The following is a 140962-nucleotide window of genomic DNA, read 5'->3' as shown; positions in this document are numbered from 1 at the left end:
TTACGACAAATGTGAGTGACGGGGAAGAAAGCCACATCTAGCTAGCTGCCTGAAGGCTGCCACAGTATTTCCACAAGTCTATAGGAACCGGGTCTCGTGGGGCGCTCTATTAATTGTGAGCAAAATGGTCCACCATTATTTCTAAAGCTTTCAGAGACCAGGGAACGTCTTACCCAGCAACTAAGGCCAGATTCTCAATTGTGTTGAAATCAAAATCGTCCTCAAAATTTCACTGAAAGTCTTAAATATTTTTTGTAGAACAGGATGAATCAAAAAGATTAATTCACATTGCTTGGCTGTTGATTGTGAATTTCATTTTGATCAATAGATACAATGTATTTTGACTTGACAACAGGAGATATACGTAATAAAATCAAAGTGGCGATGGCTAAGAACACAGCGGGACATCAGATGCACGTAAGCAGATCAGGTGGTCTCCAGGTGTAATCTCCTCAATGAAAGCCAGGGTAAAGAGCCTGACAACAGGGCTTTGAAAAAAAAAAAATAAAACCTCTAGTCATCCCCAAAACAACAACAGTTTTGCCATTAGTTAATCAGAGTAAATTTAGCCCCCTGCAGAGAATAAAGACGGGTTACAAGATGACGCCCTCTTGAAGACAGTTGCTACAATCAACAGAAATTAGTCGAATTTCCTTTCATCCTCCAAAGCCCCACAGGGGGTCCAAGGTGGAAACAGAGGGTCCTCAAGATTTACAGACCAAGCGGGTGTGACCACCCCTGTGAGCTAATCCAACTCTAAACAGCTTTAAGACAACAGCAATTTGATCGAATCTGATCCGGATTATCCAAGCGGCGCCCGTATTTGTCCTCGTGTGTGCGAGAGCGGCAGGAAAACTCTTCTCTGTGGAGACTTAATGCAACATGAAGAGGCGACAGCATACTGTGTTCTTCGAAAAGGCGAGCTGGTATCTGATTGCACCATTTTGTTAATATAACAAAAAAGCTGCCATGAAGTCATTACTATGGCAACTACCCAAAAGGGGCCTACAAAACCATTAACTGCAGCACGAATATAAGCTAACCAGTGTGATTGTTTATCATGTTAAGTGTGTTCTTATAAGAGTGTGATTGGATTGCCATTTTGCTTCCTGACCTCTAACACATACACATTGAAGGTTAGGACAATGGTCACGGCCTCCTGAGTCCAGGCCTTTAGAAAATGGGACTCCTGCTCAGGGAGCCTCCACTGTTGACCTTCTGACAGCTTGGGCTGTGGAGAAAGCTACATTCAGATCTACATTCAGATTTGGGGGTCAACACTACCACATAAGCACTCCAAGGAGAGCCGAGTGAAAATTAATTAAAAACGCCAGTGTGCAGTGAATGACGGGCCGCTTTTGTTGGTCGTCTGCATTGAGGGAAGAGGAGGCAGGACGGTCCCGTGTCCCTGGTGCTGGTGAGCCCCTGGTGGCCTCAACCATTGTCTTGCTGCCAAGCGCTTGTCTTATCAGCAGCAGCATATCAATGAAGCTGCTGTCTTGTTCGTGCAAATGGTAATTACAACATCCACATTTCTGTGCATTAAAACAATCACATCTTAGTCGGGAGTGAGGACAACAGTAGACATTTAAACTGGCTTTTGGGAAATGCGTGGAGACAGAATTGATACTTCAGGCTGCAGCATTTCAGGAGTAGGAAACAGCACACATATCAACCACTTGTACAGTTCAAATGACGGTCCAACAATCTCTTGGATAAATCTTCCACAGCCTGCGCTCTTCCCACAGTGATATAGCGTGAAAGATTTAGAGTGCAAAACCATTTAAGCAGGATGAAGCTCAAAGTTTAATGTGGTCCATCAATCCCATTCACACAGGGTTGCAGCCTCTACATTTGTCCTGTGAGACCATCAGAGTAGTTTAGTGGCATGTTGCAGTTTAAAGGTGCAACAGAAGAGTCAGGTAACAAGGGACAAAATAGTCTCGCCAACTCTCAGTTTTAACTACCCACGTTCCCTTTGGCCCACACTCATTAAATGCAGAATGCATTTGTCCTTGTAGCTTTTCACACGCACAGGCACATGCACGCACACGCACACTCACACACACTTGTTCACAACTCAACACATCCAAAGGCAATGGCCATTAGGTGTAAATGGATGGTGCTCTGCCCAAGTCTCAGCTGAGCGCGTGTTTCAGGAGCAAAGCAAATGCAAAGGCCAACAGATCCATTAAACTCCGTTCAATAACACAGGAGCCCGTCTCGAACACAAAGACTACTACTTTGGCAGAATAACATGTCTGTGAGGCACGGCCAAAAGATCTCAACAGAACATGGAGAAAAACAAAATTGTGTGGCGCTTCACAAAATTCATTCTTCTCACAATCTTGATCAACGGAGGTTAGGACAGCCAAAGTATATAATATATAACTACAGCAAGACACAGATCATGTTCAGATTACATTCAGGGTTGCCTTTTTTTTTTTATTTAATATTTTATAACACAATGATTGAAATGACAATGGTTTAGATTACAGACGGTTGGGTTTCTTCATGCCAACATGTAAGCGTGGCCCCTGGTGTTAATGTCAATTTCCATTTAGGTTGATAAAAATGAGAGCAATCTTTGAAAAAAATAAATGCATCAAAAATACAGCAACAAATAAATTTAAGACAAAATCATTTTTAATGACACAGACACAACCAGACCTCCACTCCCATGGAACCGGGACATAATATCCTATACATCACACTACACGGCTTTGGAAGTAAGTTGAATGTAACTACTGGCCTACTATACTACCTCCTTTAAGGAATTTGTGCAGTCAACAACGCTAAATAAACAATGACACGATATGTCGGCATCCAAACACGAAACAAACACAAATGTGCCTGATTATTTTTATAGTTCTCTTGTCAGCTCTGGTAAATAAAATCAGAAACGTGTTTTTATTTAGACCAAGCAATCAAGAACTTATAGAATTACAAATAATGATAACAATTCTTATTCATTGTGCTGCTTAATATCATATTGACAAAACAACAAAGTAAGAAGAGAGTCAGGGAACTGGTCCTGTGAATTATTAATGGAGACACTAAACAGGACCATCAGACTCCAGTGACAACACCGATACATTAGACACAGAATGAGCCACAGACGTATTGGAGCACACGTGAAAACGTTCACTGCAGGTCTGGTCATGTATGAGTATACAAGGGATTCTTTACAGTCCTGTAGGAATAATGAAAGCATCAATGAAGAAGAACGTACAAACGTACAACTAACAGACTCCTTCAAAGCAAAAGCTCAGTTTGTCTCAATACAACATATTCCTGCAGACACATTGAAACTCTATTAAAAGAAGACAATCTTTTCTATTTTGATGACACAATGCACCTATTTGGCAAAAATACATGGTATTAAAATTCAGCTTAAGCCTACAGAGGGTTCTGCGGTCTTACATAGAATGTAATTCTAGCTGTGGAACAAAATTCACGCTTTTTCTTCCGGCCATGCTGCGACTGGACGGATCTTTGCAGACTGCTTTTAAAGGGTTATACTCATGAAAACAATGCAGCACTTAGAGTCCAATAAAGCTGTCACAGACAACTGAAGATGTGCATAAAAAGAACTGATAAACAAGACTATAATATCTTTAAAAACCAAGAGAGAGTGCACTTTGGTGGACTCCAGGGCAGGATGCAGGGTCAAAAGAGCTGCGGTAAGCTCAATAGCCACAGTCAAGTGACTCAATTACCACATTTGCTCTTTGTGTTGACCCCTCAATTAGTGTGGAACTGTAACAATCTGCCCACCAAACACAGCCATTCATCACCAACTGCCCAAACCACCAACCTGCTTCTCCGAGCCACCTCGCTAGAGAAGAGGGCAGGCAGAGGTCAAATTAAAGTCTGGCCTCTGTAACTAGCCTCCTTAATATCCTCTGTTCAACAGGATGAACTCGGATACGTCTGCAGTCATTACAGATGCAGTGCAACATGCCATGAGACATTAAAGTAACACAGAGCAACGATGCGCTCTTGGTAGTGCTCTGTTTGTTGAAGGTGGCGGATGTCGGATCACTGTGATGGAAAAATAATAGTTCAAACTGGTCTGCTTTAGCAACAAGAGACTGCTCCGGCTCGTCTATCATTTAGCCTTTTTTTCTGTTTTTGGAATGTATCAATATTGGACCAATATTTGTGGAACAGCATTCAGAAAAGCAAGAAATTTCACATGAATAATTAAAAATACCCAGTGCTGACATGTTCATTAGGAAACTCTTTGTTTAACGTGATGCTGCAAGGGGAGCGAGTTACATAGTTAACTCAACTGTGTGTTAAATTTGTTTAAATCTTCCAAAATTGGATGTTATGGTAAATGGTTTTCACTTATAAAGCGCTTTTCTAACAGATAAGCAGTCCCCAAATCTCTTCACACTGTTAAATCACATTCACACATTCACACACACTTTCACACACCAGTGGCTGCGGCTACCATGGAAGGCACTCAGTCCATCCACTGGGAGCAGTTCAAGGACAGGTGGACAGGTGGAGATGGGAATCGAACTGGCAACCTTCCGATTGGGAGACGACCGCCCATTGCTACAGTATATATGGCCATTTTAGTGTTGTCAAAGAATAAAAGAGACTCTACCCTCGCGGAGCAAAAAGAACTTGAGAGTAAATAAAAAATGATAATGAGAGTATACTCAGTAGGTTTGTGATAATATGCGAATGTAGATGTGTAAGTTGTATGGAGACATAAGGCGGATACTACACCAGTCCCTGCAATCAGAATGGTTTCCTTGATCTCTGAAACTTCTCACTCCTAAATGCATAACATCCTGAAGAAGGAGACAGACCAGTTTCAAAAAGTAAAGTGAAGCACAGAACTTGTGGTTGCTCTTCAGCTGTAATAAAGTAAAGGCAAAACCAGAAAATGGAACATCTGGGCAAAAACTGTGTCGTCACAGTTTATAAAAATGTGCAGGTAATTTTCTGGGTAATAAGTCAATGAGGAGCTTTCCTCACACAGGTTATGACAATGTTTAAAGGTAGTGCGGTAAGTAACGGTGGCCTAGGAGTAACTGAGAGAGCGATAGCGCAGATATCTAGATAAGGTCTAAGTGGGTGTTAGTCGGGTAGCTGTTGCCCCACCAGCTTCGACTATCGTCCACCATTCAGCAAAGCTCCGTGCTCTTTGGTTACGCTGTCAGCACTGTGTGACAGAGCCACGTTCCTCTTGCCCCTCTCCTGCTGTGGTTAGGGTTGCAGGCACAGTAAAAGCTAGGCAGTGATGATTTAATTATGATACTGGTTCATTCAGTCACCGAGGTTAGGTTTCCAGTCAAGGGTGAACCGATATGAGCTAAGTTTGGTTCATGCTTACAGGAGCACACGGTGGCTCCCAAACAAATAACATTTAATCTCTCGGGAAGGCTGCCCAGAGGGTGTTTGGGGTCTCTGGGGGAAAACGTCCTATCCCGCAGTCCCACTCAACCCCGTGCAGTGAGACCTGTCGCTCTGCTCTCAGAGGTCTAATTTATTAATGACAGATAACTATCCACTGTCCTGCTGCCTGCACCGGTTCATCTCCTGTTTGGCAAAGTGAGTGACGCACCTCACTCTGGGGATTCGGTCAGTCTGAAAACCGCCGCGCAGTTCCATGACTGACTGCTTTGATTAACAGCTGGTGTTAATGATGATCTGAGTGGTAATGATCATAAGTTCCATCTCAACCTTTTGCTGAGCTAGAAAAAAAATCTTTTTTTTTGTTTTTTTTTTGGGGGGGAGAAACCACAGAAACACAGCTAACCAGAGAGTGACTGCATGGCTTTTGTCTCACAAAACAGATCCCTGTTCAGTCTGTTATGACTCCAGGGTCCCTTCTTCACTCCTCAGTTTGATGGCTTACTTTTCCTTTAAACCACAATCAATACCTTTTAGGCAAAATTTGCATTTCATAATTAAAGCAAGAGGGCAATATCAATTTGGAGCCATTGTGCACCAGGCCTTATGGTGTCTGACATTTAGTTGTGATTACACCAGTGCCTGTATACTGTCATGAAAGTCATTAGACTGCTGTCATCTCGACATGTTTTTCTGGCCTCATTAACACAGCTTTCATACAATTATGTGACAGCTACATATAGGCTAAAACTACAATTTCTTTCACTTTTATCCACTGAGGGATGATTGTTCATTTAATATGTATATGTTGTTTTGCACTAAAACCTGAGAACAAGGTGGTCAAACCTGGCACGAGTGCCAAAACCGGCCCCGTTAGAGGGTCCAATCAAGTCCACAGGATGACACGGCAAGGTGTAAAACTTGTGAAAAGAATTTAGCTATAATTTTCTATTTGTGTGTCCAATTTATTTACTGAGGAGCAGTGTAACAGAACAAGACGTTTCCACGTACAGGAATAACATGCGAAACATAATTTTGTTGAAAGTACTGATTCATCACAGCCACAGTCAACCTGCAAAAGATTGCAGCAGAAAGCATTCATTATTTTTTTTTCTACCAGGGATGGATTATAGCGTGTATTTCACAGATTCCACCTTGAGCTCATTGTGTTACATTATGTCAAAAGCTGAGCGAGGTCCTGCGTCACCACATGACCCTGCATTGTTCTACATGGGCACCCATGCTGCCTTGATTGACCCCCTTCAAATGAACAACTGTTTTTTTTTTTTGCTGCTGTTGTTGCTCACACCGGGCTTCCTTTTGTTTAAACTCAGCCTTGGTCTCCTTTCTCCGTGGAGTTCAGGTGATGTGCGATGGGCGAAGCTACAAGAAACCGAGCAGTTGTATTGAGCCTCATCCTTGAAACGGCGTCTCAGTCGTCAGCATCTTATTTACATTCAAGATCGGGCCGCTGTGAACACTCTGACATTAACTACTCACGGTGTTTTATAAAGCACCCATCAGACAGCCATGACCCCGGCAGAAACAAGAGGCTGCACTACAAATACCAGCACTCCAACTCAACAGCACCAAGAAAAGAAACTAATTCTAATTTGAACTTTTCTGCTTTATGTGGCCTCTTTTTTCATCTTTTTTTTTTTTTTTCTCTTGTGGAGCCCTTTGGGGCATACTTTGCGATGTCAGACTATAAATAAATAAAACCTGACTTGTCTTTACTGGAAAGGAACACCATCTGCTGAGCATTTATAGACTATACACACTATTGTGCTCAACAGACCTGCAATGAAAGCTTTTGTCTCATACTAACCTGTGAAACGGGAAGGAGAAAACGTACATCAAGAGCTTGACACAAGTGCCAGACTGGGAAATAATTTTTAAGTAGCAGAGCAATTCCTGAATGATTGAATTTACGTTAACATTGATAAAATGTTCACTTGGAACTAACTTGTAAAATAAAGCAACATATTTACTTCATCATATAGGGGAAAATACACAACTTCATTTATTCTTCTGGAAGTACCACAACTCCCCGAGCAGTTTTTCTTGTTGTTGCTTTAATTAAAAAGACAGATGGGTGAGTAAAAAACAAAACAAAAGAAAGGGTATGGTTCATTTTCAAGTGTGTAACTGTATGCGATCCTGCCTGACAGATACAGTGAGAAAAGCCCAGCAGACCACCTGGCAGAATTATTTTCTGAGAAAGCAATCTAATACAATATCCCACATGACCTGCTCCGCACAAATAAACCACGCGTGGCGGTCAGCCTGGTTGGGTTTTTACAGGAGCGACTGCATGTACATGAGCCGAACCACAAAACAAATTATAGCACAGGTAAATGGTCACAAGGCTCGGAGCGGGCCGCTTCACCGAACACACTGTCCCATATCTGCTGCACGGCGGAGGGAGCGTCCCACGCAGCCTCTATTCTGTGGAGGCTGCTGCGAGCTGAACGGCATCGTTGGTGTTGGTAATCAATTCCACTGGATTAGTTAAAAGTGGAGGACAAAACACTAACAAATCAGATGGCTTCTTTTAAAACAGCACCATAAAGACACGGAGCAGCAGAGCATATAGATTTTCCACAGGGCTCAATTGTGTGAGAAGTTGTTGGGCTTGCATTATTGACTTTCTCAGTATGGTGGAACCGTGGTAGTTAGGTGCCTTTCCTCAACTCTAATTATGGTGTCATAAACAGGAGAGACCATTAATGAAAACCACTCATGGCTTTAAAACAGCAGATAGGATTTGGAGAGTACAGAGGAGGGGGGCTAAGAGGGGCCTTAGAGTAGTCATGGTATCAATCACAGCAAACTACTCCTCTGTTGAGTAACGAGCATGAGAGGTGGTCAATAAGTCAGCCAGAGAGTCAACAGACTGTAATAGAGACACAGCAGAGGATGGGAAGCAGAGGTATTTGACCTGAGACTGCCTGTCATGTTGGTGGTGTCGTGCTCGTGTATCATCCCGGTGAAAAAGTCACTCTGCCATGTGCTTGTCTGCAAAAATCAATATCATACAATAACACAGCATGTCATGTATTTCCTACAATATCAAGATCAGAAAAAGTCCTCAGGAAAAACATGCTTGTTTTTCCTTATTTTTGTAGCCGATCAAGTATAAGATGGTTTCAATGTCGTAAAACAACTTGTATAAAAGCTGCATGCAACTAAAAATATTTGCAAAGGTCACAGCGTATGACTGAAGTGCCAAGGACGCGTCTTTCCTCCTCAATCAGCAGTGCGGGTCACCTCAAGTTCAGGTGCTGCAAGAACCAGAGGATCAATACCACATCTACTCCACAATAAAAACAGAATGCAGGCGAGACCAAGCTGACGGATGCCCTAATAAGGAATTTTCCTCAGCTGGAAGTGCATCATCTGATTTTGATAAACTGATTTTGATAAACAAGTTTTGACCCTCCGCCCGGCAAAAATCTGATTCATAGGAAAACAGCAATGGAACTTTTTAACTGACAATTCATCTTTGTTTTCCAGGGAAAATAATCAAGCCATTGATTTGAAAGAAAAAAATGCCCATTTTGCATCCTTTCATGACTAAATCTGCAGCACAAACAAAACAACATCAAACGCATTGGTCACAATTATGACTGATCAAGTATTAAAAACTCCATTTTGTGAAATTCCCTTCAAGTATTGATTTGCTATTTTTTTTCCTCCCAAAGGCTTTGCTTTACCACATGGTGGACATATATAAGTATGACAAACATTTTCATTTTGAGATTTGTCGGCAGATTTGGAAGATCCTCAGTTGTGTTAGTCATGTTGAGCTCATTTTACTTTTTATAATTTCAGAGTATATATAACAATTCCATTTGAAGGGGAGACATTTCTGAGTTTGGAAACTGTAGGAAAGGTCACAGTGGAACATTTTTCTTGTTTTGTGTATTGTAGGATGACAATGAAATAGAAAGTCTCTCTCACTTTACTGCCAAAAGATCTATGGGTTTAGGGTATTTATATTTTTAATCAACATGAAATCTCATCAAAGAAATGTCCCAATTTTGAATTTCAGCATCATAAGCGCTCAGCACATCTGGAGTTATAAATGACGATTCTGGGAGCAGAAGAAACAAAGAGTCCTCTACCAGATGGTTTAACCCCCACAGAGAGGTGATTTCTACATGTCATGGAGCTACTGCAAGATTAAATGGAGGAAAAAAAAAAAACACTTCGAGTTCAGTTCTATAAATGGACTGTGGCAAGTTTTCAAAGATACTGGAGCAGCACATCTTAAGGACCCGTGTGTAAAAAGTGCCTCAGAGAGCTGGAACTGCTTTAAAAGCTGAAGGTTGTCGCACTAAATATTGATTTCATGCAAGTTTTTATGTTTGCTGCATCTTTGATAAAAAAAAAAATGCTTGAGAAGCGAAACTTGTGATACGCCATTTACATTGTTTTTAATCAGCTGTTAGTGAACAGAACGTAACCCTTTATTCACAATGTTGATTAAAAGTACTGCTGATTAAGAGTCATCTTAGCTCGATTTATCAAACATCTTTTGACTGATGGTCAGTGTAACCTTTGATGAAACCAGAGGGAGATGATGTTTTAGACATGAGAAAAAAGAAAAGTAGAATTCAAAATATCACTTTATCAACCGATACATTTTTAGAAATACATAGAATGTAAATATATTTAAAAAAAAGTGACCGACCATGAGAGTAACAGGTTTGACAGTTGCAGGCTAATATAGAATAACTTACAAACCTCGGAAGCGTCTCACCAGTGTGCTTCAGATATAATTTTCTTATTGCCTGTGGCCGCCAACAGCTACTCACGACTAAATATTTCAATGTGAAATTCCTCAACAAGTCCAGCATGGACCAGAATTGTGTACTTGGTGTAATTTGAGCCGTGTACTTTGTGAGTTTCACTGTTAATGTGTGAGAGCTGGCAGTGTGCTTTAGTTGGATCTGAAAAGACATTAAGTGATATGTTTTGTTCGATCTGCTGATGAAGTTTCTTTAATCACTGTGATCTGAAGATTAGAGTAGTTCAGCATTGATCATATGGTTCTAGATCCCATTTTATTAGTGTTCCTCTATTAAATTGTGTAAGTGTTGTGTTGATTTTCAGTTCGTCTTGGAGGAAAACTACAGCGGCGGTAAAACATTTTAATATAAAATTTCACAGTAAAGAATTCATTGAATGGAGCTTTAAATAAAAACAGAAAAAGTAGGACTGTTAGAGTTTATTTACTCGAGTAGTATCCCATTAAGGTATTTCTCATGTTTGAGGGTTTGAGTGCCTCTCTCCCTGATGGTGTCGATTGTAGCAAGTCTACATGCATTTACAATATGATGGCCGCAGTAAAGCCATTTTGATTTTCTGGAGTGAGGGGCAATAAAATGTAATTACAACATGTTTTACTATTAACTTCAAGACAGAGTCGAAACAGCCAAAGCAATTTCATGCTGCCTGTAAAAACAGTCTCCAACAAGAGGGGAAAGGCAGAGTCATGGTTGAGTGGCAGAGAGGGTGAGCGAGGCATTGATAGCCCTCTACAGGCTAATGCCAGAGCACCACACAAGCACTGTACACCTAAACTAGACAAATCTATCTCAGACACATATTAGATAAATATTTATATGCTATAAACTGTATCAATAAATCCCTTGGGGAAGGGAAGCTATTCCACAGTATGTCAATAACTGATTTCGCCAGCAGATAATCATTTTTCTCTCAATGGTGGAGCTTGATATGACGTCGATACATGCTGTCAGAGTTCATTTTTGCTGCGGCGGTTAGAAAGAGCATCGCTGAGAGGATATGGCATCCTTCTATTCAGGTCCATTGATTGGGAGGCAGTGTGTTAGCGGGGGGGGGGGGGGGGGGGGGGGCGCAGGCTGTCACGTCTTATGTCTTATGGGGTGCGCCGTATTAAGCTGGATGGAGACTATGAGCTGTGCGGAAGGTCCCCAGCTCCATTTGGCCGCGGCGGTACAGGGGACACAGGGGAGTCAGGCCTTTTAATTGTCTCACTGAGACCTGGCTGCATACAAGTAGCTCATGATACACAGGAGGAGAGAGCAGAGGAGGGTTCACGGGTCTGAAATGGCAATTGCACAACACTACTCTGATACCATGAACATATACAATCAGTCAGGATAAAGATCTCACCCTTGGCGGCATGAAAAGGGAGAAGTGAGCAGCGCTCAGGAAAAATCAATACGGAACCGCTCATTTCGGAGGGACATGTGTGTCACAGTCAATAGGAGTTAATAGGCTGGGTTGTTCAGTGAAGACAGGCGGCTTGGGAGAGCAGCCCACTCTGACAGCTTAATACATACTGAATGGCAAGCTGGCTGCATGTAACAGTCACTGCGGACACATCAAGTGTGGAAGGGAACCTGATGTGCGCAGGCAAAAGTTAATTATAGAATAGAGCTGAAGGTCTTACACACAGAACTAGAGAATTACCCATCCAGTAATCAGAACAGACACATGCAGCTGACCCGCAGTCCGCAGCACACGCGTTTACTCTTTATTATTAACAGTGACTGTGGAGAAAAGTTTGCTGAAAGATGCTGGACTGACGGCAGCTTCTAGCCAGAACGTCTGTGGACTTAGAAAAGATGCAGCCATCTGACTGCAGAGCACGTACACACACATATTCAGATGCATCTAAAAGAATAAAAAAATAAAAGAATATAATTGAAAATGCCATTGTTTAGTAATTATTTCTACACCCATAACATAAAAAACTAATGAATTACAAACATTTTTGAAATTCAAATTATGATAATTGTGGATTTTTGTTAATACAATGTAGGAAAAACAGTGTGATTTGATTTCAATGATGTATAGGCTGAGATTGTGAAAGTAAAAAAAAAAAAAAAAGAAAACTTCTCGTTAATTCTAATAAATGTAACATATTCAGTAGTCCATTTAATTTTAATTTTCTGAAATAAAATGAATTGTATAACAATATTTTGAGATGCCCCTTTAGAAATCTAAAGGATTCATAAGAAAGAAATGTGGATAATTAAATGAGGAGACGAAACCATTTAGTAAGCTCATTGTTAGAGTAAACAGTCAACACAGTGAATTGTTTTTGCAATCATAATTAATTTGCTTTCAATACATGGTAGTTACATTGATCAAATGAGTACAAATGTCCAAAAGCATTTTAAACAACTGGTAGGAGGGTTTATCTTCTAATATTTTTAAAGTTACTGTTTTTATGATTAGTCTACAAATATTGCATATCACTGAGTTGCTTAAAAAGGCGAAGTTGATAATTGACTTACTACTATTTACATAATCTGCGTTTTAAAATCCAGCCTCAATATTTATCTTGTATTTTCAGTTATAGTTTTCCCGGTGGTGAAAAGACGAACACATTACTTAAGTACTGCTACACAACACTGAATTTCAAACATTTAAACAGCTTAGTTATTTTCTGACTACATGTAATTACATAGACAACAGAAGAAATTCTATTAAATTTATATATATAAAAAATATGATGTTCAAAGCACATATTTAGACAAACAAAGTGTATAAAATGATACAGTGGTAAACAAATCAAGAAGATATTTTCTCATAAAAAAACAAAACAAAGAACTCCTTGGTAAGTAACATTGTAGATTCAATGGTCTGATTATTAATTCAAATTGTGATCATATTATTTTTCACTAGATTACAAGGTGTAACTTAGACTTATATATAAACTGTAATGTGAGTATTTGTCTTTCACCCCTTATTTCCTTCAGAGAATATTTGTGCTATTTTTGCTATTATTCAGATAGCTGGGAGATTGAGAGAGACGTGTAAAAGGGTGAAGGGACATGTGGTAAAGGTCTGGCTGGCTGAGATTCAAGCTGGAGGCTCAGCTGCTGAGAGCTTTTCAGGCCACAGTGAAATCTGACTAAAGTAGTTGTGATGCACAAGGAACCCCCCCCCCCAAGAAAAAAAAGCCAACAACAACATGATCTGATTTTAAGGTGGAAAACTTTGACATTTCTTCAGTTTTGACCTCGTACATTGTGTCTGGATAAAAGATAAAAATCCACTCAGACAATTTTCATGATTCTCATGAGTTGACGAAGGCAACAGATAGCAGCTAAACACCGAAGTGCAGCCCTGCATCCTGCTCGAATTAATCAGTGTTCACCAACATCTCGCCACGGGTTAATTGGCTACAAGGCACCTTGTAGCAAAACAAACCAAAAGACACATTTCCAGCATGTTGTGATATATTTTGCCATCAGTTGAATGAGATCCAGGCAGAGGGAGTCTAAGGCTAATAATAACTTAATTAATTGGGGTCTTTAGGTCATGCTGTTTGGTTCCATAAAGAAGGATACTCCTCTTAATTAGTACCCATTAAGATCTAATTTGGATTATTATCGTCTCTTAATTCTATCCAGCTAATTAATAATTAATTACAATTTCCGTATACAGTGAAGTTCAAATCATCTGCTTCAATTTGATTTGATAAATGGCAGTAGAACTGTGAGTCATGGTTACAAGTAATGCAAATCTAAACCTGTATTAATGTGTTGGTAAATCATCCCTGTTGGAAGAATGATCGCAAGAACACAAGATGTATTGCATTAAATATTCTGAGATATGAATCTGAGTTTTATCATCCAGGGTTGGTTAGCCTTCGGAGCCGGAAAGGGGAAGCAGTCATATCGTACCAAGAAAGAGTGAGAAGAGAAGGAAAAAGGTTTTGGCTCCAATTGACATTTCAATAAGTGGAACAGAGCGTTAGCAATCCATTCCCAACTTTTCTGAAACAATTATTGAGATGGTACCTCCAGGCGATGTGTGTTCCTGGTCCCTGGAGTCCTGCTGGCTGAAACAGTAATTGACTAAATTGTAGAACACATCGGGGCCATTTACAAATTTGCCAAAAATGAATCGTTTAAAACGAAATGAGGGTGACTCTCAAATTAGCAAGGAGTATGATTGAGATGTGGCTCTGGGAATTAAGGAACATGATTTAGAGCTCTGCAGGAACGAGCATCTGTGAATAGTCCAGTGTTACTCACCAGCCTGCTCTGACTCCTATTTAAATCTTACCGCGGTTTAATACACGCTCAATAAAACATGACCATAGATAGATAGATAGATAGATAGATAGATAGATAGATAGATAGATAGATAGCTAGATAGATAGATAGATAGATAGATAGATAATATACCGGAAAACAAAGAGCGAGAAATACTCATTGTATTATGTTCATTGTAATTTTTTCATGTTGTCTTATACTTACATTGAGTGTGTGATTGACTGGACATTAAGGCGAAAAACAAAACAACAAATAATCGAAACCGCTGAGCTATAACAATGAGCCAAACACTGTAAAGCAATGTAACGTTCAGCGGCGCAGTACATTGTAGATGGAAGTGACTTCAGGCTTGGCTGGAGTTGTTTGAGCCCACAAAACACTTTCTTAGCTAAAAAATTTGTTATTTTTTCTCTCAGTGCAGCGTGATAAATCATACAACACAAAGCTCATTGGTTTAAACATATTGTGCTGCAAGGTGTTTGGTGAAAGTGATCTTAGCTACATTTTACAAGGTGTAGTCATTTCTGAAAAACACCAGTGAATTACTCTGACTGTTCAGGCCCTGACAGGTCTGATTGATTGTTGTGCAGACACTGTGTTGATTGTTGCCTGTTGTGCCATTCCTGTGGCTCTCAGCAGCCACTGCCTTCATCTCGCCCGGGCTAAACTCTTCCAACCAGTGATGAGTAATTACTAAGTTCATTAGTCGCACTAGCGGCCTAGAGATTTATTAAGAGCAAAATTTGTCATCAACTCTCTCCCCTGCTTTTGAACATCTTAACTGACTTAATTTTATATTGAAATGGGCAATTATTACCTAGTCTGAAAATACAGGTGCAAGAAAGAAAATAACCTGCATGTGAGAATAACATTATATCAGACAGTACGGAGGTGCAGACTCTCCGTGTTGGTCTGTTTCAGGAGGAAATGAGTGATAAATAGTGATTGTTCTGCAATAATTTAGTTCCCGTTGCACAACTATGAGGTTACCAAACTGACTGCTTTATAAATGCTGGGAAACATTCATTCATCCGTTATACGGGTTTATTGAAACTTAAGGTCGTGGAGGGCTGGAGCTGATGTAAGCTGACATTGGATGAAGGCCGGACATGTTGTCAGTACATCACAGGGCAAATCCAGAAAGGCAGAATGGCTCATACTGTCGAGTTAGACGTACTAAGTCATCCAATAAGCATGGCTTCGGAGGAGGAAAGCAGAGTGCGTGCAGAAAAAGGATGCATGCACGGGGAGAACATGCAAACGCCAGAGAAATAGGCCGGAATGCAGCCAAAGGCATTCTTACTGTGAAGTGAGAGGACTAATCAGCACACCCCCATCTTCAGCACCCACTCATTATGAACAGTCAAGTTTGTGAACAGAATGCATATTATATGAAAAACCATCTTCGACCGCAATACAAATGAAGAAATTCGAAAAGCTTTTACTGACACATTAGTCCGACTAATATTGTGTGATATCCACCTCAAAATCTATGAAGCCAAATAAAATATGCACAAAATCTAAAGAAACACATGCAAAGAAAAGCTGTCGAGCATTAGTAGAGAAGATATGGCTTTTTGTTTCTTTTTATGGACGCCACCAACATAAGCTCTGCTGCTCCTCCCATCAATGCATATTCCAGAGAAGTGTGGCGCCATTTAAAACGGAAATAAATGGGCTTCCCCAGTGGCATGAGGCAAGTACTGTTACAACAAAGAAATACTAGACCAAACACAAAGTTCCTTACTTGTCAGTTTGTTCTATCAATCCAAAATGAAACCAGAGATGAATATGAAATGTTATGTCAAAAGGAGATGAACTGTAAAATTGTGCTTTTCATATCTAATAAATAATTAAGGGGAAAGTTATTAAAATTAATATTGAGGTAAAAAAGAAAAGATATCAGTTGAGGTCACAATGGAAAGATGTGATCTGAATCAAGTCAGGGGAGCGTCAACTGAACAGCCCACCCAAAAAAACCATCGCGGGATACTTGAATGAAAACAGCAAAGATCGAGGACGAAATATTGTGAACTCCGACAGGATCTTACCTTAACAGCGATGATGTGAAAGAGCCACAAGCCATCTTAGTACAATGTTCAAGTAATTTTTCTTTAATAGGAAAATTGTTACTTATTGATCTGCACTTTGTGAAGCCTTCAAGCAATCCTCCAATCACCTCAGCTGTCAAAGCCACCGAAATACACTCTGCTCCTCTGCGATTTGATGGCACACTGATTCCCATTACTGGCACATATCCAACGTTAATTACCTTCGACATAACATTGTTTCCCTGTAAAGAGTGTAGTGAAGGCCACCAGTGTCCCACCAGAGGACAGTGGGTGGTAAGAGTGATAGGGAGAGTGCGGAGACACTGTGCTTTGCGCGTCGAGAGCTTGTGTTGAATCTGTGCACCACTGAGTCTGGCCATTAGGCAGCATGATGGGCTTTTCTTTTCCAGACCATTTCCCATGGTCAAAATAGCATAAGAACACCATTTTGGTTCAATAGCAAAGACTTCAACTGAATAATCACAAGGGTGAAACTGTAACTATTACAGAGGCACCTCTGGGATAACCATACATAACTGGGGTGTCAAAAACACTGTAGGTTTTCTGGAGGGCAAAGTGTTTAAAGTGTATGCTGTTGGCTCTTGCTCCAACATCTGCTTTTAATTACTCAATTAGCACAATCATTTAGTCTCCTTGACATTCATCCAAATGGCAAATCATAGCCGGAAGTTGTTCTGTTTAAGCAGAGCGTTAAGAGGAGTCATGAAAAATGCATACACGATAATGTATATGGATACTTAACTAATTGAACCAATTAAAGGGAGGGAAGTGGTTGGAGTAAGAACAGCGTCGACATCGCCCTCCGGGAAGAAGCTTTGACACTTCTGATCTACAGCCTCCCCTCTCTCTATTCACAAACCCGCGCCCGAGGTCATATTTTAGCAGACAAAAGGCTTTTGACTTCAGTCACACAGCAACAATGAACCAAAAAATTAACAGCCGTGCAAATTGAAGGCTTTGAGAGGCGCCATTTATGGCACAAACTATCTGCCCATCCCGATTCTTAAGAAAATGTTCATGGTATTTAGAATATTGGGTTTGTCCTTGGCAAGAGCAACATTAAAAATAATTTAAGATGTTTGTCTGTTTGGTTATACTGAAAAAATTCAAAATAAAATATAAAATAGTTAATAATAATAATTTAAGATTAGTTCATGCATAAACAAATAAAAATTCTGCTTTCCTCTATGAGATTCTGTGCCATTGCAAAGACAGTCGTGATGATCCCTGCGACTGTGCAGCTGCAACATGCACATCAAGGCAATCCTGTGTTTGTTGCTACTTTTGCAACTTTTGTCTGTGCATCGGATGTCTATAAAAGGAGAACGTGCTTTGACATGAATGTATGTATATTTCACCACAGGCCTACCGGCAGATCAACCTCAGGGGTAAATGAATATCTGCTCGATTTGAGATGAGCTTGCTTACCTCCTCCCAAAGTTAAACTAATGCAACCCCCCTACCACAAAAAAAAAAAAGAATGATTGTACCCCTGCGGTGGTGATTTCCTACATGCTATGGATGCATAAATAAACATAGGCATAAATACACAGAGGACACTGACTGGGACTAGCCGGCCAAGTGGGGCAGCTGTTATTAAAAGGGCTATTTATCATTGTCACCCCTCTCAGGTTTCATCCCTCTCTGCCCTCCAGCGATGTCACTAGGCCGCACAGGAACAATGTGGCTCATCCAACCAAACCTACCCCCTCTATCATGTACACATGCAAACACACACACACACCCGTGGTCACAGACCCTCACGCGCAAAGTAAATATAGCTTTACCTGCTGGTATATGCATATTTTGTGCATATACAAGAAGTGCCTGCTCGTTTGATGACAAGGCTAAACGCAGAACGGAGAAACAAGAACCTTGCATCTTTCGATTTCCGTCAAATATCCACAACGCAGCTACACTGCCCACACCGTTCATTTTCTGCTCTGTTACTCTATTGATCGTGGCCACAATTATCCACTTTTCTGAAGCACTGCATTAAGTGAATTCCCCCTTTGTTGGACAATAAGTACAGAAGGTTGGCTAAGTCATACTATTCCTCAGCCTAAGGGGACAGACTACATCTACTGCACCCTCATCATCATTAGCAAGCCAGATAAAAACACGCCTCAATTAGTCCACATCAGCTGCAGGAGCCACGTCAAGGAATGCTTCCCAGTGACCCGGGACAAAACGTCACTCATAGCAGCTTCAGCGCATTCAGACTAAAGGGGACATATCCAGGGAAACATTCACACGCCGAGAGAAAGGAGAGACTTTGTTTGTTGGGAGCCTTTTCATACGTTACCTTTACTTTTAGTCTGCGAAAGAAAAAGAAAAAGTTAAAACATAGCAACAACTGTTCATGATAAATCAAAGTTGTTGGATTCAGAACCAACAGTTATGGACAATATATCAGCAGGTATATTGTACAAATTCAATTACTCCAACAGACCCCCCCCCCCCCCCAATATAAGCTATCTGGATTTTAAACTCAAACCACCTTTGCCACAGTTGTTTTTCCTGGTGGGAGATCAGGTGAATTGTTAATGAAGAAATCCCAAAGCTTCTCCAGTCACCATAACTGATAAAAAGAAGCAGATCCCTTTAGAAAAACTGGAACCAGAAAAACTGTGACAGTTTTCTTTTACTATTTTTGCTCAATAACAGTCTGAAAGGATTAAGGATTAATCAAAATAATTGACCTGTCAATCCACTGATCGGTTAATGGACAAGTACTCTCAGTTCTATGTTATGTACATTATTTTCTAGCTCACTCCACCATTTTTATTCCAATCCAGAACTCGTTATTTTCCTCTAATCTGAGTACTAGAGGTCCGCATCGCATATAAACCTCTCACACATGGCAATCCACTCACGATTAATGAAGTGCTTACTTAACCAATTTAAACCCTTAATTCCTATTAATTCAACATAATAGCCACCCCCTCCAACAGAATTAACAACACTCTAGCAGAAACCTGCAAATCTCTGCGGGCCAGAAAGAGTCAACCCAGCAAATTCCATATCCTTTGATAAATATGTAACAGTATGTATATCACTGTTAAAATGCATAACCCTCGTGTAAGACCCCTATCAAGTCTGCTTTACACCTGTATTACATTTCTCCCTCAATCAGCAGCTTTTCTGAGACACCGGCCTCCCACGAGGAGCAGAAACCATTAAAAGGCACTGCAGCTCATTTGCAGAAAGATTGGAGATCACACTGCATCAAAAAGTATGTGAAACATTTCTGGGTACAAAATTGATTTGTTCCATTTTTGTGTTTGTATGCAGCCTCGGTATCCGTGTATTTAATCTAAATCCCCTATCCAGCACTGAGTTGCTGTGTAGGTTGCTGCTTATTGTGCAAGTGAGAAGTGTGGCGGTCGAATAACACAAGTGGGGCCTTGTGTGTCCTAAATTAAGGGACATACAGCCCTTTTGCTTCTTCTATATGTGATATTTTGCCTCGAACGAGACGGCAAAAGCATATATGCAATGCTGCAATTTATATCACTCGAACAAAATCATCCATTGTTCCCTTTTTCCGATCCACTGATGCCGCTTGTTTAAGCTAGAAAGACATTATGCTTTTCTTTGGTGAGACACAATGCATAAACAAATAAATAAATAAATAAACATAACAGAGTATTTCAATTTTGACTTAGAGAAAACAGATCAAGCAAAGCCTGTGGCTAGAGGAGCCTGACTGCACGCTGGTGGGGGGTAAAAGACAGCCTGGGGGGTGCGGAGGGCGTCTGTTTTTTAATGAGCTGAAACTTTAAATACTGCATAATATATAATAAAAATGGATAGTTCATTTCACTCTCCCGATAAGTCGGAGAAAAAAAACTATTAAAATCCATTTCTCTCTTAATGTCAACAGAGTAAGCATTAAGTAGGAATGAAGTGGATGTGGTGCCACATCATCGACAAGAAAAGACAAAAATAATAATCAAGTTGAACTGGAGGAAGAACGGGGCTTCAGGCACACGGAGAGATAAGTGCAACATCTAAACACAGAACACACAAAAACAATGATCTAAACTATGACCAGAGTATGACAGACGCCCCCAAAAACACAAAGTGAGCATTTAGTTCCGTCTATATATGAAGTTTGTAAATATCTATACTGATTAAGAAGTTGGAGCTCGGTGGTAATGTAAGCTCTTAAAGGAAAAGGGGGGAAAAGCCAGAATAGATGACTGACAGTTATTTCTGCCACCCACTGACAGAAGCTTTGGCAACACTGGCACAGTAGGAATAATCTTGCATTACTCACCCTTCCCCCATGTGTGTACACACACACACACACACACACACACACACACACACACACACACACACACACACACACACACACACACACACACACACACACACACACACACACACACACACACACACACACACACACGTATATACTGTATGTTTAAAAAAACAAAACATTTTTAATGACTATCCAGTTGTTTAGAGAAAAACAGAAACTGACCTTTAAAATGTCACTGTCAAGAGGTAACCAGTTAATATGGACAGAATATCTTTTCGTGATCACAAAGCAAAATGTTTCTGGAGTGTTCCCTCTTTCCAAAATGACCAAAGTGTCCACATCTCCAACTGCAGGCGCTTCCAGAAGAAAAGTAAATGGGTTTCATGTTTCAGTTGTCACAATGTAATTCAGAAAGTGCCATTAGACAGTAAATATTATGACAATGCAGGCTGACACTTCCACATGGAGATGTAATTCCAGCGTGATCCTTAAAGTGATCTGAGTGATGGCTCAGGTACCCCCGCTGCTCGAGGAGCAAGCGCAGCGACAACGCTGGTAGCCCCACCAGAGGCTCTTTAATGATAACCTCGCCGTATTAGCTGCAGGGGTTGTTCGCACAATAATTGTTTCTGCCAAGCCATATATCCATATGACAAGAGGAAAAACTGGTGCGACTTTCCTGCTAAATAATTGATCTGCAGAGCGGCTGGATCAACTGTTTCGGGGAGTTGGTTTGTTCTGTTTTGTTTTTTCTTTCTTTATTGTGACAAAACTGAGAACTTATTAGCTAATTAGAAGATAATTACAACTCTCTGCAAGTTGATTAGCAATTTCACTGCTGAACATTAACAATTTACAGCAACGCCACACTCAATTTCAGCACTTGTTTTGCTTTAGTTACCTAAATTCTAAGCAGTACAAGTATTTAAAGATTTCACCTTGACAAAACTTATTACCAGCTCCAGCGTGCAATTAAACTTGCCAAACGGGCATTAATTCTTTGTTCATTATCACGTTAGGTGTGTGTTGGGTAATTTAGACACTTCAATACAGAACAACACAAGCACGGCTATTAAAACGCTTCAATCTTGCGTCAGCGGCAGACACATTTTGTTAATTTACAGAAGTCCATTTGGCGGTGGAGATACTCTAGACCTGCAGTGGTGGTGACTAAGGTTCAGTGTGTAACGCTAAGCCTCTGGCCAGGCTGAAGGGGCGCCCTCCCCTGTAGTTTAGAGTGACTCAAAGGTGAAGCCCTGAAAACAAATACAATGTACTCGCATGCTCCACAGTTTAGATTTCACTGACTCACATCATCTGGTAATAGCCGCATACAAAGCTGCAGTCAGCTGGAACCCCACGCAATTGTGTCTGGCTGTACAGCAGTATCAATGCAGCTCGTGGGTCAAAGGGTCAATGAGTAATTAAGACATGGTTGCCTGAGCATTCCCCATGCACACTTTCAGTCCTGATGAAAGGTTGGAAATGAAAGGAGAGGGATTTAAATGTCGCCCGAACCAACAGATCAGATTTCCATAAGTGTGTCTAAATGTTCCTTGTTCCTGGCAATTAGTATGATTAAAGCATTAATGCGGTGTCACAACTCTGTTTAGGAGGATTTTGCACGTAAATTCTGCATGAGGTTTGGACAATTCGTGCCCAATGAAGGTTGCACTGCCTGCAATAACATTTAAGCTCGCGGCCCTTGTGAGTTTCAGCTGAGCAGTGTGCTAAGCACTGCATATTAAGGGACTTTAATTATCTGTTAAAAATCTGAACATTTAATCACAAACGCACACGGTCGACGCGTAACAAACAGACACAATAAACCTGCAGCCGAGCTCATTTCATTGGACATCAGTATTTCTTGCGTCCCACTGCTTCGATCTTATTTGTAAATAGTTAGTATTCACGTGTTTGAGTTCACTTTTGAGTGTATTTAAGTTTAGCAGTAAACCTAATCCTTGTATCTGCCCATCCATCTTCTATAATCTATCGCCTTTATTCAACTTTGGGTTGCAGGGCGATGAAGCTGATCCCAGCCGAGTGTGGATGAAGGCAGGGTACACCCTGGATCATTAGTCCATCACAGGCCAAACACAAGAGACACAACGGCACACACTCACATTCACACCTGCGGGTAGAGAACATGCAAACTCCACATGGAAGAGTCCCATTGGCTGACCCCAGATCTCAATAAGAGATCTTCTTGCCATAAAACCAGTGTTATATATATTAAAGTTACACTTCTAGAAGTACATTTACCGTTACTAGTGTGTATTTGGCTGCTCCCAAAGCACACCATTGCAGCTTGCACTGTAAAGTATTCAATCCGAATTGTGTACCTATTTCTTAGCTGTATCAGTGAATACATGCAATTGTACTTGATACTTTGATTGTTGCACCAGTGGCAAAGAATCAATGTCACCATCTTTCAGGGCTGATGACGTATCATCTGTTTTTGCCTTTTCTTTTTGTGGAAACATAATTGGTGTGTAATTGTCTTGTAGATGAGCTGGTTTTACATTTGACATGTGAGAAGATCCCTCCCATTTGGAACAGCATGTCGAGGGGGATTAATGTAGCCTTCAAGTGCAAAGGAGGTCAAAAGGTGAATTGATCTCCGTGTACAACAAGAAATGATTCGTTCAGATTCATTGTTGCTAAAAATGAAGAGGCCAAGACCTGAAAATTGAGGTTGCTGATAAATGCCATTAGCAAGCGATGCTAAGGGGAGAAATCAATATGGCAGTTTGTCAACCTGCCTCTCCAAAGGAGCAGGAGTGTGCAGCAGAGGGAAGCGCACCCGTTCAACAAAGCACATTACCAGAAATCAAAGGCCAGAGGAGGCCTGAAGGAAAGGATGTAAATGTCTCTCTGCAAAGACCACACTTTGGTAATTAAAACCTATTTTATCAGCGCTGTCTCGTCACTGGTTTTTCTCTAACACTATTGACTATCTGTTACGTGGAGGGTGACCACTAATTCAACCTTAAACAAATGAGCTGGGGTTATTTAGATTGCTACATTGGTCGACCAAAATAAAATGGAGCGCCATCTGTACATTGATCAAAACTGATGTAAAAACTTAAGCAATGGAGAAAAACTTGTATCTGAATCGTCTTTGATGGTCATGCTAAACACAGAGTCAAGCAGGAGGAGACACGAAAACCTTTGTCATCAAATCAGTCTTTTTGTATTGTGTTACCTCTGTTTTTACAGTAAACTGAATGGGCAAGCTCTCATTTACAGCAGTCTATAAGAAAGGTCATTGTGACAATCACTCTATTCGTTGAGAAATCCTAAGCTTCCCATGAAAGTTTAATGGGAATTTAGCTCTACGAATAAACACTTAAGTATTGTGTTTCACTGTAATAACATGCATAACTGACTCCTCCTGTGCAACTTCAAATCTTTAATAATTAAACATAAATGAACCTGTACAGTCACACAACCGCATCGGTGACAAGAGAGGCAGCACGTCAAGGGGACAAAACTCTCTTCAGTTCATATCTTAATTCGTTTTTTTTTTTCTCGCTCCTAGAACTGGGCACCCTCTTCTTCTTTGTAAGCAAAATAGACTGAGACGGGTCCACAACTTGTCTGTACGATTTCTTCGGCTCCCACAACCATCCAGCAACCAATGCCATAGGCCAAACAAGGGATACCTGCAAAATAAGGGACACAGTAATATGTTGTCTGCATCAGACAATCCAGTACTGTTATAAAAAGCAATCCCTCAGTCTATTATTATGTTGTCTTATAATTAACTTCACAATAATGTAAAACCATCTCTTCTCTCACTCTCGATCAATGGTCAGAATATCAATTCTAATTTAAAACTGCCAAATTGCAAAATAAGACAGCTTTTCATTAAAGAACTTTATCCATTTTCATCTAACAGAGTCTCAGTTTTGCAATACTTTACTAAAAGAGAAGCCGAAAAGTTAAGATCCAAAATTTTTCAAGTTTGCCCATGGCCCCAAAAAGTGAAGGAAGTTCATTTTAAAACACTTAATGATAAAAATCCTTCTGAATTTTTGAGATGAAGATCAAAATTTGGTTACACCCGTTGTTTCTGTGGCAGAAACCTTGAAACAACTTTTTGACTGTAAATTTGCAATTTTGACATGATTTTATCCACTGAAAGTTTTCTATCTCCACAGAAACATAAAAACAACCATATTTTCACATTTTTCATAAGGAGCTATGGGAGTATCTTTCATCATTGACATGTATGGAGAAAAGAATGCGATAGAACTTTGCACTGTAGTGGAATACTTTAATCTTTTCTTCATTTTGGCCCATTTACACGACAAGGCATTCAAGTGAAAACGCAAAACTTTAATTGCATTTTGAGGGTATGTTTCCACAACAACTGTGCTCAGAGCCAGTGAAAATGCAACTTTCTGGAAACAGCTCTGAAGGTGGAAATTTTTGAAAATGCTCCGATTCCATCATTGTGTAAACGGCGAAAATACAACTTTCTGGCAACGCTGCTACTGCACATCCACACCACGGCTGGAGTGAACAGTTCCTCTGCACGTGCTCAGGAGATGGACAATAACAACAATGTTCTTCTGAGATTTGGTAGATTTATATTAGAGATTAAGTCGTAATAGCAATCATGCGTTCTCACTAGAAAAGTTGTTGTGCAAGCAGGGCCTTAATCTGATATCTATTTGTTTATTGTAGCCCCGTTCTTTATCTTTTAGTTATTCTATATACACACACACACACATATACATGTATATATATTATCTTGTATTCTGACACTTGTCGATAGATAGATAGAAAGATATTTTATTAATCCCGAGGGAAATTTGAGTTTTCACGCTCACATAGGACAAAAGAATAAAATGTACACATCAAACAAAAATTATTGACATTAACACTAACAGTTAGTACACAAAACACTTCTAATTTCCAAATGTATAGAAATACTAATTGTATAAAAAGTCAATATTTACAGCATTTACACATTTCAGGGCAGTAAGAAAACAATGTACTGTGCCATATATATTTTTTAAATTGCAATTTTGTTCAATTATGTATTTATTTATTACTTTATTATTATTATTTGTGTCTGTATCTTACAGTAATGAGGGACAAAATGGCTAATACTGACCCAGATTGATAACTTTCAACACGGTAAAGAAGTTGTCTTCAAAGTGCAGGTTCTGTGGAGGTGCTTTGGTGCAGTGGTACTTTATGAATGGGAAGCAGCCAGTCCTCAGGATGTGGTAGTTGGAGTCCTGGACCCTCCAGTTAAAGTTGGACCGTCCAAACTGATCATTGAGGACGGAGCTGTAGCGGACACAGTATGAAGTCCAGGGGGGCAGATTCCTCTGCAGCAGGTGGCAGGTCAACACCTCCGAGGCTGCAGGACGAACACCTCTCCTCCCCAAAGAGCTCGGAAACAGGGCGATCTTTAAAAAGAGGCTGTGCAGCTTCTTAAAAAAACCCTTCATGGCTGCTGAAGGCAGATTCACACACGCTCCTTATCGTATCGTTTCCATGAGGTGCAGATTATTCACACGGAGCTCCGATTAGTTCTACAGTCAAAATACTGCACATGGACCTGAAGCTCAGTTCCGCTTTCAGGAGGAATAAACACACACACAAAAAACCGCTCGAGATATTCTGTTCCACAGACCTGTTTGACGGGATATAAAGGGTAAATGCACACACATTAAGGAGAAATGTGAAGCTTTTCTGGACTTATGTCATTGCTCTGACCTGGTACTCCGGCATCAATTGTCCGGGTTGAAACGCAGCGCTGAAGAAAGGTTCCGCTTCTCTTCAGGAGCAACGGCAGCCTGACTGCGATTCATGCCTTTTGGAAATCCACACACAAGACTACCACAGTATTCACACACAATGTGTTGCGCAAATCAGCATCATACACACCAGCCAATCCTTCGAAATAAGGGAAACTTTTATTCTACTGGATTAAACACTATTTACAAGCCACAAAATGCAATGTATCAACAAATGATATGACGAGTGATATATTTGTTTTCTAATAAATAAAAATTAATCTACCCATAATTGTTTCAATCAATTGAAAGTCCAACTGTAAGAACTGTAAATGAATTTCATAAAGATCCAAAACTGATACCAGTGTATTTGTAATTAAGTGGTTTGAATGTATATGAGGTGAAGGTGATCCGGGTGTTTCTGATTTAAAGTTTAATTTCTCAATAAGATATCACGTATTGTGTCTAAAACACACTTATTTGGTCATTACCATGAAAAAGGCCTAACTAAAGACGGATGCTGAGAAATGCATAAGAAGCAGTAGACATCAGAGAAGGGTCTTTCTTTCTTTCTTTCTTTCTTTCTTTCTTTCTCTTCAAAATCAACATTCTCGTTTCCTTTTACATTCAGAGGCCTTCATGAAATAAAAAGACAATTTTGTTGTAATTTCAAAGGGGAAAAACTCAGAGAAATACGCTGTTTATTGTTCACTAGTATATTCTGTGTCTTTTTTCCCACAAAATTAATTTAAACAAGCGTTCTGATTTTCAGATATGAGTAAATTCAACTTTCTTCAGCAAAAACATTCCAGCTAAAAAACAGCTTCACTGAACTGATGCAAGTTTGACAACACAAATGAGGCGAGATCGTTAACTCGTTAACATGATACCTTGAAATTGGTTTCTCCTCGGATTTTACACGATGATATTTCCTGATGAATGACTGACAGAATTCGAGCAAAGGTCACAAGAGCTCCCCAGAGATCCTCCAAGACTGCTCTATTAACGACACCCCAAACAAACGAGTTTTCTAATGATCCCCATGTTGCCAGCTAAGAAACAATCACCTTGTTCATCTGATGGTGGTGGTTAAATGAAACTTTCAGCAGACAACATCTTCTGTCTTCAGGGGGATGAGCACAGCTTGATTTAACTATTACAGCGCTGTGAAAGCGAAAGGATTTGTGTGATAAATATGTGAAATAACCCTCTGCCTAACAACTTTTAGAGTTTGGAACATTTACGAAGCCAGAGGTGGCATCCTAATCCTCTAAAAGAAATTGGTTTCATTCTCCTTCTTGTGAAGTTTTCCACCCACCAAATTGTCTTTCCATGTGCTTGTTTGTCGAACTGAGGAATGTAAGAGGACTGTACGTGTGCCAAAGATGTTCCCTTGGAGATGAGCACTGAATAAAAATCAAGCTGAATAACCAAAACAGTTGTTGTATTTTTTGTTTTTAAACAATGTTGTATTACAGTTACAAACCAACTATTTTCACATTTGTAAACATCCAGAAAATCAAAAACCACAGGCAGACACATAAAGAAGAAATGTCTTTTATGATAAGCTGCTCCTTCCATGTTGCACTGTGACAGTAAATTAGAGGCATTATCAGGGGTGGAAGTAGTCACAATATTGTAACTAGCATTTTTGAGTACTTGCACTCTTACGAGTTTTAGCCATACACTGGAACAATTTACTACACGTAATCCACTTCATCTAACAGTATGATTCCAGAGTGAACGGCAAATGTCATTTACAGGTAACAATTTCCTGAACATTCTTGCTTTTCGTGTACATTTGTTCACAAAAACCAAATGTGCATATTTGACTGATCCACGCCCATTAAATCGAACACCTGTTTTCAAATGCTAAAAAGAAATTTGGTTTAATAATTTTAATAATACTTTATTAATAATATCCGTAAACAATACCTGATAATACTGTTCAGGAGGAGTACTTTTGATTACATTTTAGTGAGAGTTGTGTTTTACTTGTAATGGATTACGATTTATGAAATGTAACAATAGTCACACAGGTAAAGATTTCTGTACAATGTTTACCTCTGTTGAATAGAAACAATCTAGTATGCTTGTGACTTACAAGATGAGATCAAATTTATGGCCAATAAATGGGAAAACAAGGTCATACCAAAGTGTTGGTACACCTTCACCTATCATAAAGTTGCTTACATCGCTCCAACACTGCACTGTTTATTACAGTCATAAAGGGAAGGAGCAATGCTTTGTTTCCTCTGAAATAGAAGTTACAAACACACAATTAAAATTAGAGCTCCATGTAGATTTAGTGAGCATTCCATCCCGATTTAGCAGGACTCTTCAACAGCTGTTGTATATCTAACGTGCAACCTTAATCTCAGTGCCTCAAGCAGTGTGAGAAGCAGGTTACAGAAGTCTGGTAAAGACTATTTTGGCCTTCTCACAGCCTGTTGTATGTGTCTTTTAACCCCAACTGACATTAAAAAAAATAAAAAAAAGCTAAATATTGTAAACAGCTCTGTGTAAAATGTGTGGCCTTGCCTTAAAAATCTATCATGTGTGAAGTTTTGAAATGAACGGCGTAAAAGAAAGTAGAAAAGCAAACAGGTGTGTTATGCTTTCTTACTATTATGTTGAATTGTATGACCTTGGAGAGGTTAGAATGAAACAAGTGGCTTTCCATAACTGCATAACAAGGACCAACAGGAGGAAGAATACAAGTGATGCATATTAGCAATAATTCATCAAAACTGAATATATATATATATATGTTGTAATATATTTTGGATTTGAATGTAATAGGTTGTGGATTGCGGAAAATCTGGGTAGAGCAGAGATGGCGGAGCCCCGTGTATGTCCTGGGGGTCACTACAGAGTAGTGTGTGTGCTTGTGTGTTTGTGTGTGTGTGATTAGTGAACATGATGAGGATGGGGCACATGTGGTAAACTGTTGGGCCTTTCTTAATTAACTGCGGGGAGGAACAATTAATGTTTAGAAGACATGCCAAACACAAGATGAGCTTAATTGTACGACACCACTCAAACAAACCACGGCGTGAGGACGGAACATTTTTTTTTTGCACCCATTGTGAGACCAAAGCGTGACTGAATGCACAAAAGAACCACTCACGGCACTATACATATCACCATAATAGAAAGGATGCTGAGCTTGTGGGTGTCATAAGTAGCACTAGAGAGGTTGATTACTTAAAAGTGGTGGGGCTCAGGAGGATAAAAATGTTCCTGCTTCTCAGCCACCTTTGGGAGACTACCAGAGCAGGCCTAAGCCCCTGCGAGCTCAGGAGATAGCGCATAACTCGCTGTGACGGCTGCATGTTTGCACTTGTCAAGCACTGGACCCTCACACAACAATTAAAGTGTCCAGCAGGGATTTAATTGTGTTTGTAATATGCATGTCCCCAATGATGACCACTGTTAAAACCATTAACTACTGCAGCGGCTAGACGGCTGTACTAAAACACCAGGCCAGCAACTAAATAAATGTTTTATAAAATAATACAAGTTGCAGAGTAACATGCATAAACTCAAGAATACCGCGAAAAAAAGAAAAAAAAGAAAAGCTTTTTGTTTAAGGTCTGGCACCAGGTTGATGAGGTGTTCAGGCATGCATACACATGCATAATGAAAATGGTATGAATTATTAATGTGTTGATTATTTAGGCTCATCTATCAAAATGATAATGAATTCAGCACCTAAACACCAATTGAGCTCAGTGCGTAATTACAGTATTAGTTGTATTTAACAATAATGAAGACCAAAATGTTGATCTATCTTTGTGATTACTGCAGTGGTACAAATACCCTCCAAAGTCTCAGTCGTGCAACATGCAAGTCTCTTTCTTGTTGGATACAAAAACCAACAAAAAAGACTATTCAAGCTAAATTCAGGCATTTATAATCATGGTTTCAGGCGTTTGAGAGAAAAACAACAATGCCAGAATTGTAAACAAATGTGAATGCCACTTTGACTTGGATCTGGTCGTGTTTACAGCTTTTATTTCTGATGGTATTAGCACTGTTAAACTGCCTGTGTGACTATTCAGTGTTATTCATGTTATCTTCAGAAGCATCTGGGTCACGGCCAGCTGGTCGCTGTATGTTATGTCCAGATCAACAGCACACACCTTGCATGCAAGACTTCCTGAACTCTGTGTCACAGCAGAGAAAGAGAGGCACTATAAACTTAATATTTCCAGTTTAATCACAAAAAAGGGAGCATCAAACTCTTTCACCCGGCAATCCTTACAAAGTGAAGGGGTCAGTACCTTTTAATCTTTACAGTGTTATCCATGTTGAGAGGCAGTAGAGGAAAACACAGTTAATGGTGTGTGTGTTTGACAGATTTAGGTAATTCACTTCTATAGTGACACATGCACAAAGTAGACCCTTCCCTGTGAATTCAGATTCAGTTTGCCCAGGGCTCGCTGGTTTGCCTCCGGTCTACTGAGAAGTAAAGTTCAGATATGTATAGTAAATGGCATCATTATAAGTATATTAAGGGGTCAGGTATGGTCGTAGCCTTCTGCTTAAATAGGGCTAATTTTCCCAATAATAACCTAATAGCTATGCCCTTTCTTCAAAAGTGGCAAATAAATCACCAGTGAAGGAGTTGTTAATAACTAAGTGGCAGTCGGCTGCCTCCTTTAGCTGTTCCTATTTGTCAAAGTAAACGCTGCTGCCACTGAATGCAAATTGCAGTCTGTCTGAACCCCGCAGTCTGTTTAACCTCTCTACTTTATCTCTACAAGCACATCGACATCTGACCATCCGCGGTAATAATAAAGCTTCACGTTGTTTTATACAGATTTAAATATGCTGTGAAACATGGAGATCACACTGAGGGTGCAATAAACAATTATTTCCTGCACTGGTGAATCAGTGTGTCTCAAACATAATTTCCTGGGAAAGGTTTAAAAAATAAATAAATACATATTTCCAAAATCACCCTTTCAAATGACTTTGCCACAATTTTACTTTTGTTCGGTTAAAGTTGTTACTCATTGGACAATTACATAATTGATTTTAATATTTGTATTTGTGCAATATTTTATATTTCTTTGATTCCTTTTTTTTTTGCATTTCAAATAGTCTCTTAGCAGCGTATGCAACGGCAATAGCATTCGGTTTCTGATCAAGGATAAAGGCATTCTCCATATATAAGAAGCTGAAACTGGATCAGTGTGTGAAAAATAAACAAAAATAAACCATTAACTATGAGAGGACAGTCAGAAAGTAGCTTCTGAATACAGATTGACAAAATTAAAGAAAAAATCTGATTACTGAGCTTCAATATTAAAAATACTACAGCAAAACATACCCAATAAACAAATAATGATCAGGTTTTATTTGAAAGACAGGAGCCATGTATGAAAATAAGAGATTATATGTAATCTGAAACATGTTTTCTTCATTAAAACAAAATGATCACATATTATTTCCGAACAGAAAATACAAAATGAATGTCTCCACCAAGAGGTATTTTAGATACGAACTACAACAAATACAAAATAGTTGAAATATGGATTAAGTGTGACAATTTGCACTTATCAAAAAGCTGTACATATACATGTTCAGCAACAGTTCAGCAGGATGTGCTGCACCCTTTCACCTCTACTGTCAGAGGTATAGAAGCCACCACCGAGTCTCTATGTATCACACTGATTCCTGGACCTGAGCGATGGACACACGCAGCCGAGCCATTCACTCAACTCACTAAAACTCATACTCCCATGTCCCATTGTCGCTCTTAACAAAGCCGTGGGAAATGTAAGCCTGGGTTGTACCTGTTTTCTATTGCCTTGCATTTTCATTAAAATCCCTGATGCTGCAGCTGGGGCCCCAGCGTTCCACAATGTGAGGAAAGACTGCAAGGGCAAACATATGTGACCCACTTCTTCCCATCAAATAAAGTAGGCAGCTTTTAGCAACAGGTTTGAATCTAAATTGATGTTTAAATCCAGACAGGTTTGCCCATGTGGCTCTCCTCTGTCTCAGCTTTGTGTGTGTGTGTGTGTGTGTGTGTGTGTGTGTGTGTGTGTGTGTGTGTGTGTGTGTGTGTGTGTGTGTGTGTGTGTGTGTGTGTGTGTGTGTGTGTGTGTGTGTGTGTGTGAGATGGTTCAGAATCTGTCATTAACGTTCCTGCTTCCATTGAAGCATGCGCTGTTATATAGTCTGTTCTTAATTATGCTGTCAGTGAGTCCCTTTCAATATGGGGTCAACACTGAAGATGAAAATTAATTTTAAAGCCGTCATTATTTCATTCTTGACAGTTGGAAAAGGCCGGCAACGTCTCGGCTGCATTTGGAATATAACACATTTTTTCATAGGAATGCCACAATTTTATCACTAAGATGTCAATTCAGGTTGAGTGTCAAAGTTACAAAATGTAAAACAGTAATAATAATTCTGCAAGATATTTTTGCACTAAATTGAAAAATTCATTCAAATGGAAAAACTGGTATGAGAATGTTTCTGACTTAAATCTTAAAATACAACAGAATACAAATTCCCTTTAGAACAACAACAAAAAAAACAACACCTGCATATGACTCTGATTTGAATACTGGCTGCATTGTTTTGCCTCCTCTGTGCATTATCATCTAATCCAAAGGATGCTACCCTCTAGTGGCAAATGTGCCCTTACTTAGTGTCTACTGAAAATCATTTCTTATATATGAAGTTCAATTGTGAAGTAAAATACAAATAAAGCTTTTAAAAACATAAAGAAGGCTTGAAACAATTGTACTACAAAATAATGTGCCACAAAATGTCATTTTTGCAGATTTTTTTTTCTCTTTTCATTTTTCTTTCTTGCGCTTTGGCAAACATGTAAAATAGGTGTAGCGCTTCACTCCACCATTCTGAAGGTTTGGAGTTTTATAGCCCATATTATAAACAAAGCATTTGATTTTTACAGCTCCGGATCAATAGGCAGTCAATGCAGCCACATGTTAGGAGCAAAGGTTAAACCATAATAAACCAGTCCATTTCAAATATCATAAATCAAGAAGCTTTCAGAAAAACTAAATCCTGACAAACGAGATCCAGTCTCCCTCTAATAACAACATACATTTCAGCAGACCACTGCAGGTAACCGGGTTGGGGTTAAACACTGACAGGTTATCCCGAGAAGCTGCCAAATCACTTTAGAGTGACCATTTGAAAGATAGGCACCTCTGAATTTCTCTGAAGTGTAAGGTTAAAGGGCAAGCCTTAAATGGAGGAATCAGTGTATCGACACAATAAGACCTGGCAGTTTATTAGATGGCCTTGTGACACATTTAGTCCCTTTGCCCACAGTTTGCCTTGGCTGTGTCCTAGATCCCTGGGGAGCAGTATGAGAGGCACCTATCCCGCTGATACGGATCCCTGATCCAGCCTAAAAATTGATCTTTGCCACCAATATGGTGAAATTGAGAGTTTTCAAAATGTGCACCGTACAGCCTATGTCTTATTTATCATGGCTAAGAAATTACCCTCTCTTGTTTTCCTCTGCATGTTACCTTTTTGCTCTACGTTGCTGTGGTGCAGAAAAGTGGGCAGGTCACCAGAGACATAGCCTAGAACAAGATGCTGCAGACAGGCCTGTTCACATGGGTACGGTCTGGGTGTGCGGAGGTCTGGTGAAGAGTGGAGCACATAGTTTAAAGCCATGGGGCCGGTCTCCAGAGGACAGCATGGTCAGCCCAAGGCTCCAGCAGCAGATCCACTGTCAGACAAGGTAACAAGGTCTGGATCAGTATAAGCCACCTGGACAGAGCGAGAGCAGGAAAATGGCTACAATAGCCAACAAAAGGCTACCTACAAAACAGCACCTGAACCCTTCTAGATGCTGTGGAAGAGCCACTAAAGGTGACATGAAAATTATTTAATTTGTCAGCTCAAACTAGGAAGGACACAGGAAAATGTAAATTCTATACAGCTGTATTTGCAAGTGAAAAGCATTCAGCACATTACAATAGTTATCTGACCTTGCCTGAGGAAGGTGTTCAGGAAGCAGGCCCAGTTGTGATATGAGAAGCTGGGCATAATGGACTAGCCATCTGGGGATCTCATCTAAATATCTGGCATTAGTCATTCACTGAAAAGAAGGCAGAAATAGATCTGGGGACATTATGAATGATTTTTTTTTTTCTTCGAGCAATTCAATGCAAAATATATCTATGTTATTCCGTGTTGTCCTTTTAACACAGCTTTGTAGGTGTCGACCACGTTATTGGTAACACTGTGTTATCCCGACGACTCCGGTGACTACTTGTTATCCTTGAGACCTTTGGTGGCTGCTTCAATTTCTGTGTGAGTGTCTGATGGATACCGCGACAGGGTCTATCTGTGAGTGACAGCCTATTATCAGAAGGCCTCAGGAGTCTAATGGCTTTAACTCACAGCCTCGAACCACCTGCCCTCAATAACAACTCTCTCCACTGGGCAGCTGATGAATACCTAAGCTCACCCCATCTATCTGGGGATCAATCAGGGCTTGACTTGGATCGATATCGCTCTTGTTTCTGTAAGTAGGAGATGCTATAATGGCTTCACCACTTAATTATGCTGTTAATTTCGAACTTTTGTTTTAGGTGTCTCTTAAACAGTTTGGCAACTCAAGTACAATCTTTCCTCATACAATGATGTGATATAGTGATATATTTAGACGCAAATCCATGCCTCTATTAGACTCTTTAATATCACTTTATCACACAACTACAGTTGGCAAGTTACAACAAACGGCCAGTTGTCTCGTCTGTGGGAAGTGTGTTTCTTTTAAATACAGACCTATATGAATGTATGTGTTTCATCATTAGGCATGAATTTAATTTCACCACACAGAACAAAATATGAGATGACTAAAATGTGAATGGAAATGAAGCCTTTGTTCTTTTCTCCAAAATATCCCGAGCGTTACTTTGTTTTGACTATGCGCTGTCTGGCTTCGCTGGAGACGGGACCAGAGATTACGCTGTTGATATTCCAGTCATGTAACAGCCATCATCATATTCAAGTACTGTAAGAGGCGAGGTCAAATGCTACACAGTGATTCCCCCTATACAAACCATAAAGCACACAATGGTGCGGCAAAAAGTGTAAGGGAACAGTTGTCATTCTCAACGGAAGAGCGGTCTCACCCCAGGACTTTGCTTATGCAGTTCACAGAAACAGCAGGACAGCAAGAACAGAAAGAAAAGTATTTTGCAATAAATTATTTGGACTTAAACTGCGTACAGTGCCCCGTGATAGGATTCAGCCTTTGCTTGGTGTCCGCATAAAGCCAAGCAATCTGGTCATAAATAAAATAGATGTTGCGCCGCCTCTTTGATTGCTATTTCATCTCTCTGTTATGTAGCGAACAACCAGGAAGCAGCAGTAAGTCTCTGGGAAAAAGAGGACATGATTCGCCTGGTGTTCTACTGTGCATGAATATTTATTCTCTGTAACACTGTCACAATAAATCTTATGTGAAGTATTAAATGGCACTTTTTGTTGTATTTTTCATGATATGATATCTTCAATTGAATTTGTACAATGACATTTATATATTTCTGACCTGTGCTAGAATATTTAAAAAAAAACACAGAAAAGGCTTTGAATTCAGGTTAATTATTTTAAGCCTGAACATTAGATATTTAAACTCTTCCATGCAAGCACAGACTGAACAATATTTAGACAGAAAACATCTGTATAAAATGTCCCTCTACCTCTTCAGTGGTAGTGATTATCAAATGACCCATTTCGTTGACAAACTTAACCTAAATAAGGTGTTGCTCAAGATCTGTTTGTACGCAGCATGACAAAAAGAAAGACTCCATCTGTTGATGCTATTAGGTGTAATTTTTACCCTCTTGTGCCTAATGATCCATATGCAAGCTGTGTGAGCGCTTAAGTGTGTGTATGGCTCCCTTCAGGCATTGCATGGTTGCAGATCTACATGTCTTTAACCTCTCCCTGTGTAAATGCTGAACGAGGCCTGGGGGCTTTCTGCAGGCTGGAACATTGTGCTGGAAGCTGTGGGCCTCACGATGTTTAGAGAAGCACATGTTTTCCTGAACCTCGGCGGAAACCACTATAGTGTGATCGCAATTCCTTCTCCTGTATGATGCCTCAGTTTAGGTTCTTTGGCATAACGAGAAGAGATCCCATTGTTGGTATTATTCTGAAAGGCAACATGGTGTCTTTTCGGGCTTGTTCATACTGAGCCTTTTAAAACAAGCAATAATTCAAAATATATGCACGCTCTCCGTGTAGGCTGAGACCAATTACACTCTCTAATACCCTCGCTACTTTTATAGTGATTATTAACGGCATGGGACATTCCACTAAACAGTGACACGGATTTAATATAATACACTCTCGTATTCACTTATTTGTTATTTATTGGTAAACAATTATCTTGGGTAGAACTGGTAAATTATACATTATCATTAAAATTCATAATTTGATCATTTGTATTTGATTAATAATTGATTAAATTACAACTATTTTGTGGACTAAGCTTCAAGCATCTGTTATCCAAAGGCTTTAAATGTTTGCAAATATTCAGTATTCATCCTCATCATTAGCTGCCATTGCCAATGCAATTAGGTCTACTTCTTTTCTGCAAAATGCTACATTAATGAGAATTATATCACTAAAAAAACAATGCTGTTAAGTTAAAACATCCATCTGAGGTTTCTGCTGAGAGGAGAAGATAACAAGGCAATACACTAATATAAAATATTCATATGGTTGAATCTAATCAACAACATTGTTCTGTATTTTTTAACACAGAGAGCCAAATTACTCTCTTCAATATGAACTAGTAAAACCGCACAAAGACAGATTAATACATTCAATGGGCTTATACAGTTTAGGGGGGAACAATGTTGTTACAAAAAAAAAATCATGCAATGAGAAGCACAGGATGTGGGCTTTGCTTTGATTAAAAGAGCAAGGTGTAGAATAAAGGCCAGTTGAAGTGTTGTGTCCATATGGCCCAGAAGCCCCGAGGCTGTCGGCCTACACTGGGGGCCTCGGCACTCTTCCCTCTCCATGGGACCCCAGCTGGTGAAAGAAACCCCATTTACTTTCCTGTGCTGCCTCAGCCACCATTATGGACCTTGGCTGAGGCTCAGCCACTCTCTGCCATAATTAACAGCACCGAAGCCACAACAATTACAGCCCCGCACCACACATACACTATGAATCAAAGAACGAGCTAATAGGAACAAAACAGAGTGAGCCATAAGAAGCTCGAGATGACTGCTGTTCTTCCGAATGGAATAAAAAGTAAAATCGTTGTGCTCCAAGCCCACAATCATTAGCCTGTAATTAGTTTACACAAAGCTCCCAGTTAAATGGCAAAATACGGTAATTAACACATGACAGAAAATCAAAGGCTACTTTGTAAGCATATGAGAAATAAGAGCCAGGGGCTCAGACGCTCTGTACAGATTGCATCTGTGGTAAATGAATGGTGTACCAATGATTAAGTACATTTTATTTCTTTTGAATAGGTCCACAATGGAATTAGAGTGTATTAAAAAAAAAGAAGATAGTACTGTACCACACCATATTTGCATATGTTGGCTTTATAAATGAATTGTACCCATTATACATATATTTAGTGTGATAAACAAAGGAAGTTCCTTTTTGTCATTGATGCTCAACAGAGCTACATTAAGAATGTTTTTAGTTATCTGTATTTCTCGGTAAACTTAGACTATTGCATTAAATATTGAATATAGAATATTGCTGAAAACTTAGAATATTGCAAGTTAAAGTTGATGCAAATTACATCATCTATAACTTGCAAGATGAAGACGTATATAAAAATGTTACTGTTCATCAGACTATTTACAATGGAATTTGATCATTGCTTTAAAGGCATCACTCTTATTGTACCCGATACACAGTAACTTACAGGATGTGTGTGCTGAGACTGACTGTTTGGATGAACAGGAGTTTCATCTATTGATTTAATGTTCTGAGACTCTGGGGACAACGGTTACAATCCTGTATTACAGGCAACAACAATGTGACTGATAAACTGAGACTTCCAACTACACGGTGGCATCTGTCTCACCCCGCTGTGACCTAAGCTTTCATTCATCTGTGAATCTAAGCCTTTTTTGAGCTGTCTCATCTGAAAACAGGAACACAATCTCAATTCCAATATCTAGCTGTTAGTGTAATGTTATCTGTTAAGTATCTAGTTGTTGCCACGTGTTAACTTTAAATGGCTCCTTTCTCATTGGTATGAGTGTAATAATAATAGCAATAAACTTCATTTGTAAGGCACTTCTCCAAAACCAGTGCTCTGGAGCGAGCTATAAAAACAAGACATAATAGTAAAAACATCAATTTAGGAAGAGGTAATAAGGGAAACAAATAAAAAAAAAAAAAATACAAACTCCAAATTCAAGTAAATTCAATAAAACATTGCATAAAAGTAAGTGGAGAACATGGGCTTTAGGGTGTGGTCAAATAGTTTGTGTGAACAGGGTGGCAACTTAACCTTCCCATCCGTACCTGAATCCTCTCTGTGTTCCGAGACTCGGCGCCAAGGTGACGGTATCCCTGCAGGGCCCAGTGAAAACAGCCTAGATGATACACATCGCCTTGCGCTGTGCCATGAGCAGTCTGTCTTGAAGAGCCAGTGCTATAAAGCAATGTTTTCAGCTCCAGCGTTTCATGAAGCTTAATAAAAAATGTAATTAAAAAAAGATCATTCAAAACATTTAAAGACATTATAATATATACAAGACTTGATCTGAATTAGAGAGCCCTGTGACGGGATCTGAACGTGTACATATTATTAACATCTGACCTGGTTTCGTGAGTAGATCAGGTGGAACACCAAATTCTGCCACACCAAAGATCATCCTCCTTTCAGACTTCTGCACCAAGAATAAGAACAACCAACTCATCGGCCTCTGCGAGGTCTTCCACATCACAATGTGGGCCTGCTTCCTCTCCATGAGGTTTCTGACACGCTTCGGGGTGTGTGGACTGTACTTCAGCAGAGCTGACAGGCAGATGCTATGAGACTGGAGGAAAAGAGAACGACTAAAGCTGGAGCGAAGTGTTCTCAGCGTGTCTTCCAAGGGTTGTTTCTTGACCTGATTTATCACTGTGTACACACAACAGATCTATTATTGAAATAGCCAGCAGGGCTTTGACCTCTCCTGTATTCTAGCAGGTTGAATTGATAAAAGCTGCCTGTGGGAGGCCTCCCCTATCTTTCACATCTTTAATGTGTGCTACCAATGAGCTCCTTGGGAATACAACTAATTACTTCACATCTGTATTTATTTGATCCACATGGAATTATCCCTTCTGTCACTGGCAGAATGCGCTGCCAGCCATGGGTAGCAGTGATTCATCTCAGCAACACGTCTGGCACAGTTTAACAACAAAACAGCAGGAAAATCAATAAAAAACAAATGAAAAAGACCATGTCATGGTGCACATTTATTCTCACACAGAAGTACTCGAAAGATGAACAAATAAAAAGACAATGGAACAATACTCTGGTTTTATTGTAGTAAGGTAATCAAAACAATTCGAAAAATGCAGCAGTTAGGTGGAGTAAACGCTTAATTAAACCAACTATGGTGAAATTTAATCAGCTACAGAACAGCAGCGACTATTAGATATATTTTAATTAAGTATAGCTTAATATAGTTCTCTTGTGTTTACTGAAAAATAACATAAAGGTTTAGTTTCAAACGTGGTAAGAAGCACTGTTTGGCTCTCCCAGGACGACTGCGGAGTAACAACCTCCTCTAGTACCCTCTAGAGGAGGATTTAAAAAGTACAAATGCATGTGGCATCTCTGAAGTACAGTAATTATCAAAAGAGCTTTAAAATCCGGCATTGATTGTGCGCTGCTCTTTCGGGACCTCAAAGTTTGAATTTGCGAAAGAATCTGTGCAGATGCTGAACCTTACCAGGATGGAATCTGCAGCCTCGGGTGTGAGAATGATGAAGCGTCTGGTGCAGGGGGAGGATTGAGTGGCCCTGATATCGGTCCCATCTGCAGCTCCATCACACCCAGATGCTAGGAACATACGTAGATCACCTCCACATTTTCATCTCAAATTACAGAGCAAAGTCCTCATAAGAGATGTGTTCACCCAAGAGCAAACACAGCGATCTACTGTGTATAAGCTGCTGTCTCTATCACCCTCTGCTTATTTGGGTGCTGTGTGACATGTGTAAAATTCCCAAATTGTGGTGATGCTTCTGGCAAGACCTTCTCACAAAAACTTTGTTTTCTTTGTATAGTTATTTTGTTTTTTTTACATATTTGAGATGTTTTTTCTTCATTTTATGACAAATAGAATTAAGCCCATTTTTTACAAACCACTGAGGAATTTAGCTTAATAATGTTGAGCTGCCTTGCATGTCATGCGCTGGGTGTCCTGTTGCACTATGTCCAGCCATCATTGAACTACATCCTGTGATAACGCCAGGATTTTACTCTCTGTGTGTCTGGATTTCTGCCTGACAGAGAATCCTCAGCTGAATCAAGGTAATTAAATGATTGGATTCATGCTAATTAACAACAATGGGGTTCAACTTTCTAATTATCCTTGCTCACACAGCACTCTCCGTAGCCACCCCAAGTGCAAATAAAGCATTCCATCTGCTAGTAATTAGGCTTAATAATTTTAGACAATCGTTCAATGATTTACAATGCACATGCCTGATTACAGTCTAAATGTGAGTGCTGTGGTGAAATTAGAACAAGAACTGATCATGGCTTGCACTCCATCTTCAGCTCAAAAATCACTGTGGCTCCTTCCTCTATTGTGTGTTGCATGAGTGTTTTTGTGCAGCAATAAAATAAGACCTTTGTGCCTCTTGTAAATATTCAGCATAATGGCTTTTCATTTGCTTAATCTGCAAATTAAATGGCGATTGAGACTAAATTGTTCAGTTCCCTGGCATGGGGACTGTCATCATCCTGTGAGTGCTTTCCTGCAGAGAGTCATTTGAACGAGACAGAGTGCCGGCACCAGGGCCACAGACTGGGGCAGCAGAGACCGGGAATGACTGCTGCTGGATCAGATGTGTGTGTCTGTGTAGAGAGAAAGCTACCTAATGACGGGATGTTGATAATGGTCCTTTTGGAGGACTGGATGTGTTTCCAGTTGGCTGCCAGATGCTGGGGACAAAAAAAAAAGAAAAAGAGGAGTGATCAGAGATGGGACTGCCTCAGTGAACACATGCACACGTGCGCGCACACACACGCACACACACACACACACACACACACACACACACACACACACACACACACACACACACACACACACACACACACACACACACACACACACACACACACACACACACACACACACACACACACACACACACAAATCATCACACCACTGCATAGCTAAAACACATCAAGCCAATCTCTCTCTGGGCTCACAGAAGCGAACCAAGCATAAAATACCACCATAATTAAATTAAGCGTTTACTTTAGAAACATCTTCTCACAATTAATTCAATCAGCAAGGTACATGATGCTACTGCCAGGGGAAGATTAGCAGGCTTAATTAACAGGGTATGAATGTTTAAAGAGGGCAAGCATACGTTAAGTGCATGTATACACACACAAGGATGTTAAAACTAAATGAACTCATAGGCACTAATTAATATCATGTCAGCACTCTCAAAGATGTTCAACCCAGATGACAGCATAGACGTGACATCTACACTGAATGAGGAACGAATTACAGAACATTGTGTATCTCAGAGTATCATGCTGTCAGACTCTCCTGAAGCACAAAACAGAAGAACAATTTTATCTCTGGTGTCTAAGATTGGGGACATTATTCTATATTATACATTCTGCCGTGACAGACAGATACTAAAATATTTGGAGCTATTGAGCAGGAACCTTGTGAAACTCTGACAATACCGCCAAACTCAGTTTTCACAACCGAACATATCAAAATTAATATATTATCGAGTCAACTTTAAAGTAAGATTTAATCTTGCAAAGTTAAATCAGTTTCCATATACAGTATATTTTGGTCCTATTCCAACTAAGTACCACTTGTTCTTCTGTTTACTCTTTTTTTGTATACAAAGCTAATGTTCATTTTTACTTTTTAAAAGTTACAAATAGTTTAAAGGATTGCACTACTGTGAGCCAGGTCAGAAAATATTTCATCTTTATTCCACAATTGGTACACTTGCTTACAACATGAAAAACACTGTGATATGTGTGATATCTATACATGTGGGAGATATGTCTGGGATTTTATGTTAATACTTATATTCGCAATATTCTAAAGAGAAAACAAGAAGACAATGACAAAAAAACGTTTCAAGTTGAAGGAGTTCAAAACTGACTTGAGGTATTTGTACAAATTTATTATGTATTCGGGATCTGTTAAATAGACAGAGGTAGATGATACTTCTATGTAAACTAAAGTTTGGATATTTTGGTGTCGTCTGATTGAATCCTTTGTTTGATTTCAGAGTAAGAAAAATTAAGATGTTTGGTGTTTTTACTGCTGTCAAGTATCTCAAAGAGTCAATTCAGAGCTGAACAATATTAACTGGCTCCTGTATTTAGAAGTTTAAAACTCGATATACCTGTATATACACACCAAGTTCATATGAAGCTCTGAAAAGGTGTGATGAATGACGGCTGAAAGGTATTGGCCTCCCGGTGCTGGGTCCGTCGGGCTTCTAGGCCCCCTCCCGGGGTTTCCATCACACGGCTCACCGGCCAGGATATGGTAACTGAGGTCCCTGCCGCCCACCGCCCACTTGCTGCAGCAATTGCGCAGGGAGGCTGTTCGGACTCCATAGCGCCTCCAGCAGGACTGGATGTGGACGACAGCTGCCTCAACGCCTCCCTCTCCTTTGACCCTTGTCATGACCTAACACCTCCCCTCCATGTTCAAGCACTGAGAAGAGAGAGGCATTTATTCCAACAGCATCTCGACTCCTCTTTCAGGGGCCTCCAGAGCATCGACCATCTTGTTCCCTGCACAAACTGCTTGAAGTGGCAGAAAGCTGTCGCCGGTGGGTCGATCTGCCCCTTCATGATGGAGAGTGGACATCTGCTGATGTCTGAAGGAGCTGGCACAGGTACAGAAAGCATGAAGGAGGCAGCCAATCCAGATTTCAAGAAGTTACAGTGGAAATAATAAATGCTGTGCTGCTTCAGTGGACTTCACATGATTATTTTATCAATAAATGAGCCTGGAAATAATGAAGACATTTTATGTAAAATTGAAAGCTGGATAAAACAGTACAGACGATGGATGAAGAGATGTCCCATTGGTGCATGTTCTCAGAAACTGTGGAGGGTGAAGGAGCCCTGCTGGTCCAGAACGATGTATCGTACCTTCTTATAGTGGTGGATTCAGGCGCTATTTCACATTTTCGCTGCTGAGGGCAAATGGGCTTTGAACCTATCAGGCCAAAAATGGCAAAAGTTGCTAGCAGGTATTGATCAAATCAAATCAAAGAGCTACAATTGACACATCTGCATTTGTTTGTTTGTTTGTTTCCAGTTAATGTCAATCTGATCAAACCAGCCATTTTTCAACAGCCAAAGTAATCAGAGACTACACAAACAAATAAGTCACACCATATTATTTTCAAATGGAGACATTTAGATTCTTTGTATATAAAAACTGTATGATAATAAGTTTAATTAAAAAAGAAAAAATGTTATAAGACCGCGTTATGCTGAGTGTGAGGAGGAGGACAGACACATCCGACATTGAATATCTTTGCTCTAGGGAATAGATAGCTCTGGTACGGGTTGACAGAGAAACCATATTTACCCGTACACATGGCACTGAGGGTAAAATAAATAGAGACGATTCAAAAATTCTTCTTATCGATGTGTCTAAATGACAGTAAGAAATCTAAATCACCTCGAAACATACAGAACAACCAGGAGAGCAAAGGTTAATGTGTTCAAGAAAATCTAAATAAGTGATTATGACAATGTCAAAGTTTGTCACTGAATATTAGATGGGGCATTGTCTCAGTGATCCAATCACAGTAATATAAATATTGACCAAGCAGTTTCCCGGTGCATTCATCATCATAACAGAAATGAACCTCATTTCTGTTCCGATGATGAATGCCCAGCGTGTTGACACGTCTCTTCATCTGTCTCCTTGTTTTCTGCACATACAATATAACTGGGATGTGATGTTGTTTTGTCCCCGCAGCGTCAGCAGAGAGCCTTTGACTATTCTAGGACAAATGTTCAATTTTGAATGCTTTTATTGTTCTTGTTATGTCGCAATGAATTAACCAAACTCTCGTGAGAAACACTGCAGAAAACACACTCTGAACCTATAAATGAGGCAGATTCTGAGATCCACAATTAAAAAATAACATAGAATGCGCATTTTACAAAATATATAGGTACCCTACACTCACTGATCTATTCATGTATTAACAACTTAACATACTCAGCCATAAATACATGGCAGACTCTGGCATATTTACTATAAAAGAGTTGCAGGTGTAATAAATACTGAGCAGTTCATAGTGTGCTACAATAAAAAACTGTATAAATTCAAAGTTTATTCTCAATATGAATGAAACCAAAGCACCTTATATTCCCTTTTGTTGTCGATATAAAAAAAAAAAACAGTCAATGCTTTATTTAACAAATTGAACCAGCAAGTTTATAGTTCTGAATGCAACATATTCACGCAACAGCTAGAGCTTCAGTCCTTCTCTTGAGATTTTTTGCAAATACAGCATGTAACACTACTAATGCTCACTCAAAGAAACAGGAAAAAACTACTTTGTGAGAGGATGAAAGCTGAGAAAGTCGAAATTATTATAAACAGCAAATTTAGAGACAATATATAACTTCTTATGGAAAATTATGCACTTGTTAGTGATTAGATAAAAGATTGTAGATTCATAAGGTTATTATAAAGATTATTCTGAACTCAATAAAACACAGAGGATTTCCCTTCAGTCCAACTTAAACATTATCAATACACATGTCACAATAAATATCCTTATTTAAGATAAATGAGCAGACACATTCAATGTGACATCGTCTTTTCTTCTCCTGAATATATTCAGATGTTTCACCACTCATGAGGCACAAAGTTTATGTTCCTGCAGACTTGTCACCTAATGTCCTCTCCTTCGTTCTCCTCAGACCACTGAGCTCTCTGACAGACCACAGGTAGGAGCCAGGTGCTGGGAGATTCTCCCCTCAAAGGCACACATCTGTTTCAGACGGCGTTGGGAAAAGGTGGGACCTTTTGTGAAATTGCTAAAATGCAAACGCTCAGTCCCTGGCATGGGTACAGAGCAGAGAAGAGCTGGCTGGAGATGCACAAGGCGGCAGCAGGCAGAGAGCCAGTGGTTAGCAGTTGGGGAAGCTACGGCTGTCTTATTGGCATGCTGGACCAGGTACCCACTTCTGTCTTGAGACAGCTGTAAACCAGTAGCCCATAGCACAGCAATCAGGCGCCTGTTTCTTTAGAAGAATGCTGATGTGCTGCAATCTGCTGCTTTCTGCTTTTTTCAGCCAGCGCTTCCATCTCTCCTACATCAGACTGACAGTCTTGGCCTCTATTTCTATAATGTCAGGTACAGATTTCCAAAAACACATCGGAAAAGAAAGTGTAAAATATATCTAAAACTAATGCCGACCTTTGCAGAGATTAATTTGTTTGCTGTGACAAGTGCTGGATGTCACCGCTAAGCCAGGTGACCTTTATGTCACCGTCTGTCTGAGCATGATGCTTGAAGCATCCATTAATGCAGACCAGCATCATCACTCTTCACTGCAGCATAAAGTGTCCATTCTGAGGATTAAAGGAGTGAGTCCCAGGCAAAAGAGCAATGATAACCAATCCATCTTATTTAGAGCAGATACTCGGGATACTTATTAATCAGGTCTTTCACAGGTAATGTTTTGTATGATATGATGTTTTTTGCTGTACATACAATTAATATCAATAAAGACCAGAGACCCAGGAATCAATATATCATTGTAAAAAGACTAAATAAATAAATAAATAAATAAATAAATAAATAAATAAATCGCAGTTGAAGATGTATGAATTTGTGGCTTTTTCAATTCTGAGACTAACGTTTGCAAATTAGATATGAAATATACTTTGAAGAATTGGTATGAAGTAAATAAAAATGTGAAATCTGTCTGGCCGTGCAGCCATCATCACCCCATATATACAATTTAATCAGACAGACAACAAACCATTGTTTTGCAGAAACGTACAGCAATCCTAAAAGAATCTATGAACATGTTTAGTGCACACCATTGTGAAACATCAAGCCGACAGTGTTTATTTTGAATAAACAGTAAACCTTACATACCCTAACCCTTTGCAGGTGTCCCATGTGTTTGAGTACACTGATAAAAACTACAGAGGGACTGGACAGAACAGAACATGCACAGATTGAAACCTAAGAATTTAATGCATGCCTTTAGATTCTGTAGTTTAGGGGTGTCAAACATATAGGCACGAGTCCTGGTGACAACCTCACCTGAAACTCTGGTCACACACTATGAACACTTTGGACTACAACTGCCATAGTCTTCACAGTGACCATATCTTCTATCATGTGATGCCTTGTGATCTTCCAAGTGTGTATTTTTTGACATCAACAATTTCCTGTTTCAGAATTATGAATGATGAAGGTGTTTGGATGAACAAAAATGTCCTCATTGCATGTTTTGTCAAATAAACCTTTTCTTTTCAAATGGGATAACTGTTTAAAAGAAAAGCCATACAATTTGCTGAACAATTGCTGGGACCACATTTGTGAGAGCTCATCTTTGGAGACCTAAAACTTACTTTTCCAGATGGATGTTGTTAACCAAATTAAATGCATATTATTGCAAATAATTCTGCCTAATTTTGGATATTCTAGAGTCTGAAATTTATTTCAATCATCAAATATAAATGAATTTGCAGTCATCTTGAGTTTTAAGCATGGTTTAATTTAATTGTAAAAGTTTCTGGCAATGTCCAAATGCCTCCCAACCTTAAATTGCTTACTAACATAAGACTGCTGTGTGGTCCTGAAAAATGAAGGGGTAAACCAGAACATCTCGAGTAAAACCTGTCAAACTTGAATTCTACACCTTTCTAATTTAGTCATGCTTAAAAGGCCTGGAGATCCCACTGCGTTACAGAACCCGTTGAAGGGTGTTGTTGTTATGGGTGTTGACTGGTGCTACCAGACAAGAAGTTAGACACTGCACAAGCCCAATGTTTTCATGGATCACATGATGCCATTAACACCGCCCCACTTTTTACACAAATCTTGCCAAGCTTAGTATCACCCTGTCGTCAAGCCCGAGACACACTGAGCAATTTTCGGCCGTGCCAGATGAAAGTTAAGAATCAAGACAGAGTTGTGGCAATATCTTTGGTAATGGCTCTAACTCAGTTGTCCTATGTTTCACTGTGAGACAGATTCAAGGACGGTTATTGTCATAGTCTTGCAACCACCTGCAAAACAATTCTGAGATTGTCAGGGTGATCATCTGACAGTGTGACCTACGTCAACTCACTAACCAATAGAAATGCATTACAAAATGATGTACTGATCAGCGCGACAGTGGCACTAAACCCAAATAAATGCTAAAATGACAAAACGTGTAAAAAAAACAACAACTCAATTTTCTCCTCCTTTTCCTTTTTTAGGGGATTTCTCCTCAAACACAGAAATGCCACAAGAGCAAGACCTCTGTTCTTGCTTCACTAGTTTATCTTTCAAGGATGTATGGCACACCTTTCCAACGTTTTATTCTTATGTATTCACATCAACCCACGCACATCGTAGGCTGTGATTCAGCTAGCATTTTCATTGTGCAATTTTCACACCGCAAACTTCTTGCCATGCAAAGTTTATTAGATCCATATCATTCAGTGTCTTCCTGTGGGCTCACCACCTGCAGGAAAGGTTCTTAATCGGTGCAATGTGATCTGGGTGACAGTGCTCAGACTGCCACCCCCGCGTCCCAGAAACGGATAAGCGGGAGATAATGGATGGATGGATGGATGAATCATTCAGTGTGGCTGGCTGTGAACTTATGATTGTTAGAATCGCAGTTTTTAGCCAGCTTTGGCATGGACACTGAACCACCACTGCATCAGTTCCATTTGTCCACTGTTGTGCCAGTGGACAGTCTTACAACCCGAACTAGATCACTGTCACCTAACTTCCCATCTGACACACTCGCAAAAAAGAGTTCCAGACATGGCTCATTGAAATGTTTTTAAAAGAAACCCATCCATCCATCCATCCATCCATTTTCTTCCGCTTATCCGGGGCCGGGTCGCTGGGGCAGCAGTCTAAGCAAGGAAGCCCAGACTTCCCTCGCCCCAGACACGTCCTCCAGCTCCTCCGGTGGGACCCCGAGGCGTTCCCAGGCCAGCCGAAAGACATAGTCTCTCCAGCGTGTCCTAGGTCTGCCCCGAGGCCTCCTACCGGAGGGACATGCCCGGAACACCTCCCGAGGGAGGCGTCCATGGGGCATCCGAATTAAAAGAAACCCATTAGAAGAAAAAGGTGTATTTGTTGGCACAAAATGTGAATGAGCTTGAGACACAAACATTATCAAATTAACACAGCTCATATAGAAACATTATTGTGTTCAATTCCTAATTTTTAAAACAAACAAAAAACAACAACAAACGAAAAAAAAATAAAAAATTATATTCTTTATTTTAGCGGGGGAAAACCTTTCTGGATTAAACAAGTTAATGCGTATTTAAAAAAGAAAAGAAACGAAGAAAAGAAAACTGATAAGAAAGCGTTTTCCTCGTTGCCCCGGAAGTGATCATCACGCGGTCAGAGTTGAAAGGTCATCTACGGTGGCTAGCGATACTAAGCTAAGCTAACAGCTGGTGAATCTTTCTGTTTGTTTGGATTGAAGATGTCAGAAACAGAGGAAAACACAGAGATGCCCATCCCATGTGTGGCTGTCACCAGCTGTGACAGCGAGTTTAAAGAAGAAGAGCTGATAAAACGTGAGTTCAATCCAATACATGAATTTGCGTGGCGGCGAACGTGAAGCAAAGCTAACTTGAATGTAGCTGTCATTAGCAGGTGCCTACGTGTTAGTAATAATAACTGGTTATAACTAGTTTGTATGATGTTCATACATTTGTTAAACGTTTTCATTGTCAGGCTTTGGTCGAATTAACTATAAATCATATACATTGTACAGCAACGAGAGCCAATAAACTGTAATGTGTTTTGTATGAAGATCACATTGTGTTCTCAAGGAATTGGGAGGTTAAATAGAATAGAATAGAAATACTGTATTGTGTTGCTCCACACAGTATTAATAGAAAAGAAAGTGAAATATCAAATAAGTAAAATGAAATAACAAATAATAGTAATATTACAGGCTTTACTGTGACTAAAGGATGAAATTAACCAAATCACAGCAAACACTATTTACAGGGAGGAGTTATATAGAACTAGAGAATCACAGAACACCTTCATAGTGCCACGGATGTTAAAGGACCTCAGCTGCCTAAAAGAAATATTCTGCTTTCCTGTAAAGGGCTTCAGTGTTTTCATCCAGTCCCGTTTATCGTCAATGTACACCCCCAGAATGTATCCCATTTGGTTGGCCTGCTTTAATAAAAGAGATAAGCGCTGACATAACAGAAAGACCTTTTTGCAGCATAGTATTGGTTGAAATTGGATCAAGAGTATTTATACATGATACACTTAAATCTAATGAGGCTGAGCTTTTAAGCCACTTCAGTCCAGACTTTTAGATGTTGTTCTGTTGCTTTGTACATAAATGTAGAACCCTTTTTACAAAACCGGATTTGAACTTCAAATTCACTCATTTTGTTTACAATACATTATTAGCTTTTTATAATTACTGATTTAAACATAAAGCGCCTCTTGTTTTTGTTTTTGGTTCTGATTGCAATAACCTGGTGTGAGTTAAAAGTTTTGCGTCCATTTCCACAGAGGATTCCTGGTGCCATTCACCAACATATTTGTCAATACCTCCCTGCAAAGTCCCTTCAAAGCCGATGTGCAAGTGTACTTAGAAAAAAAAATACTGCTTGTTGAGTCACCAAACACTAATCTTCTAAATGAACCTTGAAACATTCTAAATAGTAGATTGATAAATAAATACTTTGACGAGTTTGAAGATTGACTCATTTGTTTTTGTTTCAGACATCCTCAACACAAAGACATTGCCTGAGCCAATCAAACAAGAGGAAACGGTAACCTGGTATCCTTGGACCATCAACAACAAATATTACACCGCCGACGTGAGGCTGTGTGCTGTGCCAAGTACTTTTCAAATGTCATCAGAGATCGCCCAGTCCATGCAGGCTTTCATTGCTTTTTTTGACAGCTCAGCAGTAAGTGACTGGAGAATGTTTAGAAGACATCAGTCGCACATCCATGTATAGTTGTTTAACATTAAATATGGGCGCTTGGGTACTTTTAGAAAGATGGACTGGAAAAGCTACAACCTTGGATACCAATCGTGGAGGATCTTGCCCCGGAGGTGCTCATTCTGGTGTGCGACAGAGTCTGTGACAAAGGTTGGTTCACTGACTCTTTCTGGTGTGAGTCATTTTGTGCAGGACGGTGCGGGTCAGTTTCACAGTTCTCTGTTTGTTTTCTAGGCATCAGCAGACATCAGGCACAACAGTGGTGTTTGGGTCATGCTTTTGAGCTTGTTGAACTCAATCCACAGGAGCTGCCAGATGAAGATGGTGAGCTTCATACACCATCTATTCATCCAAAGAAATGAAAATAAAGTAAAAAAAGACATGATCAAGTTATTGATGCTACTTGTTGTGTTGGTATTCTCACTCGCTGTTGAATTCGTCAGACGACTTCCCAGAGTCCACAGGAGTGAAGAGAATCGTGCAGGCTCTGAATGCGAATGTGTGGACCAGTGTGGAGATGAAAGATGGTGAGATGGATCAACGGCTGGGATTATTATTTAATATTTGTTTGTGCTGTAATACGTGACGGTTCATAACATCTCTGCCCTTCAGGACACAATCAGGGTTTTGGTCTGATGAGCAGTTTGGTGGCGTCCAGACACAACAACCCACGCAACTGCCAAGATCCACCAGTCAGTGATTTTTTTTGTATTTATTTATTTGCATTTACTGAATTAATTCCTTTTATATTTATAAGTCATTCACCCTTTCCCTCTTTCCTGTGGCAGTCCTCCAGTTTGCCAGTAGAGGGCTCACCTCCTAATGAAGAAGTCAACCATACAGAAGAGAATACAAACAGAGGCGCACAGGAGGACACAGTGGTTGGTAAGTGAACATCTTGAAATTAAATCTGTTTTCCTCCCCTGGCCCTTGTGAGTCCTATCGGTATCCTAATCACTTGTGTGTATAATTGTGTTGATTCCCGCAGATGCAATGACTGATTTGGACATTCAGGAACTGGCCAATCTCACAGCTGGAGATGCAGATGTGGATAACTTTGAGCGGCTCTTCACCAAATTAAAGGAGATGAAAGGTAGTTGAGAAAGGAAAAATAAAAGCCCAACTTATTTGAAATGTTCCTCTTGTTGTAGAGGTTAAATACACGTCTGGGTGCAGAACTGCAGATCATTTGTCTTCTCTAACTTTCAACCTGCAGATAAAGCTTCTTCTTTACCTCACGAGCAGAGAAAAGTACATGCAGAAAAGGTGAGCACTTTAAAGCAGTTGCATCTTTGTTCATTAATCCGAGCACATGAAAGAGACTAAATTAGAAACGTGTGTAGGGTATTTCTAATTCCGACGTCAACTCAGTCTGCCTGTAAGTATTGAATGTGTGTTCCAGGTGGCAAAAGCCTTTTGGATGGCCATTGGCGGTGATGAGGACGAGATCGACGGGTTATCGTCAGGCGAGGAAAGCTAAACGCGGAGGACTGTAAGCCCGTCTCCTCACCTGACCCTCCCGTCTCTCCTGGGGCTCCCACACGACTCAGCCCCCTGTGATGTCCAACTCCTGCAAGGAAAGTGGAGATGCTTATGGATGCAGCTGCAGCCTCCGTCTTATCTAGGAACTTTTGAATTGTAGGTGTAAGCGCGAGGACCAAATGGGTGAACTGAATAGAAGATAATGAGAGGCCCTGACCCTCAGTCGACTCCCCTCCTCTTCCTCACTATGCTTCAGCCCAGAGCGAGCCTTTTGCACATGAGTGTGTTGTAGGTGAAATAAACGTTTGTGGGCTTCGATTGATGTATTTGTCATTAGGTACTGTGTATACATCTATTTTTAAATTGCGTCACGTGCCTTATCCTCAGAGTTGTAAGAGATTTAATGCACATAACAAATCAGTATGACAACTTGGACTTTAGATATTTTGTCTTTAGTGAGTGTGGCTTATTTATTGTAAAACACTGTCACACTTGTTGGGTGAAAACTGCTCAACACATTCAGACCACATTAACATATTACATGTATTATGCATTGGAATAAAAAGGAGTAGATGACTCGTCTTCTGTTTCTTTGGAGTTACTTTTTTTTTTTTTTTTAATAGCAGACTAACAAAGGACAAAATAGTTTTTATTCTGATGCAATTTATTAAAACTTCACAGATGAAACGATGGTCATTCAAGAACATATTAGGCAACATGAAAAACAACATGTAAATAAGACTTAAAACAGAAGATCACCAACAAAGAATATCAAGCAACACAAGTACTAATACAGCTCTATCGTCTAACTAATGCACTGTATTCTTGTTCGGCACCATGTAGCAGTTTTAAATAGATCACATGGTGACTCAGTCATGTACTGTAGGTAAGTGCAGGATTAACGTGGCGGCTTCAGAAGATGACGACCAAGGACAGTGAGCCTATTACACATGCCTCATATCGCAGCAATGTACATGGAATTTACAGTAATTCATTGGACGAGCAAATCACCACAACAACTAAAGCGTTACGCTGATCAACACAGTAAACTCGAAGTGCATCATTTCCCTCCGCAAGGAGACGAGTGTTCTATTGGCTAACAGTTGGTACTATACGAGAAGACCCGTCGCTCCACCTGATCATGCACGGGCGCATGAACCGCAACCTCGTTTGCATTTGTGAAATATTAGCAAAAGCAGGTAGAGTAAACCTGCGTGTGTGTGTGTGTGTGTCACACTAACGAACCAGCTGACCCGGGCTAGGGAAGCTTCAGTGGGTCAGGTTTGAGGGTTATTAAAACAATATGAAGACAACCACGCCAGATCAGGCCGGTTCAAGCAATGCATGACTACGAGAAATCACAAGCTATAAATATCTATGTACAATCATATTGAGGCAATAATAAAAATATATTCCCATGCAGGACAATATGCAAAAATAACTTATAAAATGTCTCTTTTTCACTGAGCAAAATAGTTTTAATATAAGGGTTATTTACCAGAAACAATCGTGCTTGTTTTTCTGAAAATAGATAAAATACCAATTAAGTGATCAGTTACTTGATGTTTTCAACAATGTAGATGACAGAATATGGGCAAAGTACCTCGTACTTAAAATAGTAATTCAATATATTCCATTAAACCCCGAGAGACACTAACACTTTTCATGTTAAGTCAGTGGATAAATAAGACTCCCATTTCAGAGATTAGAAACAGTGGTACTAGCACACTGACACATCACTGATGGAAGAGTATTCATTATCTTGGTTAATTCATAGAATCAAAAATGTTCGGAAACGTGTAGACAATGGTCAAGCTGACATAGTACCATTACTTCAACTAAGCAAACAAACATTCCCACTTTCTTGATGAAAAATAAACTACAACATTAAAACACAAGAGTTTGAAGGAATCCGAAGAAAAATCTTTTTTTTTTTTCCCTTTCAAAACTTCCTGTGCGGCATCATCATGAAAGAATGTACAAGTCCTAAAATAACCATCCGACGGAGACTAAGTGGTATTTAAAAAGTGCTACCCCCGTGATGAGAAATGTCCCACAGCGAGGGAGAAGGTGGTTTTAATGGCTTTATGAATGGTGCGTCTTTCCTTAGCATAAGTAGCTGCGTTTACATGGACCAGGGGTAAACCAATTAAATGGCAATCTGATTAAAAGCCTCCTCGCGCAATTAGTCCCATCTGATCAGATTGAAATTACCATTAATTCAGAAGAGGTTGTAGGATTGCGCCAGGATTGCTTCCCACTGTTGGGAGATTTGTGTGCATATCTGTTATGCAACGTGATCACATTCTGAGTGTGGGGAATGTTTCTTTGGTGGAGCAGTTTCAAAAGAAACAGAAAGAAACACAACAGTAGTTTAGTCTAACAAACAAATACATCCTCAATACTGAAGGATGTACAACCTATATTCAGAAAGAATTCAATGAGATTGACAAAAAAATGAAATAAAACAGTGACCATGTAAACGCAGCTACTGAGAAAGGCTGTGGTTTTCCTATGTGGTTTCAGTGTGAGTGTGTGGATGAGGAGGGGAGGGGCTGATGGGAGGTGAGCGGTCCTCCTAGGACACACTGGAGCAGTGGATGCTGGGAGAGCCCATCTGGGTGAGGACCTTGTCCAGCCACTGCAGAGGACCGTTGAGATGAAGCTCTATCCAGCAGGGGGTGCTGGTCACCGTCTGTCGCCTGCAGGACACAGAGGGGGCGTGGTTAACGGAGCCAGTCACCTCATCATAGCGTCAGAGGTGCCACATGTCACTCTTAATGCAACATCAATATAGGCGCTGCACAGATCCACTTTCAGTATTTTTAGACGAACTGGCAGCAAGAGTGAGGCCAAAGCTGCGCGCTATTTTTGAAGTCATTCAAGTTTGTATTAGATGTTTTCCTCCGAGGGGTTTGGTGCCAGAAATTCAACACGCACTGGTCATAGTGCGGTGGGAATCCCCCTGCAATCCCACCACTGCATGCCTGCTGCATTCTTTATTCTGTGTTGCTCACTTACAACTGCAGCCTCCCCCATTATCCTCTTTTTTACTTCCCTACTCTGACATCATCACTGCACATAAACCACTCATTTTACTTTTTCACCCATACATTGATTTTAAAGGACACCTTTGAGACTGAAGGAAGATCCATTAAATTACTCTTTCACCAATAATGACTTTCATAATTATAAAAAAAAAAAAAAAAAAAAAAAAAGTCAATTAAATGGATGAAATGTATTTTGAATATTCTGAATCTCTCCATGACAATGCACAGTTTTTATTTCCAAAGGTTTTAGGAATGTCCGCAAAAAAATGGCTATTTCATAATGTGATACCAACAAGAAAGAGGAAATGTGCTGCAGATCAAATCTACTCTGCAGCAAGAATCTCAATCATAGAGCACAAGTCATGAAGTACGGTCATAAGGTATGAAGATGAGACCAGCCTGGACAAATGAGAAGGGCTGCAGCACAAAAGGCAATCAGATTGAGATCATGACGGAGGTATCGCCCGGAAGCAATGCCCAAGAATACTGCTGTACACTCTCAACAACTAACCCCTTCCATCATATTTACCTGTATTCAGCTCCCCAGCCCTTCACAAAACTCATGCGAATGGTGCACATCCTGGTGAGCTGGTAGACGGCCTCAAAGCCCTGGTTCACTGACTGAGCGAGCAGAGCAGCAAACTCCTGGTTGTTGAAGATCTTGAGGTTACAGCCTGATGAAGGAAATGTATGGATAAGTGGCTCAGAGAGCAAATTATTTCTTTGACCTGGAGACTGTAAGAACTGTGATGCACTGACCTGGAGGTATTTTGCACACAGTAGCAGGATGCCAGCCATATCGCTGATTGCAGTTGGGACTTTGTACGAAGATGGCGCTATCACTGAGACACTCTGCAAACACCTCTCCTCCAATGTAGTACAATCTCACACCCCGACCTGAAAATATTCCAGACAGGATTATCAGCAAGATAGTCCAAAGGGCTTCCTGATGATACCGAGAACAAATGGACTCTTGATTGAGTGGGATAGATCGAGTACCTATGTGTCTGCGCGTGAGCTCTACTGCCGAGTTGCGGTTGACATTGGACAGCAGGCCCAGACAGAAGCGCTCAGAGTTGGACGGGTCTGTGAACCCGTCGACTGTGAGCGAAGGCTGGGAGGCGTGGAAGGTCTCTCCTACACGCTGGTTCAGCTCGTAGTAGGAGATCGAGCACCAGAAGGCGGATTCGCAGTACGTCACAGGTTGCAAGTCTAAGATGAAGAGGAATTTAAATGATCAAGTTTTGGCCTTCAAAAAGAATTAGGATGTTCATGTGAGCTGCTAAACCGTTTTACTGTGAAGATGCAACCGGCTGACAACACGTCTCTTTGAAAGTTCTTTCCCACGGCTCCCTGGCCCCCAGCCAGGAAGGAGCGAGACATGACACACCTACTCATTTGACCGCCCGGTAGCTTTCCACATACGAAGAACAAACCTGGATATTCACTGCATTATCCTGAGCTGTGTGTCGCTGGCCTTTCCACAGATGAAGACAAATCATAGACAGAGACTCCATTCATGCCACATTCACCCTGATACCGCCCTGAGGCCAAGATTCCCAGACTCACTCAGTACACTCACTGCTTTATTATAACACACACACACACCCCTATTCTCACCTTAAACTCAGTTGACATTGTTCAATAATCATCACAAGGTAATTTAATATCACAATGCTGCTCAAGACTATTGCTCACTAATGTCAAAAGTTAAGGGACTATTATAAATAAACATGGCTCTATTGAAAATCATAACATCTTCTGGGGCCCAACCAACCCTCGTCATCAATAATTCAATGTAGTGCATGTTAATAGATGAATGAAAAATGGATTTCAAATAGACCCCAGTGCACAAGGTTTAGATTAAGGTCACTGGGTGGCACACCTTCCAATGGGAAACCAGGTTCAAGAAATACTGGCTGAACATACGTCTGACTGAAGAACTGTTTTATCACTTTTTGACCAAAATAACTATCCATACATATTTTTATAATTCCAAAGTTAGTCACAAAAGTGACCCTTCAGTGTGGGAATCACTGTTAAAGAGATGCTGTTGAGGAGTGTCACACATATTTAGGGTCGTTTTACCGTCAGGTGAAGGAAGAGTCAGGATAAAAACTATGTTCCACACGCAGACCTGGCTAAGAATAAAGTGCTAATGTTTTATTGCTGCTGTCCTTAACTAAATTTGTAATATATCTGATTCAGGGTTGTGGGGCTGCAGGAGCCAGTTCCAGCTGCCTTTGGGCAAAGGCCCGGTCAGTTCTGGACAGGTCACCAGTATCTGTACTTTAATCGACCATTTCTTACTTCATAGATCTGTATCAGTACTTTCCAGCCATTACCTGTCCCAAACTGGTTAGTTAACTTGTTTTGATCTTCACACAGGATGGAACAGGAGGAAACTAAACTGCAGAAACAAGTTGAATAAGTCTTTCATCCAGTTAAAAAATACATGGATGTACTTACTGTTTCAGTTGAAATGTGTTTCAAACTGGCTGTGAAACTTCTTATGACACAAGTATTATTTATTGTGCCTTAGTTGTTACCATTAGTTTTGCACCAAAGTGCTATTCTAAAGCTTTTGAATTGTTCTTACTTAATCTTGTCCTCATCAGTAAATTTTATTAAACATACTTCTTTTAGAATAGAAATACTTTTTAATCCCAGAGGAAATTATTGAAATCTTTTATCGCTGAAAAGTCTAAATTGTGATGAGTTATGATTAGGCATTTGAACATAATCATAGTACAGAAATCGATCTTTCTACAGTGGCTCTCTGAGCTGTGGCTGTTAATGTTTGTGTATTTCACGTATTAATATCCGTATCGGGAACTAAATAAGATTTTTAAATAAAGTAACACTCAAAATAAAGAAGAGACATTTGTAATTTGATTACACGTGCTGATAATGAACAATATGTTCAGTGAAGAACGCTGACCTCTTTGATTTTCTTACCAAGATTGCTGTTTGCGGGCGACACGGGGTTGGGTGACAGGCTGGGCGAACCTGAAATAGAGCAGTAATGGAAGGTTGCGTCACGAACATGATAAGGTGTAATTAGGACAGCGTTTGAGCTTCGACTGCGGTCATGTGACTCACCTGTGTCCATGCTGTGGTTGAGCTGGTGATCGTTCGTCTCTCCATCTTCACTCAGATACCCTGGCGGGGGAGTTTCTACAGCGTGGATACAGAAGAAAAGGTTAGGCTTGAGGTCTCACTATCATTTAAAAATATAAATATACAAACATTTGATAGGTTTTCAACTACAGGACAGACTTGTGTTTTGGATAAACATATGTATTTACCAGGAAAGAGTTCTATCTGAAACACTGATCATAAATCTATTCCCTCCCACGATTCACATAGGTTTTTACTCACCAGGAATATAATTACTCTGGGGCTCAATGCCAGCAGGGAAATTGGTGTTTTCGGGGATGGAAGGGCTGTAGTCATCCAGCGGTGGGAATTCAGCAGGGATGTCGGTATGTCGTGGCACAAGGACGGGAGGCAAAACTGAAACCACCAAGAGACCGAATCAGTTCGGAGCACAGCTGAGCAAAATAATTCTTTCAAATGCAATCGTTTGGATGGTGCAGCAATCATGGACACTGACTTGGCGTCTCCACCCTCTGGTAGTGGTACGGATTCACACAAACTTCATCTTTCTTGGTGTGAAAGGCAAATTCACAGTGGTCGACGGCCCGCAGCTCATGGTGGGACTGCAGGTCCGGCCAGCGCCACAAGCGGCAGTAGATTACATGAGGAAGGCCTTTCCTGTGGGAAACCTGCAGACGGCCATCGAGAGACCTGAAAGACACCGCCACAGGGTAAATGGTAATTAAACACAATTACTCTGCTACGGTTCACTCAACGCTTCTTTAAAACAATGTTTACAATTGTGAAGCAGAACTTAAAGCAAGCCTGTACACATAAAGTCTACTGGACTCTGGTGGTTTAAACTCAATGAAAACATTACATAATTAAGAATGTATTATTTCTACAGCATCTACAAACCTGACATGAAGCTGCATCAACGTATATACAAAAGTTGATTAAACTTAAATTCATATTTATACAGCAATACATAGTGTTTTATCTGTAACTGTATAGTGGTGCTTTACATATCGGTTCATATGACTTGATACGTTTCCTGCATACACTGCTCTGAGTAAATTGAAAACAATCAACAGCTTCCCTTCATAGCCAAGAAGCATCATCATTAAAATATGAATAATAAATATAAAACAATGTAATTTCATTTCAGATGATATGATATGAACTCACTGAAACTGAGCGGTCTATTCAGCCTGAATGCTCCATTACAAGTGGGTCACTGACCTTCATTCAAATTCACTTCAACTTTTTAATTCAGTTTTGCAGTTACATGACCACAAACCAAGCCAAGTGAATAGGACAGTTCAATTTCTGCATGGACGGTATATTTGCTGGGTCGGCTCAGGTCAGCTTTCCCAGGCTTCGCCGAGGTTGTCTCGGGCTTCCTTTTCTCTCCAGCGAGTCACTCTGACACGATGAATACTATTGAGTGTGACACACAGCTGGACTGAAGCAAGCTTCCTGCTCAGCGGAAAAAACAACAACTGTACTGCTTTCAGCCAGAGATTCCTGAGCATCTCAACACTAATCCTGTATTTAAAAAGCCAGGATGAGAGAAATCACCTCGAATTAAAAAAGCTCAGACTCTAGAAGCAGCCGCAATCATCACAAAGAAAATGGGATGTGTTGTATTGAGAAAGAAACTTCTCAACATTGTTTTATAGGTCAAGACGAACATTGTGACATTATGCAAAACATAATACAATGCTTGGGCCAAGTTTATTTAAAGAATCCAGGTTCATTGGTATTATAAATCTGTCCATATTCTACAAATGGCATAAAACGGAGCTGGCCTCAGTTTCACAGTTCACAAACTTTAGTACATAATAATTTCCTGCTGGTTAAATCCACTCCAGCAGCGGCCACCTCAGGCACTTGACCACTTTAATTGCTGACAACTCCTTTCTCTGTGAGCCACATTAGAGGAGGTGATGAAAGTACAGCTCCACGCAGGCCTGCTGTAGCCCAGAATCACTGACTCACTGCATCCCCAACAGATAGCCAGGCAGCTGTTGCAGCTGCCTGAACCCACGGACCCAGCGGACCTGAAGTGCAATCCAAACAGTGGCCCACGCCCTCCCTGGAGCCCCGAGCACATTCCCAACAACTTAGAGGGAGTTCATAAAGTACGATACCACCCATGCTCTGTCTTCTGCAAACTGAAGGGGGACTCCCACTTTTATACGCAACCAGCCAACAAACAGCCTCTTTGAATAATCAATCAGGAAGAACTTCCAGCGGCTCACTGCTTCTGCACGTCATCTTACCAGCATGACCGTGGTGTTCTTTATTTTCTTATAAGTGTGTCAAATGTGTCAATAGAAAAGAAAGCTGCCATGCTAGAAATGAAGCAGTGTGGTAAGATTGGAATCAGATTATAGACTAATACTTTTACTAACCACAGACGATTTTCAGAAAGCTGATTATGCAATCATAAATATTTGAGAAAATACAATCGTTGTCAGTTAGAAACATTTGCTAAAACTAAATGAGCATTTCTTTGCACCGTTTCACCCGATTAAATTCAATTTGCTTGAGCTAATTTTATATAATTGTTTGTTGACAGAAATGGTTGCAAGGCAGACACTCATTAGGAAATATGTTTTGGTTTTTTTACAACCTGGTCATATGTTCTACTTTACGTATTGTATACCTCATGAAGTTATCAGTGTCTGTGGAGTGATTGTGTTCATTGAAGTTCTGGGTGATAGACTGGCGACCGGTCCAAGGTGTCCACCGCCTTCACCCACTGTTAGCTGGGATGGGCTCCAGCAGCTCTCAACCAGGTAAAGTCATGAACTGATGGGCGTATAGAATTTTAAAGCCAAAATTTATTTTGAGACCTCTTTCGACGTTATGAATCGACCAGATCACTCAGGTTGATTTGAAAAAGGCTCACTGTATTTTTTCCAGTCAGAGCTAAAAAGAATAAAAAATAATGTAGAGACCACATTCAATTTCTATGCTTCCCCCATCACACTGAGCTCTCCCCTGATCCAACCTTACAACATCTAGGTTTTATTTGCCATTTTGAGTTTCAACTCATCACCAAATCATCATTGTATTTCATGTTTGAATACAGCTTGAGTTGTTTTTTTGTTAGATTGATTCTGTTCTCTGGTGTTCATGAAGAGCAGCGTTCCCCTTGATGTAGAAAGGTCTCAACCCTCCAAGCCTGATGTTACAGCTCTTAAGCTGGCTACAAACTGCGATGTTAATCTTTTAAGTTCACAGCGACTGTAATAAATGCTGGGCACAAGATGAAGTTTCCTGTGTGCGGATCGCACAATGAAAACACAAGCTCAACCAAAAGCGATGAACATGAATCCACGTGATTGTGCAAGAATTAAACATCATGAGCATGCGCCATCCGTTCACAAATAAGAAGCAAGCGAAACATGATTAAAGCCCTCACCCTTGTGGCATTTATGTGTTTGGAGACAAATACCCCAAAAGTTTTTATCAGCAATCCACATACTTTTGACGGTTTTTGTCATTGTAGCCACGAAACATCTATTTGGGTTAAGCACCAGTGTCGCTGGTCAGTACGTCATTTCACACTGTATTCCTATTGGTTAGTTAGCTGGCGCAGGTCGCAGCAGGAGTCACCATCACCCCGAATTTCTGACATGGTCAGAATTTTATCGTAGGGTGTCTTTGGTCGCAAGTCTGTCTGACAGTGTGACGTAGGACCATTGATTTAGAGCCAAGACCAAAGATATCACTACACTTCTCTCCTGATTGTTATCTTTCGTCCAGCATGGTCGAAAATCGCAGTGTGTGTAGCGGCCTTTAGATATCACTCTTCATTTGTTCTGCCTGCAGCCGCATCACATCCAGTGAGTCCACTTCATTTTCATGGACAGATTGGTGTCCGATATGGGGAATTCCAAACACTTATTCTCAGTTTCCCAAAGTGTGTACACACACACCAGTCTAAACATCCTCTCTGAGTCACACAGCTCAGATCCGTCAAACCACTCCTTCTCCTGTTTATCACACGTGTGAGCTGTGGACATGTTTATGTAGGCTACACGCACCACAGAGGCCATGTCAGCAGGTCACATCTGATCTGCGAGCATTACAATATTTCTAATGTACAACAACTCACCATTAATACACCAACAGGTTCAGTCTGCCGGCCGCGCTCCTCGTGTAGTGGAACGTTGAAAATGACATAACAGACCTAAATGTATGGACTAAACCGCGCCGGGTCTCACTACTGTACAGTTAATTGCAATATATTCGAGAATAATTTCAGACTTTAAAACGCTGGCTTAACGGCGGCTCGTGTGTGCAATAGAAAAAAAAAAGTTTTCATTTTAGAAGAAAGCGGGTTAAGTTGAGCAGCTAATGTTAGCAGTACAGAGGACACTTGACAGCTAAAGGTAAATAATTAGTACAAGCAAAGGCTCGTTTTCATAACAGATACTCCAGCGAGTCTGGATCTGGGTAACATTAACACGCCGTGCGAAAAAAAAGAGAAAAAAGAAAACCTCAACAAAGGAATTGTTCGCCAATATCAGCTCGGGCTAATATGCTAACCACTATGCTACCGTTAGCCTAGTCTAGCCTAGCCTAGCTCGTGGCTAAGCTCCCCCGCTGCAGCGGCGCGTGTTTCACCTCACTTGCCTGGGTATGGTTAAGCATTTCGTGTTGACGTTCTGTGTTGTGATGGCCTTTTCCAGCTCGTCCAGTTGCCCCGTCCTCTTCAACTTCTTCACCAGACTTTTGACAGCCTTCTCGCACCATTTCTCCTCCTGCCCGTTCTGCTCCCCTTTCTTCCAGCCCAGCAGCCGCTTCACGATCGGGGGAGTGAACGGTAATATGGACATCTTAAATGGGAGCTGGAGCCGCTCGTCACGACGCTCTGCGTTGATTCAGAGATTATCCAGGACTGCAGGCGGTGCAGCTCGGTGCTCCGACAAGGTTAGCTTGTTAGCTCCCTCCCGGTCGCTGGAGGCTGCCGGGGCTCAGCGGCGGTGGCGGCGGCTCAAGTCGCTCCGCTAAAGTTGAAGTGTCTGTCCGTCAGAGGGAGGAGGAAAGAGGAGAGAGCAGCACCTCCTGCCTGCCTGCCGGGCGGCCAGTCTGCTGCTGCTGCTGCTGCTACTGCCCCTCCTCCTCCTCCTCCACCTCCTCCACCTGTGACTGATGTCCGCCCGGCGCTTTTGGGCGAATGGGTCCGGAATTAGTTTAGATTTAAGGTTCCATCGACGCATCTTTGCGCAATTAACGGATCCATTATTTGCGCAGCGCAATCGGAAGGTCGCGCACATTACAGTGTGTTCAGCTCTCCAACATCAGAATTAAACATCAAAATAAAGAAAAACAAACAATGCCTTTAACTTGTTGATCGTCATTTATTTTCCAAAGACACAATAAACACATGTGGCCTCAAACATATAGAAAGGAAAACCTCAAAGTTAGTGTTGTTGTTCTTGACTCGGTCTCAACAACACAGATGAATATAGAAAGAATACAGAAGACATATTTCTGCATACACACAATAATAAGACATAACTTGTTTAATGTCACCCCTTTTTGTTTCAGTCAATATATGAGAATAAACAGCCTCCACATTCAATCTAATATGTAGAACTCGACTTGATCATGAGCAATATCACTATGTTGCTTCTTGATGTACACAATGTAAATGTAATTTCTACTTGAAGTTATTTGAATACACAATGAGTAAAGGCACTATAACTAATTTACTTTTGACCACCATGCTCTTGGTTGGATTAAAAAAACAAACATGTTTGGTTTCAGATTTTTTATTCTATTTATTCTATTCTTTTGACATAGACGCTTAAAAAGAAAAAAAACAACATGCGTATGGTTAAAATGAATCTTTTTGAATAAGACAGCTTTAGTAAATCAAGGACATGTAAGTAATTCTCTAGTGACCTGCATTGATATTTCTTACTCAGTGTACTAAACAATTATACCATCAGTTTCCCTATGAAACAAGGTTTTCAGTGTCAGTGGATTATTTTCCTCCTGTAAAACACTGTCGGATACTTGCAGCAATTCAACATCCCTCCTTGGAAATGGAAAAAAAATGTTGTAATCAGAGATATGTCAACACTGAAAAGTGATCCAACTTTTGCATTTACTGTGTCCCTGAATAGAAGACCCCTTGAAGTAATCCCTTTGATCCCCTCATAAAAGTGATTTAATTTCACTTCTGATCCATCTTTCCAGAAATGGATGAGGGCGGTGTCTGTGCATTCAGTGGTGTCCAAGGGTTTTATGGTTGTTATTGATAAGTGCAGCTCTGACTGCTGCCTCCAGTAAATAGCAATGTGCCTGTGCTATAAATACATTTGTCCTGGACCAGCCCCCCTTTCCCTCTCTCTATTTATAACCTCTATCAATGACTGATGTCTATTTTTATGCAAGTACTTGGCATGACTTCTTACTTCCTTCTTCTTAAATAAATATTACAGCTATCTTGGCAGGGTCACTTGTAAAGTAATATTAAAGGACACCTTCATGACCCTCTGCGGAAGAATTACAGCTGGTGACCGTATGTGAAAGTACGCCTTGTTCACTGCAGTTCTTACAGGGAAACACTGAAGGATTTGAAGTACTGGACACATATTTTTGTGGAATTTATGAATTGAGAAACTAAATGTTTGATTATTTCTTTTGATGAGTCAAGATATTGAATTTCTCACAAGATAATCCAGTGAAGAGCAACACAGTCAATGTCCTCATTGCAAATGTGATGGGATTTCTACAGCTTTATGAATACACAGTTTTGTGTATTTTATTAGCAAAACTGCCTCAAGCATTTCAATTTATATTCCTCAAACAATGTGTTGGAGGCACATTTTCCTGCTTTTAATCTTTTGTGTAGAATATATACCGTATATGTAAAATATTGAAATGTCAAGTTTAATACTTCAACATTGCAAATTTCTCAATGTTGTAAAAAGGATGATCTTACCATTCTGTTGACACTAATATCTTAGATGTGTTAAGCGGGTATTTGAAGGCGCTCTACTGTTAATTAGCACCTCATATAGATTTGTATGTCAATAAACATTTTCTGTAGACTGCCTTCAAAGTTGGAAAAGCTTTCTTCTGTGCATGAAAACACCACTGCCATACAGAGCTGAAGCAGACGAGAGATCAGTGAACACTGCTTTCTTCTTCTTTTTCAGAGGGTTTGCACCTTTTACTGCCAGGGGACCGGAGCTGGACAGCTGGTGTGGAGCGCTTTTGTGTATGTATGTACGTATGTGTGTGTGTGTGTGAGAGAGAGAGAAATGGGGGGCTCGTGCAGTGCGTGTCAGACAGGGGGGCAGATGGGCCGCAGCAGGCAGGAGAAGGTCTTGGGGACAAAGTAAAGAGTGATTTTGGACAAAAGGCACGGCGGCCGACTGCATAAGTAATGACTGCAGACAGTCTGATGGATAACAATGGCATTGTGATGGACTACTCATGAGCTTTGTGGGAAACAAGCACGGGGCTCTCGAGGGGCCCAATCAGCTGGGCTGCTGTCAGAACAATACTTCGACAAGGATGGAATAGCAATTAGTGTAAATAATCTTTTGTGTGTCCATTCAAATTGTAGTGACATCTCAAGTGCTGTGAAACCAAACCCTCTCCAAAACTCTTGAAGTCTCTCCTTTTGAACACAACTCCTGCTACAAGCACAAATTCTGTGGGAGAGATGATAGCTTCCTGCGTATTGTATGATTAAAATCAAATAAGAGGTCACATTTACCCTTCACGAACCTGTAATCGCCTCTGCAGCTAATTATAGACCGTCAGAAGTGGCCGTTCAGTGCAGCGCCATGTGGGTGGGGTCCAGCTCCCCCTACAATTTCTGCCTCCTTTTTTAATCTCTCTTCACACTGCAAGCTGTTATCTGTTGCTTGCAGCCATCAATCTCTCCCCAGACGGTGGCACGTCCAAATCTGGGGCGGTGACCTCCCTTCGTTCTCCTTCCCTGTGAACCGAAGCAGCCTCAGATCCTCCTCCTGTGACTGTCACATCCTCATTTCAGCCTGCCTCCTCACCGTAGCGTGGATTATTAGTCTCTTGTGTGTGTGTGTGTGTTTTTTTTCCTCACATATGCCTGCATAGTCGAGCATATACTGTATATGCTTTTGAGATGCAGTCATGACTCTGTGCTGTCACTATACATATATCAGTCGTAGAAACCTCAAAGGTACACAAAGTCCTCTCTTCAGTGCAATTACAAATGCAAATGACAATTACAAATGACAGTACAATTACAAATGATAAAAAAAAAAACAATAGCATCCAAGTATTCAAATGTATAGAAAGTGTAAAACTGCTCCATCATTAGTTTGATCTGGATCAATGTGAGCCATCTTACTACTAGCTACTTCTCTTATCTGTATGATAGCATATATCATTTAAAGATGTAGCTGCTTTATGCAGAGCGGCGTAGTCGGGGTTGGAGGCAGCAGCCATCACAGTTCTCAGCTGCAGATTTAATCTAAAGCAAAAGAGAAAATCTCTTGTTTTTTTTGTACCTTTACAATTGAACCCCTTTCACCAGAGATTTATAAGACATTAACTAACTTCGATAACACTTTATCCCACATTCCCAGCTGACTGTGGGTGAAGGCAGGATACACCCTGGACAGGTCAGCAGTCCTTCACAAATACAGAGATGCAAAGTCACACCTCAATTCAGAGTCACCAGTTCACTTCATGCACAGGGTTTTGAACTGTGGAGGGGAACTGAAGTAACTGGAGACGATCCATGCAGGGGGAGACCAAACTCCACAATGACAGGCTATCAAGTCCAAAGTCCAAACGGGGATTGTCTTGCTGGGAAGCAAGAGTGCAAACCACCACACCGCTCTACATTTAGACCTATCTTCGAGCCAGTGTTTGTCATTCAAACTCAAATTAACTGCAGGTTTTGATTGTCACAATGCTTCAACATATCAGGTTCAAATAAATGGTCCTCCATTTACACTATGGCAGATTTATCATTAAGCACACTCTGTCACAAATGCATAATAGCATAACCATGCCCTTTAGAAGAAGTGTTGTAATGTCATTTTAAAGTGAGAGTGGAAAGTCAAAGTTATTCAAAACCAATATCCAGCAAAGGACATGTTTGGTAACAAAGGATGACCGGGTCCTTGGAACTCTTTACATATTGAGCTGTAATACTCAGACTCTCACATCTTTTTCAATCACATTTGCAGACCATTTTCATCATGTTAGGTCCTTTTATATTATTAGATTGTTTTGGTTTATTATTATTCTACTCATTGTAGTTATTAAAGAATATTGATTGTTTTATTTCTGTAAAGCACTTTGTAATTTATCTACAAAACAGCAAAATGTATGAATGGATGGATGGATGTATGTATGTATTGAAGCATCTATTCTGGTTTTACATCATTCATGGTTTATGATTCACATCTAACTTCCTACATCCCAGGAAGATGTTCAGAACCCAAAACACTCTTACTCTTACTCACAGTCCAAATCAGACACAAAGCATTGCTGTGCCATTTAATATCTTTAAAGAAGCATTTGAAAAGTTTGTACAACTATAAAATGCTTTGTCGGGATATCTTAACTTAAAGGTGGTAAAAGTTTACCTCACCGTTCATATCTGTGATCCTGATTTTGTATTTTCTGACGTCATTTCTGTAATCTTTTATCGTTGTTCGTCACAATACGTCTTTTTTAAAAATATATATTCTCTTAAGTTTCAAGTTGAGTTGTATAGTTGGATTTTCAACATAAATTCAAAAGTTGGTGCAGTGGCTGGACTGAAGAAGGCACAACACTTTAAGTAATATAAACAAAATACCCCCACCTAGTGGCTACAACGTATTACTACAATAGTAAATGCATACTCATGCACAGCGCTACAACAGAAAACAGCTGAGTTGTTCGGATTTATGGCAACTTTATTCTTTAGTAGGAATTATCTGAATTTCGCAAATGTTAAATGGAGGATAACTGTGTGATCTGTTTAGCTTTTTTCACCCCACACACATTCTTAAAGTCATGGACAATTGCTAAAGTAAAGACATTCGCTTTGAAATGGTTATTGTCACCTTCTGCCTTTTTATCCTCCCCATTTTTCTTATTGTTTGATTTTTTTTATGCCATTTCCTTTCTACTTTATGTTTTTATTTGTCTCACGTTTTCCCCTTTGCCAAGGCCCCATGTTGACAACATGTTGTGATTATAATTTATTTGTGAATCAGTGCCATTGACCCATTGACTTATATGCTATTCCATAAACACAATTTACATGTTTATTGTGAACAATGGCCCATAACAGCATTAAGTTGATTCAGAGGCTTTGCAAAATATCTCCTCATCTTACATATGGGAGGAATGCAGCAGTTGGCCATGATTCATTAACTTCACCTCCAGGCAAAATGGCTTTCTGTTTGGCCTTCACCCATCTCAAGCTCCTGGCCCTGTATCTACAAAAGGCCTCTCTTTTGATAACCCTCTTTCAAAATTGCCTATATCATAAATGGTCTACATGCAATTGACGGACAGGGCGTCATTTTCCTTTAGTTTGATTTTGCCTTTGATTTAAAACAAATCTTGATTTTGTTTCTAAACAGACAGCAAGGTTCCTTCTGATGCCACACAGAGCAGACGTTCATCTCAAACATTTCCTGCACAAAGCTGGTGGAACTTGTCATTTTCCAAAATCTGGTAAATACACTCTGTCACTCACAGCACCACCAAAACTAATGATTGTGAAATTAGTTTCAGAGCAATCAGGAGCTCCCCCGCTAAGACCCACTGTATCCATATGCATGAAATTGGCTGTGTTAATACATGCTATGAATCGTGGGTAATGCAGTGAATAATTCTGACTGCATGCAATAATGCTATCTTCTATTAGACTGGGGATTGTTGTGAAGCTGAAGCCCTGTGGCAAAATGCTTGTAAATGGCCATGTATGGATAATTAAGCATTACTCTTGAACATTAAAACTTGCTTATTTCAGAGAGCTGCAGGCAGTGTGGCGCTCTTATTGGACTCATCACTATTTTGGGTGTTTCCTTATAATGTCTTCTCATTAGTATTAGTATGCAAGCAATTGTGAACTTTTTGATCTCTTTTACTGTATCCTGAAAATGGCTTTTCATTAGTGTGACTATATTAACAGAAGTTACCTTTGTAAGACATTCTCCCGTCATACATCAAGGCACTGTATTTGTTTGAAACCTCAAGAAATTGGAAAGTCCAACAGAAATAGTCTTTGTTAACCTTCCAAGAGATGCAATCAAATGATAAGACCCCAATATGCAAATCTACATTTTTAAGGGAGATACATACATTTGAAGATGGACTTCCTTGTTGTTTTAGCTGGGAGCTATCAAGTTAAGTTGTTGCAACAGCAGACCTGGTGAATCACAGTAAAATCAAACATACAGACAATCATTACATAGAGGGGGAACCTCCATGCATGGATGGAGTCCATGTGCCTGAATCTAAAGTTAATTGGTGACGTCATTGTGCTTCTGGTGCAGTTCCACGTCTTTAACGCAGATCATGATCAGGTTTGACTGAAATCTGTGACTGAAGTGACCTTTAAAGTTTCCTTTGCGTGCGTATGTCAGACAAGTGTCTGGACTTCATCTTGAAACTCAAAAGCGGATGCACATGAGGAGCCACAGATGTGGAGGGATGAAAGGAGATTAAATGTGAAAGGACCAAACTTTCCCTAATAATGTGTCACATAAAAGAAGAACTATCCTTAAAAAAACAAAGACAAACAGCATGCTCTCCCACTCACACACAACCGCATTTCCTCCGCTGTTTTAAGTTAGTGGTTGAAGTGAAGAATGCAGGCAGCGCTGAGACTTTAGTAACATTTCACTTATAACCTACACAAAACAATCATTCCGTCAGAATTAAATCCAACACGTGCGCGCGCGCGCACACACACACACACACACACACACACACACACACACACACACACACACACACACACACACACACACACACACACACACACACACACACACACACACACACACACACACACACACACACACACACGTTCTCCTCCTGTATGTGTGTCCTGTTATGTCGCGGTCACTTTAGTTAGTTTGAAGCCAAAAGGTGGTGCCCATATTATTGTGGTCTGCTTCAGCGAGTTGTTATTAGTGTCCAGTATTTTGAACTGCTCAGTCTGGACTGCAAGGGAGATGCACTTCTCAGCATAACACCGAATCGTTAAAGACACAATTTATCAACAATGAGGACAGCAGCAACAAAACAGGCGGATTAAAATACCAACATACCAACATGCGGCCTGCAGCAGGCAGCTTTTATAAAAACTAAGCTGTCATATATTTAGTCCTGGGAATACCTGACAGCTACCATAGATGAAAGCCAATGCCAATGTTACTTCCAGTCGGATATCTTTCTCTGTGCCGTTGGGAAGACTGAGCTTATTGTGGTATTTCTTTTTTAGCAAACAGAAGGGTTCAAAGGTAATGGTGAGACCAGAACTTTGGCCGACGTTAACGGTCATGTAGGGAGCATTATGGAGACAAAACAGCTTCAGCTGCAACAAAGTTTAAAAGCAACCAGATTTAAAACTGCACTGATTGATCCATAATGATAATCAATTACTTCCAAAAGTAATAGCATTACTTTAACATCTTACTTAAGACAAAGAAGAAGCGTTATTTACAGCATCTTTAGCACAATGATAAAAAACAACAACAAAGCATGTAAATTTATAAAAGTAAATGAACATATAAACTTGAACTAGAAATGAGTCACTGTAATATTTTACTTGGAGTGCAGTGGTGAGTGCTCTCAGGTCATGGGACCCAACAGAGTTTACCCTGTCTTCCCTCATAGGGAGCTGGGATCAGCTCCAGTGAAAAACCCTGCACTGGATACAGCGATCGAAATGATGGATGGATAGTTCAGTCCCATCAGTCTATTCCAGAACAATGTGAGAGCTCTTTGTGTCATAAGGAGAAACACAATGTGTTACAGTTTAAGACTCTTCTGTTTAATCTGTGACTTCACCCTTTGTAATGATGGTTTGATAGTCGAGGTAATAAATGCCATTTTTATCATTTGATTTAAACTTTATTGCTAATTTCAAGTCTATCCATTTCAAAATAGAAAAATTACTTCAGTATTATCTTGACTATACTGGCAGGTATATATATCTTAACTTGTCTATATTTCCTGTGTGACTGAAGCAGCCAAATGATCCTAAAACCTTTTTTATGTGTTTGGGTTTTTGTCTTCTTCCAGGTAATATCAGTCATTAGTCCTATTATTTTCTCAATGGGAGCAGAGTTTAATGTGGCTTAGAAGATGATTTAATGTGGCTCAAGGAAAAGAAAGCAATCAGAGCTCTTTGTAGTTCTCAGCGATATTCCCATTTATCTATTATGCATTATCATTATCATGCATAGCCTCTGGTCAATGCATATATTTGCAGAACTTAAGCGGTTTAGCACAGACAGGCATAAAACTGATCTTAAAATATTGGTCTTACTACCGGCCCCTTGGAGAGGAGAGATCTTACATACAGACAAATTGCTGGCAAGAAAACCCAACAATGAAGTGTTGCAGGGTTTGTTGTTGTTTTTACTCACTTTATGAAGTCCTGAAGCTCAAAGAGCTGGTCAACCTTTGAAGGGACAAGAAGTGGTTTTTAGGCCAAAGTCACAACTGAGTCGAGGTCAGGCACCTCGTTGTGATGGTTATGGTTAGTGGTTTGGATAATGAGCTGAAATTGCATTATGTTGATCGTTTGGCTTCACAAGTAATGCTACATACATTATTATTATTATTATTATTATTATTATTATTATTATTATTATTATTATTATTATTGTTATTATTATTATTGTTATTATTATAATACATAACATGTTATTGAAGGACATTTTCATAGCTGTGGCAAGATTTTAAATTCAGTATAAAGATTACATTAGATGGCTATTATACAGTGAAATCTCATTTAATCCGTATTGTACAATGTGTTCTCATTACAAGAAATATGCCTAATATGATTGACTAGACTCCATCAATAAGGTGCATTTTGGGGAAGAAGAAAAAATGCTTTGACAACTTAAACTAGCCATATACTGGGACACTACTTTAAGACAACTTATCTCTGTGATTAGCAAAGCAACTTTTTTTTATATTACAGTAAAGTATTTCCTTCAGTTCACTATTGTTAGGTCAGAATAGGACAAAAAGAGATGCACAAATTAGTCTGTGTGTGTGTGTGTGTGTGTGTGTGTGTGTGTGTGTGTGTGTGTGTGTGTGTGTGTGTGTGTGTGTGTGTGTGTGTGTGTGTGTGTGTGTGTGTGTGTGTGTGTGCACAGTGGAGGTGATCAGCTTCATGTTTCACATTCATGCTTACAGAAACAATTGCTGTTCGGTTGTTTCTGATGTGAAGTTTGCCCTAAAATATTTCCTTGTTTTGTTAAGCTGTAATTATAGATGACAGCACTCTTTTTTTCTCTTGTTCTAATTATCACAGGGATTTTGTACATACTGGTCATATTGGGGGAATGAGGGTGAACAGAAGCTGTGTGACACTTGATTCCTCAGAAAGCCTCCAGCACAGTGGAAAGTCTTGCAGATTAAATAAACTAGGTTTGCTAATCAAATTTTAGTTACTTTTTGAATAATGAAATAAGTTCAGCTATTACTTAAGTAAAGAAGTTCAGTGGTAGAGCAGCAGGGGAGAGACGTGTGCTCCAGGATTACTTTACTTTATTACATACACAACATAGCTGTGATGCCTGTGCTCTTTCAAATCCATATGTAAACCATTTCCTCCCTCCTCCGCTCGCTCTCTTAAAACCTCCGGCTCATTAGTGTTGCCTTTATGACATGGCTTTACCTAAATGCCGTGGATTTTTCCATTCCCTTTCGGGCTCACTCTCATGCTCTCACTGAGCTCAGGAGCTAAAAGAGAGGGAGCGGGAGCACGCTTTCTTGCTTCAGCAGTATTCATCTGTGGAGATTACATCTCAAAAAGCAGGACGGCCTGTTCCTTTTATACAAGCACTTACAACAGTCAGTGAATTTACACCTACAAACTTCTGATCTCTGTATGTGATCCTATTAGGTCCTGATAAACTGTAAAAACTTCTGTACAGATGTTTGTTAAATGTGCAGAAACTTTGAGAAAACCAGTCACATCTAATACACCAGAACTAAAAAAAAAACAACAACCTGCATTTCACACACACATTTGATTCAAGTCCCCCCCTCCATAAGCATTCTGTCTACTTTAAAGGTACTGCATGTAATACTTCATAATGCCTCTTTTGTGCCCCTCAGTGGCGGTAGTGAGCTGGGAATTTGCCTCATGTACTCACACCAAGTGAAATAGATAGCATCCTCCCACCTCCACTCTCGAGTCATTGGCTCCCTGTAATAGTTAATTTACAATTCCCACTCTTATTACCAAGCGTAACACAGACGAGTGCCCGTTTAGAAGGCTGAACTGATCCACCCTCTTCTACTGCATGCTCTTTAAGGCTCCCACAAACAGCGCAAACTGCTTTTAGTTTTGATGCAATGAGGTTAGAGTGAAATGAATATATGTACATAATCTGGAAAATGTGGAAGCTTTCTAAGAACAATAAGTGCAGAAACAATCCCAAACAATCTTGTCCATTTGCAATGCACATTTGAATTTTTTTTAATTGCTGGTCTCAAACAATGCAGGATATATGTTTTGATTCCTGAGATACCACGCTGAAAGATCCTGATGAATGTAATTTTTTTTTTCATGAATTCATCCACAAGGCATAACTGTGATGTCAAGGCTATTTCATGAGCAATAAGGGAGCTCAATATAACAGTGAGGGTCACAGTGTTGTATCATCTTTGCTTCTATTACTAAAACAATGTATTTTATACCTAATAATCAGAAATGGTATTCACTTCTATTAAGAAAATGAAGTGGGCCACGTGTTTGACATCCCTGCTTTAAGGTCTGTTTACCTGCATCAGTATATGCGAACCATGGTCCTTCACTCACTGCTTTTCAGATTGTTTAGCTCAGGTGGTGTCCTGTGCGTCAGGTTCTTACATGCTCTAGTTGCTTTCTCTTGATTTTCTTATTTATGCTTCTTTTTTTCTACACTCCAGATGCTTCTAGGTGTAAAACTTGAATACAATCCTCAGAACATGACACATCCTGCCTGCCCTGACTGTCATATTCTGTTTTCAACCACTTTTTTTTGGCCTTAAATCTGTCTTTTAGCTTTAAATGAATATTCCCTCATTGTGAACTAACCGTGGCCTGACCCAAAAACATGTCTTTATCTGAAAATATAATGGTTCCTCCCATTCTCAGAGTGTCTTGATAATAACTAAGCCATGAAATGCTTTGTAATCTTTCTCCATTTCTGGTATTGTACAAACGTATATGAGACAGAACCAGTGAGTCATTTGATGATGTGCACATTTTGCACAATACACATTTTCTGCATTTAAATAAGCATTTCTTCATTTTCACAATCTCTACCAGGGGTGTCAAACACATTTTAGTTCAGGGTCCACAAACAGCCTGATTACATCTTGAGTGGGTTGGACTGGTAAAATAGTGCCATAATAACCTTTAAACTTGAACTTTAGATTTTTTAATCGTTTCCATACCCTTTTGTTTAAATTTTTTAAAATATTTATTGTTATCGAGAGATACGATGTGCCAATATCGTCATGCATCGCAAGTTTATGGTATATTGTTCTGTGTGTGGTTTCATTACAAACACAAAATAGTAGTGGTCCAACATTGAAACTACATTGTTTTCAGCATCTCTGCCGTTTCCATGGAAACAGACATCATTTTCAAAACGCTGCCTTGCAAACCGAAAACTTTTCTGAAACGAAAGAGCAAAGACAATGCATTTTCACTTGAAATGTTGTCGTGAAAACAGGGCCTTTGTCTATACGTTTCCCCCTTTACTGCAAAATTATAGCAGTAATGTCAGCAGCTTCAGCGAAACCCCGTCCCCATTGGCATTTGTTGGGCGTGAATTCCCTCAGCATATTACTGAGAGGGTTCAATTCGCCAAGGTGTCAGCCAACAAGTCACATCTCCTTCCCGAGTCCCGGAATATCCTGGTGTGAAAACACCCGTACCTTCAGGTGATTCTGGGGAGTCTTTGCATTTGTTTTTTTTGTTTTGTTTTAAATTGAAAGTTATTTCCCTTTTTGCATTTTGTTTCAAATAACATGATGATTATAACTGCATGGCTTCTACGAAGAAGATTTCTGGAAAAAAAACGTGTTTTTTTTTTTATTTTCACTAGGTCGCAGACATACACATAAATATCATACACACACAATTTTAGCAGTCATCAAAATGTTTAGTTTTTGAATGTTAGTTTGTGCCTGCCTGCACAGTACCGAAGAACTCCACCAGGGGGCGACGTAACATTTGATTAAGAGTTTCTTCAAAAGGGGAATTCTCAATGAAGTCTACATCACTGGATTTCTGCGTTATTGTCACTTAAATCAACACTGTCCTGATGAGACATGTTCAGTCAGAAAACCTCACAATCTGCAAGACATCATAATTATTCTTTTCCTTTTTTCCTTTTTTTTCTAGTATGTATGAACATGAAGCTTCTTCTCATCCCAAATCCCCCAATGCCATGTCCCTGACGAAATAATTATCAGTCCAACACAAAGAGCATTAAAGACAGAGAGTGAAGCTGAGGCAGCAGTGACTGAGAGAGCCGAATGATCCCACTGGCTCCTGTATTTTACTGAGAGTGCTCAAGGGTGCGAAGTTTTTCCTGTTTATCCATTCCGTGGAAAATAATATCCTGTAAAAAGCCAATAAGTTTCTGTCTTTGAACTCGCTGAGAGGCTCTGACTGTTTGGGAGAAATGAGGGTGAGTGGCTTGACGAAGGACTTCCCATCAGCCGCCTCCAAACCTCCACACATGTTTTTGATAGACCTCCACAAACCCCAGTAATCCGAGGGCAGCTCATTCAGAGAAAAGGGGAGTGATAAAAAACAGGAGTGGGTGAGAAGGACGGGAAGGAGACATGGGAGGGAAGGATGGAGTAGAAAGCAAAGTGGGAGCGGGCCAAAGGGGAGGAAACATTTGAGTATAGTGGTTATTTCACTTCTCGAGAGGCTGAGCGGGCTTCTCCTTTGGAAATGGCAGGCCTGTTTGTTACTCAGGACCAGGGGTCTGCAACCTCCATGACCAAAAGAGCCTTTTTTGTTATTTTCTACCAAATCAAATTTACTATGAGCCGCAAAACACATTTAACCTTTCAAATGAGGCTGACACAGCTTCTAAAGTGGCATATATCCAGTAGTTTTGAAACATGTATCTTATGTTTCAATTACAATTTAGGAATATATTTTCAGCAGTATATTGTACCTGATTCTAACTCTCTACATTTTTTGGACAATTTTGACATTTTATTATAGAAGTACTTTATTAATGCCAGAGTGCAATCCCTTTAACCGTTGCTCCACGCAGATTGAATAGAAGGAAAGCTGAACATCAAATATGACAGGATAACAATTAAATAAGTAGACCAATGTAAGCACAGGAAGGATGGAATTAACCAAAACACAGCAACACTATTTACAAGGAGGAGTTATAGAGTCATATGGTGACAGGAAGGAAGAGCGTTTTAGCCATTTTGTTTTCAAGAAATAAAGTCTTTTTTGAAAATGACTCTGATGTGTACATTAAAATAAAAATAAGAAAAACAGTTAATTTAAGTACAATTCAGTGAAAGCTTAAGGGAGCCACAACAAAAGGGCCAAAGAGCCACATGTGGCTCCAGAGCCGCAGGTTGCAGAACCCCCGCTCTGGAACCCCCGCTCTGGAACCTAATCCTCATCCCAGGATCTTTCATTTGTGTAGATTAGACTGTGTGTTTGATTCCAGAAATGAGTCTTGGTGAGGAGCTCTAAAATACTCCTGAGAATAAAACGTTTTGAGAAACAATCAGTTATTTGGCCCAGATCCACTGAAACAGCCACCATATTTTTATTTGATGTCACTGACATCTTGGGCGTTGTGGTTTACAGTGTTTCTGGGTCAGTACCTTTAACAAACATCTGTGCACAAGCGTGTATTTTTGAGTGTGATTCAAAACCGTTAAGTTTGTCTATCAGAGGGCGAACAGCTCACACCCTGCAGGTCTAAAACACAACGTAATCCTTCACACTTCATTTTCCCTCATCCGTCATAAATCAGCCTGAAACCTGTGAGGGCAGACAAGCGAGTGTGTGGAGAGCGGGGAGGGAGTCCGTTCTGAGACGCTTGCTGGGAGAGAGGAGCGGGGATGGACTGTGAAATCAAAAACAGCAGGTTACAGAGGAGCCTCAGCTGGAATAACTCACTCACAAAAAGTTACTCTTCTGAGGGCCGGCTCATCCCCAAACACAGCACACCGGAGTCGTTTGACAGGCCTCCCCTCTCTCTCTCTCTCTCTCTCTCTCTCTCTCTCTCTTTCTCTCCCTCTCGCTCTCTCTCTCTCTCTCTCCCCCGTCCATCTGCCTCTTCAAACAGAAGCACGCCACTGCCATAAAACAACCTCACACTTTCAACTCACTTGCTTTGGTTTCTGAAAATGACAAATCCAGAGTTTGCGTTATTATGGAAGACAGATTTTTTTCAAATGAGTAAATACAGGATCATCAACAAACTAACTGTGCAGAAAAACACTGCTCTAAAGCAGACAGATGTCTCCATGTAGAATACAATACAATTTTTTTTTCTTTGTTATTGCTCTGCTAAAAACATCCATAGAAACTGCAAATGACATGTAAAATAAGATTATTCAGATTATACAGTGCATGATACTGTCAGGCTGTGTGGAAATACGGAAGAAACAAAGTAGAACAACGGTGTGAGGGTTGGAAAATATGAAAATGGGATGAAACAGCAATGATTTGGTTGACATTTTGGCAGCTGTTTCTCCTATTAGACCATTTGTGGCATATGATAAAACTTTTAATGCACAATGTCCAAACAAACAAAAAAATCTCTGACAATCTCAAAATCTCATAATGGAAACTCTATTCATTCATTTATTCAGTTCATTTATTTACGTGATTTAAATTACAATACAGTTTTTTCCAAGATAGTATTAAGGAATCAACAAAAATAGCAACATAAAGCTGCAGAATGTACTGAAGTGAGAGAGAGAGAGAGAGAGAGAGAGAGAGAGAGAGAGAGAGAGAGAGAGAGAGAGAGAGAGAGAGAGAGAGGACAGAGAAGAGAATGCATGTCTAAAACAGAGACCGCCAAAAAAGTTTGGTGACTTGCTGCAGTGACATACATGCATTGGAAATGATAAATACTCTCTGCAGTGATATAAACCTACAGCAGTTTAACAAAGAAGTGATTCAGGTTTCACAAGGTTTTGTAAATAGGAGAATGGGCTCTCTCTGTCTCGATCCCTTTAGTTTATTTCAAATCTACTTTTACTTACATATGGGATTGTTGGCTTTTTAAAAAAAAAAAAAATCTTTATTTGTACTTTTGGGGATGTAAAAGTGTTATGGCACTGTATGAAAAAAACTGAGTTGAGTTGAATTATGGTAGAATTTCTGTACTGGATTTCTTTAGAAAAGTTAATTAGTCTGGTTCATTATTTTACAGAAAAGTACGATATTTTCCATTTGTAGTTGTGTAACTTGTATACAAGCATGTTTTGGATGAGCTAAAAAAAAGATTCAAAAGAACTTCAAACACATATTTGTGTGGTTTTACTTACTGTAGTGTCACATGTTGAAGAATAACAAACGATAAAAACGATGGGAAAAATGTTCATTGGAAATATTGCTGGACTGCATTTCATTACGTAAACCACACCCATGCATATGTTTGATCACCAGCTGTTATGCAACGGAAGTGCAAGTGCATGCCTAAATGCAAATTTAATAGACTGTGTGTTAAATTTATATCATATAACACTCATGCAGATGAATCACGATGTATGGGGCATTCTGTTGCTTGTATCTATGAATGACAAGCCACCAAAAGTTACAGACTGACCATCATGTGAAGAATCTGAAATGGCAAAGTATCTGATAACCACAGCTGCCAAAATAAACTGTCAACAGCGGTCCACAGCTGGCTGAGAGCACTCACCCAGTGGCCTGATATTCTGAGACGTGTAACACTGGTTATTGCAGCTCACTCTGACAGTTGCTAGTGACACGGTGTTAACACTATTCCAGCAATAACGTATAGTAATGCTCCAATTAAAGTGCAGTGGCATGCAGAAAATGTTGGCTAGAGTGAGCTGGGGGGGGGGGGGGGGGGGGGGGTCACCTGGTGGCGGCTCCTCCGAGTGTGAGAAGGAGAGCGAGGTCATTGACTGTGGGACAGAGTGACACTGCAAACACAGACACAGACAACACAAACAAGAGGCCGACACTGTTGCCTGAGGTTGGGGTGGGGGTGGGTGGGTGTGTGTGTGTGTGTGTGTGTGTGTGTGTGTGTGTGTGTGTGTGTGTGTGTGTGTGTGTGTGTGTGTGTGTGTGTGTGTGTGTGTGTGTGTTTGTGGGGAGGGGGGGTTGCTGCTGCACAGGGTGCATTCAGATGTGCTCTGTACGAGGATGGAGGAGTGCTCGTGCACATGGCTGTGTTTAGGGCCTAGAGGCTTGTTTAGCTGACCTCAGTGAAAGCAAACCTCATGACAGAAGGTCTGGCATTGTCTGTGTGCCCGGGCTGCACTGGAGCCAGACGGTCTGCCGGCCGCCAGCTTTGCTTGCTTATAACGGCTGAGAACATCCGATCCCCTTGGGGAGGACAGGAGGGGAGGGGGGGGGTCTACTGCACCACTCGCCACTTTCCTCTCTGTCTTTATCTCTGCTCTTTAGACAAGGAACAAGCATTAGCCAGGTCATCAACTAGTATGTTTATTATGTATGTGCGTGAGTGCGCGGCAGTGTGTGTATGTGTGTATGTGTGTGTGTGTGTGTGTGTGTATGTGTGTGTGTGTGCGTGTGTGTGTGCGTGTGAGGCAGTAGGAAGAAAACAACAAGGGGGTAGAGGGAAAGGAGGAAAAGTTTGGATCGAAGCGCATGAAACAAATGGAAAATTTTATCCGTGAGAACACAGAGGGAACTCAGGGGAAGAAAAACTGACACTCTGACTTTTATTATAATTTGGCCAACTGTAGAAAAACTTTCCATCGCAGGTAATCACAGTAAGTCAAAGTACTTCATTGATGAATGTGTCTTCTTTTATCCAGTCCAACTCACTCCAGTTAGTTTGTCTATCACACACACAGAAGGCTAAAACTTTGTACTCTGACAGGAACAAACGTTTCTAATCACCTCCAGACGCTCATGCCCAACCATGACACAACACTTCCACTGCAATACTATTTGCAGTGTCCGTCCAAATTAAAAAAAAAGGCCTTACAAGAACTCTCCACGTGCTCGGTGAGCAGTTTTGGCCATTCTTGAAAATCCCATGTGAAGGAAATGTGGAACATTCTGATGTTTTCATATTGCATAACTTGCTGGGTGGAGTATTTTCCCCCCTCAAGTCTCTCAAAATAGTAATGTTTCATTCCCTGTGTGTGGTGTAAGGTGGAACGCAAACAAGTTAGCGGGAAGGTGGACAAGCGTTACCTCTTCTGTTTTGCCGCTCTTTCGGTGTGGGAACAGGCGGCTATCTCCATGACTGCATGGAAAAAAGGGGAAACCGAGGCATGGGGAGGACAAACTCTCCCAGAGCGCAGATTCATGAGGTGGGAGTCAGAAAGGGAAAACCTGAACATAATGAAGACGGAAATACATAAAACAGAGAAGCTTTGGCTTAGTGCAACAGTCCCTCTATTGCAACTGCACAAAATCAGAGTTGATGCAGGGGAATCTCTCGAGACATAAAACAGGATGAATTTATATTTATATTATTTACTACTATATACAAACACATCGTTATATCAAAGTTGGTGTAAAAGTGATCAAAATAACACATGTTTCTGATCATAAAATTCTCTAAATGAGCTTTCATTTTGCTACATTATTGCGTACGAGACTAAAATACATCATTTTATTTACAAAAGAGTAAAATAAATATGACTCCCTCAACCAATTGAGTGTGTTGCAAATAGATACTGTCATTTGTGCTCATATTCAAGTTCGAGTTTTTTCCCCCTACATTCCTACACATTTTTATATTAATGCACATGAAACGAGTGGACTAACTGGCTACAGCAAAGAGGCCAAACACTGGGGTGTTTATTCTACTATTGGAAATATTATCCAGCCTTCACCACATGACTTGAAATACAACTCAAACCAACCAAAGTATAATAAAATAGGGTGAACATAATGTATGTTAAAGACATGACAAATTGATTTTCAACTGCTGGCTTGTGTTACCAACGAGACACGTGTGAACCAACTACCAACAAATTGCATATTTCATAAATCGCAAAAATGTTAATGTTTGCAAATTGTGAGACAATCCAGAAATGTCCTTCCTCCGTACAGGCTCTTCTCCACAGTACCATTAAAGAGGATCTTGTGGCGTATCCAGTCATGGTATGATGACATTTCTGAACACCAAAGCTATCTAATCTGATGATCTTACAGAAGGAAACCAGCATGTTTAGCATGACGGCACAGAAAAGGTCATGCAAAATTGGACTTCACCTGATGAATTAGTTTCACTTGGACATGATCAAACGGACACTAAAATCAGCTTTATAGGGCGCCAATTTCAGAATGAAGCCTGTTGCGTTTCCCACAGTATTGTTGGACCACATGTTCTCCTATTGGAAACATCTTTCTCTGTCGGGACATCTTACTTTTCTTAATGCTTTCATTTTCAACATCCCTAATAGTCTTTTAGTTGATCTCCACTGGGAACAGCGAGCAGTCATCTGCTGTCCAGATCCCTCAGTGTGTGTCCGGTAGCCGACTCCTCGCTACACACTTGCAACACAGAACGAGGCCCAAACAACGCTGCACATCTGGGGCCTGAGCTGGCCTCCAGCCAGGAGCTCTCCCTTCTCCTTCTCCCTCTGTGTACATTACAACTCGCTGTAAACGTACATTTTCATACCAGCGGCCCAAAACACGGCTCATAGAGACATTCCTTACCCGCAGAGGTCAAACAAAGTTTATACGTAACACGTCTGAAAAACATGTTGCCGCATTGCCGACGCTGGTTTGTTTGAAGGAGCATTTCGAGCAGAATCCTCGCAGATATCTAGAAGATCTTGTTTGTCACAGGTACCGTGTTTCTGCATGAGCACATACTTCACAGAGATTTAAGTCAATGCTTTCTGGTGTGGAGACATTTTCCAGATTAGCTATCACAGAAATGAACAAAAAAAAAAAAGAAAAGAAAAATGTAACGCTGCAGATTGTTCAACCACCAGATCAAATGATCCCCTCTCAGCTGCAACTTCATCTCAGCCTTCACAACCGTGGGAACAAACTCAATATCTGGCCTGAAATCTGCATGAAGATCTTTGTTAAGCGGCACATCAAAGCTGCAATCATAAACATAAATAGTGCTGTGGTATGTCACAAGAGCTGAGGGCACCATATTCTCCTCCGATCTAAGCATGCATTCTTTAGAAAATACTTACAAGTTCCTGAGGCTGTCTGACTACCATCCGTCACGTTAATGTTTAATATCACCCGGCTCACAGCAACATTTACTGTGTCGCCGTGACAAAGCTTCACGATTTCAAAAGAGGTAGTTTGGTCAAACTGTTCCTGTGATCGATTTGAAAGGAACATCATTGCTGCTTTTCTGACCAAAATAGACGGATTCCTACTCATTTACCACCTCCTGACTGTATGTGAAAATGAGGCTTTGATGCTCATGCGACTTCACGGCCAATAGGGTCACTTTCAGTGACGTCTCGTCTCGGGTCTCAGTGTTGCACGATGTCTGCTACTCTTACGAAAACATCTGAATAAATCAGCAACCACAGTTCCAGTTATTGACAATTCCAGTCAGTATGTTCTTTGTTATCTTGACATTTCACAAAGGCCTCCTTCGTGCTGAATTGGACCTTCTGCTACACTGTTTTGCCCTCGGGCCATTGGTTTGACATCCCCGATGTAAACAGTAGCAGATGACGCTAAAGAGGGCTTCCAACTCAGAGGGCAGGAAAGAGAGGGACAGCAGTTTTTATCTGAGAGGAGTTACAAGTAACAAGATTAACTGAACTTTAGCGATCAGAACTGATTAGTTCAATTAGAGTAATTAGTTACAAGTGCATTAAGGCCAAGGGTAGGCTTGTTAGTAAAGCATTACTGCGGTCTCAACACTGGTGACAGACAATACTGTCCACTGCAGATAATGTAGCTCCTCCTGCTTTCTGCAGTTCTTCAGTGTGCCATATGTAAACAGTGTATTCAGAAGATCTCAGCCTTCATAATAAACAACCAAACGCTGCAGGATTCGTGAAGGTCTGCAATGTTTCTAAATTAGCAAATTTTTTGGGCATAAATACAACTAACAGGTAGTTGTTGCTTAAGTACAATCAAAGCTAACATGAAATGTTAACACATTTGACCAGATGAATTACAGTCTGGAGAAACTCGTCCATCAAAAAAAAAAATTTAAAACAAGAAGGCTGAGGACAATTGAGCAGCAGCTGTTGTCCCAGCAGCGCACCTCCTCACATCTAAGGCATCTACAGACTGTTGTTAAAAGACAAAAGGATGCTACACAATGGTAAACATGCCTCTCTCACAATAATTTTGAGATGTTTTGCAGCAATAAGAATTAAGATAACCTTGAATTTGTTTTCATGAAACAGTAAAAAGTTCTGTTTTGAATATGTGATATATTGTGATTCTCTGGTTTTCAGTAGAAGATAGGATTGAAGGGACTGCAAATCATTGTACTATGTTTTAACTTACCTTTTGGAAAATGGATTGATGTCATAAATTTCCTCATAACTGTTCTCTCCTTTGAGAACTGTTCTGGAATATTCATTCAGTTTTCCACAACTGCCCGATGCAGTACACCTTTAGGCAAGACATTTTGTAAAAAATCTGACAAACTGTAAACGTATTATATTTGTCTTGGCTCCAGGTCTGTTTCTGTTTTCTGGCAAAGTCACTACAGTCTTTTGCTTCGTCCACAGACAGAGACACTGTGTCCCTATTGGACAAAATGATATTAAATATAAGGGGAATCTGAAAAATGAATAGTGTTTTCATATCGAGAGTATGTCTGCTCCTTAATAAGCTGAAATTAAGTTATTCAGTTTCATAGTCACTGCCAGACACCTAAATAATCCCTTTTGTACGTTGAAGAAGAGCCAATTCTGTCACGGCCCCTTTTCCCCCCTGTCTTCATCTTCCTTTCTAACTGAACAAGGGTTGACAAGTTCTTGTCGTTCCTGGCCGGTTGGAGGGAGCCCCTACAAAAGAGCCCTTGTTTGAGACTTACCCCTGTCAGACTGCGCACTTTGATATTAAAAACTCTGCTGGAGTGAGAGGTGGGGGGGTGCAGACGAGTGCTCGAGTCAGGAGAGAGGAGGGGAGCAGCAAGGGAAAGATGAAACAGATGAAAACAAACTCCTACTGTCTCCTAAACCCATGTCTGTAGGTGTAACCTCATAATGGACTCACAAATATTTGTCCAGTCAAAACAAAATAAAACAGCTCTTTGACTCCTCGTGTAGTGAGTCTGATCAGCCTCCACCAGCGTGTCTCTAGCTTGTTCTAGCTAAAACAACCACCTGCCTCTTCTCTTGTATTCTCACACAGTGATCGCATTGACACAGGAGGCCTCTCTTTAGATGTGAACAAGCCTCTTAGGCTGGATCGGAGCCATCGCCAGAGGGGAGAAATCCCCTGATACTGTACCTCACCGACTGAGGCCGTGCCAGAGACCTGAAATACTAGCAGATGCCTGGTTGTGCCCAAAAAGGTGCTTGTGCCAGCAAAAATAAACCGTCTCCGAGGACCGACTTTACCTTGCCCTCGTTTCAAACCTACACCAGGGAGAGCATGCTTGGCATGAGAACTCAAGGCTGTAACTTTGGACTTCTCGAGAAGAACTGAACTGTCACTGTGGGACATTAAACACAAAATCTTTTTTCCCCCCTAAATTATCTTTAATTCTATCTAATAATCTTAAGATTATTGCAATGGAACAAACGACAATCATCGGTGTGTCATCTTTAATAACAAAGTGACACAAATGTGCAAGAAAAAGGCCCAGGATAGTTTCAGAGAGCTGCAGGGTGGAGTAGTGACTAGCGAGAAGGCCGTGGGTCCAAATACAGGCGGGGCATGTCTGTGTGGAGTTTTCATGTTCTTCCCGTGTGTGTGCGTGGGTTTCCGTGACATCAGCATCCTCCTGGACTCTGATAGAGTCTGTAGCAACGACATATTAACCACAAAGAACCTAGATTTGTTGAGGAAGCTGAAAAGATGACCGTGACCTGAAATCTGCCCACAGAAAAGAATAGGTAGATGAAATGTGCCCACATTTTATTTTCAGAACCGTTTTGTGGGATTTTGTGAAATGACTCAGTTTTTGAGCTGTGGACTAACGTATGTATTACACAATTTGGAGGGAGTCTGGGTTGGAATGATGCCTTGAATGAACAACATAGTTTTCAGGGATCTACTCTCTCTCTCTAGTCAACACATCGCCTACTCTGCATAATTATGTTTGTTGCCGGGTTATCAGATCTATCTCTGTCACATTGTGTTTAAAGTTATGTCACCAGTGTCCCAGACAAAGAAAAAATACACTTTTTACACTTTAAAATCCAAGTTAAGCAAAGCTGCCGAATCTAACACTGGAACACAAAATCATGCTATTAACTCTACACAGAACCTACTTGGACTCCTTAAGATCCTGATTAAAGTGCACTAATTTCACACTAATACCAATAGATTGCATTTTCAGTTAACAAGCCTTTTGCAGATAATCAAGTATGATGACATGAGTGAAGTGACATGCAAACGGGAGTATTTCAATGAGGTGTACATTTTTGCTTGTGCTGACCATGCAGTGACTGGATGATCGCGTTAAGATAAGTAGCAAAACGAAATCACACAAACTGTGGGCATGTGTAATGTGCAGGGGGAGAACGTGACCCAATAGAAGCTGTTTCGTCAGGTGAGGCATGTATAGGAGGATCCAGTGGATAAACATGCAAGGGGAACTGTCCCCCAGGCCCAGAGTAAGTGCCCAGTCATATGTGAACAGGCGGATCACCTTAAAAAACACATTATCAAAAAATTAAATGTCATTACATCTCTCTCCAGCACATAATTCAGACCGTCCTTTGATCTGCAGCCCATTCAGGAATGAGAGGCAGCAACACACATGAGTCTGTACACTTCGTAGACAGAGGCGACAAGCTGCTGCTTGTCTGCCATTCAGGAAGAATGTACAAGCAAGTGTAATGAGGATTTTCTTTTTCTTTCTGGTTGCGAGGCGCCTGCTATTATCATGATTCTGAAAAGTCCCGAGGGCAGTTATTACAGCATTTATATTAATTCCCCTGGATTTCTTCATTTTGTTCATACAGGCTGAAGAAAAGAAAAAAAAAGACACAAGCAATTAGAGGAATACCAGTGGAGAGAGGAGATGGGCTCAGTGATGGCACACAGAGTGCATTGATCTGTGTGCTGCTTTATGTTCAGCATTTTTATCCTCCTAACGACAATCCCCTGGTTGTCTTATGTACACAGTCCCGCTGTACTGAAGCTGACCGAGCCTCTGTAGCTGCGGGCTCATTCCTATTAGCAATCAGTTGCCTTGTTAATGGCTGTAAGAACATCATCAGGCCTCTGGCTCTGACAGGCTGCCGCCATCCCTACCTGCTGCCACAGGCGAGGGGATGGGCGTTCACATAAATCTGCAGAGGAATCTGTGAGAACCACACCACCGCGTAATTGTAGCTGGCTCGCCTACTCCGTCCATGTTTCGCCTAAACAGGTAGGAGCCAGACGTGGAGAAGGGATATCAGAAAACTGACACTTGTCATACACTCAGGTATTTGATCAGCATGATGGATTACAGGAGAGGAAACATAAATATCCATGTAAGGCGGGTGTAGAGGTGACTCCTGCAGCTCTGACTCAGGAGTGTTACACTGATTTTCACATGACAGCCAAACTGGCGGATGAGAACGTTGAGAACTATAACTAAAGTGTATTTGATTGCAAGGGCAGATTCAGACTATTTTGAGCGCAGAGGGTAGCATTGGCATGGGGTGGTACTTAAAAGTGATAAGAATGATGACTGACTGTGAGACACCTGTTTGATATTCATTATTTTTAATATTTATCTTGTTCAGTTTCTACTGCTCTTGATTCTCCATTGCAGGTTGTAAGCCATTCAACAGGCTCATGAGCTTCATCAGTGGTACAACACAAAAAAAACATTATTTTAACACACAAAAGACACAAAAGAGAAATATCCTCAAAAGTGAACTTCAGACAGGAGTCTAGTCCTTCCATTTCTGTTCAAGTTAGCGTTAGTTTTGAGTATGAATCCGTCTCAAACTGGAAGATTAACTTAATGATCAACATCACTTAATGGAGCACAGAGGTTGGCCATTTAGAAAAGACACCATTGATGATCACTTGTTGTTCAGAGATATTACAGGATCTTGTGTCTTCTGGGAAAAGAAAGAAAAAACAAATGGGGGATCGAGGATCTATTTTGGACTTGATTGTAGCTATGGTGTGTTTTGACTCAGTATTTCTCTTTCATGCTGTTCCTTTCTAGTTCTTTCTCATACTTTAGTCAGACTCTTTGCACCTGTTACATAATCTAATAATAATTTAGGAAGCTACCAGAAGCTCCACTGTATCTTACTATTTTCAAATAAAAATCAAGCAATCACATTCATCATATCATGGCTGTTCTTAGATGAACCTTTTGTCAGGCTCTGAACCAGTGAGACAGATCTGTTTGTATTTTCAATATACAGGTTCATTTAGTATAAACCATATACATTGGAAAGGTTTCTGTTTTCCTTAATTGAAATTTAAAAAAATCTTTTTATACATAAACTGACATGAGTCTGAAAGTCATTAAAATACAATAAGTACACAATCTCAAAACATTTGAATATTTAATTTATTTATTTTTTGTCTCTCACCAGAAGCTCTAATCATTACAAATAAAACTTCATAATTGTTTTTTGCTTGAAAGTGTGTGGATTACACGTTACATACAGTATGTATAAGCATTTTTTTTTTTGTTAAAATACCTTTTTCAGAAATGAATAATTTCAAATCTGATTCCTGGGTATTTAGATAAGGAATGAGTACAAAGAAAGCAGGACGTGTTCCTTTCATCACCAAGCAAATATAAACTGCACTCCTCTGTGCTTTTCTGAACCTGCTCCTCTCACCACCGCTCCCCTCTCTTTTACAGCGAGGTGCTGACAGAAGTTAGCATTCACAATCTTTCTGTTAAGGCTTTAACAGGAGCCAGATGAAAGACAGCAGCAGATTAAGATGTTAAACAGCCTCATATGGGATGGCACGGGACAAGTGAGGCGGTCGGGGCTGGAGCGCAGTGGAAATGGAGACAAACAAAAGCCCAGGAATGTCAGATGGAGATCATGTTGCACGGCCCTCGAGAAATAAGACATGTTATTAACACTGGCTTCTCTCGTTGGTTGGGAAGCCCTCAGGGGGATGTTAATATGGTCTCATGGGGCCGAACAAAGATCCCGGGTGTTGTCCCTTTGGGTAAAGTACCTTTTGAAAAACTTTAATTCAACATAATTTGATAAAATGCTCTCCAACTTAACATAAAAAAAGGACTTATATGTCACTGTTGCGAGGTATTGTGTTGCTGATCCATACTATTGAGCAGATGAGCCAACAGTTCCTGGCCAGAAGCTGCCTTGTCTACTGGAGCTGTATTGGCAAAGAGGTGAGTATTGAATGTAAAGTTACACTTTACTGAGGCTGGCAAGCCTGACATAAATTTAAAGCAGCACGGTCATCATGCTTCTAACATCCAAGGCGATGTCATAGCCCATAAAGCTTTCACACAGGGTAGCGAGGCTGTTCTAATGCATTTCAGCAGTTTCGTTGTTGAAAACAGTGTAAAAAGTCTGTATCTCTGAGCTTTAACCCTGGTCTTATATCTATATCTGCAAATGAAAAGAAGGCATCACATGAATGTAATTAGTGATTTGCTTCCAACTCATGTTAGTCATAAGGGCACAGCTCAAAGACAGTGAAATAAACACTATTGTTAAAATAATGAAAACCATTGAGAGTGGCTGGACTGGTATTCAGACACCTCTTTTTATGAAAGTCACAACAAAATGATGGAACAATTACAAAGGGGCTGGTTTTGCATTGCAGAGTTTTTACGGTGAAATACAGCTGCTCAGTAGACTCGGCAGGCTCTTAAAAAAACGCATCAGTTTCTCCTCTCTGGACCCCTCAGTGTTTCAAGTGCAGCAGCTCAGAGGAGACTGGAGCCTCGCAGTTCCTTTTCTGTTTCTTTTCTTTCCACTCACCCTCTGAGCTGATTGTGAATGGCGTGTGCAGAGTAATGAGTGCATGGTTTGATTTGGTGGGGCAGCTCTTCTCGGTGTGTTTTTCCTCTATCACACGTAAAAGAGAGAGAGAAACAGCTCACTACTTTGTTTGCTTTGTTGAGTCTCTGTATGTAAGTCAGATGATGGAATGTAATAAGTTCCGCTTGACACATTGGTCTGAATGAAAAACACACCATATCACATGCATGTGTACACACACACACACACACACACACACACACACACACACACACACACACACACACACACACACACACACACACACACACACACACACACACACACACACACACACACACACACATTCCTGGCCCCTCTCTGGCACTCATACACTCAGCAGGTATGTCAGTGTGGAGACAGGCGGTGGTGTGTGCCCCAGGAATGCGAAACCTGACCTCTGGGCTGGAATTTGAGCCTCCTCACTCATCTTCACTCTTTTCAGAGGTAGACTCTTGTAGACTCTCAGTGCCACGCTGCCCAGCAGAGCACTTCTACAACTGCACAAAGTCAAACAACTGGGGCCCGTTTCATGCTCCGGCTGTAACTACATGGAAATATCACAACACTCTGAAAGCAAAAGAGCTTCCTGACACTGCCTTTGTCTTAAGTGACAGGCTAATGCCAACAACGTGGACTCCTTGGAGGACTAGAAAGAAACACATATTTGTGGAAGCACAGAAAAGCTATTTGTGGTGTAATGTTGAAAGTTGAAATGCTGATTAAAATTTCAAATCAGGTGAAAATAAAACGTACAAGCTCTCAAAAGGACATTTCTACTGTTTTTGTTATTTGAGCCAATAACATTATTGGTATTTCCTAAACAAAGCCACAGATGAGGAATGTGTTTCTGCCCTGAATCTGCTCCGTCTTCGGTGTTACACCGGCGTCATTTTCAGCCATGGAGAAGTCACATTCAGTGACAACGCTTCATCAAATACACTGATGAGTCATTTCTGTGAAACACGTTTAGGTTGAGATCAACTGTGTGAACAAGGCGTGCCAAAAAAACATGAATAAGACTTAAATATATATTAAAATGAACACGGGGGTAACAAACATAACTTTGAAACATAAATAGTACAGATATTTGGGTTAAATTGAGCATGCTCACTTAAAATTTTGTCTAAAGAGTTTTTTTTGTTGTGTTTTTTTTTTAAGCAGAAAGCCCTCAAAACTTCATTCAGGGAGAATAAAAAAGTTTTGGGGAGATGGAGCTGAGCTAATGTTTCCCTCCGTTTCCTTCCTTGACTAAACTTAGCAAGTTGGATTAGTTTGAGACATTAAAGAAACAATTAGCTTAGCTACATTTGTTGGCAGGGAGGTTTTGATGGAGCTAAGCTAATGTTTCCTTCCCCCTCTGTTAACTAACCCAACCCACTTACTTTAGTTTAAAGGCAGAAAACATTGAGAAACGACTCCATCTGTTTGTGTAGCGGTGTAGAGCGAGCTAGGCTAATGTTTCTCTCCGTCAGCTGCCTTGAAGCCTAACTGCGCCAACAGGCCCACGGCTGTAGTTTTCTGGTAGACGTCTCAGATTGCTGCAGCTTTTAGAAAGTTGAAGAGGGTCAAATTATGTGAGCTGCCGTCATTAATGCACGGTCTGTATCATATGAGGCTCCTCTGCATGCGGAGAAACATAACAAAGCCGAATCAGCAACGTGGACATCTCGGCTCCTGAGGAGAGGAGGAAGAGAGCCCACATGGCCGAGCCTAACCGCCTCGGCAGCTCCAGCCACCCAATCAGCCCCGGTCCACACAACCACCGTCACTGCAGGCCAAACCTCAGACTGGAAGCTTGGAAGGTAAAGCAGTGTGACTGCATTTCCTGAGTCCACCCCATTTAAACTCACAATATGGAACATATTAGGAGGCCTGCAGAAAAAAAAAAAAAAAAAGGGGGGGGGGGGGGGGCGTTCCTAGATGTTCTCTTTTACAGCCCCTTGGAAAAAAAAAAAAAAGAAAAAAACCTCAGTCAGACTTCTAAAACGACAAACCGGGCCTGTGGAAAAAAATTGTTGAGCCCTTGGCGAGATCAGTGAGCATGACACACTTTAATATATAGGATTACTTCTCCAAACATGTGACACTCTGTGCAAAGTAATGCAGAATACATTCACTTAACACTAAGTGTAAAGTGATTTGTGTTTGGTTCTCTCAGAGTCACATTTCCCCCCACCCCAGAAAAAACCCACAAGCAGCCCCGACCACAATCATGCAGGCATAAAAATATGTCTCTCAGCACGAATGAAGTGCCTACTGCATCCATGTGCTATTGCCTCACATTTTAGGTACAGGGGTCAAGAAGGATTTGATTATAGCCCTTAATGCAACTCTATTAAAGGTTGGTATAGCCTAAATTACAGAGATTTCTGAGATTATATCATTCAGATTACAGCAAACATATTTTTCCTATCATCAGTGAAACTCCACATGCAAACAGAGAATCAAACTGTACCAAGAGGGAGAAAAAAAGACATTTTAAAGAGATTTCACTGAGTTCTGCACTGACTGAAGTCTACTCCATTGGTATTGGGTCAAATAAAAGAAATCTCTGATCTGACATCCTGGTTTAGGTTTGAGAGAGCGAGCAGTGTGCACACTCAACCAAACTTTTGCTGTAGAAATAGAGTGTAACTTCATTCTCACTGTGCATTTCGGTTTTTCAAAGCAGTACAAACAGAAGATGACGGACAACAAGATCTGAGGTTTCAAACAGCAGCTGAGAGGTTTTAACATGAAAATGTAGTTTATCATCTATGTGAGTGCCACAATACGATAATGTGATTTGAGCATAGGAGCCTTCAGCTGGTTCATAAATGTTGTCAGAATGGAGCTGAAGGGTACACACTGGTGTGTGTGTGTGTGTGTGTGTGTGTGTGTGTGTGTGTGTGTGTGTGTGTGTGTGTGTGTGTATGTGCTCACACTGTGGCGTTCCTTTAACCTCTGTGGAAACTCACTAAAATAAATCCTTTCTCATACGTCAGAGAGGCCCCTGTGCACCCTGTAATTACTGAGGGGAGGGTGGGATCTGCTAAAGAGCATCAGGACTAGGCTGTATTTGGCTTCTGAAAAACCACCTAAATGCTTACTCAATGCTCTATTCCAGGCTCAGGAGAGACCTGCAGCACAGCAGCAGAATCATGGCTTGTCATTCATAAAATACAAACAAGAAGTTGTACTTCATATGGACCAAATGATGCATAAAGCACTGCTTATGATGACAACATTATAATAACATCTTTAACGGTACAGTATGCAATGTTTACAGTCGAAAACAAACTGAAATTTAATGTTGCACCGAACTTCACTTACGTTACCTAGCAAACAAGCTTGTGTGTGAGCCTGACAGGTAATATAAATTTGTACCACATAGTGGTGCAGCGAGCCTTTCTGCATCCAATTCAAGAGCAGAAGAAGCAGCAGATTCCTGAAACTACTCTAGACACCCACTGCACCAAAGTGACAAGACTTCAATCTTATATACTTCACCTTTCAGCCAGAGGTGATCTGTGTGGAGCAATGTGTAAAGGAATTTTCCTTTTGCATTGATAAAGTATTTCTATTCTGCCCTCTTCTATTCTAGTATTTTATTTTGCTACTTTTACAGAATCAGTATGATCGCCAGTGGCTGAATCAAAAGATTACATTTTTCATTGTTTTCTCTGTGGCTTTTTCTAACTTTGCAAAGCCCAACACACAGGGTCGAATCGAACCCTTGGTGGGCTGCTTCTGGCAGCTGGTATATATGTTTGACAGCTCTCCTTTAGGTTTTCAAGCATCTTTTCTGAGCCCTTTGTTTATTTCGTCTGTCCTCTCAATTCCTTACATTTTATAAAGATCATCATTGTGTTTTTGAAACTATATTTCAAATGATTTGTATCATTGTTTTTTCTCAAGCCTGATTTATACAAGAAGGGGGCCATCATTGAATTTCATGCCCAACAAATGCAAAAAGCAAGATAAGACCATGGAGAAAGGATGCCTGTTGAATGTGAAGCCTGGAACAGGCAGAACCAGGAGCCACATGACTGAGTGAACAACCAGATAACATTAACATGGAGCAGCAGACACACATGGCCTTCTTTGGGTAGAAATGCTTGAAGTTGTCAGCTTATAAATCGGAAGCTGATGGTTTGATTTCCTTCAAGGGCTTCAAGTAACTTTAATAATCTGTACCTTTTATAAAAGTATAGAATTTGAGCCTGTTCGTTTATCCATCCTTCTACCATTTTGTCTGTCGCACAGTCTAAGGGTGTTGACAGTGACTGCAGCTGAATGTGGGTGAGGGCAGGGACTGCCAGGACAGGACCAACACAAATACCCAGACCATCACACACACACACACACACACACACACACACACACACACACACACACACACACACACACACACACACACACACACACACACACACACACACACACACACACACACACACACACTTTCAAACCTATGTGATTAAAAGTAGTTTCATACATCTAGAAAGGTGCTGCTACTATAGAAATACAACAGTGATAATAATGTTGGTTTTCTGTACTGCCTACTATCTGCTGTGTAATTTGTGCCATTTTTGTCACATTGAGAGAAACTGTTAACCTACAGATGGCGAAATATGTGTGATTTTGAAAGGTTTCATACGTGCCAACTGATTTTAATAATTTTCAATCGTTTATAATGATGATTACCGAGACTGACTGAAGAATATTTGGAGCTAGTGCAAAGCTCTACAGCTTTGTCTGGACTGACACACCAAAATATTACCTTATGTCATATCAGATATATGTTATTTTGCAGTATTTCTGCCATTAACGCCATCATTTTTGTTTGGTCTCCTTTGTTTTTGGTTCTCTTTTAGTATCCCAAAGCCTATCTTGAGACATTTTCTATTTACACATATTAAATGAGTGCACCATAAAAGTTTAACAAATGTAAAATAGTAACATGGTTTTAAAATATCCTTTATCAACACCATTAGGCTGCATTCTACCATTTCTGTGTATTGATTTTCGGTGTACAAGTATTTGTACTGCTACTAAATTAAACATTGTGCACTTTTGCTGTAGTGACACATTGAATATGAAGCTAAGCACCTGAGCCATCTACTGTCATTTTATTTTTTTGTGCCTATTTAAGGTGAAAAAGTATCCAACAGAAAATGTCTCCCTTGTCCCATCTCACCCTGCGTGCTAGTCCATAATCCCCTCTGAGAGCGTGGATCCCCTGTGTGCTCGCATGTGTCAGCACGCCCAATAAGTGGCGAGCATGGCAGCTGCGAGGAGCTGTAATTAACACCCTCAGCCAAGGTGAGAAGACTTCCGTGAGCCGCCGTTCATGAGAGACAGAGAGCAGGAAGTGTTTCAGGCGCTCTGTGTAATCTCTCTTCGTTTCAAAAGGTGCTATTATTACCTCACTGTGCTTTTACTGGGGCCAGATGTGCAGGACTGGGGTCATCAGAAGTAGTAGCAAGCTGCGTTGTTTCCACATCTGCCCGGCTCAAATGACCTACTAACTTTGTATTACTGACTTTTACATCTGCTTTTGACGCTCCTGAGAACAAAAGGAGAGAATTACTTTTCATTTGGGCCGAGCTTTGGGTAGGGGATGTTTTTGTTCCTTTAGTTTCCACAGAGTGCACAAGTTTAGTGTCTTGTCTGCGATGATCAAACCTTTTCTGTTTCTAGCTGTGAACATGGAGGACCAGACCTTAGAGGAGGCTCACAGACAAGAATTTACAGTCAAAGGAATGTACTGAGGCTTTGGCAGGACACAAGCCATAATAACAGGGTTTCAAAATTCAGAGCTTTAAAAAGCAGTTGTCCACTCAACTCACAGACTGAAAGTGCACAAAGACACAAATACATACATCCACAGAGTGCTGCGCGTTTGTGATTGTAGGACATCTCGTCCACAGACAATAAAAATTAGACGTGGACGAGATGTCCGGAACCACATGGACGAGTTGTCCAGGGTTGCCGTTTTGTGGACGAGTTGTCCCACATTTCTGTTGTCAAAGGTAACCGCTAATGTGTCCTCCTCGGAAAGCAAAGCTCAAACTACAGGTCAGCATATCGCCCTAACAAGGGAACAAAATGTAGGGTGACTGACTTTTTTGGGGGCCCCTAGAGTGACGAAAACCTCTGCAAAAAAAAACCCCACTGAGGGCTGCGGCCTGCTAATCAATACCATTCCTGAGCTCATGGAGCGCACAAAGCTGCTTACATGGCTTTTCCTCATCTCTCCTCCATCTTGCCTGGAGTTGAAGTCCTCCTGCCACAACTATTCCGGCTCTGGAGCTCAGAGGAGCAGGCGCCTTCCCAGAGATGCAGCCACATAGTAGATGTGTATTGTCGCTTGGCTTCTCCCCAGCGCCGTCTAATTAGGCCCCCTCTCATACGCTCTGTGGTGGCTTGTCTAATCTGCTCACTATGTGTCTTAGCTCCTCGCCACCCCATATAATTGTCTGCCAGTTCCTCTCCGGTGGTGATGTGGGCCCTTTTCCCATAACAGAGACACAAAGGAGCAAGATAATGGCCCCCAGTTGTAGGGAAGAGAGGGAAGGCAGAGACAGAGGCGGAGTGGAGCCACTCCTCTCTGCTGTTTGAACTCTACACAGTCTTGGCTCCAGACAGACAGCAGGCCTGGAGGAGGCTTGTCTGGGCCTTTATGGAAGGGGAAGATGGATAGAGACGCTGCACTCTGCTGCATACATCACCAGAAAGAAACATTTTCAACAAACAACAGTCTATTATTAAAAAAAAAAAAAAAGAAGAAGAAGAAGAACCTACCAGGTCTCTGCCTTATATTGTTCAAAAACAAAAAAGCTCATCCAACCGTCTCATTTGTGAAAGGACTCACTTAAAAACACACAAATCCTAAAAACTGCAGTTCAGTGCTCATTAAATCAGAATCAGAGTGTCACTGAATGCCTCCATTGCTGAATGTTGGCAGAAATACACCCCCCGCCCCCCTCCCCCCAAACTACCATCACCGCCAACCTGACAACCCAATACCAGCAATTATGAAGGAAGCCAGCTAAACCACATCCAGCTTGGCTGTAGTTTTTAAGATTCCAGTAGGCTTGTAAAACTTCTTGGTTTCTCTGCATACATTCCAGTATCACTGTGGTGGTTTCAGGCTGCTGCATCCCTGGTCCGCTATAACAACGTCCACCATGAGACGAGCTCCAGAGATCTGAAGCCGTGGGCCGAGGATGATGGGCTCGAGTGGGAACACCTTGGGAAGGTTGCTTCATCATTTCCTCCTACACTGTCCTCTACGACGCATTCTCCTTTCAGGCCTCATTACTGAGGCTCCACAGGACCTCAAGGAAATGTGGTTCGGATTCAAAATTTGCATTTTGTTTCTCTTTTTAGGGTTCCATGTGTCTTATCATCATTTCATGTGCACATTTTGTCAAACGACAAATCAGCTAATCAGTCACCAACCTTTCAAACAAAGTCACACACATTGTATCTGGGCCCTAATGGGACAATGGACTTCACACAATTACCTGTATTTTACTAAGCAGTTTCTCATGGTCAGACATGTTTTCCAAAGCAGATAAAACAAGTAAGGTGTCGTATACTGCTGCTGTCCAAAGTTAACCGATACATTTCCTGTGAAACAATGAAAGCGCTAATGAGGCAGACCAAACCAAGAAAGTCATTATGCGAATACTTTATTATCAATGTGTGAATGGTGTTAGCTTTTTGTCTGGATATTAATAGTATATGAAAACTATACACCAAATCCAGGCTCATCCTAATTTTGCTGTATAATTTCAAGTTGGTATTGAAAGATTCCAATATATATATATATATATATATATATATATATATATATATATATATATATATATATATATATATATATATATATATATATATATATATATATATATATGCCAAAGTGCATTTTCCATTTTTTTCCTCTTGACCATATACACATTGCACCATACATAAATAATTACATTGTAAAAATGACTCCGTATTTACAAGTATAATATATATTTCATATAATATATAAAACTTTATATTAAATCTAGGTAGATGATATTTGGGATAGTTTGTGGGGTCCGTCTGTGTTATCTATGGTTGTTGAGGAGAATCTCCAGCCAGCAGGGGCAGGAGGTTATGAACTGTCTTGAATAGCAGGGGCCCCAGCCTTTAGCAAAGCTAATGCGCACACTGTTGGGGTCATAGGGTCCGTCCAGGAGGTCTGTCTCTGTGGCGTGCCTCAGGAGACACGAGCGCTCATAGTCAAACACCTTGATGGAGTATCCTGGCATCACCTTTCGCACCACCAGAGTCCTGCTGTTAGGCACATCCAGAGTCGGCGAGTTGACGAATATGGGGTGCTCGCTGCGGTTATACGCCCAAACGCCGTCGGGCTCTTTGCTGAGGAGAATACCGTAGCCGATTTTGCCTCGTGTGCGCTGAACGGTGCTGCTGCGGTGTTCCAGGTTGAGCTGGCCCAGGCAGAAGCCCGTGCCCTGAGGTAGATCATAGAAGATGCTGACGGAGTGCTCATACACTGTGTAGAGGCGACCCACACGAGTGCGGTGCTCCCAGTACGCCACGTTGCACCAGTGGCTCTGCTTGGGGGCATCAGGAGACATACTGGCATCTAGAAGAGACAGACACAGCCATCAAACAACACATAAACAAAAGTAAAGAGGGACAGTAAAAAGGAAGGGATGAGTTTTAAGAGATGAATCACTTTTTATTGTTCAGAGCAGATGGTCACGTTATAAATACCGATGGACGCATTGTATTGAAATGTAAACCTTGTATAGATACCACTGCATGGAAATCTGCCAAATGCACACACACACAAACGCTACTATACATAGGGTGGAGGGTGTAGTGAGGTCAGAGAAGCTAAATGTCTGAACTCTACTCACTCTGCCTCAAGAGGGCACTGTGGAGATTAAACAAGAACCACAGAGCAAAGAAAAACTCAATGCGCCTTACGCATGCATATCTCAAGACAGATCATGTTCATTAGAATGAAATAAGGATTTCACAAGTTGCTTTAGATCATTAAATACATCCTTGCTTTATTCCACAGGAACTAAAATAAAAACCTGGTTTCAACTGTTCAAAAATAAATAAACATTAGTTGGACATTTTGATAACTTAAAAGAATTAGAAGAACAAAGTTGGCATCTCATTTCAAACAATTCTCTCCAGTAAATCAGCTTCTTAATTCAGTTTTCATGGCTGCAGCCTGTGAACTCTGTTCAGTGACAGCCCTCAGCACTGTGAGTTACTGCTCCCTGGGTAGACTTCGAACTTCAACACACACACACACACACACACACACACACACACACACACACACACACACACACACACACACACACACACACACACACACACACACACACACACACACACACACACACACACACACACACTGCAGAAGCTGATTCCAATCTGGGGTACAAGGAGACGAGGAAACTACGACACACACCAAGAGGATGAGGGAGCCCCTCTCTCCCCTTCTTCGTCTTCCTCACATTCCACAAGAGTGGGGGTGATGGGTGAGGGCCAGCAGGGGGGTCCCCCTCCCCCTCCACCCAGCTCTTCCCCCTGCTGTGGGCCCAGGGACGGCATTCAGCTCCCTGACAACTTAGCACAAGCCCGTGACCCGCTGACCCCCCAGCCTTCATGCTATCAGCTCCCATTAACTCACACACAGAGTGATGCCATTATTTTGCTTCACAGAGTCTATTGGCACAGAGGATTTAAAGCCTGGGCCTGTGGCCCCATTCCTTTCAGTCTCTCTGCTCTCAGGGCTTAATGACCGCCCGCCCCATTAACAAACGCCTTTAAGGTGGAGCATCGCAGATCCACACTGCAACAAAATGCCTTGTTCAACTCCCACCAAACTAAACCTTTCTGCTGAGTGACCCACACTAGTAAAGTTTATACAAAGATTAGCCAAAACGTTGACCAGACTTGCACAGACAAAACGCCTGCTGGTCTAAGGCCCTCTGTGTTATGGAGGGGGAGGAAAAGAGTGAGTGAGAGGGGATGTGCAGAGGTGGGGGGAAGCTGCAGACAGGCTCTCTGTGTGTTTGCGCACACACTGATGGCTGAAATGACCCCCTCTCTTCAGGGGCCCCAACATGCATGTGCCATTAGTGAATTCCACACTCCAGCTCCTCCACTCTGAGCTCAGCTTTTACAGCAGCACGACTCGGCCACACAAAGAACTCAGCCCCAACTCGTTTATGGCCCTCAATTGTCTCAAATCAAATGGAGCCCACACATCAAGGTAAACTCACTTTGAAACTGTGCACAGGAACACAAAAGCCCAAATGGCTACTGTCTCCTCCCTTTCAGACAGAAAGAATAAAGGAAAAACAATTTGGTCAATAGTGTCTAGTTTTCACACATCCATAGCCTGGGGCAAAGATAGCCAGTAAGACTGTGTGAGGATCAGGAAGAGGAATGAGCAGGACAAAGGTTAGAAATGTATTTAGTGTTAAGTCTGAGGCCTGGCGGAAGACAATGAGCACACTAGGAGCCGGACCTTTTCCTGTTGCTCTGTTGTGTTTAGCGTCTACGTGTGCCTTTGCGCACACGTTCCTGAGGGAAATCCACAGCGTGCTTCAGTTTTTGTTCTGAATTTGTGTGATCTAGCTAAATTGGAGTCCGAGTTCAGTCGTGCTTTGAGACTACATCAACACTGAGCCGAATGCATGTAAAATGCAGGTTCTGTGCAACACAAAGCTTCCACAGGAGCTGGTTTTGCTGCTGCCGCAATTCTTACCATTGCTGAGTTTGTATAAACCTTTAATTTCCACAAACACGCTGCAACGCCAAGCCAGCATTTACAGACTTGCAGTCTCCGAAGCTGTGCCTGAATGTTCTGCAACTATTTATCTACTTTTTCCAAATTGATACAGGAGAGCATGAAGCCAGGTTTAATTAGTAGTATATGACCACAAAGTAATGCAGATACTCGCCAAACCAGAGCTCCGACCAAGCCTTAAAGTTCAGACAGGAGGCGGTGAAGTAAGGGCGTGTATGTGCCTCACTCCCGACCGCAGCCTGGACACCCAACTCTCTGAGGCTCCAAGTTGGGTTTTCAGAGGGTCTACGCAGGGCGGAGCCATGGCGGCTGGGAGCAATTACTGGTGCTCTGAATCCATTTAACCCTGCCACCTTTTAACAGCTCCGTTTACCCATTAGAATAGTAGCGCATGTTATTATTGTTATTTTATTCTCAAAAGCCTCTCCTCTTAGTGTCAGTCTAAGAATTAGTGGATGCTGCCACAGCATCGACGCTACACTTCCTGTTCCTGCAGCCAGAGGTGAGAAGTTCATAAACTCTTGTGTCTTATATAACCAGACTCTGGGATAGGATAAAAAAGTGGAGACACATAAATCTGCAGCAGGTATTTGGTCCACGCTGTAGGAATATAAGGACATACTCTATTTCGCTTTTAGCTTAAATAAATAGCACACCAACAATCTTACATTTTAGTGCATTTAAAATAGACATGAATGCTTCTATCTGTGCACGTTAAAAGCATAACCACACAGTAAACAACAGACATGCAGCAAATGCTATTTCAGCATCAAGAATTTTCCCTGCACTGTTTGATTTCCACAACATGTCGTGAGCTCCATGGAAACGGTCACAAAATGTTGATTTTTCGATTTCCCGGCGGCCTTTCTGATTGGAAGAATTCGAGAATCGAAAGCGGGACTTCAGATCCGTCAACAGGTTTATCTCAGTTCACTGGAACTTTGACAGCAAACAGTGACACATTCAAGCGTCTGCACACAGAGGAAGACTGTCAGCTGCAAGTGTTCCCGGTTTGATATAAAATATTATTATTATTCTCTTTTGGGAAAAAAAGAACACTGCATGAAGATAATCAGACACGGCCAACAGCCAAACTAAAATCTAACAATACTCAAGTAAATCCTTGAGATGAAAATGCTCCTCAACTATGAACAGGAACACATACTCGCAAGGATAATAAGTAAAATTACTACTCAAGGTTCTAGTTCTAGTCAAGGACTACAAGTGAATAACTATAATTCACAAAAGAATGTAGTGGTGTATACCATAAATGTAAATTAGTTATTTCAAAACATTTTTTCTCATTCAGAAGACATTATTCAAGCAACACAAACAAACTGATCACGCTTACATTGAGAACAAACCTTTAAAGACTATGTTAAAGACCATTTCCCCAAGACTCTTCCACAGGTTTACATACAGAAAATAAGCAGATGGCTCCGCCATGAATCCTCTTCACTCGAGGGCGAGCCGGGATAATTACTGTTAAGTACACAAAAATGAGGGCTTGAAAGTTTCAATAGCAATCCTTGATGATCATCCAGTAATGCTTTTAAAGATAGTATGAAAAGGAGGGGGGTAGTGCAGAGGGAGAAACAGAAAAAAAAAGCTGCCCCGGGGTAAACACTGCTCCACAGCCTTGGAGTGAGATGAATGGGAGGCCGAGTGTCAGGGACAGGCGGACAAACAACAGCTTCCCCTCCGTGCTAACATCTCCCCACCAAGCTCCGGGGCCACCCCTATTATACATCATCTCTCCTAATCCAGAGCAGGGAGCAGAAGAGATGCACACATTCCTCGGAAACTTTGCTCAAGAGGGGGAAAAAAGAAAAAGACAAACATGGTTGCCAGTCCCTTTACGCAGAGCAGTCCAGGAGAGGGGAGCAGCGGCCTCTCATCCTGTGCCAAGGATTGGATTCCCCTCCAGCTATTAGCCTCTACCAATGAACTGATTGAGTAAAAATTGAAAACCAATTCATACTTTTGGTTCATTACCAACCCAATCCAATTGGATTCAACTGTCTTGTGCACTTGAACAATAAAGTGGAACTGAAGCAAAAAAAAGCCTCCACTCCCTGATCAGAGAGTGGTATGGCTTTAATTCTGTAGACAATGGCTCCCACGGGCTGACTATAACCCCTAAGCAGGCCACATTTAGGCTGGCGTCTGGACTATCACTGCCATCAAAGTCGGCTTTATCAGACAGACACGCTAACTGAAGCTGCTCTTACATGTCTATGGATTTTTCGCCCCGAGGTCTGGCCTTTCTCTGCTGCGAGAGATACGGCGACAGAGATAGATGGTGGGAGAAAACACTGCAGGAGCTCAAGAAACTGAAACCAGTCACCAAGATCTTGCTGGTCACAATGGGAATGCTTTACATTGTCATCCATTTCCTCCTCACTTTCCCTCCGTTTCTGTTTCAGGATGACCCCGCAAGGGAGGAAAAGTGCTGTACTCTTGATAAGAGATAACTAACAGAATCCATAAATTAAATCAATAAACAACAGAGGGTGTAAAAAGCACAGGAAGCTAAGGGGGCTAATAAGAAGGAGCCGTCTGGGTGCATGAGTGAGGCTGCAGGTTTGAGGGAGAAAGCTCTTTTTTTCTCCGAGGGGAAAAAAAATGTGCTGCTCATTTCCTCCAAACCTCTGCAATGTGTCAGAAACATAGAGCACAAGTGATGGTGGAGATCCAAGTGAGGCCTACGAGAGTCTTTCAGGGCATGTAAAAGCTCTGTGAAAACTGTGGGGGATGTTTGTGAATGTGTCATATCTACAGGCAGCATTAAAGGCCTGCGGTGTCTGAGGGACCATCGAAGAAAAACAGTCAGGGAACATCCTGCTGGGTGGCTGTGCTCTTTCACCTCCTAGTACAACCTAATCTTCATTTGTGCACGTGTGTGTGTGTGTGTGCGTGCGTGCGTACGCACGTGTAAATGTATTTGTGTGTGCGTGTGCATGAGTGCAAATGTATTTGTTTGCTAGTGTGCGAAAAAGGCTTGAGCCAAGTAGGCTGGAGTGTTTGATTGGAGGAGACCCTGCACATTCCTGAACCCCTCCCCTGGTTGTGCCTCCGAACTTCCTACTCTTGCGAGGACTGTGGGGGGCAGGGGTTCAGTCCTTCAAGGCTTGTATTTGATGAATTCTCACCTGATCACATGGCAGGTCTGTGCAGTTTAAAGCCATTGCTTGCAAACTTTAAATGGCTCCTTGATTTAATTGGATGTTTTCACAAAGTGGACACACTTTTCTCACAGTGAGGGAGGAAACCGTCCTTCGCTTGCCCACTTACTCAAGCAATGTTGAAGGCTCATTTTCCAATGAACAATAACAAGAAACTCTATTATTACAAGTCATATCGGTCTGACTAATTTAGGGCGAGAGGTAGGCATTTGGTTTCCACAAGGTTGGGAGGTTGAGCCGCTATGATGGACAGAGTTGCCATTCAAACAATGGTTTTCTATTGATTGGCCCAGTGGATCAGAGTCTGTGAGAAGAATGTGTTCTGTCAGGATAATGTGGCACCAGAGTCTCTGTTTCAATCACAACACTTGCTCGACTGTAACCCACACTGCTCCACCGCGGGCATCCAGACACCAGCTCCCCAAACAAAGACAACTGTTCCCCCCGTCTCCCGACAAGTCGGCCTTTCACAGCAAGCAAGACATTCATTAAAAATGCAGGAGTGAACATTTCCAATAATTTGCAAAGTCCTTCCCTGTCAACATCTGCAAAAAATCTTGAAGCTAAAGGGTTTGGCAGGATTTCATTAAGTAAATTATGTGTTGGCAGTCACAGAGAGGGGAAGAGGGGGAAGCTACAGCCAGACCTCTAATCTAAACCGTACCCTGTAATGCGACAGTCTGACTGCACATACTGAGCCACACAGCCAAGGCTTCAGAAACGCACACAAATAAAAGATAAGTGAAGTACGCATGAAAAAAGTCAATGTCATTTTCCCTGTGCAACACAATCAATGACAGTTTTCACACAAGCAGGTTTACAACATGTAGTAACTACTAGTTGTAAAAAAAAAACCTTGATCTCAGAGTACAGTTCGCTTTGAGTAAAGTTGTTTTAGTTAGTCCGATCTGAAGAGTTTCAGCGTTTTGGGAACAGGATCAAAGACTCGGAATTATGACGATCATACTTGGCACCATGTAAAGACAAGGGAAAGGAATGAAGATATTGCTCCAGTAGATCATGTACACGATAAGGAAAAAGAAAAACATAATCTAGTCTCTCAATTTACATGTGTTTTATAGAGAGAAAAAAAGTTTCACTAACAAGTAGAGGACTTCTATTCTTCCCCTCCAGCTGTAAAAGGCTTGTGTAGAGATGTCGAATGACATGGGCCTCTACAGTTAATCCACACACAGCATTCTGGAGGCTCAAAGAATGCACTGGCTATTCTGAGTTTTAAAAATACTGACAGCCATAGGTTCAGGCACAACTGTCAATGCTCCTCTTGGGAGGAAGGAAAAAAAATCTTAAATCTATTTTCGCAGGCAATCAGGCCACAGGCCTAAGTCATAGCTGGCCTGAATCATTGCTAGCCAAGGCCAGTGTCTGGATTTCTAATTGTGGGTAAAACGGTCAGAAAATAAAAACAGCATCCACAACTGGCACCTCCTTCACGACTCCATGCCAGGCAACGCAAGGCTAGCACATTTACAGAGGCCAGCTCAAGTGGAGTATTGTTCTCCCTCACAGCTTTGAGAGGAGGCACACTAAAATGCTAAACTAACAGTTGGACATTCCTTACATTTTTAATGGCATTGCGCGCCCTTTATTTGTTGCTGTAACCCTCTGCCCTGAGCTGAATGAATGGCCCTATTGGTGGAGGCCGGTGCTGTGCTGCGGTGCGAAGGGAGCGAAGATGGCAGCAGTAGCCCTCCCTGTGCACACGTCCAGATTAGCTCACGCACCGTGTTTGCTGAGGTAGAATATGGGGCAAGAATTATAGCGCACCTCGTGTTATTTCTACAGACTGCAGTTTCTCTTTGTGTGCTAAAGTCCTAAAATGAAACACGGGCCACCTTTTCCTGACCAAAGCACACAACACAGTGTAAATCAAATGACAAGCACAGCACTGTGAGGTTAAACTCACAGTCATGTATGAGGCTGGAGATTTATCTCCATCTTTGAGCCCTTCTGAAGTCAGTCAAACACCCAGCAGCACTGGCACCACACTGGCTGTGCCAGACAGTTAGGAACTAAGCTCAGCAGGCCAGTTTCTGTTGACATATAAGAGGTTTCAGGCCTCTCCGAGGACTGCTTTAGATTAGCGTGGCTTTCACTCTGCACGTACAGATCACATTACCTCGCCACATCCAGAACTTGCGTTGGGAGTTCCAATTCACAAAACAATCCAGTGTAAAGATGAAATCCCAACACAGTGTCAAGAAGAGTATTCTCCCTATCTCTGGGACTAATGAGGATTGGTTTAAAGTGGTTTCTTCAAAATCATAACGTATCACAAAGCTGCAGTCTGGATTGCATTTGAGCTTTTAATTATGCATCAGATTGTTTCTAAAATCAGCCAAAAACAAACAAAAGTGTACAAAACAATTCAACGTTACCTCATGCATGTAATTATGGATGTACCTTGAATTATATGTTGATTAAAGAACTTTTACACCCTCTGCGGTAATTATTGCCACAGTTAACTGCTTTTAGACATGCTCAGTGGACACAGCCGGTATGTCTGTATCATTACACTACCCCTTAGCGATACCTCCACCCAACCTCTTCACACATAAAAATATTTAACATCGCAATGGTTAAATTTTGCATTTAAACTGCATTTTAAATGCGTACTGATTCAGGGAACTAAATATGACCTTTGATCTGTTACACCACGACTTCAAACTCATGTTCCTTTTCCATAACGCAACCTGCTGGGTTTCATTGACGGTCTCTGCAACTCCAAAAGTACAACACAAAAACTGAAATGTTATTGTGATCGCATGAAGATTTTCGTGTACACTAATGGGAAAACAAACTACACCCCAATCAGAGCATGCACACAAAATGCAGCACCCTTCCATAAACAACAAATCAAGACAACATACTTTTATGTGCTTGATTATGAACTTGATTAAGTATCGTCAGTGTCAAAACTTTAGTCAGAAAATGTTGAAAGCAGATTTCTGACACACCAGAATGTAACAATGCTGAGAATGGGAAAATGAAAAATGGCCTTATCGCTCTTATCAATGGGCTCTCTTTTCTATGTGTATGTGTGTTACGTAAGGGGAAACGGAAGCCAGCGTCCTAGGACAGGAACGGATACTTGAGACGAGGACTGTGGGTACAGGCCCTACACCACGACACAGAGAATAGAGGACAAGACCCTTCAGGATGTACAGCAACAGCCCCGACACCCCCAGCTTATAATGGACCCGGCAAACTGGACATGACAAACGGGTGAGAAGAGCCCCCACGCGTCCCCTGAGATTCTGGCCTTCTCTTCAACATTCCATAGTCTCCCCCCACTGTTAAAGGGGCAATTCACCGCCCCGCACTGCTACAAAATCCAGGCAGCCTTTTAAAACAGGATGTTTGTCTGAGGCCTCCTTCCCCTCAAATAAACAATCCACAAAACCTGATTTTGGGAGGCAGGGTGGAAGCACTCGAGTCACATTATTTCCACATCCCGTATCCTGGAGCATTCGGGCTCCTGAGGGAGTGTGGGCGGCCAGGCGCTGGGAAGGCTCAGGGCTGCGGTGGAAACCTGAGGCCATGTGCCAGGCTGCAGGGGGAGACGAGCCCGTGTTGCATCACTCTGGGGTCTGTAGGATGGAGCAAGAGCCTCGTACCTCGAGGTGGCAGGGGGCCATGCTAATGCAGCTTCAGGGGTCAGGGGACCACTGCTGCATCAAGAGATGCGACATGTCTGCACAGCAGGAATTCTAAAGCGAGTGTGATGCATGATGTTGTATTATGAAGTCACAGAAAAAGGACCAAGGGGCAGAATGGCTGGTAAACATTTTCATTTTGTTAAGCACTACTTATACTGCTAGAAAACTCTAAAATCCTGTGGCCGCACCATTTCAACTAACAGATGATGTGATCTATCACTCTTTTACAGATCATGTATAATTACAGCCGAGCTGGAAAAAAACAAGCCTTCAAAGACAGGTCAACAAGTATGCATCCAGTCTCATCTGCTTCAATCACAAGAAGCATTCAATGTTTGGATTAAACTGCCTAAATACTCAACACACTCCACAGTCTCCGACACAGTCCCAGCTAACAGTTTGATGCCGAGCGCTCGTCTCTTCCGACACAGACAGGCAAGCTGCAGTTAGTATTGACTGCACAATTTAATTTATGTAGCACTTGTGTGTTAATGTTGTGACAATGCATCTTAATTAATATAAAGACTGATATGAACTGACTAATGATGAACAATAGACGTGAACCTGCAGCGTTGAACTGTTCTTTATCTGTCGGTACAAAGAGTTACAAGAACAAAGCTGCGTAGTCTTTGCATCAGAAGCTCCATGAAAGTGATTCTGTCTCTATTGCTGTGTAAAACAGCAGCAATTCAAATCTTTAGGAGAGTTTCTGATTTCTTTTGCCCACATTGAAGTTGAATATATGACCTAACGTTTAGTTGTCTCTTGAGCGCAGATAATTGATTTAATACATCTGCATACTTTGTAATTCTTTGTAAAACTTTGTAAAAAGAGATTTAAATGGCGGTGAAAGCCTTAATCTGCAGTTAAGTAACGTAGCTTGGCTTGACTGTTATGGTTGTTCATTTGTATGAATTCATACAAAGCTAGATGTTTATTCACAGTGCTTCCACCAACTTAAATGACCTGAGACACAATGACGGTCTACAAATGAAGCTTCGAGTGAGAGAATCCACTGATCTGTTGATACCCTTTGTCCCTCTGTAAGCACTACGACATAGAAGAAAGAAACGGGACAAAGAATCGTGTCCTTAGTGGGTCCCCTGCTCATTTCACCCAGAGAGATCAGTAATCTCAACATATGAGCATGCACACAATGTGTGATGCTGACAAATTTCATTGATTAAAAAAAGCAATCTGTACAATCATCTTGTGTTAGTCCAAACCATCAGGGAAGGTCTACATTATTCATTGGACACAAAACCTCACACAGCCAAAAAATGCATCCTCAGTGACTGAAATCCTTATTCGTGCCTTCAGACATTCTGAGCAACAGCTGGCCAGAACAGTATTATAATGAAGTACTGACAAACATAAAGAGCCCCCAATGTCAGAGACAATGTGAGTGACATAATAAAATCAAAACACCCCCACAGACAGCCATACAGGAAGCAATGAGACCTGCTTCAAAGGGCTTCATTCTAATGTCCACACGACAAGGCCCACGCCACGAGGAAATGGGTGTGCTTGCAGGCTGGGCAGGGCAACACCAGCAGAGGCACATTCCCTCGTACGCACAGCACTCAAGGATGTTATCTATGTGCCAACATTAAAGCTGGGCCCACTTGTGACGTAAACTGACATCACAGAGAACACACAGGGGTTAAAGTAGCAGGAGGTATGAACTCCACACATGCATACAATGCTGTGCAGACAAGAAAGCTTTTTCAGAGACAGCCAGAGATAAATACACCCAAGATTACATATTTTTTCAAGACAGGATTTAATGGCATTTTATTCATTACCAATACACTAAATACTCTGAAATAGAAATTCTGTTAAAATTTTGCTGAATGTATTGTGAAAAGTGGTGGAACGAACTGATCCACCACATCGATCGGTACGCCATTGTGCAATGCAGAAGAATGCTCACTGGGTATTTCTGTAGCCCCGGGCTGCAAACTGTACTTGATTATTTGACGAGACCCCACCCACCAGTGCCCCCCAGATTCACTTTTAAGAGGTTTACTTGTTCTTGCACCAGGGGTGGAGTCTGGATCACATACAACTCCCGTTACACACAGACACTCTCTCAACCTAAGCTGGAGGGGGGATTCACAGGGAAAGTCATCCCCAGGTCAGCTCAACACAGTGTAACTTGACAACGTACATTGCAGGCGTGTATGTGAAATTAGAGCTTCAACAGGAAAGCTTTATAAAGAGGAATTCAGGCTCTTGGTCTTATGGTGGAATATGGTTTGAAAGGATGGTTTGAGTTCCTGTATCTGTGGTAAGATGCTGATGTTTCCCCCCTGAGCACAAACTCTCTCAGGGAGAAATTGGCAGCGAGTACAAAAACACCCTCCCAATCAAAGGTCATTGTCTCGTCTAAGTTCAACCTGCTGAGTGTCCCAGCCAATGTGGAGTGATCGGGCCGGGCCTGAACAAATAGCAGTACAGTTAGAAGAAACCAAAGACTAGCATGTCTAGATCCATCCTCACCAGAGTCTCTGAGGAATTGTGGTGCGCGCTCCGACAAGCCCCTCATTTGTTGACTCAGGGAGTGTCGCCTGGCCATGCTGAGGTGGTGACAGCCTGTGTGCCGACAAGGAGGGGGACTTTTCTGACTGGATAATTCACTGCCAGGTAGCCATGTCAACTCCTCAGTGCCCAGGCCTCTGAGCCATGGCAGGCCCTCCAGCAGGAAATGCAGTTCCCTGCAGCCCCCACCCTCTCAAAAATGGGGCACTGACTCCCTGTTCACTTGATACTGTGCATGCTGGCTATGGCCTGAGCACGGAGGGGGGGAGGCATGCTTACTATACGCCACGAGAAGGGAGTGTTTCATTTCAAATCAGAGGACAGGACTGTTTCTACTCGCCTCCTTTGGTGTGGCCCCATTCACAGGAGTAACTCCATTTCTGTGAACCCAGCCCTCCATGCACTCACAGCCAGGGTAGATCGCTTTGTATGTATGAGTATTTGCACACATGCATGTGGACAGCTACGTGTGCTTGTGCGTGCTTCTGAGAAAACTTGGATCTTATTACAGTTTGATCCCACTCAAATATTTCTTAAAGAAAAACAGAGGAGGGGAGGCCGGCTCTGAAGGAAAGGCTCACGCCCCACTGAACCTCTGCACTGCATACATTAAAACCTTTATCTTTAAAGCTTGCACGCTTTATAATGGCCCTTAATGAGAAAGAAGAAAATATGGAACGACTGTCCTATATATAAAATCACACGCAGCAAAAGCGCATTGTACTGCTGTTCATGTGCACTCCTGAAGAGTTGCGTGTCGATTTTTTATTTTTTTTTATCAGCTGGAATCGATTTAATCATTTCAAAAACAGAAAAACAGAACAAGCAGTCAAGCTTTGTTTTTTTTTTTTACAGCACAAATACCTTGATTCACCGCTGGAATTAATTGCAGTTAAAATAAAATATGTTCTGACCTGTAAAGCGCTCGATATGAACAACTGAGCAAAACTGTGGACATGTACGCACGTACAAACACACCAGCATGGAGAATGTCATTCAGGCATACTGATGAGTGCAACGCTTTATTACAAAACAAATATCAATATTTAGACCAAGCCAACCAAACACTCGATCTCATTGTCCATCACAAAGTTTAAGTTCTGGTTTCAAGAATTATTCTGGGTTATAGACTTGCTCCTCTCCGAGAATGATGAATTTCTAAAATTGGTTCAAAGCCTTTAGGCAGTCCTTGTATGGTGACTGGTGACAGTTGTAAAAACACACCCACCTGAAAATTCCCCCGGCGTGATGTTTGGTGAGCTGGCCGCCTCAGTTTCAGTGTAAGACAATGTGGAGTCTGACAGATCTGTGGGGAATAAAAGGCACAGATGAGCTTTTCATCACTTAACAGAAAGTATGTCCACTCTGCTATTCACTACTAATTTCACATAATGCATACTTTTACTCATCATTAGCCTGGGTATGTCTTCAGTTTGACAAAAGAATAAACTCTTATTGCATGCTTAATTCATAACAATTAACACCATGCTGTGCGTCATCCCATCGTGAATAACCTGGCAACTTCACTGATAGCGTTTATCTAATGACACCCCCCCCCCAATGCAGCCAGAAACCTCAGTAGCACTCTGGCTTGCAGCCTCAGCCAGCAGTCAGTCTCTCTGGTCCCAGCTGCTCCCAGTATGAATGTTCAAACCACAATTATTTCAAACCTTCTGTACAAATTCAAATGATTTGGCTCAAGACCTACAAAAACCTATTAACTGGAGCCTTGGTAAATATTAGTTAAATATTCCTGAGCGACACAGCAACATTATATCAGCTAATTTAGGCATTCATTATCTGGAAATCAAAAGATGTTCCTAAAAAACTTCCTTTAGGAGCTTCGACCTCATTGTGCAAAAATCTTTATGTCAATAAGTTATGGTTTTTGTGCATCTTTGATAGACACAAAGTACACTAAAGGACAGATTCATGAATCTATTTTGAGGGTAAATATATAGGTGTGATTGGAGTGCAGTGACGATCAAGCTTGAATTTGAGCACCAATAGCCGCATACAGTATTACTGATGGTGGTCGATGATGCAGCTTTTATAATGTTTTGGCTTCTTCAAACCAGTATGGGTGTAACCAGGTTATTATAATTGTAAACTTTGTGCATGTTTTCCAATTTTGATAATTTCATCAACTTCATGAACGTTTCAGATAAAATATATATTCAAAGTTTTAATATTTTGAATGTTGTTGTTTTTTTAAAACATTTAACTGAGTTTTCAATCGATTTCGAAAAAAATGTGTTTACCATAAAAAAATCCTGCAGATTTACAAAGAGGTGATAATCTATATTGATGATCAATTGTATGATATTCCCAAACATGCACATATGTGCTGTATGAAAATGCTAGGTTACAAGACTGTATTTCACACTGACTTAATCATTCTAATTTATTGATAATGATAGCCTTTATAGCTGTTCACTTTTCTTCTTCAAAGGTTGAGCTGACCAAGGTCTCATCTCGAAGCTGCCACATAAACTGCCGGTCACAGTGCCCCGTTACAGTCATTAAAGCTCTCCACAAACTATGTTCACGTTAGTTCTTGTTAAAACAAAACAAATTTAAAAATTTAAAAAAAAACCTGAAGAAGTGACGGTGCTGTTTACCATTGAGGATCATCTTTTTTTTTAAGATCATTTGGAAAATTAAAAGTCACCATAGCTGAATAACTAACAGGAAGGAGTAAACATCATTAGCTGTGAGTAGATGAAGTCTGGCAGCTGAAGATGACAAATAAAGGAGCAAACATCAGGTTGAAAACGGTTACTTACCCAGTGGCTTGTGTTCTTCATTAGGGGAAAGCCTCGAGTAAGGGGGTGGGGGTGACTCTAAAACACAAAATCGTCAAATCAATACCCAAATCAACGGAGGGAAGCTACAGAAGTTCCTCTGCATATGGAAATAGTATTTTGTATAAACCATTTGAAATGAAATGATCAGACAGTTTAGAGTTGAAAGATAAACACGAGGTAAGTAAGAAGAATGTGTCAGGAAGGCTTCGGACTTTGATATTAAGACTCAGTGACTGCTACTTGAGGTATCTTGTACTCTGCAGTTGACACAAAGTAGTACACATATAAACTCCCTCCTATTTATATAAAGTTCCACTAACTTATCTCCACAATGTTTATAAAGTGATACTCTCTGTGAAGTCATTCACAAGTTCATTAATAAAAGCTCGAAGAATAATGGCGCGTCGAATTCTAACAAGTGATGCCTCAACACATCAGTTTGATTTGATGAAAAAAAAAAGAAAAAAAAGAAAGTATTGCAGTTTCGTGCCTGAACTCTAAAATCAAATTATTTTGTTCACAAGCTTGTTAAAAGGCAAATAAAGCAAACAGGACCCATTTGTTTCTCTTACTTGAGCACATATTATTCAAATGACGCAGTCGTTACTATGACCACAGACTAACCATAACTTTTAGTAAGTACTTCAATAAATACAAGTAAATCTCTGCTTTTCAACTTCATTGTGTTCAAAGAGCTCGACTTTATCTAATAAAAAGAGCTGCAACGAAGAAAATAACTTGCACAAGCAGCAGAGCACAAAGGAAAGAAAACTTTGTGAGTGCACTGTGACCTCGCCTACAGGGAAAATGGGAAGGAGAAAAGCATAATAGCAGCGGGTCCTTTAAGAGTGGCGGCAGTAATTGCCAGGATCTGAACTCAGTCACTCAGATACACAGCGAGTCAGTCTGGCGCCAGTAGTATGCAAACTGTATATTATCACCACTCCTTCACCTAAATAGCATGAGGGGACCTCCTCAGGACAAAAGGGCTTTTAAAGCGCAACTTGAAACTGATCTCATTCGAAAAGTATAATGCCTGGCAAAATAAAAGGGAAAACTTTTTGTCCACTTTAATCCTAGCCCTCCTCCTCAAATTATATGCCGTTTTAGTGTACAAAAGCACTTACACGAAACCAAGGGCAGGAGTTTCTTTTATCAAACAATTTCCAGGCATGTTTTCAAACGCGTTTTTATAAAACATTAAGTCATTTTTATATCAACACAGCACAATTCATGTGCTGAATTGTAATCATGATTTAGTTTTTTGTGTGTTTGTTTTTAACGTCCATATCAACACTGTCAAACCCAGTGATTAAGGTCTTGATTCAAAGCCCCCTTCTTGAATAGCGTAAAAGAAATACCAGCTCTATCGAGCCACGCATGAGCGCATGTGAGCTATGTCTACTACGAACCTCAGCCCCAATATGGGGCATGCCCCCCCCCCCACCCCCCCTCTCTCTTTCTCTCTCCCTCTCTCCCTCTCTCGTTCTCTCTCTCTCTCTCTCTCTCTCCTTGCAATCCTCTTGGTAAGGTTAAGTGGTGAAAAGCTCCCAGCATAGCCTCACATTCACTCTGACGTAGAGAACAAATACCCAACTATCCTTATCAAACACACATTTTAATTTTTTAAAGGGAAACACCATCAACAAATTCATGATAATCTCTGATCAATGTGGACTCAGTGTTCCGACAAGAAAGCCACATTCATACAAGTTTCCCACATTTGCTCAACATGAATTGTGGGACTTCTGATTCCGAGTGCCTGTCACGGCCAGCTGGCTTTAGTAAACATGGATGTTATGGAAAATCCACCTCCTGTGCCAGTGAGGAGACAGAAATACTGACGCTTGCATCTTTACACATGATACCAGGCGTTGTCATCGGGTCAGCGGGGTCGACTGGCCCAGCGTTTAAGGTTTTCCAAATCACAGGCCCTCCCCCCCACTGCTAAAACTCAATCTCTTTAATATAGGTCACGGAGGTTCGGCCATAGATAGATCATTGATTTTGAAAATCAAGTTGAATCCTGTATCACACACCAACTCCACTGACATGTGGCACCGAGTCCAAACCTCTGACAGACTGAAAACAATCACCTACATGCCATAGACTGCTGGCAAGAACTCTGCAGGAAAAACAGTGAGGAATTGAAAACAGCTGTACCGACAATCACACTGGAGGTACTGACACATTCAGACAAACTCAGGCTGTCACATACTGCACAATATCAGCTTGTACACTGAAGTAATTGGAGGACAGCAGCAGAAACAAACAGGACTTTTTTTTTTTTACTGGGAGATAGATACAAAACTGTACTGTATTAAACTGCAAGAACTATGTACTGACAAACGCATTAAACTGTTTTTACAAGTTTAAGCTTCTTTTTTTATCCACAATGTAACCCAATCAGGAGGATGTATTCCAACTTAACTCTCACAATTAAACTGTCCTTTTCAAGTCAATTTCATGATCATGAACTAATTCAATAGATCTTTTAATATATATGTGTATAAAATCCAAGCAAAACAAAACACTAAGGCAAAGCAAACATTTCTAGAGTGCATTTCAGAGAAATGTCATTTCTGCTATGTCTCTATAAATATGACTTTATGTCAAACTGTGACTGCCTCAACCAAACAGAACTGTGCTTTGCTGGATCGAGACGCAGTTTTGCAGAACTGAAAAGAAACAAATGAGTGGAGGATGATGAAGGTGGAGGAGGGGGGCGCAGTGTGCTGCAGATGCTCTTACCTGGCCCACAGAGCCGGCTGTAGTGATAGGGGTTGCAGCATACAGTCGGAGCGTCCAGGGCCCCGAAGCTCTTACACTCACAGAGCGGTTTGAGCTGGGCCGAGTGCTGGAGGTCAGACCAGCGGTACAGTTTACACACAAGCAGCTGCGGGGACGCCACATGGCCGCCCAACCTCAGCTCTGTCCGGGAAATCATAACACAGTCGCTCGGCATTCCCTCCCTGGACTCCACCGCCTCCAGTAAGGTATCCAGCGCTCTCTCCTTCAGCCTCTTCAGCAGAGAGTAAGTGGCCGATTTCAGTTCCTGCTCCAGCATCGCGCGCGGCATCGTCTCCTGCGCCTCCGGGGAGCCGCCGTCCCCGGCTCCGAGGCTCCGCAGCACAAAGTGACACGACCCCGGGTCCCGGGTGCCCTGAGCCGTGTCCGGACCCCGGAGCTCCGAGTGGTCCCGCTCTTTAAACAAGCAACACGTCACCGTCCTGCACTCGCTGTCCTGCAGGGAGCGGGGGCTGCCCTGCTCCGGGACGCACACCGCGCCCCCATCTTGGTCCGAGGTGACCCCCAAGCCGCTGCTTTCCACGGGGCACACGCCCCCCGCGTCCCCGACGAGAGACCCGCTCGGGGTCATCGGTCGGAACTCCGTCTTGGGAATCTTTTCAGGGTTGTTGCCGAACAGATCGTCCCTACAGCCCTCGCTACTTTTGCCATTTCCATCTTCCCCTTCTTTATCTGGGATCAAACGGCTTCTCCAGAGTCGCCGCACAAGACCTGAGCGTTTCGTCCTGAACATACGACAACTTGACAATCTATATGGGTTTTTTTTTTTTTTTATTATTATTATTATTATTATTCTTGTACGGATATCCGAATGTTACAGATACTTCTCCGGTCGTTGCAAAACATCAATGACGGTCAAACGCCGTGCAACACATGCACAGCCAACTGACGAGCATCGATGGTCAGATCGCAACATTAGAGAAAAGGAGATTTTGTTGCAACTATCAACAACATGACCTGCGGTTCAACGCGCTGCAGCGTTTCCGAATTAAAAGACGCAAAACTCGGTAGAATAAACCAAACGGTGGCTGGTTACCCAGGGTCACCGCGGAATGGACTGTTTGTGTGCTTGTTACAAACGAAAAGGAGAAGCAGAACACATGGTAACATAACATTAAACACCCTGCAACATAATCCAAATGCGAGTAGCCTTCAAGCCAACGCGGCTGCTCGCAGTCCGAAACAGTTCTCGACTTTCAAAAAACCTCGCATCTACTTTCTCCACCGGCACGGAGCGCATGGGGCACTTCACTGCGATTTAATCCCAAGTTTCCAAAAAACAAAAAATAAAGAAGAAGAAGAAGAAGAAGAAGAAGAAGAAGCACAATGCAGGATCCCTGTCTTCCCTTTTGGAGCTGTCAGTGGACTTCTGTTTCTTAAAATCCCCACACAACAAAATCCATGCGAGACGAAACTATAAACGAGATGATCAATCCGGAGCGAGAATTAGCGCTCCTCCGTCTCTGCTCACATCCAAAGCAAACTGCAGCCCGGATCCCTTTCTTTCTCCGTCCCCCCCTCCTCCTCCCCCTCCTCCCCCTCGCCCTCCTCCTCCTCCTCTTCCTCACACACACACACACACACACACACACACACACACACACACACACACACACACACACGCATGCACGCACGCACGCACGCACGCACACACACGCACGCGAGCACACACACACTCTCACACACACACTCACACACACACACACACACACACACACACACACACACACACACACACACACACACACACACACACACACACACACACACACGGGGCCCCCGAGGAGAGCGGTGGAGCCATTGGCTGACTACCATCATGTGCTAGTCTAGACACTTTGGCGGCTGCACTGATTGTTGCGCAAACAAGGTTTCAAGTTTCTTAACTCTTAAAGGCGAAACACCCCACCTCTCGTTTCTAACGTCAAACTTTAAAAAGAAAAAGAAACCAAAAAAAAAAAAACTCATCCAGATCTAAAGTCCGTGCTCACTTGTATCTGTCCGAGGCAGAAATAAACAGATTACCCCCCCCCCCCACCCACCAAACAAACACACACACTTCTATTACAAACGGTTCTCTGTGTTTTTCATTAAAAACATTCAACACAGGCATTAGCTTGAGATCTAATAACATGTGAACACCCCGAAAATTCACTAAAATGACCACACACACGTGCACACGATGTCATGAAACAAATGTTTCATTGCAAAATTAGGAACATTATTTTCTATTATATTTAGTGAGAAGTACATCTTTAAAAACATGGTAATATCTTAATTATACAGGGGATATAAAAATATAAACATAAAGATGTTCATTGTGTCATGTCTTACTTCAGGAAATTGTTTCTATTTAAGCGACAAATAAGTAGGGAAAGATAGTTTTTACCTTGCTGACTTGTTTCGACTGTGTCTGCAGATGATGCTCTGAGGAAGACTGCAGCTGAAACATGCCACGACCTAAAAAAAAACCCAAACAAACACCCTCTTTCCCTACTTTATTTGTCACTTAAAAAGAAACAATATCCTAAAGTAATCAGTCCTTGTTGAAAATTGTATTATGTGAACATAATTCCCCAGCATGTCTTGTTGAGGGTTATGGGTCATATACATTTCTGAATATAAGAAAATACCAATCAATTACATTTGAGGTCACCTTTAATGAGACAACTCATGGACAGATTTGTTGTCTGAACAAAATCTCAACCCAGTTCTTTCCTTAATTATGATGTCACTCTTAATTGTCATCCTACAGCAGACATTGCAATACCTGGCAGGTCAGCACTAAAATGTCCACATGTGAATTTAGACTAGTGAACCTTTGCTTTCCTGTACAACCCAACATATAAGCAGGTTATATAACCACTATACTACGCGTGAATGCCGTGTTTCCTTTGGGGAAGCTGGCTGATGCGAGTTGCCCCTTAAGTGACCCCCACTAGTGATGTGAACTGTGTATCTAGTGGAGGCTGGATTAAAGGTGTAAAGAAAGATATAATAACACATATAGAAGTTCTTGTGAAAGCATTCCTCATGGAAATCCGTTCAACTGTATTTTAGCAGAACTGCATTAAATATAGTGGCATAAAGTTACTTTAAAGTTCAATAGTCACCTTATTATAATACTAATAATACTTCTAATAATACTACTGCATCAAAAGTAAGTAGTAAGTTTGTTGTTTCTTATAGACTGACCACTTTGCTTTTAGAAATTAGCAAAAAAAAAAAAAACAAAAAACTCAATGCAGCTAACCTTTAGTGTTTCACTCTCCAGATGAAGCGTTTTGTGCTGGCACATAAATAGCAGCAGATTTAATGAGGTGGCGCAACATTATGTAAGGCCACTCAAGATAACAATAGGTTGAAAAAAAAAAAAAAAAAAAAAAACACAGCGGTGCAGTGCAGAGGAAAGCTTTCAAAAATGGTTAAATTGTAGAAATTTTCTGTAAATTTCATTTGATTCTTGTGTTTTTAAGGCAGCACAGCCAAAACGCCTGGGTCGTCGTCCTCACACATAACAGGAGGAAGCAGAGATAAATACACAACCCTGAAGAAACACGCAAACATGTTTTGTTTTTTGTTTTTTTTAAAGTAATTACGGTGTTTTTGTTTATACAGTTTTTTTTTGTTTTTTTTTATTTACATAATCAAACAATAGTCTTTGTTCCTTTTTCCTAGCTCTTACCGTAAGACGAAAACAAATGACCTTTCTGACCATTCACCCTTTAGGTGACGCATCAAATGAATTCCCCCTCACCTTTTTTTAAGTAAATTTTTAAGTTTTAAGTCAATAACATAAAACTGCTGTTGATAATTCTTACCCACAGACTATGTGTCACCGATGATCTTAGTGAGAAACAGACTGACAGAATGTAAAATTCTAGGTATGTGTGCATAACAAACTTCACTATTGGCAGGTTGGTATGGATACTATGATCACTGGAGGAGTTCTTAAAAGGAATGGGGTCACTACAGAACGGCCTGGCATTGTCAGAGTTAACATTTCCTGGCACAAAGGACTGAGAGCAAAGCCACACCCCTAAATGTATCAACATGATCCAAGAAGCAAACTTTGAGGAGTAAACACTTTTCATTGGTCGAAAACTTTGAAGCCATACCCACTTATGAAAAAAGCTACACCCTACATAAAACTTGAGAGCAGTCATGAATGAAGCTCAATTATTCGACTACTGGGGATGTGCCAAAATGTTGTTCTGCTTGAACAAGACCCTTCACTGATATAATGCATTTGAAACAGTTATTTTATGGTGGTAATTATCTTTAGAGTTATTTTAAAATTACACGGCAACACATTTAAAACGTTGAACATAAAAGTTTACCTTGTTTCATAAAGATGTTTTTCTTTTTCTTCCTATGGCGCTATCTCATGACTACATTGGAAATGGCTGTATTCAAATTGAAAATATGCTCTATGAAATGCGACTGTTAATGGATGTTCCGAGACATAATAATGCCAATTCATACTTCACACACACACATGCAGCCTTGAAGGGGACATCTCTGAAGCCAATGCACCGGCGGAGACTCCGAGCTGGAGCTGCAGCAGCAGCAGTGTGTGCCAGTGTCTGAACTGGAATCAGGTTTCCCTGGCAGGCTTCGGGGTTTGGGGCAGAGGGAGGTTACTGAGGGTGGCCACGGAGGCCCTCATGCCTGTACTGCGTAAAGAGGCACCTGTTGCAAACGCATTCCCCTTTGTAACTCAATCACACGTCAGACAAGCAAAAGAAAATTGTTATTCCAAAGTACCGCTTCATTTAAATCACGCAGTTTTCAATTAAGTTAAAGGACAACCCAGCTGGCTCATAAGTCACTGAAGCTGTCTGGTCTGTTATCTTCACCGCTGGAACGGATTCACGTGAAAGAAATGTCGGCAAACGTTAGGAGCTCGCAGACATATTGGATGCTTTGAATTAAGTTGCAGCACGAGGTACTTACAGATGACCCAGTGACCCTGCGAGAGGTCGCTGACACAGCCACTGTTACAGTAAGTCCACTTCAATATCTGTGTTGTTTTTGCAAAAAATTGAACAGGAGCCCGACTTGAACCTTGCAGAACTTACATGCACACCCTCGTCCCCTCTTTCTGCTTTCTTAAGTGAATATTTCTGCGCAAAAACATTACAGGACAGAGGGGAAATATTCACCAGGTAAATGAAAGAACCTATCACAATACTCAACATGTCAACAGTCCACCTCAGGGGAAAATCCATCCACGCCCAGGGAGAACATGCAAACTTCCGACGGAAAGAAAGTTTTGCGTTGATTCTACTGTTGAAATATCAATACATTACAGTTGAGTTGCTATTTAGAGAAAAAAACAACAAAAGAATATCAAAAGAATTTGGTTTGCCACGGAGTCTTTTCAATAACGATAGTTTGTAAGAAAATAACATTACCTTGTTTTTCTGGAATTAGATCAGTGGTATCACAAACTATAAGAGAATAAAAGAAGTTGTGAGGAAGAGAAATCACAACATAATGTTTGGGTTCACTGTGAGGTTGGATCAGCAAAGAGGAATAATAGGAAAACTCAGGATATGGCCTGTTTCACTGGCTCTATGTTCCTATATACACGACAACGAAAACGAGTGTAACTGCAAAGCTTTCTTCACTTTTGGGGGGGTCCACTGCATCCGTGACTTTTTTTATACCGTAAATACAACACTTTTTTAGTGTTTATGGATAAGGTGTTGTCACAGATAACTTTGTTGTGTAAACGGAGCCTAATACTTGTTCTTAAGTGGAGAAGTGGGTTTATGATGAGGTTACCAGGAATAAAGAAAATCCAGGTTTATGATGGCACATTCTTCTTAATTTTCATTTTGTTGTAACTCAACCAAGAAAAATGATAAGTCAAACATTAATATTGCTGCTTGTTTAAAATAGATAAACCTAAACACAATAAATAAATAAACTAGATAGCAGTTATTGGTAAATCATCACTCCAAAATTAAATCCAAATACATTTAAGTACATTTAACTAAATGTATTTCAACACACTGAGACTGATCCATTTTTGTTTTTTATTTTGTTTACCTGTTTGATTAAACAATCAAGCATACAATTATTTATTCACTGCACATTAATAATTGAAGATGGCCACTTGTATCAAACAATTATCGCTACACCCTCTCCAGTTTTACAGTCCAAGACTTTCAAAGAGAGAACTTACTTTCCCTCCATCGTCTTGCCTTCGACTCGGTAAAACACAATGCAGCGTGAAGTTTTAACTGCTAACAGAGACAGAGGATGCAACTGTTTGCATTTTAATGTTGTGTATTTGTTTCTGTCAAAAGAAAATCACAACATTAAAATGTTGCTGTTGCTGCCTGATGCAGGTGGGAGTGCGTCAGGACTTAAGGGGAATTCTTGAATGTCCTCAAATGCAGGGTTTTTAGTCAGAAAAGACTGAGGCCCGTTTATACGACAATGTTTTCAAGTGGGTTGAACATGATGATGTTAAGATTCATCCTTTGGTGTTTTGAATCAAAGTATGTTGTCATCATTCCACGAGGACACCCAGTATTGCAATGGCTGTCAGAGAAAAACCTTTTCACAATTTCTTCTTTTTTTTTTCACATCAAAGGAGCTGGCTTTACATGGTTGCCTCCTTCATAAACATTGTTCTTTAGTCCTGAGTCTCTGGTTTGTAGTCTTGGAGTCTTTATGCTTCGTGAGTTCATCCTGCAGGGCTGGACAGGACCCTCTGGCAGTCTGTTATTTGTGCTGCATGTTTGACGCCCCTGTCCAAGATGGACGATCACAATGTGTAACAGGGGAATGTTTGTGCTCAACAAAGTTGGTGTTTATTCACAGGATTTCCGTCATGCATCTTAATTGTACTGTCACCTACATAAAACCAGCACTGTAAAGCCAATCATGGTTTAAAATGGACTGAGGCAATTTCTCTGAAATACTGCAATGACAGCTAAGTATGCCTGTACTCTTGTACCACATGATGGCCATGTGCTCCTGTAGTATAATAAAAACCACCATAGCTCAAATGCAGTTCTTTGTAGCACTTAATGGAACATTTACTAACTTTATGGATTCCCAACTGTTGCCAATAGTAGAGGATTCGTCCCATTTAAAAGTAAAAACAACCCAAAACACTCGGGTCCTTTTAAATAGAGAAATCAAAGTTTAAGCATTTGAACTTTTCATTGTGCAGCCATGTCCGGAGCCCACTCCACTAATGCGAGCGGCATGTGTGAAAGTGTGTAAGGAAAGACTTCTTCAAAGAGTAAGAGGTAACTGAGTACCAGAATCTAAAACAGGGCACAGCTGTTCACACAGGCCTGTCCCCCATCCTGCCCCTCTCCCTGTGAAGGTCCAGACCCGTGAACCCCTGGAGACCCCTCGGTAATAACGCCGTGGTCACACCGGCCCAACACTGACTACTGACGTCTCAGACACAGATGGAAGGCAGCACACGTTAAGCGAAAAATATTACAGAGAGTATAAACACGACCGTGACCTGTAGTTGTTTTTTTTAAACCCTCTGCCAACCACACTTCTGCCACAGAATATGCTTATTTGCATACTGTTTTGATGACTTGGTGTGACACTAGGAGCTGAGGTGATGCTGCAGCCATCAAAAGCAGTTGCCAGTGATAGAAGCTGTGAGGCTACAAAATATTGTGACCTAATTTGGTTTGAAGAATCAGTGTGAAAGAGAACATGCCCAGGCCTGAGGAAAATTCGTAGAGACAAAACATGAGTCTAATTTATTCTGAGCTTATTCTCAGGTGATCTCACCCTACAGGTTTCTTAACTTTATTAATTTTGTCTCGGGAGAATATAGCAATTTTAAGGGAGCTGACCTCTTGAAATACCGCTTAACAAGTAAATCTCTACAGAAAATAACAGATCTGAAACACCAAATGTAAAATCTCATTGTTAAATAAAAGTCTATCACACAATCATCAAAACATATTTAAACATTGATGAAAATATATTTTTGTATTATTCTGAACATAGTATGCAAGGTATTTCTAATAATGACTGTCTTTTTGAGGGCTCCTATAATTTGGATTCTAATCATCTAAGCATTTGATGCTAATTGGAGAGTCTACATTTTGAAAACAATGTCAGTTTCTATGACAACAGCCCTGAAACTGATGTTTTGTAATAAAACCACACACACATGGCTGCAGGTAACAATGCACTATAAACATTAACAATGGCAATGCCATTGACATTCATATGTACAGACAACAAATTTTGATTGCTATTACAGAATGAAAGGTTGTTCTTAAAAAAAAATTCCGTCCACAACTCACTCATGGCTCCTAACAATGTAGTAAATATAACAGGCCTGTAGGTGGCACTGTAACTGCCACAAAAAAAATACATGAAAACCGGAGAAGAAGACACAGAGCATGACAAAATCTTGGAGTACATCCGAATAGCCCCTCCTTTCTCCTTTCGTATCTACTTTCCTTTAACCCCGTGGATGACGTCACGGAGTTAAGGTAAGGTGTTAGGAGGCTTCCGAAAGGAGTTAGGGAAAGATGAGCACGATGTTGTGACCGTTGGACCGCACTTTCACTAGGTGACGTAAGAATAATCCGACAGGTTAGTGACGCCAGTCGTGGTAAAAAAAACAACCTACAAATTTCTGAAAATGGACTACAAAAAGTGCATTTATAAGAATTTCCCCGGTGCCTCTAACCGCTGATATAATCTCAAATATCACAAGGGTTGAATTGTAATCAACGGAAAAGAGGCTGCAAAGTGAATAAATAACCAATACAAAGTGAGAATAGGCTGCACAAAGCGTTTACTTTGCTGTATTCGTTTTACAACATCCACATAACATTCCTAGTTAGTATCTGGGTTTTAGATTATTTAAAGTTGTTCAAGGCAGATTATTGCTTTGATAACTTAATAACGTGATCTGCTCCCTTTTCAGTCATTGTGAGTTTCCCTGAACGCTCGGATGAGCGGGTCCCTTTAAATGTTGTTGCCACAAGGACTTGTGGGGCAACATAGTCTCGTCTCCTTTAGTATAAGGCTGCATCAGTGTTTCCTATGCTAAATGAGGTTATAAAGGAAGCATTGAGCCTCCTTTCCTTTGCTTATTGAGAATTCTAGCGCTCCTTATCATGGCCACCACTTACACACTTCTGCTGTCCATTCGGACGTACCCCTCAAATTCTAGAAACATTAGCATCAATGCCATACTGTGAATTTTAGAAAACATTTATACTGAAGCCTGCAAATATCCTGTGTCCTACGAAGCGCCAGGCTCTCGCCCACATCAGTCTGAAGAGAAGCATTGCAGCTGACCGGATTTCAGATCTTTCAGCAGATTTGCCAAATGAGGCTCAAAGTCAAGTGATCTCTGTTCATTTGTGATGATATGAGAATCAAAGAGTTTGTGTTAAAATTTCACTGCGCTGAGCAGCAGGCATAATTAAAATGAAATCATGTTGAAAGGAAAATTACTCGGAAAGCTTTAACTTGTTCATTGAAAAGAAAAATAGATACAAATGACTATACTTTCTCATGAAAGTTGTTACATGAACATGTGGAAATATTTGACGTGTACAAATATCTTACTGGTGAAGCACCATTGACACCAAATGAGGCTGGTTGGGGTCCCCTGACCTAAAATGTGTTTGACAGCCTCAATCTAACCAAAAACCTGAAACAAAACCATTAAAATCAAATGTGCACTAATGTTGTGTACAATTTCATATACAACATAAGATAAATAATGCAACACTGTCATGAGAAGTAAGTTTTTCTGATATGGCTCAAGAGGATGGACGGACTGCAGAGAATGCATTTTACGGGTATTACTGGTATTTTAGTTGAGGAATCTTAAGAAAGACATGGTCTCAGGGGAAATTAGCTTTTCAAATACATTGTGCAGGGAGAAAATTAGGCTACAGGAAGATTATAAGTTTATCTTCAGCTCATTCTGTTGCCCATGTGCTACAGAACAAGGCGGCATTTTTCCAACACAAAATGATTTTGTTCTCTATAGTTCATATAATTAATAATGTTGCATAACCATTTCTTCACACGAGCATCAGGTATAGAACAGTACCATTACAAACAATACAAAGCTTTCTCAGTGTCTCTTTTCATGAAATGATGCAGTGAAAAGTGGTTTTGTTTCGGAACCAAGAGGGAGAGAAAATAAAAACAGCCAAAGGGGGAAAGAAGTATAGTTAAATCTTTAATTGGAGGCAATTGGATTCATTTAGCTGTAGTGGAGACAAGGAGTCCAGAGAGACAGTGCCTGAAGCACTGTTTTTGTCATCTTCTTTTTGTATCAGTCAGAGTAATTCTTGTCCCCAGGGGCCGGCTGTCAGTAGCAAGGCTCCATGAACACATTCCTTCTGATCCAGGCCATTATCGGCCCATTCAGCAGCACTGGAGCCTGCTTACGTGGGCCTCTCTGTGGGCTGACCTCCTGGGCCCTCGACTGGGCCTGACTCAACATTCCCACTAATCCACACCTCAAAGACTACGAACACAAACTTGGGTTAAAATCTCGGGATAAAGTCAAAGCCAACCACATGAACATAACATGATCAGCACAAAACCTTTTAAAACAGTTTGGGGGTCCACGTGCACTCACACACACACAAACAAGTACATACATCACGGGAACTATAAAAGGAATATTTTGATGATAATAAGATTTGATTTGATTTGATTTGATGCAGAGATAGTATTTTGCTCATCTTTTTGAATCACAGGGACAATTCTGTTTGCTGTAAATCATAAAGCGTATCTTAGAGCAAGGGTCACATGCTTTCTTGGTCTTTTTTCAACTCAGTGTGATGGCCTCCATCTCATTATTGTTTTGGAACTTCTTCACTTAGTTAGACGTTTTTATGTGGATATGCAACATAATCGCTGGCTGTCAAATCAAAGTTGTACCACAGGTTGTCTTGTGTGGGCGCCATCTTGCCCCAGGGCTCCAAGTGATGCACCGGGGACTTTCCTGTTGCAAACTGCCTCCATCGAGTAGACACTTAACTGCACACTCATTGAAATGTATTAAACCATAACTGATGTCATGCATTTTTAATATGCTTCTATAGTTTGCCTACAGTATAGGAGCTAACTGCAATTATGAAATTAGAAGCACCACAAAAGATATAATTGACTGCATATTTGCTCTCAGTTCATTTGAACTGTCTAAATGTGCCTAATGCGTTCATAAATGCTGCGTTGTGCTGCCCATGGCCATCCATACAAGCAGCGAGAAAATCAAAACACTGTTCCAGAGGAGCACCCGAGCCAAAAACAACTGGCTGCGAAAGGACTTTCACGCTTTTTGAAGATATTATTTACTCACATGTAAATGCTCTGCAGCGTCTATATTTTCTCCAGTCAGATTAGCCTGACCCGACAAAGTCACATGTGCATGGTTGACAAAAGAAAACACCAAGTTTTTCGCGATATTCAGCTTTGATCCTGCTTTAATGCAGCGTTCACTGGTTTCGGTTGTGTTTTAGTGAGTTTCTCTAGTATCTGTTTTTAGTGCTGTGCTTCAAAAGTGGCATTTGACTGCATAAAGTCAGGAGGGGCAAGAGAAACACAACAGAGAAAACAAGCACTTAGTGTGAACCACTGTACTTTTTAATGTTTCCCAAACGCTAGTAAATCTAACCCTCCTAAAATCCACAGTTAAACATTTTGCCAACTATGACATCAGTCACATACAGAGACATTTTACGATATTTAACCAGACCCAGGCTGGGCGGCTCCAGAGTCCAGTTTAAAGTTGAATCGCCACATTGAGCAGCAGAGACTAGTTTGGGAAGTTAACACATTTAGTCTAGATCCGACTGACCAACTCAGAGAAAGAATCCAGAGGTGACAGAGATCTATAAATTGATCATAGTAACAGATGTAAGTAAGTCTCCAAATAACATATTTGAACTGTTTGGATGGGTACATTAAAAATCAATGCACAATATCCTTTAACTCAACAGTTACTAAAAAGGTTTTGTATGAACTTGTAGATCAATAAAGATACATTAGAACAACTATTGTGAAACCCTGTTTACACAACATTTCCAGGTGAAAACGTAAAACTGTTGTTGCATTTTGGGGGTCTGTTTACACGACAGCACTGCTCAGAGCCACTGAAAACATTCTGACTCCATCCATCCATCCATCCATTTTCTCCCTTTATCCGTTTCCGGGTCGCAGGGGTGGCAGTCTGAGCACTGTCACCAAGATCACATTGCACCGATTAAGAACCTTCCTGCAGGTGGTTAGCCCATGGGAACATTCTGACTCCATCTCCGCATAACTTTTCTAACATGAAAACGCAAAAACAAAACATTTTCATTTGAAATGTCTTTGTGTAAATGGGGCCTAAATCTGTTGTTGCCACACACGTCCCGATACAAGAGTTTCAGTTTGATTTAACATGGTATATTGGGATATTGCAAGCAAAGCAGAATATGTTAACTTTTACATTCAAATCCTTTTTATTTCAATTTCACCATGAACCATCCAACAGTATTGCAGGTTTACCTCAAACAAAGCAAAGCAGTTATCCCAAAGAGAAAAGTGTTGCTATTCTGGCCCAAGAGGTGGCAGTGTTGTAATCCATCCCCAGCTATTTCTTTCAGAGAAAAAGTCAGTGAGCCTGAACGTAAAGACAGTATTAGCGTCTAGCTAATAGCTAAAAAAGCCAACCAGCGGTGCATAGAGCTTGTTTTTTTTTGTCTCCAAAACACTAGAATAAAACATTAAAACAAATAATTCCAGTCACGTTTGACCTGGCATTCGAAGAGAAATTAAAGCAATATATTTCATAATTGCACATTCAAGCACACGGATTCATAAATGTCTTCAGTGGAGATTATCTCAGGAAAATAGCAATTATCCCTTCAGTGACACAGATGTAAGAGGATGTAAGAATTGTATGGCATAGCTCTAAAAGAATTGTGGACTGGCTCACTTCTCTTTACTCTCAGACATCGGAACAGGCATTTTATTGAAATTTCATTAGACATTGTGGTAATATAGCAGTTAAAGTGCATATTCTTTCTCAAAATGCATTTCTTTATCCAACATTCTATTTTCGCGATCACTCTAACCCAATTTTGTGTGAAGTCTACTGATCTTCACACAAAGGCAAAAAAATATTCACAAAATGTATGAATATGCCACTCCCTAGGCTTCTCTGAGTCCCAAAGGTCTTTGTGCATATTTGAACTTGAGAAATGAATGATATTTTCTCTGAGACGATGCACTTTGCTGAATATTTCCTGCTCTGTCGGGACCATGGATAATGGTGCCGCCGCCCCCACCCCCGATTTCCCTGTTCAAGGATGCTCATTAGAAGACCAACCAGCTAATCTGGTGTTGGGGCCCTGATAACCGCTTTGCTTGGCGTCACTCTAGTAAATTGCCATGACTCCCTGTTAAAAGCCAACAGTTGATAGCAGTATCAGGAGACAGGCTGCTTTGGGGAGACAGAGTGTCCGGCTCCAAATGACCTCCCAAAATAGACAAGTGCCTCAAGACGAGGGGCCACGGGCAACTCCAGCCCAAGCAAAGAAGCTCAGACAAGGAGAGTTCAGGAAGAACATGTCATCAGAACCATTGCTGTTAATGGCATGCACATATTCAAAGGGAGGCGGCAGACTGTGTGACCCTAACCCCCACCGTTTAGTTAAGGGCACAGCCTTGTCATACTACACACAAGTCAGACATGCAGTCGCCTGTGCGGAGTGAGAGCCACTCAGTAGCACAGAGCTGATAATGATTATGGTCAATTCAATATCACAGAATGTACTGTTTTGTATCTACAGATGTGGTCAGAGGACTTCAGCTTTAGCTCTCCCTTCATAATTTTCCACATGGAGTTAACTATTGACTTTTATGCAGCTGAATTATTTGGTGAGTTTGTTTCAAAGTTGAATTAGAAGTTAAGTTAACAAAAACATAGTGTATTCATGATGTAACGTGTCTCTCTTCACTCTGGGATAGCATGATTTAAGGACTGCTGGGGCAATGGTCAGCTCGGTGACCCTGTCTTTCCCCACTGATGACTCACTCACGGACAGGCGCTGCCCTCCCTGAAGAGTTACTCATTTAGTTCTAACCACGAAGGTTCATCACCATCTTTGATGCAATCCTGCCGGTGAATGGACAACTCGTCCACGGACAACTCGTCAACGGACAACTCGTCCACAAAACTGCAAACCCGGACAACTCGTCCACGACAATGTTTTTCAGCATTATTGATTTGAAGGATTGGATTTCAAATTATATTTGACACATTTTGAAGGATTATTAAGTGTATTTGACACAAAACCGGCTCAGATGCGGTCTTCAGAAATACGGTTTTCAGAAATGTATTTCTGAAAACAAATAAGCCTTAAAGTTAAAACGGCGCTCCATCGATGACGGCTTTGAGTGATGCGTTCAGGTGCTCGTTAACATGTCGGAAGACCGCCTTCCGACATGTTAATGAGCTGTGGGGCTCATACAGTAGCGACGCAACATGATAAACATGATTAAAATATGATTAAAATATGACTGATACAGTCATTAGCGAGCTGGAACGTGCACGCGCAGCACACGGCAGTGGCAAAGTTTCGGGGGGGGGGGGGGGGGGGGGGGTTGGGGTTCATGTGCACAAAGCCATATGATACTATACTAAATATACATGAACATATACTAGATATATGAAACATATATAAAATATCAATTAGAAATAATTTGTAAAACTACATTGTACAGGATTTATTTTCTCCCAAACATTCGGAAATCTTATCCGTGGACGACTTGTCTGGGGTTGCAGTTTTGTGAACGAGTTGTCCGTGGACGAGTTGTTGGGCCCCATGAAATAAACAAATAGTGAAGTGGTAGGTATGAAATCTTCAAAACAAAGCAGCAAGTTCATATCTTAATAACTGTTGCTCAGGTACACATAAATAAAAAGAGATTTTTTATGTTTTTTTTTTATTATAGCAGGTTGACCAAATTCATAATGAAATTCTAATAAACACAATCAACACAGCGACAGAACACAAATTCATGAATGTATGTTCATTTCTGCGCTAAACACCTAAACATTGTATAATTTATTGCAATAAGATGGAAACCACTGTTGAAGCCTGCTCGACAGGATGTTGTCACAATGTTAATTCTACTGTCTGCAAAATTACTCTAGGCTGGGTGTTAATGACACACCACTGGAATCTGGAGTTAATGGGTTCAGCAAGTGAGAACTGAGCTCAGGCATGTTTAATCTCAGGTAATTACCCCGTCTTAATACACTGTCAGGATGGAAAAAGAGTCTGGGAGAAAACGGCAAACTCCTTGTTCTCTTAGTTAGAATTTACCATGAGAGCTGATTTACAATAATATGGAATAAAACAGTGCAGACAAACTTCAGCTACTTCACATACCCGCATATCCACTAATATGTTAGACCTTTTATAGACAAATACATTTTGATTTTCTTGGTATGGAATTTAGTTGTATGGATGTGAGCATTACCTGCCCATGTTCATGTAATTAGGGCAAGCCAATGTAAATCCACACTGGGACATGCCAATAATCTAAAAACAACACATAGTCAATGGGCTTCTGAAAGTTTCCCAGTTTGTTTCAAGCTTTATGTTAGCCCACAGATGTAAATGATGCAATATCAAACAGGTTTGTTTTGTCTCATGAGCTGCAAATCTGCTGGTTGTCAATCCTCGTGTTTGGGGGGATAAATCTCCATGTGTCTATTTCAACAGGCTCCCCTGACACTGCCAACGAATTAAAATCAATTGGTTTGTCTTTTGTCTTTATAGCCCACGGCAGCCTGTGAAAAATGGATCCTCTTAAGAGGTAACACAGTATCCATGTGGGGCATAAGTCCAGGGCATGACTAATGGAGCTCCAGTCTATATGCTAATGCTACATAACATAACACTAATACTAGCTGCATTAAGTTAGCCATGATACCAGGATGATATCATGTTTGCTGAAAGGAGAGCCAGTCGATGAAAAACGGATGATAGCACAAAATACCATCTTCATAATGCTCCACATGTCAGACATAGCTGCGTGCTGGGGGAAGGAGCCGTGGTCATTATGACTCTTAAAGGGTAACGACTCCTAACTCTGATTTACTTGATCTCCTATCTTGGAGGAAACCATGGATCGCCTGCCAGTCTGGCGCTCATACCCTGCCTGTGTGACCTAAGCTAGTAGGCCTCCTCTGAAATCACAATAGGTGGCCCACTATGGTGCAGGTCCCTAGTGCTTCAGTAGATGTGGGCCTGGACATGGGAAGGAAATCCTGGTAGAAAGCATGCCGGAAAGACTGTGGTCATTTCAGTGTGCAGGTCTATCCTTAGAGGTCAAGCGGAGCTTTCTTTCCCGCAGGGGCCTCTGTACTCCCTGTTCCCCCTTCCCCCTTCCCCTCAAAGGCATTCCTTTCTCAAAACCTTGCTTCTACGTCAGTATAGATCTGTTAACATCTCAATGCTTTTCCAATGTGTGGCCTCAAACTTAGTTATCCAGAGCTATCTCATTGACTGGTTGCCTGAGGTTTTTTGCCAAAAGTGAGACAAACAGGAAGAAAAACTGTTATTATGAGCTTTTCCAAGATGGATTTTCCCCAAGAGGATGTCTTTTAAGAAGAGCATGAAAGTAGATTTGCTATGGTGAGAATATATGATCCCACTCATAATCACACACAATTATTTGGTGGAAGCCAAACAGAAAAAAAAAATAAAAAATCAAGCTGATAGAAAACAATTGGGCACAGTGATTGATTAGCGGGACACACATGAGAGACAGATAGAAAAAACAGACTGTTCAACAAGAACAGCAACAGACTTCTTATTCCAGCGTTCTCCTTGAGGCCAACACTGGAGCCACAACCAAGGGTTTTCCCAGTGTGTCACCCACTCGAGGGGTATTAGTGTTTGTGTTACAGTGTCTCTCTGTCCTATAAACAATGTGTCTCTTGTGACGGTGAATCAGACACGGCCTGTCGGCTAGCCTCTCCGGCATCAGGCATGCTTGCCAGAGATTGGTCGGGGGACTGCTGCAGAGCCATGCCATTTGTCATACTGTATATTTACAGGCTGTGTCAGCATAGGGCGGGTGGAGCGAGACGTCTCCGCTCTGTGCCTGACTCCATGGACGCCAGGCTCAGAACCTCCCCTCATTCATCTGTTTACTTTCTAAATAGGCCTCTGTTTGGACTTACATCAGTGGGGAGAGAATATCTAAGAAAACGAGGAAGGAAATCTGTGGAAAACAAAGGAAAGGGAAAGAAACTCTCTGTGATAGAGACTGCCCCTCACTGTTCCTGATTATGGCAAAGTAACAGAGTGCTTGGCGCCATCAAAATCAGCCATCCAGGCAGTCGGGGTGTCCAGACAGGGGAGAGGAAGACTGGTAGTGACGCTTGCAAATACCAAGAAAAGGACCGCTGGGGAGCTCTTTTAATGTTTATGTACTTTAGATGGCTGTTTTTGATTTTGTAAAGCAGGAGAAGAATGATGGACACTTCCCACAGTTAGTGAATGTGTTTGTATACAAATTATGCAAGACAATCTGCCCATGTGTTAAAGGAGATGTTTTGTCAACACATTTCTGTGCTGTATATAATCTATAAATCAACCAGTGCAGTTACATTAATCATTTGTTAAAAATGCACAAACATAATGATACAATTTTCAGTGACTCAAGTTGGTGAAACTAATAACACATGGAGTAGGACACTCAGGACTCTTCACTATGCCGAGCAGTGTCCCGCTACCATTGATCAGATGTCAGACACACACTGTATGTATACCAGAGCAGTGTAGGAGGATTCATTCTCACTCTTCAATAACAACAGAGGAAACACATTTCTTCTACCAAAAACAGTAAAGATTTGAGGTCTTTATTCACCTTTCATTTGATGTAAAATCAATAAATGCAAAAATGATTCACAATTACACCAGATATTAGGTCAATTTCAGTCTCCTGCAGTTTGTGGTGAGCACAACACCAGAGGTCTGATGACAGCTGAGACATTCTGTAGGTATTGTGAAAGTGTACCCTGCAAAACCTACGTACTGGCGAAAACGGGCATGAAACGTAGAACATCCAACCGCAAAACAGAATTTGTTTTATGCGTCAGGGTATATTTTCATTATTTACTTCTTAGGTGTAACTAGTCAAAGCGCATTTTAAAATATGCTGATTAATACTGTATCCACTGGACCCCATTTACACGACAACGAATACGAGTGTATCCGCAAAACTTTCTGCTCCAGTGTAAATGTACTCCTTTATTTTAACAGATTGGGTGTTGTCACATGAAACCTGTCGTGTAAACAGGGCCTGAGTTTTCCTGTTTATCACAGACTGAGCAACGTTTTGAGAAGCAGTCTTTTCCTGAAATTATCAAAAAGTTAAAAACAATAAGGATGCAACATATGCTGCATATGTTTGATGTTTGAAAAGGTGCTCAATAGGCAATGCTTCAGATATTCTCAGAGAGGCTGATACTCTTTGGTGAGGTAAACTTTACAAACATTCACAGTCCAACTGGGGTCTAGTTCAAGGTACAGCTACAATTGTGAACTAAACTATGTATCATAGGAACCTATTGTTCAACATGTCGCATAGCTGTACACCAGTTGTTTGTAAATAAGATTGCTTCTAATGATATCACACAGGGTATAACCCCTGTGTGATCTCTAGAACACCACCATAATTGAGTGCTGCATCAAATATTGAGCACAAGAGCAGACTGATGAGTATAACTGTAAGTGTAAGATCAAAGATACTAAGTATACTAAGAGACTATTATTCTACATTTGATGAAAACTATTATGATAGATCTGCTGGACCATTAGCCTATTTTGTCGCTGTCTGCTTATGTAGGATTTTCTTATTGTTTTTTTCTTGATATTTCCAGGTGAATAGTTAGGGCTGAGAGATGACTGTCAGAGTTCAATATATTATTAATAAAATTTAAGAGCATTTCAAGTACAGCAAACTACAGCAAAAGGAAGAACATGTTTTGTTGCAGACTTGTCTTTGAAACAGATGTTAATGAAGGGTCCAAATCAAAACAAGACCCTTTTGTCTCTCTTCAACATTATATGTGCTTAAAGTCACAAAAGGATTGAGCCTATTTCTTTAGAAATTAACTAAAAGTGCAAACTAGGTCAATATCTTGTGCTTATCACATTGGGGTATATTCAACACAGCAAGGCTTCTGTCTCTTGTGTCGCCACAGCAACTCTATCTAATCTCCACTGAAAAGAACAAGAACACCAAAAAAACAACAAGAGTGGCTGGGGCAGAGGCAGGAGTGAAGAGAAAATCAGCAGTAAAGATTTGAAACAGGAAGAGTGTGGCGTCAGTACAGGCGGGAGATAAGAGGACTGCGCTCCATACACAAACACAGGGTTTCTGTGGCTGAGTGACTCCCAGCTCTCTGGGCGCCCACACTGCTGCAACCCCCCACCCCCCCACCCCGGCTGGCTCCGGACTGCGGCCCGTTACCCAGCCCTGCACACAGCAGATCCAGGGGTCTGATACACCCTCAGAGACTCCAGGGGTTTTAGGGGGGATTTTGGAAAGTCAAAAGGACTGACAGGCACTTTCAAACAGGAAACCCTGGAAAATGCTGAGGAGACCTTGATCCCAGGCTCAATTTTACCTGACCCTTTTGATTAAATGTCAGATATGTGACGGGCATGCTTCAAAATTAAATCCACACGTTTAATCAGCCAGCTAAGTTTTCCAGACTGCAATGTTTTTTCGATACAACCTCAACGACTTGTAATAGCATGATACTGTCCATGGCTCCTCCAAAAGAATACAACTAAAACAATATGATTCCTATGTGGTCTACTTTTCCTGCCATAAAAAAAAACCCTGAATCATCTTGGTAGCAGTGAAAGAAACACAGTTCAACACCGGTGTGACACAATAATGCCGCTGTATTTACATACACAAGTAGGACCGCGTACTCCTTTCCTTCACCACATAACCACTATCTGTTGCAAGCATGCTTCAAATCCTATTATCGGAAAATCCTGAGTCAAATATCCTCCCATGTGTATCTCACAGGGCCATCAGTCAGTAGGCTTCTGTGTTATGACAGAGAGGTAAAGTGAGAAAAGACAAACAGCACAACACCGAGACTAGCTTCTGCAGGAGACAGAGCTTGCCAAGAAGCTTAGTGGCACCGAATCCTGTATTGAGCAACAGCATCATTCTCAATCAACTTTCCGAGGAGCTTTTTCAATTTTCTCACAGCGAGGAGAAAGAAGAGACTCTCAACCCCATTCGGCACTGCAGTGAAATGACTGCAGTTTGGAACCTCAATTTGACAGGACACTGTGTGTGTGTGTGTGTGTGTGTGTGTGTGTGTGTGTGTGTGTGTGTGTGTGTGTGTGTGTGTGTGTGTGTGTGTGTGTGTGTGTGTGTGTGTGTGTGTGTGTGTGTGTGTGTGTGTGTGTGTGTGTGTGTGTGTGTGTGTGTGCGTGGGTGAGAAGTGAAGGAGATGTCTGCAACAGGGTTAAAGGCTGGGAATCCTAGCTGGGTTAATAAAAGTAGCCCGTGGGGTTCTGTTTTTCCAGGCGCTCTCTGTGATGTTTGAATCTGAACTCAAACAAGCCTTCATTATGTGGCCACAGCCCTGGAGCCCCTGGTGCTGGGAGAGAGGCCCTACCACTGACAGCCATGGCCTTCTGGTGGATGCAGACGCCTTCCTTTCTGCTGTGTCTATTTCTCTCTTCACTCCCCCTTTCTCTGATCCCTTTCTTCACACTGCTCTTAGCCTGTAATCCTGCACTCCCCCTCTCTTTCTTCTCTGAAGCAATCATTTCCACCTCAATCCCTTCTCCTCTGTTCCTGGTTTTATTTCTCTCTCCTTGATGCTTGTCTGACTTCTCCTCTTCCCTGCATTTTTCCAATCAACTTGCATGAAGGACAGCTTTTTAACTGGGCCCTTGTAGGATCTGGAAGCCTTTAATCCACCATCTTTGTCTGTGGCTTTCGTTTGGTATGAATGTAACTTCTTACTGTACAGTGACAGCTGCCAGACGCATGTGGGTATCTGCCTCAGGAGGTGCTCATCATGTTTGGTGGTCCACACGATGCTGTCTCCTACATAAAATGATAGCAAATGTTGTCTTTTTTAAAGACATCATAGTTAGGAACAGTACATCATAATCTAAAATTGATGCTTGTGAAAACAGCCATGCCATTATCGTTGAAACACAACATTATCATTGGCCTGGTGTGGGCCTGCAGATGTTGTTTCACGGAGTAAAGTGCTGCAAAGAACCCACGAGACACTTTTTACTGAATGCACCACAGTACAGAGCACTTTACACAATGTAACCTATTAAGGAAATCTGTAATTAAAATCATCTTTTCTGCTAGTAATTGCAGCTCAGTGTATGCAAACCGGTGGTGAAAAATAAGCTCTCCTCCTCTCTTTATCCTGATCCAGAGACACACTGCAGAGACACCCACTGTGTCACGTCACATTCAGACAGAAAATCTGTGATTAGGGATTTTTGAACGGATACTGACAAGCGACTAATGATTGGTATAACTTCACAACAACAAAAATATTCATTATCATTGAAACCACCAATACAAGCTGTTCTTTTTTTTTTTTTTTTTGAACAAAGCTTGAACTGTGAAGACGAGCGAGCTTCCTCCTCATGGTTTCAACATGTAGCTACTCCACATCCAGATAGATATTTACTCATATATTGTCTCATACATGATGTATTGCATATTGGTGTATTTTCAAATACATAAGACCTGAGCATGCCCAGACAAATTTTGAACGCTCGAACAGACTGGACAGGAAGTTGTCTTCAGCCGTCGATGTCACAGAGATGAAGCACATGTTCGTTCATAGTTTTGCTGGACTGAGACAGCTCCTGCAGCGAAGAGGGTGATTGACATGGAAACACCCAACACTCTCCGGGAATCCCAAATGCGTGTTTCATCAACTGGTGTTGATAAGTCAGCATATTCTGCCACGGAGGATCCTGGGAGTATCGGTGTCAAAGATCTCCCGCAGCGATGGGTCGAGCATCAGTCTATTACGAGAAGCCTTGCTGAGCTCTCCTGTGGAGAGCACTTGGGATAGGTCAGCTAAAACCAAGGGTGAGAACTGCTCCAGACTCCAGGCAATTTTGAGTCAACACCAGCGAACAGTTTGTCCTGCTGGGAGGTCAGCTGTCCTCACTTCTCTGTGACCCCTGACCTCTCACGTCTTGCCCCTGGCACTGTGCTGTCTGCTCTGCCCTGACAATCTGTCAGTCTGCTTGAGTCACTCCAACACCTCAGCACTGTCTGTTCCAGAAATGCATTTCAATGTGAACTGATCCTGCAAATTGGTTAAAGGAATTAATCTGCTTTTCTCTGCATGCGTGACATTACAGACATTGTCATCAACATACTCGGGGGAATAAGAGGGGATTGTTCTCGTACTTAGAGTCAAACATGTTTTGTAGGCTGAATAAGCCTTTCAAAACCTGTTTTGTTTTTCGATCTGGGGGCGGGCAGGATGTCTGACAAAGATTTCATTTCTTCATAAGTGGGTGATTTCCTTTTGTATATAGAGACATAGCTATGTTAGCACTTACTTATATGAAGCACTGTCTGCACAGGCTGGAGTCAGCACCCCTCGCCTCGCAGATAAGAGGCAGATAGTTTTGTGTGCTTTTTTCAAGCAATGTGAGAAGAGTACTAGAGTGCTTCAACTTCAGCATATGTCAGCACCCTTCTGAGCAGGCAATCACCTCTGACTATATCAGTATGGTGACTGAAAATGGGGACAGAACGGGGCATAACCTCAGCAGCTCCGAAACAAGGCCAACACCTCTACTATGGAAAGATCTTTTTACCAAAATAAATCCAGCGTGTCCAAACACGTTTATGTCGCATGTTTGGTCGGTTTAATTCAAGAAAATATCATTACAAATGATGAAGAGTGTGTTTGGTTTGTAATACAAAAATAAATTCTTGCAGTATTCACTGAACTGCCCTGCTGAGCAGCTGTATATTAACATAAGAATCAGATCACCTTTAGTGTACAATAATTAAAGCACTTCAGATCGATAAACTGTTGACAGTCAATTTGCTGAGTGAGTCAGTAGTAATCAATATGACACATCCATTTCAAATGGGTGTAAACCCTGTTCTTTTTCAGCAGAATCAAATGGAAAAGCCCAAATATTCTGAGGTTTGGGTCAAGATTTGTTAGGTCTGGAGGGATAGACAGGGCTGGGATAGTCTGGTCTATTGATCTGTACCCCTGGCTCCGGTATGCAGGCTGCTGTTGAGAGCAGGTCTGTCGACCTTTTCTTTATAGAGCCGAACAGATTTGAGTGGTGCCGCAGTCCAGCGGCGGGGATGTGCAGTGAATACAGTCTGCACAGATAAACAGTGCCTTGTTTAGCCGTGTCTTTCCCGCTGCTGAGCCAGCTGATAACAGCGGCGGGAGGGCAGACGGCCCTTGGCGGCACTGGACAAGGCCTGGGGAGGCAGACACTCTGGCAACAGCAACCTCCCCTCCCACATCTCTCACTCTGCCATGGCCTGGATAAGCTCCCCTCTTTTCTTTTTTTTTTGTCAATTTCAATGTGAAGGACTACGGCGGTTATTTGTCAGAAGCGCAAAATTGTCAGCAATAGTGAGAAAAGAAAACAGAAAGACAAGAGAACTGTTAGAACAGATCAAACCAAGGAAAGGACGTCCTCAGACACTCAGGGCTTGAGCAGTCTCAACACATTCTGCCATGTTCACATACATATCATCAGAAAGAAAGGCACAGGGCCATTACAAGGAGTATATCACTCACTGTTTCAGTCAACAATTATGAGTAATTTTCCAAAAAGAAACAAAGTCTTTCTGCGCTATGATGGTTCAAAACCAACTAATGTGAATACCAGATGGAATTGTAGTTATTCAGGGCCCTGCATACTTTAGAAGTCTGAAAACAAAGTTAGTGTGTAGATATGTCTACTCCAGACCCACGCTAGAGAGAAAGAAGAGAGAGATGGGAGTTGAACTGCTCTCCCCTTCAATGCCACAAGATTTTGTCTCATTGTCTTGGCCCATCACCAGGCGCTGGAGTAATTGCAGCAGTGTGGCATTGTGGGGAATACTTTGCATTCCTAATTTCACAAGGAAACTTGCCCTCCTTACAAACAGTAACCTGCAGATAAAACATTTCTAAAACGGTTGTTTCCATGTGGCTCTCAAACAATCCAGCTATCCTTGTTTGCCCAGGGATGAAGAGTGACTGAACATCCTGCTGCAATAATGAATTCTACTGTTTGGAGTAAAGCAACATGGAGGGATCGTGTTTGTGGCTTCAGTTAATAAAAGCTGTGGTAGAACTGTCATGAGTCACCAGTAATTACTAGAGAAAAGCCATAAAGGTGGAAAGGTGAGGCGTTTTAAATTTGTCAGACTCTGCTAATAGGCTAAGATTGCAGTATAAATGGAGCTCCTGTACTTTTATATCAAAAGCTATCATTGTGAAGGAAGTTATGAAGGAACACAAACTAGATGAAGTCCTTTGTTTGTGACCAGTTTCCCCCTTTTCCCAATGCATCGTCACAGTTCTTACAACACTGCTGATAGCCCAAAAATATCACAAGATCAGCAATCAATAATAGGGGAATGTTCGCTTTCAAGACCACCCCGCCCCTGATATTCTCAAATTAAGAGGCTACATCTGTTTCTGATTTCCTTGCCTCCGTGCTACAGTTACACAATCATGATCAAGTGAGCTTTCTCAAAGGCAGAAACACTCACAAATACAGAGAAGAACTCATGCCAATAGCAACACAAACATACACCCTTTTATGGCGCACCAAAGGAATGAAGAACAAGATGTCACTGTGATTACTGAGCTCGATGGATTTGTTTAATAACATGTCGCTGGATAAATGACTGAGCCCAGAGGATAGTGAGAAATCAATAATAACATACACTA

General features: G+C 41.1%; 5 protein-coding genes across 8 annotated transcripts; 1 reads left to right on the top strand and 4 right to left on the bottom strand.

Annotated features, from left to right (window-relative positions):
• Positions 1 to 23253: 23253 nt before the first annotated feature.
• On the bottom strand, positions 23254 to 26532 carry cUnh15orf61 (chromosome Un C15orf61 homolog). The gene is made up of 2 exons (XM_080475466.1): positions 25906 to 26532; positions 23254 to 24445 (listed from the first exon to the last, which is right to left on the bottom strand). Exons 1-2 carry the CDS (start codon positions 26246 to 26248, stop codon positions 24318 to 24320), a joined length of 471 nt encoding a protein of 156 aa, XP_080331592.1. The 5' UTR covers positions 26249 to 26532; the 3' UTR covers positions 23254 to 24317.
• Positions 26533 to 27414: 882 nt separating this feature from the next.
• Positions 27415 to 43434, bottom strand: iqch (IQ motif containing H; the record flags this gene model as incomplete). The annotated part of the gene is given in 10 exon segments (XM_080474805.1): positions 27415 to 27535; positions 32158 to 32227; positions 34060 to 34176; positions 34528 to 34574; positions 34576 to 34620; positions 39045 to 39129; positions 39357 to 39576; positions 40480 to 40589; positions 41633 to 41699; positions 43162 to 43434. Coding segments are annotated over 10 exon segments (1155 nt in total).
• Positions 43435 to 49365: 5931 nt separating this feature from the next.
• Positions 49366 to 53025, top strand: aagab (alpha and gamma adaptin binding protein). 3 transcript variants are annotated; one of them, XM_080475411.1, is made up of 10 exons: positions 49366 to 49557; positions 50735 to 50925; positions 51015 to 51111; positions 51196 to 51285; positions 51405 to 51488; positions 51574 to 51653; positions 51750 to 51846; positions 51950 to 52054; positions 52178 to 52227; positions 52364 to 53025. In XM_080475411.1, exons 1-10 carry the CDS (start codon positions 49464 to 49466, stop codon positions 52439 to 52441), a joined length of 966 nt encoding a protein of 321 aa, XP_080331537.1. In that variant the 5' UTR covers positions 49366 to 49463; the 3' UTR covers positions 52442 to 53025. The 3 variants fall into 3 exon arrangements, with proteins under 3 accessions (XP_080331537.1, XP_080331538.1, XP_080331536.1); XM_080475412.1 differs by having other exon boundaries at positions 49373 to 49557; positions 50735 to 50832; XM_080475410.1 differs by having other exon boundaries at positions 49373 to 49557; positions 51015 to 51285.
• Positions 53026 to 53061: 36 nt separating this feature from the next.
• On the bottom strand, positions 53062 to 63756 carry smad3b (SMAD family member 3b). Of its 2 annotated transcripts, XR_013935802.1 has the most exons (10): positions 63243 to 63756; positions 59110 to 59303; positions 58875 to 59009; positions 58596 to 58670; positions 58452 to 58502; positions 56493 to 56705; positions 56253 to 56390; positions 56023 to 56167; positions 54946 to 55145; positions 53098 to 54562 (listed from the first exon to the last, which is right to left on the bottom strand). XR_013935802.1 is itself a non-coding variant. In XM_080475409.1 (9 exons), the coding sequence occupies exons 1-9, from the start codon at positions 63443 to 63445 to the stop codon at positions 55022 to 55024; spliced, it is 1278 nt and encodes a 425-aa protein (XP_080331535.1). In that variant the 5' UTR covers positions 63446 to 63756; the 3' UTR covers positions 53062 to 55021. The 2 variants fall into 2 exon arrangements, 1 of the variants encoding a protein (XP_080331535.1); XM_080475409.1 differs by having other exon boundaries at positions 53062 to 55145.
• A 34308-nt stretch (positions 63757 to 98064) lies between these two features.
• Positions 98065 to 117435, bottom strand: smad6b (SMAD family member 6b). The gene is made up of 4 exons (XM_080475238.1): positions 115915 to 117435; positions 113143 to 113199; positions 111585 to 111662; positions 98065 to 98754 (listed from the first exon to the last, which is right to left on the bottom strand). Exons 1-4 carry the CDS (start codon positions 116702 to 116704, stop codon positions 98213 to 98215), a joined length of 1467 nt encoding a protein of 488 aa, XP_080331364.1. The 5' UTR covers positions 116705 to 117435; the 3' UTR covers positions 98065 to 98212.
• Between the last annotated feature and the right edge of the window lie 23527 nt (positions 117436 to 140962).

The sequence above is a fragment of the Lipophrys pholis genome (genome assembly GCF_963383615.2).
Source record: "Lipophrys pholis genome assembly, chromosome: 11".
NCBI lineage: Eukaryota > Metazoa > Chordata > Actinopteri > Blenniiformes > Blenniidae > Lipophrys > Lipophrys pholis.
The sequence above is the reverse complement of the archived record's forward strand: the minus strand, read 5'-3'. Positions and strand labels throughout refer to the sequence as shown.

Bases quoted from the DNA above. Each gene is read 5' to 3' on its own strand.
- cUnh15orf61 (XM_080475466.1), bottom strand. From the start codon at position 26,248: ATGAAGGGTTTTTTTAAGAAGCTGCACAGCCTCTTTTTAAAGATCGCC. The intron at 24,446-25,905 runs GTCAGTATTAGC...CTTATTTTGCAG, and splicing joins GTTGAAAGTTATCAATCTGG to GTATCCCTTGTTTGGCCTAT.
- aagab (XM_080475410.1), top strand. From the start codon at position 49,464: ATGTCAGAAACAGAGGAAAACACAGAGATGCCCATCCCATGTGTGGCT. The intron at 50,926-51,014 runs GTAAGTGACTGG...GGGTACTTTTAG, and splicing joins CTTTTTTTGACAGCTCAGCA to AAAGATGGACTGGAAAAGCT. The intron at 52,055-52,177 runs GTAGTTGAGAAA...TTCAACCTGCAG, and splicing joins CAAATTAAAGGAGATGAAAG to ATAAAGCTTCTTCTTTACCT.
- smad3b (XM_080475409.1), bottom strand. From the start codon at position 63,445: ATGTCCATATTACCGTTCACTCCCCCGATCGTGAAGCGGCTGCTGGGC. The intron at 58,671-58,874 runs GTGAGTAAAAAC...TCCACGCTGTAG, and splicing joins CCAGAGTAATTATATTCCTG to AAACTCCCCCGCCAGGGTAT. The intron at 56,168-56,252 runs GTCAGTGCATCA...TTCCTTCATCAG, and splicing joins TGTGTGCAAAATACCTCCAG to GCTGTAACCTCAAGATCTTC.
- smad6b (XM_080475238.1), bottom strand. From the start codon at position 116,704: ATGTTCAGGACGAAACGCTCAGGTCTTGTGCGGCGACTCTGGAGAAGC. The intron at 111,663-113,142 runs GTAAGTAACCGT...TATTCCCCACAG, and splicing joins TGAAGAACACAAGCCACTGG to ATCTGTCAGACTCCACATTG. The intron at 98,755-111,584 runs GTGGGTGTGTTT...TGTCTCTTCTAG, and splicing joins CACGCCGGGGGAATTTTCAG to ATGCCAGTATGTCTCCTGAT.